The sequence below is a fragment of the Panthera tigris genome, chromosome C1 (genome assembly GCF_018350195.1).
Source record: "Panthera tigris isolate Pti1 chromosome C1, P.tigris_Pti1_mat1.1, whole genome shotgun sequence".
Taxonomy (NCBI): domain Eukaryota; kingdom Metazoa; phylum Chordata; class Mammalia; order Carnivora; family Felidae; genus Panthera; species Panthera tigris.
The window spans coordinates 205,464,488-205,606,941 of record NC_056667.1 but is presented as its reverse complement, the minus strand read 5'-3'; the positions used below and the strand labels follow the sequence as shown (position 1 = coordinate 205,606,941).

General features: G+C 45.7%; 4 protein-coding genes across 6 annotated transcripts in view; 3 read left to right on the top strand and 1 right to left on the bottom strand.

Annotated features, from left to right (window-relative positions):
* The window catches only part of SERPINE2 (serpin family E member 2), a 61,814-nt gene extending 37,887 nt beyond the window's left edge, over nt 1-23,927 (top strand). For both annotated transcript variants that reach the window (XM_042995464.1, XM_007086196.3), the window contains exons 3-9: nt 1,561-1,788; nt 7,406-7,603; nt 15,522-15,720; nt 17,365-17,465; nt 19,349-19,435; nt 22,000-22,083; nt 23,476-23,927. In XM_042995464.1, the coding sequence (XP_042851398.1) occupies nt 1,561-1,788; nt 7,406-7,603; nt 15,522-15,720; nt 17,365-17,465; nt 19,349-19,435; nt 22,000-22,083; nt 23,476-23,513 (935 nt within the window). In that variant the 3' untranslated portion in view covers nt 23,514-23,927. The remainder of the gene's footprint in view (nt 1-1,560; nt 1,789-7,405; nt 7,604-15,521; nt 15,721-17,364; nt 17,466-19,348; nt 19,436-21,999; nt 22,084-23,475) is intronic.
* A 6,927-nt stretch (nt 23,928-30,854) lies between these two features.
* Nucleotides 30,855-44,703, bottom strand: MRPL44 (mitochondrial ribosomal protein L44). The gene is made up of 4 exons (XM_042995465.1): nt 44,445-44,703; nt 42,034-42,502; nt 35,941-36,119; nt 30,855-32,755 (listed from the first exon to the last, which is right to left on the bottom strand). The coding sequence occupies exons 1-4, from the start codon at nt 44,621-44,623 to the stop codon at nt 32,566-32,568; spliced, it is 1,017 nt and encodes a 338-aa protein (XP_042851399.1). The 5' UTR covers nt 44,624-44,703; the 3' UTR covers nt 30,855-32,565.
* A 5,114-nt stretch (nt 44,704-49,817) lies between these two features.
* WDFY1 (WD repeat and FYVE domain containing 1) lies at nt 49,818-95,608 on the top strand. Of its 2 annotated transcripts, none has more exons than XM_042995462.1 (12): nt 49,818-50,014; nt 66,026-66,093; nt 72,372-72,445; nt 77,077-77,131; nt 78,738-78,888; nt 80,524-80,636; nt 82,380-82,506; nt 83,489-83,594; nt 88,608-88,709; nt 90,187-90,317; nt 91,366-91,474; nt 92,282-95,608. In XM_042995462.1, exons 1-12 carry the CDS (start codon nt 49,878-49,880, stop codon nt 92,339-92,341), a joined length of 1,233 nt encoding a protein of 410 aa, XP_042851396.1. In that variant the 5' UTR covers nt 49,818-49,877; the 3' UTR covers nt 92,342-95,608. The 2 variants fall into 2 exon arrangements, with proteins under 2 accessions (XP_042851396.1, XP_042851397.1); XM_042995463.1 differs by lacking the exon at nt 49,818-50,014 and adding an exon at nt 63,024-63,182.
* A 25,759-nt stretch (nt 95,609-121,367) lies between these two features.
* Nucleotides 121,368-142,454, top strand: part of AP1S3 (adaptor related protein complex 1 subunit sigma 3) — a 59,449-nt gene continuing 38,362 nt past the window's right edge. The window contains exon 1 of the mRNA XM_042995461.1: nt 121,368-121,513. Coding sequence (XP_042851395.1) covers nt 121,511-121,513 — 3 coding nt within the window. The 5' untranslated portion in view covers nt 121,368-121,510. The remainder of the gene's footprint in view (nt 121,514-142,454) is intronic.

The following is a 142,454-nucleotide window of genomic DNA, read 5'->3' as shown; positions in this document are numbered from 1 at the left end:
TCGGAAGCATGGCAGGGCTTAATACTTGGAACGCTCCCAGTTCCGCCGCTTGCTTGGAAGTTCAGCAAACTCTTGGTGATTTATAGCTTCGTGGCAAATCCCTGCTTGAATTTATGGCCGTTAACCAGGGCCATCCAGACCCTGTCAGCCAGTACCCTTCCAAGGCAGCGACTGGATTTTTGTCGTTTGTGTTAATGCTGAGCCACATTCGTTTTAAGCGGTATTTCTCAAGTTCTTGCCGATGTTGCCTGCCGGTGGTGTCCTTCCCCTACCCTCTCCTTCTCCCAAATCACTAGCAGTTAGTTGTGTTATAGAACGTGATTTCGGTGGCAGGACGAACTCTTTCAGGGGAGCCTGAGTGGTTTTCCAGGCCCTAGTTCGGGCTCAGCCCCTGAGAACTCAGGTGTCCTCTTAGTGAGGACAGAGACAGAACGGTTTGGGGCAGTGGAGTGAAATCTACACCCGTCTTTTCCTGGCCGGAGATCGGGGCGTGTGCAGGAGGCAGTGTGGCCAGAAGGGACGGGCTCTGGGACTTGGCCTCTGCTCTTCCCTTACCGATGAAGTAGGCCTGCTCACTCCCGCCGGGCCTGCCCCACAGAACAGCGCGCAGGGTGGGGTCATGAGAGGCCAAACAAGGAGCCAGAGGGTTGCCTCCTTGTGCACCATGGCAGACTTCCCCTACCCTTATGTAAGGGATCTGGAGAAGAGACCCTCTGAGCGTGTGACACATCAGCTCTCCAGGACACTGTCACCGTGACCCTGCAGGCTGTTTTAGGACGGTGTCATTTTGAAAGGACCCCAAGCGAGGAACCCAAGGCTCTGTAATTTGAGCTCACTCTAGAGCTCGCACATTTCATCCTTATAATTTACTTGCTTCTTTTCCATGTTCTGAAACCAAATGGAGCCTGTATGAATGGCTCGTGTAAGATAAAGCTTACATTGCCACAAAATTAATCCCCTTGCTTTTTGAGCTTGATATCAAGTAAAAATCACACTATTCTTGGATGGTGGCACATGACAATTTTTTATAGTCTTTCTAATGCTTATTTTATTCATTTTTTTTTTCCAAAATAGAAAAACGAGATCGCATTGTTAAATCTTTGGCAGGAAAGGAAATAGCACTAAAGATAGTTAAGAAAGAAAAAGAGAATGAATTAGTAAGATCCCTTGGATTTATTCCCCCATGGTGGAAGATTCCTTGGATTTATTCCCCCATGGCTACATAAAGAAGAACTGGCCAGTCTTCCTATTGACCTGGCACCAGAAAAGTCTCCCAGGAGGACCAAGTGTATGTGGGGAAGGTGTTGAGATGCCTCAATACGCTGTTTTGATGGTGGAAGCACCACTGATTTTTAAGAACCACTAATAATAATTTTACCCTCCTTCCCCTTTTCTTAACACACGGCCACTGAGAAAGCAAAAGACGTAGTCTCTTGCTGCTGAGGCTTGTCTTGTCTGTACTGTTGTTGGTTGCCATACAAAGAAAGAGATCTTAAACAAAAACGTAGCTTGTCTAAAGTCTTGTGGAAACGTGGCTACATCTTCCCACTTCCCCTCCAGGAGTCGGTAAAGTGTTAAAGAAGATCAACAAGGCCATCGTCTCCAAGAAGAATAAAGACATCGTGACGGTGGCCAATGCAGTGTTTGTGAAGAACGGCTCTAAAATGGAAGTGCCTTTCGTTACGAGGAACAAGGACGTGTTTCAGTGCGACGTCCAGAACGTGGACTTTGAAGATCCAGCCTCTGCCTGTGACTCCATCAACGTGTGGGTTAGAAACGAAACCAGGGGTGAGTGGCCTCAATTCCCTGGGAACCACTGGGTGCCATTTTATACTTTGTGAGTGAAAGCGTGCGTTGGGCTCCTAAGATTCTAACTGGTGTCTGCCTGGCCCATGGTCCTCCCATCGCGAAACGCCTGGACCCAGCCGGCTGGTCTGTCTTTTCTCTCTTAGGAGGTGCCCTGACTCCGTCTACCTTCCTTCCCCTTTCTTGGGGCCACGACTCACGGTACCCTCTGGGGTCTTTCTCCCTGTGGCAGGGGCAACAGAGCAGAGTCCAGCCCCACGGACTCTCCTCTGTCCCCTCTGCGTCGCCTCTCCAGAGGCCTCGCCCGCAGGCCCTGGCCTGTTCTGAAGGTTCAGTCGCTCAGTCCTTCCCACTTTCGCATCGGTTGTTCCCTTTGCCTGGAATGCCCCTCTCCCCCTGCGAGGTTCGAGACTGATCTCTCTCCTTGCTTCCCTTGCTTCTCTCTCTCTCGCTGCCGTCGCCTCCAGGAAGTCGGTGCCTCGTCTCTGCTTACCATTGGCATACGAGTCTGCGTTTTCTAGCCCCTTCATTATAGCACTTTCCACGCTGTATAATGATTGCTTGTTTGCATGCATTTCTCCTCTCATTAAGCCGAGGAAATGTCTAACGTGGGTGTTTTAAACCTGTTAATTTGTAAACTGGAGGTCTAGGTGGAAATGTTCTGGAGTAGAGATGGGTCCAGATCAGCAGGAAATTAAGGCTGCAAATCTAGATTGGGGAACCTGGTTTTCATAGGAGGGAGAGTTAAGGTCGCAAGAGTGGAAGCGGGAAAGTCTCAGTAGTCCCAACGACTCCATTGTGGCCCAAAGACAGAACGTGAGGAAACTCTGGCTTCTTGGGTCCCGTTTCCCAACGTGTGGTTCCTAGGGTGCCTGCGTCAGAATTACCCAGGGCATTTGTTTAGAATGCAGGTCACTGGACCCCCCACTTCCTGTATCAGAATCTCCGAGGGAGGGGCCGAACATTCTGCATTAAAACGAATGCTCCCCCGGTCTGCCTCCACCACCCATGACCAGGCTTGTATACGTGAATGTCCGAGGGCGTGGGACAGACTCGCCAAGAGATGGGCCGGGAGTGCCCCGAGGGTGGAGGAACCAGAACTGGTTTTGATAAATCCACAGCATTCCTTCTCAGGAGGCTCTTGGACAGTGCAATCCGGGCTCCCTTCCTAAAACCGCAAAACGATCAGGACACCTGCAAATGTGAAGGGTCTGGTGGTTCTTTCTGGGCCCAGAGGCCTAAGAACAGTGGCAGGAAGTTGCTGGCACTCAGAGCCAGGTGGCTGGATGACCGTGGCCTGTGAGTGGCTCCTGCCAGCCTTCTTCTTTACCAATTGGACTGGTCATGGGAAGGCACATTAGCGTGCTGCTTAACAGTGTTCAAGCTCCTTGGACACACGTTGACTCAGTTGCTCACTGCCTCTGGGGAGGGGGGGGCGTGGTGAGCCCCAGCAGTGCTTTTTCAACCTGGCCGACCTCTTGGTAAACAAAGATTTTGACTCTTCACTTCACCATCCTGCCGCGAGATTCGTAGCTCGTATAACCTATGCACAAGTACACAGACACTTCTAAAAATTAATACAATGCCAAACTGTAATACAAGGAAAAACAAAACTCATTTATGTATGTGGTTCAGCAGGTGAGCCCTTGGGTACAAGTACACCCGAGCACATAATAGCGAAGCAGTCGTATTCTTAGAATGATTGTGAACGGACGGCTACGAAAACAGGCAGAGACAGGCGTGGGGTGCTGGTGATGTGAAAACCACGAGCTGCCCTCCTGTGTTTCCGAAGCGAGTTCTTTCCTAAAACGGCGCGGTACTCTTGGTAAATTTCAGAACAAAACAAGAACAGCTTCCACTCGCTTTGCTTTGCACCGTAGTCACCTACCCGGAAAATTCGGTGCACGTTAAAAATGTGCCACGAAACAGATAACTTTGTGTTTACAGGGGAAGAAGAGTGAGGTTCTGGGCCCAGATGATGGTAAGCCAGTTTCTGGCCAGTGTGACTATCCAGTGGGGCGTCTGAAAGCTATACGGGAAGCAGGACATTTCTTCAGCGTGTGGGACTGTTTTGAACATTGCAGGGCAAGTAACCTCTCGGGCCACCTGTCAGTCCACTGAAAACTCTCCTACAAATTTCCAAACGGCCCCTGGGGTGATCTGCCTCACTGAGAGGCACTTACCTACCTGGGAGAACCCAGAATCCTGGAGATCGAACATTCCATGTGCGGAAGACTGCCCAGTCCGTCCCATAGAGGTGACGATTCCTGCCCCCTGTGGAGTGGGAGAGCCAGATGGGAAGGTTCTTTCCGCTGTGATAGGGTGCTGACCCTGCCAGGGCCGCCCTGCCCACCTCTCCAGCCTCTCTTCCACAGGCTCTGTGCTCCGGCCATGCACGCTTCCTTCCCGTCCAGCCCCCAGCTCACCGTGCTCTCTCCTGTCACAGCCCCCACCGCTGCATCCGGCCACCTGGGATACTGTGCTCCCCGCCTGTCCCTTGTTAACGCCTGTCCATTTTCACACTTGTCACGTGCACGGCATGATAGTTAAAAGCAAGGCGCCGAGTTTGAATGTCAGTTCTGCCACTTACTAGCTGTGCAACCTTGGGCAAGCTACTTAACCTCCCTGTGCCTCAGAGTCCTCATCTGTAAAATGGAGATACGACGGTGATACCTACTAAAACAGTTACATCGACACTAAGGTTTTTGTGGGAACGTAAGTAATACGCACAAAGCATTTAGCCGAGTGCCTCGCACTTAACAAACGTTCAACAAGCGTAAGCTGTTTCTATAGCTATCACTAGGTCAGCTTCTTCAAGGAACCCGTGCCTAACCTCGCTGACCGGATCCGATCCCCCTCTCACATGGCCTCACTTCTACTTCGAGGTGTTTCTTCCTGTTGCATACACTTTTCCGAGCCATTTCTGCCAGCCTCCATCCACCTCTCTCTTCTCCGTAGCTTTTTGAAGGCGGAGCTCATTTTTGTTTGTTTTCTTACCTAGAAGAGCACTTGGCACGTGGCAGGTGGGCATCCAGGAGCGGATGGAGGGGTGGTGCATCGACGGATGGGGGGGTGGGTAGGTGGGTGGCTGTGTGGCCGAGTAGGCGCGCATGGGTGGGTGGCCGGGTGATGCACGTTCACCGTGTGCAGTTAGCGATGGCAAGCCCCTCGTGGGCCTCCTTCTAACCATGCGTTCCTTACCTTTTTATCGTTGCTTAATATTTCTTCATGCCCCCGTATTGTATCTTAGTCCTACAGGTGGCAATCAGAGGCTTTATTTACCATAATGACCACAAAAAGGGCTGAGGGGACTTCTTTAGACACGTATAGAGCACTGATCGTGTGCCGAACACAGAGCTAGGCTCGATTCTTTTAACAAAATTTATTTGTTGTTTCGAGAGTGAGAGAGAGCACGTGCAAGTGGGAGAGGGGCAGGGAGCGAGAGAATCCCACGCAGGCTCTGTATCGTCAGTGCAGAGCCCGACGCAGGGCCTGAACCCACAGACTGCGAGATCGTGACCTGAGCCAGGGTCTGATTGTCCACCGACTGAGCCACCCGGGTGCCCTGAGCCAGGCTTGATGTTTCAAAAGTGAACGACAGGGTCCTTGCTCTGGCGCACTTGGTGGTTCAGCTCGGGGAGAGAGACACGTTAAATTTGGCCGGCACAAAATACCTCGGGTGTGGCAGCAGCGAGTGTTGAGCTTTATGGAAACTCCTGGGAGTCGGGGAGGAGGGTCAGAGGACATTTATTACAGGTAGAGAGGGAGCTGTGTCTTAAAGGCACAAAGGGGTTGGACTGGGTGATGTTCCCAGCAAAGGCAAGACACAGCCCTCACTGCCAGGAGCTCTAAGGTGCTTGCAGTGGCTGAAGCACAGAGCTCTAACTTCCTTCCCACAAGACGGAGGCCGCCCTTGCGTCGAATGATGGCCGTTCATGGCCTGTGTATCTTCCTTCAGGTCCTGACTTAGCGTTGGTGCCCCCTTGTGTAAGAAAGGAGTCGTGATGAAACTTATGGAGCCCTCTGGGCTCTGGGAAACCTCTGGGTGCGCGTCTTTACCACGACTTATCCAAACATTCGTTTATTGCACATCCGCATCTTCTTGAACATCATCTAAAAGGACTTAAAGCTCTCGGGGCACCCGGGTGGCTCCGTTGGTTAAGCATCCGACTCTGGCTCAGGTCGTGATCTCGTGGTTCGTGAGTTCGAGCCCCTCATTGGGCTCTCTACTGTTGGCACAGAGCCTGCTTTGGATCCTCTGTCTCCCTCACTCTCTCCCCTCCCCCCAGTAAATAGATAGATAGACAGACAGACTTAAAGCTCTCTCTGCTGAATTAGACCTTCTTGCTTCTTCAGAAACTATTGATTTTACTCTCACCATTTAAAGAATTACAACTAGCATTTACATTACGGCACCATGTATTTTTTAAATACGCTAAGGCCAAAAGCTACAGTGAATTTCTGAACTAATTTTTCATCACTTTGGGTATCAGCGACCCCTCGTAAACACACAGCTGGATCTTCAGAGACGGAGCAAAAGGTACGTTAACAAAAACCCAAACCATCAAGTACAGATAGCACTCAGGAAGGATCCTCGTGGCCTCAAAGAATGTTCTGAAACTAGAACGGTCGTCTGCTCCTTCACTCCTAACACAATCAAGAGGGATGGTCTTCTACATTTTGTGGAGTGAATTTTCCCTCAAGACTGGGAGGCCTTCTAGAACAGACGCTATGTCCTTGCTTCTCTGTAATATTACACCTAGCTCAGTCCGTAACTCATAAATGTAGACACTGATTTTTAGATCCAGCCCTTTTTTTCTTTTTTTAAATTTATTCATTTTTGAGAGAGTGTGAGCAGGGGAGGGGCAGAGAGAGAGGGAGAGAATTCCAAGTAGGCTCCAGTGCTGTCAGCGCAGAGCCCAACTTGGGGTTCGGACTCATGAACTGTGAGATCACGACCTGAGCCGAAGTCAGACGCTTAACTGACTGAGCCACCCAGGCGCCCCTCCAGCCCTTCTTTAAAGTAGCTGTGAGGCCTTGTGGTATCGGGGATTCCAAATGCCCATCATTTCTAAAACTTTAGGGAGAAATTCAGCCTTTACCCTCAATAAGATCGCACAGGTCGAAGAGTTGGTTTTTGACCGGCATTAAATCTACCCAGTGGTTCAGACAACAACTGCATATCTTGTGCCTATCTTGTGCCCATCGAAAACCCTCCTTGGCAGTCATTCACGCCAGTTATTAGCAAACATAGAGAAATTCATCGTTAATTAATCATTTAGGCGAGTAAAATTTTCTAAACCGTGTGGCTCATGGGGAATTCGTTATAAAAGAATTTCTTAAGGAAAAGTCTGGTAACCTCCAAATAAAGGATATTGAAAGTCTTTATGGATTCTCTGATTTTAGCCTTAACTGTTCGGCTTTCATTTTTAGCGAGAAGAACATGAGAAGGTACAAAAAGGGTGTTGTAAATAGTTCCTTTTTAAAGTCTTTTAAAAATTCCTTTGATTTTTCGCTGTCTGTGATCCCACACTGCCTTTTGCCCTCAAATAGACTGCCAATCCTGAATTTTTCCCTTGCTTGTTCCGTGACTTCTCAGGTATGATCGACAATCTGCTCTCCCCAAATCTCATCGATGGTGCACTCACCAGACTGGTCCTGGTCAATGCCGTGTATTTTAAGGGTTTGTGGAAATCGAGGTTCCAACCTGAGAACACAAAGAAACGCACGTTTGTGACAGCTGATGGGAAGTCCTACCAAGTGCCCATGTTGGCCCAGCTCTCCGTGTTCCGATGCGGTAAGTGTATGCTTGGCAGGGCCCTGAGAGTGCTTTCACTTAGTCCGAGAGCAAATCTGACTTTTATTTTTCTAAAAGGGTGGGAGAGAGGAGGGCAGGATGTTTTTAAAGTTCCTGGTAAGGTTTTGTATTATTTACAAGGGTTATGAATGAATATATAATATACAGGCTCTTAGGTTGAACGTTCAGAGGACAGGTCACAAAATACGAGATGGGAAGAGGCATAAAGCGCATGAAAACGTTACGAAGTCATCACCATCTTACGTTACCAAATTAGAAATACAAGTAAAAATTAGATTTCTTTTCCACTTACCCGATTAGCAAAAATTGCAAAGATTGACAAAGCCCAGTAGTGGCTCTCCTGGAGGGGGGGGCGGGGGGGAACGACACATGGGTGCCCTGGTCACTGTGGGCGGAAAGAGATGTGGGGCGGGGGACTTCCTAGAAGACCATGTTGCATTGAGGAACTTCTACTCTGAAGATAATCTCACCTCAGCAAATAAATAAAAGCCAGATATGTACATATAGTGGAACGTACATGATAAAGAGCTTTACAGAAGTGGAAAGCTGATACAATATGTTGCTGATTTCAGAAAACAAGTTCTAGTACAACAGACGTTGATTCATCACATTTACGTAAAATGCTTTCTATAGACCCATCCATCTGTAGAGACATGTCTTGCAGGATGTTCAATAAAATGTCAACAGTGGTAGTAGTTCAAGTGATTATTTTTCTTTATTTGAATTTGAAACTTTTTAAAACAAGCCTGTATCAGTTTTAATTTTTTTTTTAATATTTGTTTATTTTGGAGAGAGAGAGAGAGAGAGAGAGAGAGCGCGCACGTGAGTGGGGGAGGGGGAGAGAGAGAGAGGGAGACACAGAATCCGAAGCAGGCTCCAGGCTCCGAGCTGTCAGCACAGAGCCCGGTGCAGGGCTCGAACCCGCAAGCGGCGAGATCCCGACCTGAGCCGAAGTCAGAGGCTCCACCGACTGAGCCACCCAGGCGCCCAAGCCTGTATCAATTTTACAGTCAGGACAACAATGACCGAGCCCTGCTGTCATTGCCGCAGCACTGATAAATGAAGCCTGGTGATTGTTTTCTAAGCCAGGTTTCTAAGCCTGAAGCGTTTGTGAGCCAATTTAAATTCATCTTTTTTCTCTGCAACTTAGCCTTTATGCCTCCGATCCGTACCTGAACATGCGGGCCCCAGGTATCGCCTTTGCATACGCTCGCTTCAGGCACCGCTCAGTATTGTGCCAGCTGCGTAATTCTCTAAATTAAGGAATGACTTAGGTGAAGAAGGCAATAAATAAAGTCACTTTCCTTCTTATCATTCAGCTTCTAGGTAAAATTTTGGCATTCACTCAAATGTGTTCTTTTTTTTTAAAAGATAATATGTATTTGAAAGCCCTGCAGAAAGATAACATGCTCAGCAACTGAGAATAATAAAAGGCTCTTTTTTCCCAAAAGTCATTCCCTCCTTCCTGTCGGCCCCCCAGCCCTCCCTGCTCCCGGCTTGTGTTGCCAGGAAGACTTCATCTGAACACTAACATAGCTACCAACTCTTCTCTGAAGCAAAGCCATTTTCTTTTAGGTCAATCTTTATACACATTCTCTGTTCTAATAAAAAAAAAAAAAGAGGGGGGGCCTGGGTGGCTCAGTCAGTTAAACGTCTGACTCTTGGTTTCTGCTTAGTTCATGATCTTGCGATTTGTGAGATCGAGCCCCACATTGGGCTCTGCGTTGACGGTGTGGAGTCTGCTTAGGATTCTCTCTCTCTCTCTCTCTCTCTCTCTCTCTCTCTCTCTCTCTGCCCCTACCCCGCTTGCTCTCTCTCAAAATAAATTAAAAAAAAAAAAAGTGAAGGGCCTCAATTACTGTATATCTCTGTTGCTGGAAAATAAATGTCAGTAGTTAAAGGTTAAAACGCAAGAATCCTATAGACATTCCTATGAAACACTACTGTGTTTGTGTTTGCGGGAGTGTAACGTGTTTTCTTGAGTATATAGTAGGTTCCTAGAGAGGGAGTTGCATATGCGAGTAGCTTTTCCATTAAGAACCGATTTGTCTAAGAGCACACGTGTGCACATTACAGAAAGCAGTGCGTAAATATACTTTTCCTGTCAAAGACTGGAACGCTGTCGAACCAAGGTGAGCTGGCTGTCTTCCCTCCACCTTCCCGAGCACCGCCCCCCCTCCCAGGAGGCTGCATGTGTGGGCTCCCTTGCCTCCCATCCAGTTGGCTGTGGGGGGAGATCGCAGCTGAGGCGACTTGGGGCCTTGACTTCCCGGCCCTCCCTGCGGTCCCCGGGGCTCCTGCATCCCTTCAAGAGAGGTCTCGGCTCCTGTCAGCAGGTGTGCTCAGGGGGGCTTTCTCCCTGGGTCACCATGCTTCCCTCGCCCCTGCCAGCCTACGGCTGGTGATGGTGCCCCACTGTTTGTAGCACAAGGGACTGTGCCTAGCCGTTTCGCTGCACTCTGCCCATGCTTTAGAAGTGCTCCTGTGACCCAGCCTGGTGTCCTGCCTCCTTCCTGTCGGACCCTTACTGACCTGCCCTGAATTCAGGACAGAAGGTGGAAGTCAGCCTTCTCTCCACGGTTCTCGTTCCCTCACACCAAACCCTGGAAAACGGCTGCCATCCGTCTTGCCCCGCTCCCTGTGCCAAAGATGGGGCTGCTGTGGAGGAACCTGGGATTGGAACCTGGCTCCTGTCCTGGGCCCTGCCACGGCACAAGGATGGCCCTGTGTTGCCCTGGTTTCCCTCCTTGGCCAGCACGGTGGCTTTTTGCAGTACGACAGGGCAGATTTGTCTTGTGTCTTGTGGCATCTGATTAAAGCACAGCTGGTGTTTGTTTTCACGACCGCAGACCGCTTAGTTGGTCACCCACTTTCTGCCTGTCGTCAGTCTGGCCAGCACGACCGGCCAGCGCTCACACGTGGCGGTTGAGGCTGAGACAGGCCACCAGTGAGCTCAGAGGCCTCCCTGCCCACTCACGCGACCTCTGCAGCCACCTGTCACACGTGTGCTGGGCCTCACCAAGCCGCCTCGGTCACCTTGTGGAAGCGTTGCCATTCCAACCCTCTGTCTTCCTGACCTGCCCCCGACAAGATGCCATCAAGATCTCTGAGAAGATTCATTTAGTAACATTACAGAGACGGGGTGGAAACTAGGAGGGGGAAACCCTTCTGACTATGTCCCATAAAGTGTAAGCACTTTGAGGATAGAAATTCTTCTAATTTAAAAGTCAAAAAAAGGCCTCGCAGTCTTTTTTTAAAGGAAGTATATTTCGTGCTCATTGCAAAATCTACAAATAAAACATAATGAGGCAGAAAGTAAATGTTCTCCTATAATCCCATTTCCCAGCATAAAAAACCCTATTAAGTGGTAGGTGTATTATTTGAGACCTTTTCTATGCATATACAAAATATGTCTATGAAACTTTTTTGCATATGGAGGATTACACTGTAATATGCTTCATACATTAGACAGTAAATCATGGAAAACTATGTGAATTCATGTGGATTTACTTGATCCTTTTATCAGCTGCAGAATATTCCATGGCATAAATTCATTATAATATCCTATGGGTCGCCATTTACTTTTTTTTTTCCTGTAATAAACACCTCAGTGAGCATTCTTGTACTTAAATCTTTAGAACTGAGTCAGAATTTGTGAAGGTAATTTCCTCGGATAGGAATTGCTGAGTCAAAAGTTCTTACAAATTTTTGATTTTACGATTATGAATTTAGACATTAAAGACTTTATTTTGGAAAAAAAAAAAAAAGACCACAAAAACTTCCAAATATATATGTATATATGTGTGGGGAGATATATATATATATATATATATATATATATATATATATATATGTACACAGTATATTTCCAGCTTCTACTCATACCTACCTACCCACATTACCTCTCTACGTGGTTGTCTATTAAGTTTTAGTTCCATAGATGAATTATATTATTGCCCTCACCCATCTGGTTCTCCTGCCGTCTTCTTTAGCCCAACAAATGGCACCTGTACTCACCTAACTTGCTTAAACCACACCTTCTTCCCCATCAGCTCTCCCCAAACCCCCTTTGCATTTCAGCTAGAATATGGACCACTATGTGCAGTGGGTGTGGTTTTTTTTGTCTCCAAATGTACATTTCGGCTTCGACTGAAGTGTAGCTGAAACGGTTCCTCAAGAGCTCAGGAATCCATAAAGCTACTTGTAGTAGAAGATAACTGGACGGGTTTTCATGTATAAAGTTTTCCTGATATTCAATATTTAAAATATTCCCTCTGAATTTAGAGGCCGAGAAGAGTTCTTAACGTTTTAGTGAGCCTAGTTACTTCCTCCTTTTGTAGGATTTAAAGAAGGGATCAGAGTACTTTAGGGACCTTTCCAGAAAATCTAGATCATCCCTAAAGTACCACTGACAGGATGTTCTAAATCTTCTCCATGTTTCTAATACTTGGTCCTTTGCCTGTTACCTCTCATTAAAGGATTTGTTGATCCCTATTCATCCAAGAGAAAAGACTTGTCTTCCCTTTTCATCTATTTCCTCCTGTTTAGAAGGAATGAAACTGCTCCATTCACATTTTTATGTACTCCGGTATCATCCCCATTAAAGAACGCTCAGTCGACTTCCCAGATGTTAAGGAACGGAGAGCCTGGGCGAGACATTTTAATGGAAAGGTATCTGGGACAATGACAGGCTCCCTGCTGTGAGGCAAGGCTCCCAAATACCCCTTCCTTGCTTGATTCACTCTGCCCTGGAGCTGTGTCCTCTGCAGCAGGTGTGATGTCTCTTGGTGGACCAGTGCTGTGTTTCGACTGAACGGTGACCGAACGGTCGAGAAGTACTTTGCGAAGCTGCTTCCATCAGCAGATGCAAGTTTTTACGACGTGCAAGCCTCTGTGCTGAGCACTGTGCTGTGTGTATTGTCTCGTCTAATTTTCCCAGCAACTCTGCAAGCCAGGCACTGTTATCCCATTTTACAGATAAAGACACTAAGACTTGGAGTTAAGCCACTTGCCCGAGTCCCAGAGCTAGTGTCTCCGAGTCAGGATCTGAACCCAGGTCCTAGAACTCCAGGTCTCGTGCGCTTAACCTCAGCCCTTGTCCTCTGTGGGCCGATGCTGAGAAAGCTGTCTTTTACTGATCAGGTGGAAGGCAAGATGTTATTTTTGTCCCCTGTCTCCTCAAGCCACGGAGCAAAGAAGAACGGAAGAGGTATGGCCAGGGGCATCCGAGCCAACGCTGTGCCATCGGTGCCTGCGATCAGAAGCAGAAGTGGGGCCAGGGAGAAATGAGTCATCAGGCAGATGTGCGCGACTGGGTACAAAGTGGTTAGTGGTTATTCGTATTACTGATCAGTTAATGACGTGTTCGGTGGTGACCGGATTCACTGCTGAAGGTGGCAGCTGTCTCCCGGCTCAAAAACACCCAGGCTCGTCACTTTTCATTATTCATGACCCCGCTGCCTCCCATCAGGACGGTAAACATGTCTAGAAGTGCTTAACGGCTGCCTCCAGGTCCTTATTTCATGCCCTGGAGCAACCACTTCCTAACCGCTTCCCAAGTCGTAGAATTTCTCAAACAGCTTTGCCAGGCAGGGGCCTCCTCTTGTCTTTGAAGATTAAAAGGCTCATTAGGAAGTGATGTTTGTCCTGACTCTCCCATTGATTTTCTGGTTTCTGCCCAGACCATCTTATTACACAAGGTAAAAGGAAAGTGAAAAAAATCCCCTCTTTGATTCTCAGGCATTCCCCAGACAGAACCGGGCTTGAGTGACAGTCCCCGCCTGTCCCAGCCGGCCAGGCCGCACAAGGTTGCCGAACGGCCCTCGGGCAAACGGAGCGGGACGGGGACCGGGTGTACCGAGCGCTCCACGAGTTGCCCCCAGCTTTCTTCCAGAGGGAGAAACTCAAATGTCATCCTGTCATGTCACGTATTCTAAGAACTTTGCTATTCTTTATCGTATTTTATGGCTAGAAGTGTTCGTTATGTAACGAAGACAAAGAAAGTTGGCTGTGCCTCTCGCCCCCCCGCCCCCCGACCTCCACCCGTGGAGAACTGGCTTATCCAAGATCCCTGGCTCACATACAGTGACTGGCGGAGGTCGTCCCCAAAGAGAAGACAAGTGAAAATCATGAGAGAAGCTCGCTTCCTCTCTTTTTCTTAAACACGTTGTCCTTCTAGGTCATTTAGAGAAGGGGGAGGAGGTAGAGAGAGCCAGCGTTCAGTGGGCACCCACCACAGACCACGTCCTGTCAAGCACCTTACATATTTTTCCTCATTTAACCGTCACGGCGACCCTGTGAGGTACACACTTTTAATATCCGTGGTATCTCCGTTCTCCATACCGAGAGGCACACAGAGGTTAAGTGCCTCACCAAGGTCACCGCGTTCTTAAAAAGGCTGAAGTGTTTAGTAAAACATTTCTGAAATCTGCCAGAAATCTAGAAATGCTGGCTTTCCGTTCACCTAGTTAATTTTTATAACTGGCATCACATGCCTAATGGGAAGTTTTCCCGGGATCCTATGGCATGCTGTGTGGAATATTCTTTCCCGGGGAGGCCGGGGCCTCTCTGGACCGTGTACCCCCCGAGCTGGGCTTCCAGCTGGCACCCTTCATGGGTGCGCTTTCTTTTTTAAAAGCTTTTTTTTTTTTTTCAAGTTTATTTATTTTGACAGCATGCAAGCAGGACAGGGCAGAGAGAGAGAGAGAGAGAGAGAGAGAGAGAGAGAGAATCCCAAGCAGGCTCTCAGCTGACAGCACAGAGCCCGATACAGGGCTTGAACTCACACACCACGAGATCATGACCTGAGCTGAAATCAGATGCTGAACCGACTGACCCCTCCCGGGTGCCCTGTGAATGTGCTTTCATCAGCTCCAGCCGGTCCGCACACAGTTGTGCTGATCAGTTGCTGAATATTTTGAATATTTCACATGAGATGAGAGGGTTCTAGGATCAAATTCGCTTGGGAAACCTGCGGAAAGCCAAACAGCTTTCTTTCCTTCAGAATGACTCGGAGCCTTTACGGTACTGGCGTCTATTATGAATCCGTAGGAAGAATCGATTCGGTGGCGTGTGGAATCTGTCTACTGAGCGTCCCGCAGGATGGGTGCTCTGTAGACCAACATTTTGAGAAGCGCTGGTCTAAATCGCTCTCGGGCTTTTATTTGTGAGTACAAATACCATAAGGTACCAAAAAGCCGTAAGGACAATGACCAGAATGGGTGAATTGTGAATAGGGAGTCGCGTTAGTGAACTACAAAGGTCATTGTTGGCATGAGACATACTGAGCCTGAGTCCTGGGGCTCCACTGCTTACTTAGCCCACGTGTCCCTTGGCAAGTTAATTTCTGTAAGCGCAGCCCCCGGGTGTAAAATGGGACTGCGTGCCCTACCTCGGGGCACGCTGTAGATTGTAAATGTGTTGGGGTGGTTGGGGGTTGGCGTGGGTTGGGTTGGGGTGGTTGGTGTGGCTCCTACACAATGGAGCGGTTCATCCCTTTCTCCTTCCTCTTCACATGCTCACGTAGGCTCAGCCAAAAGAACCGTTCTCAGGCAGCCCAAATTCATTCTCTTACTCACATGATAGGGGTCAGCTTCTTGCAAAGTACTGTATTCTAAGCGCCTCATGATCCAGTTAAATTCCACTCAACAGAATTTTTGGTGACGCCCCAAGGCATTCTGTTAAGACAGATCTCAACTGAAGAAAGAGAATTATTTACCAGGAGAAGGAAGAAATAACGGTCCTTATCTTTGTCTTTCTAAGGAAACTATATTTGGAAAAGAGAAGTTTCCAAACTGAATCGCTCTCTGCCCTCTGAGGCACCACGTGATCAGCACTCGCTCCTGCCCCTCTCAGAAGTCATCAGGGGATGCACTGAACCTGCCTCTGATTTCTTTAGGGTCTACAAGCACCCCCAATGATTTATGGTACAACTTCATCGAACTGCCCTACCACGGGGAAAGCATCAGCATGCTGATCGCGCTGCCCACGGAGAGCTCCACCCCGCTGACGGCCATCATCCCTCACATCAGCACCAAGACCATAGACAGCTGGATGAGCACGATGGTGCCCAAGAGGGTGCAGGTCATCTTGCCCAAGTAAGAGCGCTCGGTCCCTGGTGGCGGTTGCATCAGGTGCCAGACAACGTGGGGCTAAGACATGGCGCGTCGTGAGGCCTGATTTATTTTGCAGAAATTGCCTGGAGAGAATACAAGGGTCTGCTTTTGGAGAAGCTTTTTGCTTTTCTTTCTTCTTCTTCTTTTTTTTTTTCCAATCCCTGTGCCTCATACGGCAGGATAACAACAGTGGGGAAGAAAAGAAGGCAGCCTGACCTCTGACCTCAAGCTCCTTATGCCATTTTGAGAGCTTTTAACATATTTAGTTTTGTCCCCAAGACCGAAAAATACGTGTATAACAGCACGGTAAAGGTTCGTAGCATTTTGATGAGGAGTTTCATGTTAGTCTTCTTAAGTTTTAGCTGGAAGCTTCTGAAGGCCAAGGTCCGAAAGCTAGGTGGTAAGGGAATATTTTGAAACCATTCAGGCAGAATTCTTATATTAGCATCTATGGTAGTTTTTTTTTTATTACTATACCCTGAAAGTGTAATATTGGTGGAATTTGAACTGTTATGACTTGAAAGCAAGGGAAAAGTCATCCTAAATTCTGCCCAAATCCTGAATTTCTGTCGCTCCGAGAATGCTTTACCCAGACCCATGAAAGAGGCAGTGAACGTCCCCTGACTGTGATTGTGCCACCAGTGTCCAGGGCTTTTAAGCACCCACATCTCGGGGTGGTGAAGCTACCTTCCAGTTCTAAAAGCTTTTACTTCTCTAGTCACTGAGTTAAGTAATCAGAGAAGCCCATTCATAGTAAGTATTAGCCATCCTCCCAGGAGTGTGCGTGTGTGTGTGTGTGTGTGTGTGTGTGTGTGTGTGTACGTGTGTGAAATGAGCCTTCATGTCAGCAGTGCTTGATGTAAATGAATAAGATGGTAAGTGTACATTACAGAATGATGTAATAGGTAAAGCACAACGATAATGGTAAATTATCATTAGAGTCCATCTGCCCACCTACCCTTTGCTCTTCCCCCAGATGGGATAAAACCTGGTAAAACATCCTCTGACGATAGGTGTACTAACTGACATTTACATATGTACGGCTGGAAGGCCAGATAGATCGCAAGTATCCAAGAAACCCAAGGTTACGCCCCAACACCCGTAGCATACGTTCTCACCTATTCCTAATGTTTGTTCCAGTCTTAACGGTAAGATGCTTTCATAATCTCAACAAGAGTGAGCAGGAATGTGTCTCCTCTCTTTTGACCAATCCCGCTAAGGACGGTGGTTCTTACAGCAGCCATGATGATGGCTCTTCGGTTGGCAATGGGGGAAAAGTGGAGATATTCGGGGGGGTATTCCAGATACCCCCCCCCCCCATCAGCATAAGGGAGGGTGCTTCAGCAGATCTGCCTAGGTACCGGAATGGGGAAGCCCGTCGCACACGAGGGGGTGACCACCCCCTTTTCTGTCACTGTGTCCTCATTTTGCTAGCAAAGTGCTCGAGAGATGACTTGTCCTCTAACTTAAATCTTGGAAGTACAACTTCAGACACAGCTTAGACTGGTGTTCAGAGCATACTTACAAAGTTATCGCTTTGTCAACGTCTCCCCACCGGCACGGGTTCTACCCTCTTACGTCATTTACAGTATAATGATTTCCCCCTATTTTCTCCTTTCCTGCTAGGTTCACGGCAGTAGCACAAACAGATCTGAAGGAGCCGCTGAAAGTGCTCGGCATCACCGAGATGTTTGATCCATCAAAAGCAAATTTTTCGAAAATAACAAGTATGTTCGATTTAAACCCCATTCTGAAACTTGAAGACTGTTACAAACTGGGTCTCTGATTCGTTCAGAAAGAAAAGGTCAAAGTTAGGAGTGTGTTGCCCTGAAACCCTCCCAGATTTAGTCTGATTTGTCACCAAATGATGCTGCTCATCCTCCGTCATTTAGATCAGCATAAATCACCTGTCCCCACGTTTCACGTGCACGTTTCAGGTGAAGCCCGAGTGAGTTGACACCGTTAAACAAGCACTTCGTGTATTGTCTTCATTACTTAAAAATTTAGCACTTAGTTAGATAGTAGTCTTTCTCTTCCAAATGCAAACGATTCCCCGGTGTTTGCAAAAATCAAGGTTTTTGAACTCTCAGATACTTGCTTCCATCAAACAATAACAGGCATGCACCATATCCAGGTGTGTTAATGTCCATTAATCCGAGATCATGTGAATTCAAAGGGTCTGATGAGAAGCTTTCTTTGCCAGAGCATCTAGGACACAGCTGGTGTCGTATCACCTCGTTTGCCAATATATGCACCTTTTCCCAGAGTGATATTCAATAGTCGGTTCTTGGTCTTTTTAATTTGGAGCACAGCAGCCTCCTTCCAGAGAAAAGTCACGGCTTAAACATTATTTGTACTCCTTTTCTGTTTTCCCCCTCGACAAGCTCATTACCAATCTCGATGGCCTGCAGGCGAGCACCTGTGTACCCGTCCTAGGGCTCCATCCACACTGTGTCCCTGGCGAACTTGCAGCCACAGGGATATTTTGACGCTCTTTTGTCCTCGGGCAACCGGACTCTGGCCCCCAGTCCAGCAGCATGAGCATCACCTGGGAGCTCGTTTCAAGGGCACAATCTTGGGTCTCACCCAGAGCTCCTGAATCAGAATCATTTTAACAGGATTCCTCAGCCCAGTGAAGTTAGCCTTGTTTCATTGTTTTCCCCTTCGGGGTTCTCTTCTGTGGTCTACATACCACATAGTGGCCATGGGAGTTTGCGGGTGCTCGAAGGAGGACCAGGTGCCTGAAGTTCCCCTGAGGTGTGATGTTTAACTCGCAGGTGACATGCGCCCTGCAGATGTCCCCCTCTCATTCCCCATCGGCCATATTAGAGCCCAGCATCCGTGCAGGTGAAAACCAGGGGACACAGAAAGCACTTTTTCCCTTTGCATCCAGACCCATGTCCCACCAAGGCTAGCATTAACTTCCGTTCGTGTTCTCCTCGAATGCTACGGCCAGTGGGTATCACTGGAGCAATAAGAATCTGCTGAGAAGGAAAGTTAATTCACTAGAAGGTTCTAGAGGCACAGTTGCAGTTCTGAGTCTGGTTCCAAACCCTTCTTACCCTCCACACTCTTCTCACTGATATGGCCATGAGATGAGTGGCTTTTGTGGTGAAGAGCGAGCACTTACTCTGCCAGTAACCAGCCGTAAGACTTGAGGACAGAATTCTTAACACTCTGGGCCTCAGTTTCCCCATCTGTAAATCCCCTCTGCAATCTTCCCTGGATCTGACGTTCTGTACTGAAAAATAATATTGTTGCCTCGTTTCTTCTGGAAAACTGGACTTCCTTTTTTAAAGCTCTGCTCTTTTTATTTATTTATGTTTTACACAATCCTTAGCGATCAGAGTTGAATTGACAGAGGCACTAACACATCCAGGGAAGGGGAGTCCCTCCTCCGAAGCGAAACCACAGTTCGCTTGGCAGAGATTGAAACTCACTGCAGGTCGATAGTCATCCCACAACCTCCAGTCACCAGACCGGAAGAGGTCACTTCTCCTGACGCCTTTTAAGAACTGGAAGTTGCCATGGATTTGAAGTCGCTTCCGCAGCCAAACCGGTGGCCCGCATATCAAATAAATGCTGTTTTTGTTTCATTTTCCGGAAACAGGGTCAGAAAACCTTCACGTCTCTCAAATCTTGCAAAAAGCAAAAATTGAAGTCAGTGAAGACGGAACGAAAGCTTCGGCAGCAACAAGTAAGAACTGGGTCGTGAGCCAGGACCGGCTGGGGTGCAGGGGGAGGGAGCGTGCTGCAGTCCGCCCATCAACGGAGCAGATACGGAGCAAACCCCGTTTTCATCCGGGCACCGTGGGTTGCCCCCCAGGTGACAGTGGTGAATTTAGACAGGTTAAGGACCTGCACCCTCAAAGCTCAGAGTCTGTTTCGTAAAGGAAAGCCCTTCGGTGCAAGCAGTTCCTCCGGGACAAGAGTCCACAAGCTTTTTCGGTAAAGAGCTAGGTAGTGTGTGTTTTCTGCCTCGCGGGCGGTCCTGTCTCCGCCACAACTTCTCAACGCTGGCATTGTGGTGTGAAGGCAGGACAGAGGATACAAGCCCATGGGCGTGGCTGTGTTCCCGTAAAGCTTTATGTATTTATAAAGGCAGGATCCGACTCCTCAGACCTGGCCTGGGGACAATGGTTTGCCGACCCCTGCCCTTGGGAAGCTTAAAGCAGATGCTGGCTTCTTCTTGGCAGGAAAACCCAATCATCATATTGAAACATAAAATAATAGCCACTCGCCATGGGAAATAGGCAGCCAAGTGGATCCAGGACAAAGTGAAGAATTATCAGGCAGCTGTTGAATTCCCAGGACGGCTGTGCAGCCTCCTCTGATAATTAGAACATCCACATCTGCTTTCTCCTCATGGTTTATATGATGAAGGAGAAAATAGAGCGATCTTAGGTTGGTTTCTGTACCCCCTCATTATCCATCTGAGATGGGGTAAACAGATCTGGCCAAACTCTGCAAACTCATAAAGTGAATATCCTAGTAGGCTTGTAACTGGGTCACATATTTCTGGTCGTTAAAAGGTACCGTTTATGCTCCGAATAGACACTTTATGGCCTTTCTAGAATAAACACTTAATTTGTAATCCTTTAAAATAGCATTAAAAACAAAGACCTAGAATAACAGCACTTAGAATTCTCAAGATGCCTTTTGTCTCTTCTGGGTGATGATAAGTGAGAACCGAATGCTGCCCGTTATTGGCCAGTTTTGCCAATTAGCGTAACTATCAGGACTGGCTACGTTAATTTGCACGGCCCCGTGCAAAATGTGAATATGGAGCCCTTATTGAAAACTTACTAAGAATTTCAAGACGGGGCAGCAGAGCCCTGACCCGAGTGTGGGGTTCTCGCGAGTGTGACTGGCCCGGTCACACGCCCAGGAGGCCAGCCCTGCTGGGTCGGTCAGCAGGGCTGCTATAGCAAGGGGCCACAGACTGGGGGGCTTAAGCAGCAGAAGTTTATGTCTGACAGTTCTGGAGGCCGGAAGCCCAAGGTCAAGGGCTGCTTTCTGCCTGTGTCCTCACGTGGCCTTTTATCTTACACGCACATCCCTCCTGTCTCCCTGTCTTCTTATGAGGACACCAGCGCCATTGGACTTGGGCCCCGCCTTCATGACCTCATTCAGATTTCGATACCTTGGGAGTTAGGGCTTCAACATATGGATTTCGAGGGGATACGGTTCAGTCCAGAAGACCTGCTAACCGGCTAACCGTTGACTGCTTTTCAGTCACCCTGGGTTGGGGGATTTTCCCCAACATAAGTGGAGATGTTTCCTTTGTGACATTAAGCCCAAGCCATTAGCGCTTTGTGGGGTTTGAGGAAGGGAACCGGGCCATCGCGGAAAAAGCAGTGCCGTGATGCCCGGCACCTGCCCTCCTGCGAGGCCTTGAGACAAGCTTATTAAACCCAGGCCACGGGGCACCTGGGTGGCTCAGTCAGTTAAGCGTCCAGCTCTAGATCTCAGCTCGGTTCGTGAGATCAAGCCCCGCATCAGGCTCTGCGCCGACAGTGTGGAGCCCGCTCGGGATTCTCTCTCTCCCCTGCTCTGTCCCTCCCCTCGTCACACTGCCTTCGCTCTCTCTCTGAAAATAAATAAGTAAACATTAAAAAACAAAAAAACTGAAGCCGCCATGGGTAAGTTTGGCAGAGTAAGCATGACTGGGACTCTGGGCCTAAAACGGTTTGCTGTCTAAGTCCAGCGTCTACACCCGACGGGTTGAACAGCAACACGAGGTCGCAGGTCCCAGATGAGTGAGTGGTCTCCGTTACCACGCAAAGGAGAACTGCCGAAGGAAAAGTCACAGACAAAACCGTCGAACGCTAAGCTGGGCCTGGGTGTACAGAAGGGATTTGGCTGAGCTAAGAGGACCAGTGGCCTTCATCAGCAAGGCAGATGGTATGAATACAAAGCAGCTAATAATAACAGTCAATATGCATTAGGTGTCGTTCAGTGGCAGGCACTGTTCTAAGAGCTTATAATGGTCTTTATGCCACTTAATCCTCGTAAAAAGCCTACGGAGTAAGTACATTTTTTAAGGACGATGGTACTTGTGTAGACTGAATGAGACACCCAAGTGTAAAGGGCCTGGGCCACGGTAGGTGTTCCGTAAATGGTGACCGTTGGGCCTGTCCTAACCTGGCCAGCCCAAGGGACGGGAATTGTGTCCCCGAACTCCAGCATGGAAGATCCAGCCAGCCTGCTGCCCTGCTGGCCTCACGCTGGGTGTAACACATTTTCTCTCTCTTCCCGTAGCTGCGATTCTAATTGCAAGGTCGTCACCTCCCTGGTTCATAGTAGACAGACCCTTTCTATTTTTCATCCGACATAATCCCACAGGTAAGTGATTCTTCCCTTCTGTTGCTCACTGGCTGTTAAAATTCAGAACGGTCCCCAGAATCCTAGTGAAATCCAACCTTGCTGCTCTAATTCCACTCCCTTGTGTTATGCAAACACTGAAGAATAGAACCGCCCACCTTAAAGAGATAAGAAAATCCAGGCCGTGTTTACAGAGTGTGATGGAATCTTGTGAAGGCTGATTTTAGATTCGTTGGTTGGTTTGTTTTTAACATAGAGCTCTGCAGCCCTTTTGGGGGTTTCTGATGTCTTTTGATTTTTTGGTCCATATTCTGATAAATGTAGTAGTTCAGTTTTATAAGAAACCACACGTCGTCAACCTCTGTGAGCCCTCTCTGTTGTTCCGGCCTGAGGATTGTTAATTCGATAAATCTTGGCTTTGTAAGTCACAGGCTCAGAGTTGGCTCTGTGCTTTAGCTTTTGTCTTGAAACTGTGGGTAACAATAGTGCTTACCTCTTAGTACAATTATGAGGATTAAGTAAAGAGGGCACCCGGGTGGCTCAGCTGGTTAAGCGTCTGACTCAATTTCGACTCAGGGCATGATCTCACAGTTTCTGAGTTCAAGCCCCACATTGGTCTCTGCATAGGCTCTGTGTGGAGCCTACTTGGGATTCTCTCTTGCCCTCTCTCTCTGCCCCTCCCCAACTTGTGCTTTCTCCCTTTCTCCTCTCTTTCTCTCTCTCTCTCTCTCTCAAGCTTTAAAAAAAAAGGAGAAGATTATCTTTGTGGAGAGGTTGGCTTCATGTTCGTTCAGAGTAGAAACAAGTACATTTCAGCATTTACCCCTTTTTTAATCAGTAACACAAGATAGTTCCTTATCCTTTTGTCTCAGTGCATCTTTAATGTCATAATTAGTGTTCTCCTGAACCAAAGTCCAATATGGGAGCCTCTAGCCACACGTGGCTATTTAACTTTTAATTAATTAAAATGAATTATCTTTTAGGGGCATCTGGGTGGCTCAGTTGGTTGGGCGTCTGACTTTGGCTTAGGTCATGATCTCCTGTTCATGGGTTCGAGCCCTGCATCGGGCTCTGTGCTGACAACTCAGAGCCTGGAGCCTGCTTTGGATCCTGTGTCTTCCTCTCTGTCTGCCCCTCCCCTGCTCATGCTCTGTCTCTGTCTCTCTCAAAAATGTATAAAAAAAAGAAACATAGATTAAAATTCAGTTTCTTAGCTAAGCCATATTTCAAGGGCTCAATAGCCACTGTGACTAGTAGCTACCATATCGGACAGTGAAACTATAGACCATTTCCATCACTGCAGAAAGTTGTGTTGGACAGCTCTAGGGACTATCCCTTATTTTACACGCCTTCTATCTTATTTTATGAAATGGTTTTTATAGAGTCACGCTCTGTTTCCTCTTAATTCTATAGGTGCTGTCTTATTCATGGGGCAGATAAACCAACCGTGAAGAGTATACAGAAGAAACCATGCAAAAGCAAAGACTACTTTGTGACGAAGAAAACTCCTTTCCTACATCTTTCATAGTTCTGTTAAATATTTTTGTACATTTCTTCCTTTTTCAAAACTAGTTCTTAGGAACAGAGACTCAGTGATGCAAGCATTTTTGTCCCGGGATATATATCAAAGGGAAAAAGGGGCAGGATGGCTGGAACACTGTACTGACAAATGAATAGAAAGGCTTCAAAATGTCTAAAAAACGCTTTAAACTACTGAGCAGGTACCTAGGCTAACCCTCCCGAGTATTTACTGTCCAGTTCAGGAGTTTTGTTTTGTTTACACGTGTGGCATTTCAGAAGAAATGTAATCAGTGTGATGGGGGAAAAACCCACAACACATTTTATGGTGGCTTTTACTTTTTTATGAAAAAATATATATATTATCGGCCTTTTTAATTCTTTTGTTTTGGTCCCATCCAAAGTCTTGATAGTAAACATTATTTTGGGGGTAGAAATAGTGAAATCTCTAGCCTCTTTGTGTTGTTGTTGTTGTTGTTGTTGTTTTATATAATGCATGTATTCACTAAAATAAAGTTTAAAAAACTAACGTCTTGCTAGACAAGGTTTGCTCTTGTGCAGTGTGCCTGTCACTACTGGTCTGTACTCTCTGGATTTGCATTTTTGTATTTTGTACAAAGTAAAAATAAAGTGTTATGAGTAGTAAAAAAAAAAAAAAATGCCGTTTCTCTGTTATTGAAAATACAACAAAAGAAACAGAGCCTTTTAAAAGTACTTAAACCTCTTCTAAACCTTTGCACTCAGGCAAACGGCAGAAAACCAAAGCCCCTGGCCTTCTCCTACTCCTTTCCTCTAACGCCAGACACTGTTCCCTGCTTCACTACCCGTCCGCGCCTGAGTCCCCGCAGGGGAGTAAGTATGAAGGCAGTCCCAGCCCTGGTCTCAGTGCTGGCTCCCTCGGGGGCGTGTCCCCAGCATTCAAGGTAAAGACCGGTTTTGTAGCAAGTGTGCAAAGAAGACGCCCGGTGCCGACATCCTTGGGAACTGAGTGAGGGGTGCATGTTTCACTTCTGGTGATGGGCTGGAGGGTCTGTTTTCTAAAATGGCAAGATGTATTTTTGTCTTTTGTTTTTGGAGAACTCATCACGTTTCTAAAATCAGAATGGTTTAAAATATGTATCTAGACTTAAAAACATTTTTTCCTTTTTTTTTTTTTTTTTAAACCCGTGAGCTCTGCTCATCTCTCTTTTGAGAGGCAGAGAGAGAACCTTGAACAGGCTCCACACCCAGCGCAGAGCCCAACGCGGGGCTTGATCTCGAGATCGTGACCTGAGCCAAGAGCAGGAGTCAGTTGCTCAACGGACTGAGCCGCCCAGGTGCCCATCATCATTCTTTATGCATCAAAACCACACATTCAGCACTCCCAACAATTTGTCACTCTTATTTGTCACGTCGGCTGAGCTTTGCTGTTTGCAACTATTTAAGTACTTTAAGTATGGATATTTTGGTTAGCCAAGAGAGGAAGGAAAGGGTGGGGGGACTGCTTTCCTTATTTAAGAGTAAATTTAGGGGCGCCTGGGTGGCGCAGTCGGTTGAGCGTCCGACTTCAGCCAGGTCACGATCTCGCGGTCCGTGAGTTCGAGCCCCGCGTCAGGCTCTGGGCTGAGTTCGAGCCCCGCGTCAGGCTCTGGGCTGATGGCTCGGAGCCTGGAGCCTGTTTCCGATTCTGTGTCTCCCTCTCTCTCTGCCCCTCCCCCGTTCATGCTCTGTCTCTCTCTGTCCCAAAAATAAATAAAAAACGTTGAAAAAAAAATTAAAAAAAAAAAAAAAAAAAAAAAAAAAAAAAAAAAAAGAGTAAATTTATTTTGAACTGTTGACACAGATTACTTGTACCCTAGCAAACATGCTAGTGTGTTAATGCCTTTGAGAGCCCGTTTTACTTCTCTAGTTTCCTCGTCCCGTTCTGTTACGCTATTTTGAGTAGTTGAAGATAGGAATAGTTTTAGCAGAAATCCAAGAGTTACATACACTCCATTTATTCATTTGGGCACCTCCTGGGTGCGAGGTACTAAGGGGTACAGAGATAAATGTGTCCTCTCACTGATAAGCCATCGTGGAAGGGAGAGCGTGACTCCTACTAGGTCAAGTTCCTCATTGGTGCAACTGTACTTACAAGATACACAAATAGGACCGGGTGGACATTAGTCCACGAGAGAAGTATAAAAGTAGCTGCAGGACCCAGACTGGATCCCTGGCTCTTGGGTCCAGGAGTACTCGTTCCAGAAAGGACCGGGAGAGTTTGCTTTCCGAATACCGGCTGGTAGAGTGGCCCTGTTAGGTGTTACAGATAGGCTGCTCCCCCAAAATAGAAATTGGTCACATTTCACTGGGCATATTCAATTTCAAAGTATCCGGTCCCATTTCTGAATGCCTCTTCAGTGTATGAGATGGTAATGTTTCAAATTTATGATACAGAACTTGGGAAAATCTCATGGAAAAGTCATAATGTCAAGGTTCCTAGACAATATTTCTTCTCTCTTTTTCCCTTGGTTTTACCGGCTTACTCATCATTAGCCCTTTCTCACCAGTCAGCACCCAGTTTCTGACTCTAGCAGCCTCTAGAACGGTTTATAATCTCTGGACTGGGGAAAAAGTTCTTCTCAAGTTATTACTTTTCTATAAATCAACTTGTATCTTTTGATACACTTCAATGAGTCTATAGGCCCTGTCTTCAAAAAGATAAAATTTATGAAAACTCCTTTATTTGACGAAAACTGGAATAAATTTAAGATACGGAGATTGCCACAAAAAATTGCAGACCTGTCACAAAAGATCACGTTTGCTGTGATATTGTGATTCATCGTAAGAGATGTGTATTTGGTTTTCATGCCCATTTCTGGCACAGAACTTCCAAACCCTTGCAATTTACAAAGTGATAGAAAGCTACAAAGGTGTCTTTTGCTATGTTAATAAGGTAACTTTGGGCCAAACTAGGAAAGCACCCAGAGGGCCTGGGTCCTGGGAGGGAGCTCTTGGGGTTACAAGGCATCTAGCTAATTCTAAGCCCTAACCTACACAAAGTGTATATTTCCACAGAAGGCAGACCTTCAGGAATCTGGACTGCCAGCCAGGACTAGATCAGGTGGGTTGGCCGAGGTATAGACACCTGGGAGCCTTGAGGGCTGCAGGATGAAGGCTGGTTGCTAGGAGACCCAAACAGATTGGAGGGCTGACACTTTCAGCCCCACCCCAATGGCCTCTGGGGAGGGGAGAAGGGCTGGAGGTTGAATCAAATGGCCAATGGCCAAATGATTTAATTAAATGTGTCTTTGTAATGAAGCCTCCGGAAAAATCCAAAGGACAGGTTGAGAGAGCTTCTGGGTTAATGCGCCCTTGGAGATTTGCCAGAGTGGAGCACTGGAGAAGGCACAGGAGCTCCTCACCCTGCCCCAGACCTTGCCCTATGTATCTCTTCCATCTGGCTGTTCCTGACTGACATCCTCTTATAAACCAGCGATCACTAGTAACATGTTTCTCTGAGTTCAGTGAGTTGCTCTAGCAAGCTAATAGAACCCAGTGAGGGAGTCGTGGGGACCTCTGATTTACAGCCATTGAGTCAGAAGCACCGGTGACAACCTGGGCAGGAATTGGCACCTGAAGTTGGGGGGTGGGGAGGCAGCCTTGTGGGCCTGAGCCCTTAACCCATGAGATGTGACACTCTGTCTCTGTAGATGGTGTTAGAATTCAGATGAATTGTAGGACGTCCAGTGTCCGAGTGTTGGTGGTGTGGGGAAAGACACCCACACATTGGGACTGGGTGTCACAGCAGAGTAGCAAATGCCTTTCTAGGACTGGTTGGGGTTGGCTGCCCCGGGGAGAGGCGTAGACGGAGTTAACTACTTGGGGGGATGACTTCTGTGTCCTTGGTTTCCCGTGACTGCTGGAAGACCCTGTGTCCTACCGAGAGTCCACGTCCGGCCACCCAAGAGTGGAGGACACCACTGGCTCTAAAGTCCCATTTCTTCTGAGATTCCCCAACCGCCCCTTTGACCCTCTCCCAAATCTTGAAGAAAAATGATGCAGTTGTGATTCAAGGGAGAAGTTTGCAAAATGAGAAATCACTGTTTTATATGGTCACAGGTACATTATTAGTGTTTGCAGATGAATTATTGAATGTGAGGGAACAAAACAGAAGTGAGTTTTTACATTTCTCAGTGCTATCCGTCCTTCATCTGAAGTTTCTAACCCCAGCCACCAAGCGTAGAGTGGCAACACTTTGTGCTCGTCCTTCGTAGACAAGGAAGCAATCCCAGCACCCACAACGGAGTCTTAGAGGCAGGTTGTCAGGAGCCCCACGGACATCGTTGTCAGGTTAGTTAATCTGAGGATGAGCCGCGAATTTTTTTTTATTACTGTATTTGTCTTATTAACTATATTGCCTACTGATAAATCTCTCTGGCCCTGACTGATACGTTGTCTTGCTGGGGAGACACTGATCAATAACTTGCGTAGAGGAAGTATCTTCAGGAAGTCAGGCAATTTCTCCGGTTAGAGAAATTCTTCTTCTAGCAGGTCAATGATCTCATGACTCATCTCTTCTGCAAAACTCATTAGAACAAACTCATTAGTTCATCCTGCAATTTTAATGTACAACAGATGTGGTAAAAAGGTATCCTGCAAACAAGTAATGGAGTTCTTCCTCAATTGAAGGGGGAATAGGTTAATGTTTTTAATCTTCTCAGTTGCTCTCCTTCCAGAAATTTTTCTTAGAACTGTTACGAGCGAGCCCTAACCGGCAGCCAGATACCTGAACAAGAACGAATGCGTGTTAGCGGAAAAGCACAGACACTCCCAACGTCGAAATGGCTGTCTTTTTTTCAGGAGCACGTGTGCTCGTGATTACAATTTTTGATTGTGTGAATTTTCTCCTGGAAAAAAAAAAATTGTTCCTGGTTTGCAAGATGGGATTTAATGTAACAATCGTTCTTGGTCTCCTACAGAGAGAGCCCTGGCTTCCCAGCGCTCTGATAGCCAGCCGAAGTTGTAAGCCACAGCTCTGGGTCCTGGGGGATGGTGGTAGAGGGGCTTTACAAACGGAGGTTTGGAGAGATGACACGAGGGTCAGTAGAAGGGAGGAGAAGATTAAGTGGGCTTAGGGATACAGAGGGTAGCAGCATGCCCCCTGCTGGAGGCTCCTCAGGGGGCGCCCCTCAGCCGGGGAGAGTTGGGAGCTGGTCCCCCATATGGGAAGAATGTCCACACCCGGTTTTATGAAGTGTCAAGATGCACAGTAAGAGTCCCTGACCCTGCAGAGCATTGTTCACACACACACACACACACACACACACACACACACACACACACGAAAAGAATAGGAAGAAGGGGCCAATAAAAATCTTTAAAAGTGTTGTCTATGTCAGCCCTACAATTTTCTCTCTTTTCAGTAAATGTAAAAAAGCTCAGGGGCACGTGGCTGGCTCAGTCGGCTGGGAGTCCGGCTTCGGCTCAGGTCACAATCTTGAGGTTCGTGAGCTGGAGCCCTGTGTTGGGCTCTGTGCGGACAGCCCAGAGCCTGGAGCCTGCTTCGGATTCTGTGTCTCCCTCTCTCTCTGCCCCTCCCCTGCTCATGCTCTGTCTCTCTCTCTCTGTCAAAAATAAACATTTAAAAAAAATCTTTTTATTTATAAAAAAAAAAAAAGCTCAAACATTCATTCCTTGGCAGCATAGGTGAATTGCTCATGTATCAAATTCTTAGCTTCACATCCTGAGGGCCAAGGCGAGCTAGCTTCTTGCAGTCAGGCCCACAGAATATTAGAGCTCCATGCGACCTTGAAAAGTCATGTTTCACTATAATCCTCTGCCCTATACATCCCTCCTTCCTGTGTATGGAGGAAATAACTGTTCCCTCCAATGGCACTTTGCACACTACTTAACTGTCAGGTGGGATTACCACACCACCTTGTGGCCAAAATCTAAAAAATGCTGAACACAAACAAAAATTGCCGCCGTTTGTTCTACTCTTACTTGGAAATTCGTTTCTAGTAATAGTTTACTTTCTTAAGACCACATGAAATACTTTGAGAATAATATTCCCTGTTTTATATATGCCTATCATAAAAACATTATGGACTCAGAAAGGATAAAGCTTATGTAATTGAGTCTGTAGACATCAGTCGTACGTTTTTGGCTCAATTTTATGCTTTGGGCTCAGGGAACTGGCAAGCGGGAAATGGTGGAAAAGGAGGTCAGAACTGCAACGTGAATGGCTTTAATGTCTTTCTCTGGTGCCAGGCCAACCTTAAGCATCAGTGCTTATGGTGTTGTTCTGACTTCCGTGTGATCATAAGGATGCTCTTCTCAATGTCAATTAGACAGTGGCCAAAAAGGCAGTCCTCCAAGTGGCCCCTGTATGCTTTTGGTCACACACACGCCTTTGACAACATCCTCACACCCCCGTGTTCCTCCTGCCCACATGTCAAATGTACGCAGTATTGGTTCTTACATGGCAAATTAAAGTTTATCTACAGGTTAGCTACAAGTTTCAAGCTCTTTCGTAGGAAGCTGCAAAAGTATGTTAGTATTTTACTTTCTACATTCCAGCCCATCATAGTTTAGTGGGTGTTTTTTAAAAGTACAACTTTGGGGCGCCTGGGTGGCTCAGTAGGTTAAGCGTCTGACTTCGGCTCAGATCATGATCTCGCTGTTCCCGAGTCTGAGCCCTGCACTGGGCTCTGTGCTGACAGCTCAAGAGACTGGAGCCCGCCTCAGATTCTGTGTCTCCCTCTCTCTCTCTGCCCCTCCCCTGCTCGCACTGTCTCTCTCAAAAATAAAAAAATAAACATTAAAAAAATGTTTTTAAATACAACTTAAATCGGGGAAGACTTTACTTAGAAATGTGTTGAAGTCACATTCTTCATAAGAGATTTGGATCTCTGTCCTTGCAAAGTTTTTATGAACTAGACCTAGATTTCCTCCACATGTAAATCTAGAAGCATTCAAGGTTCAGAAGCTTGAAAATCTAAGGGTGAGGAGAGTTCCCTCCAACCCTGTAGGATAAGCTCCTGCAAGACGCCCTGAGCAGGAGAAATCTGGGATTATCAGCACTACTTGCGAGGGAAATGAAGGACTACCGAGTTTACAACCGAATTCTCTAAAGACCTTTTGGAAAAATGTTCACCCCAAATAAAATTAGAATAATACTTCAGCTGGGGCCCCTGGCTGACTCATTCCGAGAATGCAAGTGACTCTTGATCTTGGGGTCATGAGTTCGAACCCATGTTGGGCGTGGAGATTATTTAAATAAATAAATACATGCATACATACACAAACAAACGTTTAAAAAGAACATTAATTTTTAAAAAGTATTCATAAAAAAAGTAATACTCTAGCTAAATCTGACATTTTGCATATACTAGAGGAGTTAAGTGACTGGAGGACATTTACAGTCTCTTCTTCTCAGAACCTTTTCTATGATCTCTTCTTCTCTGGTGTCCATGAGATACGTACAAATCGTGTTTACTTGTGGATGACACACCCAAGTGTGGCACTTTACCACTAGGTTTGGCCCTCTATCCCGGCGTTCAAGTGTTAGGAACTGGAGTGAACTCTCAAAAGAAAGGTGAAGTACTTTACTTTTGACCGACCAATGCAGCCAATTAGGTAATTCTGAGACTTTCCTCTCTAAAAACAGTCTCTACTTTTCCTGTGACAGCTGTAAGCCCTCCTACATATGACAAAAGTCCCATTGTCCTGACCGGTCTCGGGAAAGAGGTTCCAAAGGCCCTTTATCTTCCTTAATAGAAAGATTTTATGGCAAGTCTTTTGCCACCGAGAAAGCAAGGCGGGTCAACCAGCGGTTCTACGGGAGCCGAGGAAATTCAGCCAGGGTTCTTGTTCTCGCCACTTCTGCTCCAACGGGCATGATCTGACCCGGAATTACGGCCTGAGGATGTGCCACCGGGGTCTCCATCAAGACGCAAAGGACCCAGGCTGCATGAAGCTGGATTAAGTGGACTTCACGAGATGGGTCATCCATTGTGTCTATCTTAATGCCAGCTCTTTGAACATAAAATAAAAATATTTCAACTAAAAAAAAAGATTTCACGGCAAAAGTGCTGTCAGTTTTAACATTTCTATTCTCAACTCCCCAGTCCCACTTTTCTTGTTAACCCCTGGGACTGACTACTGACTGACTGAAACCAAAAATTATCACTGCTGCCAAAAGTTAGAAACAAATGAAGGGAATGTGCGGTTGGAGGGTCACTGAATCAAACACGAAGGACCGAAGAACCGGAAGGAGACACGCTGAGCTCTGCCCTCCACAAGCTGAATGTTACGGTAAAATACTTACAACATGCTTGGTGCACAGCAGCCAGGACTGTGATTCTGGGACACTAAGTTGATAAACACATACTTTATTTTTCCGTTGGCATTGATAAACGTATACTTTTTCAATTAGCGTATTTTAAACTGCTTTTGAAAAGTTAACCTTTTCTGCCATTTGTTTTATAGAAATTCAAGAACTATGAGATGAATTCGTTTAGTATACAAAATTTTAAACCTTGACAGAATCTAAGGACCATGTAAATACCCAACTGTGATCATCTGCACTTTACATTTCTAAAGGTTAAGAATGATTACTATTTTAGCTAAAATAGTATTTGAGGGGCAAAGTTCACCAACCTGGGTATATCAACGTAAACTACAATGAAGTCTTTGGAGAATGACTTTTTTATTGGCATTAAAGTTCGCATGAAACACATACCCAAATTATGATGAAGCCGGAAAGGAATAAAATACGCCTAACTATACATGTGAGATACAGTAATAAAATCAAAGACTTCAGAAAAAATTTACTGGAAGACATCTAAAAAGACTTTTGACAAAACAAAAATGAAAAAAAAAGAAAAAAGAATCACTGACCTGATGAATATTTGTTTAATTTTAGGAACTCGTGATGAGGAATAAGACCTATTTCTTTACAGTCTGAACAATGTCCAGCTGTGAGCATCTCTGACCTGTGTCTCACTGCCTGGCTCGCAGATCTCAGGCTGCCACATGCTTGGCCGGGTAGCCGGGTAGCTTCTCTGCTCTGAAATTCCCTCCGGGTGTGGAATAGTCCCAGGGCCGGCGGTTCTCCGTGAACCCGTAGAGCTTCCGGAGCGCCACGCGAGCAGCTTCTTCTTCCGCAGCCAGCACGGTCTCCCCAGGTCCCTCCGCAATCAGCTTTCTATCACTAGACAAAACACCGAGAGTGGTCTGAAATTACTCGCGCATCATAAGACGTGGGCCACAAGCCTGTTATGGTTTCTAAACCTTATTTTGGCAAGAATATCTATCAGGAGTAACACAAGAGCTTTGTATGTAGTATCTTTTGAATAGTAGGGTTTTGTGTGAATTCCTTATATACAGTAGTTAGAAAAGAAATATTTATATTTCCATAGAAATATCACCAACTTAGTAGGTCCAATATTTTTTTTCATTTTTTTTAAATGTTTATTTGAGAGAGAGAGACAGAGAGACAGAGAGAGACACGGCACAAACAGGGATGGGGCATTGAGAGGGGAAGACACAGAATCTGAAGCAGGCTCTAGGCTCTGAGCTGTCAGCACAGAGCCTGACACAGGGCTTGAACTCACGAGCCACAAGATCATGACCTGAACCAAAGTCAGACGCTTAACTGACTGAGCCACCCAGGTGCACCCAATATTTTTCAAATCAAAAACCAAGGTGCATCTAGGTAAATATGGTTTTGTTCTGTTGTTGTTAGTGATGAAAGAATATATAAAAATCTTCCTACAAAAACTCAAAACTACTAAAACTAAATTCATGGAGGGGACCTGGTGGCTCAGTCGTTAAGCATCTGACTTCAGCTCAGGTCATGATCTCATGGTTCGTGAGCTCGAGCCCTGCTTTGGGTGAACATGAGCCCGTTCTGGGTGAGTCCCACTTTTCCCTCTCCCTCTCTCTCTTCTCCTCCTGGGATTCTCTCTCTCTGCCCCTTGCTGACTTGTGCCCTCTTTCTCAAAAACAAAAAAAAAGACTCTTCGTGGAAAACTGACATTATTTTTAATTTATCTTGAACCTGTAATGTGAGGAAAAATTTTACGGAACTAAATTGTGCCTTTCTGGTTTCTCATCTAAACTTTAAAACAAATAAAATAGTAGTTCTATATATATACTTTTTAAAGTTTTATTTATTTTGAGAGTGTGCACACATTGAGGGGCAGAGAGAGGGAGGGAAACAGAATCCCAACCACAGAGCTTGATCTCATGAACCATGAGATCACGACCTGAGCCAAAATCAAAAGTCAGACGCTCAACTGACTGAGCTACCCCGGTTCTAGATTTTACAGTAAGAGCTTTAGATCTTTAAAACTTGCTAAGATCTAAAAAAATTTTATATATTATAATCCACTTTGATTTATTCCCAAAGGATACTGAAGTAGCACAGTGAACACTTAAGGCTATTGGTGTTCTATTAAAACCAAATTACAACAAAAACAGGTATTCTGCTTTACTGATATCTGTCTTACTATAACTAGCAATCTCTTCTCCAAAAGTGTAAAAAATGATCCAGCAAGGGAGGAAAGGATGTGCACCGAACAAGTGTGGTATGGATGTGCTACTTCTCAATTATCTTTAACTACTTCCTGGAAATTTCCTGACCCTAAACTGGACCTATCCAACTAAAAGAAGCATCTCTGAAAATTTCATGAACAGCAACTCCACTTAGTAGCTTTGATTCAATATAAATTGACCTGAAAGCTAAGGAAGACTCAAATCAAAGAAAGGCAAGCAGAACTGTGCAGATAAAAGAAAAACAATGTGGAAGGAATTTGCTCAGAAACACTTGCTGTGGTAATAATATGGAATGAAACAAAGCTTAATCATATAGGTTACACTTTACCATAATAATTACACAGTGCATATTTGTACAAAATAAAGGATAGAGAAAATCATCTAAGTGAATTTCATCTATACAATGTTTATTTATCATGTTTCTACCTCAATGATGGTGGCAATGTATCACTGTTCATTTTTTTAAAAACCATTATGCAAAATCTAGGTTTTGTCCTAGATAATAATAATTATTATTAATAATTCTATTACCTGATGACAACAATTTTAGTTAACAGGGCAAACTCCTTTTTTTGTTTAAATATAAGAGATCATTCTTCAAACCTTCCATGTATCATTAAAAATCCTTTAAGAACATCACCTGTCTTAGCTGTACTATATTCCATCATGTGTATCTGTCATTTCCCTCTTGCTGGATACCAAAGTTTATACTAACTTTTTGCCTTATTTAAAAACTATTGGCTCAACAACTGTTTACTGACTACTATGTCTTAGGAACTGTTGTAGGTATGGGGGATAAAGGGTAAACCACAAATGAACACCTTTGTTTACACATTTTGATGTCCAGAAGGAGACACACCCAAAAGTGAGAACACCAAATCAAAGAACGTGAAAAATTTAAAGACTGTTGGCGTTTTGTCAGAATTACGAAATATTGCACCACTCTGTTCTTCTGCCAGGGGTATATGAACTGCAGATAAAGGACGTGTTTAAGACTTTTCAATCTGATAAGCAGAAGTATCTCATCATTGTGCTGTGCACTTCAAGTTGAAACTTTTTACATTATCCATTTTCTCCTTTGTGATGCCTTCCATCGCCTTTAACTTAGAAAATTCTTCGTCACATAAAGATTAGGAAAACATTTACCTAATTTAATTGAGGTCGCTTATTCAATCAGTGTGAGGCAAGTCAACTGTTTACTAACAAAACTAAGACCTGTTCAACGTGGGTTGATTTATATATTTTGATGGACAACTAAACCCTTCCTTTTCCAGTCCTAGGCTCAGCTGAAGCTGTTACAAGTGTGGATTACGGTTCAATCGGTAACACTTTTGAATCAGAAGTTTTCTTTTTCTACAGAAATAGTTACAATAAGATGAAGTTCTTACCTCCAAATATACAACGTATACTTGGTTAGCAAAAGCTACTATTAGCAAACCCCAGATTACTTGGCTTCCCCTAAGAATAACCAGCAGGAAAAGAAGTAGTAAAGAGATAATCGTGGGAATGAGATTTTAAAAATCTTCTAATGCAGGGGCGCCTGGGTGGCTCGGTCGGTTAAGCGTCCGACTTTGGCTCAGGTCATGATCTCACTGCTCGTGAGTTCGAGCCCCGCGTCGGGCTCTGTGCTGACAGCTCAGAGCCTGGAGCCTGCTTTGGATTCTGTGTCTCCCTCTCTCTCTGACCCTCCCCCGTTCATGCTCTGTCTCAAAAATAAATAAACGTTAAAAAAAAATTTTTTAGAAATCTTCCAATGCAATTAGAGATTATATTAAGGAATTGTGAAGTTTTTAAGGCTTCCAATCAATGTTATGAAGCTAAGATTAAAATTTTACTAACCAGTACAAGCCAACAAAAAACACAGGCAAAGCTGTGGTGCTTCCAGACTGCCTGGTAAGTCTAGATTCAGGAGCTGAAATATTCCTTTTCTTCAGTTCTTCTACCAGTAGCCCCATGGGATTTATTATCTTCCAAATCTCAAAGAGTTCTTTTCCAGTCATCTGAGTAATTAAGAAGTCCTGCGCATAAAAATATAATTTATACATTGAAATTAGTATGATGAAAATAAGGACCATAATTCAAAGTACACTTTTAAGAGAATTTAAAAACTTACTGGGAATTGAAAAAGACAAAATGTACTATTCTTTTTCATTTCTGTGTAGTTTTTCACGTAAGTTTTACTACAAAAATCATAGTTGTCGCAGACGACATGATACTCTATGTAGAAAACCCAATGGATTCCACCAAAAAATTGCTAGAACTGATACACGAATTCCGTAGTCACAGGATACAAAATCAACATATAGAAGTGTTACATTTCTATACACCAATAATGAAACAGCAGAAGGATAAATCAAGGAATCAATCCCATTTAAGATTATACCGAAAACCATCAGATATCTAGGAATAAACCTACCCAAAGAGGTAAAAGATCTGTACTCTGAAACCCATAGAACACTTATGAAAGAAACTGAAGATGACACAAAAAAATGGAAAAACATTCCATGCTATGGGTGGGAAGAACAAGCATTGTTAAAACGTCTATGCTACTCAAAGCAATGTACACATTTAATGCGATTCCTATCGAAATACCACCAGCATTTTTCACAGAGCTAGAACAAATAATCCTAAAATTTGTATGGAACCACAAAAGACCCCCAAAAACAAAGCAATTCTGAAAAAGAAAAAGCTGGAAGCATCACAATTCCGGACTTCAAGCTATATTACAAAGCTGTAGTCATCAAGACAATATGGTACTGACACAAAAAGAGACACACGTATCAATGGAATAGAAGAGAAAACCCAGAAATGGGCCCACAACTATATGGTCAACTAATCTTCAACAAAGCAGGAAAGAATATCCAATGGAAAAAAGACAGTCTCTTTAACAAATGGTGTTGGGAAAACTGGACAGCAACATGCAGAAGAACGAAACGGGACCACTTTCTTACACTATACACAAAAGTTAAGTACAGGAAACAATCAAAATCCTAGAGAAGATCACAGACAGAAACCTCTTTGAATCTGGCCATAGAGACTTCTTACTAGATACATTTCTGGAGGTAAGGGAAACAAAAGTAAAAATGAACTACTGGAACCTCACAAGATAAAAAGCTTCTGGGGCGCCCGGGTGATTCAGTCGGTTAAGTGTCAGACTTCAGCTCAGGTCATGGTCTTGAGGTCCGTGAGCTCAAGCACCACAACAGGCTCTGTGCTGACAGCTCAGAGCCTGGAGCCTGCTTCAGATTCTGTGTCTCCCTCTGTCTCTAACCCTCCCCGACTCACTCGTACACTCGTGCGCACGTACGTGCACGCACGCTCTCTCTCTCAAAAATAAACATTAAAAAAATTAAAACAAAAAAGATAAAAAGCTTCCGCACAGCAAAGGAAACAATCAACAAAACTAAAAGGCAACCTTCAGAATGAGAGAAAATATTTGCAAATGACTTATCTGATAAAGGGTTAATATCCAAAATCTATAAAGAACTTAACAACAATACCCAAAACACAAATAATCCAGTTAAGAAATGGGCAGGAGACATGAGCATTTTTCCAAAGATATATACAGATGGCTAACAGTCACATGAAAAGATGCTCCATATCACCCATCATCAGGGAAATACAAATCGAAACCACAATGAGATACCACCTCACGCCTGTCAGAATGGCTCACATTGACAACTCAGGCAACAGGTGATGGTGAGGATGCGGAGAAAGAGGAACCCTCTTACACTGTTGGTGGGAATGCAAACTGGCGCACCTGCTCTGGAAAACAGTGTGGAGCGTCCTCAAAAAATTAAAACTATTACTACCCTACGACCCAGTAATTGTACTACTAGGTATTTACCCAAAGAATACAAAACTGCTGATGTGAAGGGGGACACCCCGATGTTTACAGCAGCACTATCAACATCAGCCGAACTATGGAGAGAGCCCAAGTGTCCCTAGATTGATGAAGATGTGGTATATATCTGCAAAGCAGTATTACTCGGACATCAAAAACAATAAAATCTTGCCATCTGCAACAACGTGGATGGAGCTAGAGTGTATTATGCTAAGGGAAATGAGTCAGAAAAAAACAAATACCACATGATTGCCCTCATATGTGGAATTTAAGAAACAAAAGACCGTACGGGGGACAAAGAAGCAAACCATAAAACACTCTTAATTACAGAGAACTAGCTGACGGTTGCTGGAGGGGAGGTGGGGGAGATGGGTTAAATGAGGGATGGGTAGTAAGGAGGGCACTTGTCAGGATGAACACTGGGTGTCTAAATAATAAGTCACTAAATTCTACTCCTGAAACTACTATTACACTATATGTTAAATAGAATTTAAATAAAAACTTGAAGAAAAAAATAAAAATAATAGTTGAAGGTGAAATCTTATCTTAGAAATATATCTTTATCAGTAAGAAAAAGATTTTTAAAGCAAATGAATTAATGAATAGATGGTAGAAACTTCCAGCAGAAACTCGTTTAAGAAACTACTATGGGAGGCAGCTGGTGGCTGTTAAGTGATGCTTCAGCTCAGGTTATCATCTCAGGACACTGAGATCAAGCCCTGGGCTCTGCACTGGTTGTGGAGCCTGCTTAAGATCCTCTCTCCTAGAGCACCCGGGTGGCTTAGTCGGTTAAGCGTCTGACTTCGGCTCAGGTCACGATCTCATAGTTTGTGGGTTCAAGCCCCGCATCGGGCTCTGTGCTGACAGCCTGGAGCCTGCTTCAGATTCTGTGGCTCCCTCTCTCTCTGCCCCTCCCCTGCTCACTTTCTGTTTCTCAAAAATAAATAAATGTAAAAAAAAAAAAACCAAAAAACCTCTAGAGGGTAGTACTTCACTGTCTAAATTTATGATTTAAAAAAATCATTGAAATAATTTCACGTTGTGTCTTTTGAACCTATTTAAGACCTGATATTTTCAATCTATGAGACTAAGAAAATTGAAAAATTATGAACAAAGAATTTTGCCAATAAAACAACTATCAATATTGACAGAAAATAAGGGAACATAAATTTTCATTAAAATATACTGCAAGTAACTCATGTTAACAAACACAGTATAGGGCACCTGGCTAGCTTAGTGGGTTGAGGATCCAAGTCTTGGTTTCGGGCTCAGGTCATGTCGTCACGATTCATGGGTTCAAGCCTCGCATAAGGCTCTGCACTGACAGAAGTCTGCTTGAGAGTCTTTCTTTCCCTCTCTCTCTGCCCCTCCCCTGCTCACGCTCTCTCTCAAAAAATAAACTTTTAAAAAAAAGATTAAAAAAAACCCAGTATATAATAAACGATGGGTAAATGGGGATAGGAGGGGAGAAATTTAAAAAACACCTTGGTTCATAAAATAGTCAATTTCATTACAACACTTGCCCAAGCACCAGAACTCTATTTCAGCTTCATTAGTAAAAAATATTTATCACCTGAAACCAATATAACACTGTACATTAATAACACTGGAATTAAAAATTTTTTTTTAATTTGTAAGTCCTTATTGGGGATTTTGAATTTTTTAATGTATAGAGTTGCCTTACCAGACACATATGTTAATTACACCTATATATGAATCCCTGGGATTATCTGCAATATAAAATAACCCAACGGTAGGGTAAGGAAAAACAATCTGAATGCCTAAGATATTAGTAGGAATAGAAAAAGAAATCTAGATTTTTCTGGTGATTACCTATGCCTCCTATTTTTTCCCGATAGGTTCCTGGTCTTATTAGTTTATCATTAGAACTTTCAGTGGAAGTGGAGGCTGAACATTCCAATCTCACCTCCCCAGAACAGGGAGACAGTATGAAGACATGCTTCTAAAATGCACCTATGATCATGGAAATCTATCAAAACTCCTCCAGGTTTCTCTAGAGCAGTCGTAACAAGACCATCCACTATGTACTCCTCAATACGCTTCCCCACACACAAGCTTGTCCTCAAGGTTTCTTCCTGGAATGTCCTTCCTAGGGGCAAGCATCACTTTCATGAACTTTCCCTAACCCTGTTATAACTGACTGTTGCCTCCCGAGTTCCCTCTGCACCTTTATAACACATCTTTGAGAGCAACGGCCACTCGAACCGCCTAGTGAGCTGACTAGGACCCTGGAGGCAAGGATCGTATTCCATGTTGCTCCGGCTCCAGTGCTCAGCAAAGTGTTTCGCACACACTAAACAACACATCCTAGGTGGACAAATGAATGGAATAAACACAGATATTTGACCTACTTATCTTTAACAGGATCTATAAATAGAACTGTCAACAGAGTCACTACGACACAGAAAAGATGAATTTCCAAAATGGTCTCAGGACTACCTTGTGGAAATATCAAAGCAAAGCGACCAAAATTTGTTTAGACAGTTCTAAGGCTCCACAGAAGCTAAAGGGACAAAGAGAATGGAAATCAAGGGAGGACTCAGTGAGGATTTCTTTAGAAAAAGCTATTTTACTGGGAGAGGAGAGGGCAAAGGAGAGGATTTCCTTTTCACCTCAAGCCACGAGGACTTCAAAGAGTCCAGTGGCCTCCAAATCTGAGACCAGAAACATACAGTCACCTGGCCGCCAACACACATTCTCTGCTTACAGGCAACAGGCTGGCAGAGGCTGCCAGTAGCAGAAGCCTGCGACTCATGTCAAAGGTATAAATATCCTCGAGACCTAATGTGGAACTCACAGAAGGGATATCATTTGTAAGGGAATCCTATGCAGGAAACCGGAAGCTGATGTGGGAAAAAGAGTCAATACCCAGGTCAAGGAAGATGGCTGGAAGGTTCCAGCAGGGGACACAATGCCCCGCAGTTGTTTTGAACATCAACCAGACTCAGAAAGCACTAGACCAGCTGACGGCCACCAGGTCAAGTAAAACTCTTCTGTTCTCCTTTTTCCTTCTCTGAGCTCCCCCTCCAGAAGGGCCGTTAATGTACCTGCTTCCCAAAGGCAGAGAGGTGGCCCACCTGTTACAGGCCCTAGTTGGGGAAGGAGGAAGACGGATACGAACAAAGCCTGAGTGTTGGCCAATGCAGGTATTCTTCTGTATCGAAGTGATCAAAACGAAGTGATATCCCAACAGTTAAGGGATGCTGATTTCAAGGACCCCGACATTCAGATGTCTGAATCAAGACTGTCTCTTGACTTAAAGTAATTGTGTGAATTTGCCATTATGTAAAGGTGACCAAAAACTCGTGCATTCATCCAATGCAGGGGATAAAAATCCTCCCAAATTCTAAAAGAACAGGGGGAGTCAAGGAATCCCAATTACGTAAGTATTTTCACTAGCTAAGCTACTGGCTAACAAGGAATTAGGTATACATCACAGAGACCCAGAAATCCAAGATTTTACTACTTGTAAAAGTGGAACAGCAGCCGGTGCCTCAGCACGGAGCTCCCTAACCACCCCAGGCCTTCGAATAGTTAGTGTCGTTCATTCACTAAACACCTACTGAACATGTACCATGCAGGCACTGCCTGTGGACCTAATGATGGAAAGCTGAAGACAGGCTTGCAGTCCTGGGAACTCACAACCTAGCACTGAATATGCACCTCTGATGATGTCCTCAATAATGAGACACTACCATAAGCTTTAGGGCTTTCTCAGGATTTGGTAGGGAGAAAAATTCACATATAAGCTTCCAAGATCATTTAACAAAGGAACGAATCACGAAACAGTCTTTTCAGGGGCGCCTGGGTGGCTCAGTTGGTTAAGCTCCAAGCTTCAGCTCAGGTCGTGATCTCACGGTTCGTGGGTTTGAGCCCCGAGTCAGGCTCTGTGCTGACAGCTCGGAGCCTGGAGCCTGCTTCGCGTTCTGTGTCCCCCTCTCGCCCCGCCCCTTCCCCCACCTGCGCTCTCTCTCAAAAATAAACACTAAAAAAAAATTTTTTTTAAACTTCTTTTTCTTCTGCCCACCTCATGTATGTCCCAGCCTCTGCAATCAAGCATTACCTACCCTGATGAAAAGAGCAGTCCTCTCAGGGCCACTGCTCTGCAGCAAGGCTCCAACTACTGCGAAGAAAGTCTGCTGTAAAACAGGCGGGGGAACTGGAAACTCTGCACTCAGTGTTAACTGCTCCACGGCCAAGTTTCTGGCCACATGACATACCACTTCCTCACCAGTGAGAAAGTCAACGAGACTCTTAATGCCTTCGGTGGGCAAGTCTGGGTATGCATCCTCGAGACATTGTGTGAGGCAAGTTTTTGAAAAAGATGTCCCTTGTTCAGAGAGTTCTTGATTATCTTTAAGATTCAGAAGAACAGCTTCTTTCTCTATTCCAAGGTTTTGGCGCTTGGCCTCCTCACTTTTAATATAGCAGCTATTAACAAATGCAGTTTTGAGAAGATCTAAGGAAAAGGTCTCCTGTAACCGATGTCCAAACGCTTCTATTTCAGCATGGTAATCCCAGTTGGGCTTCTCTGAACTGAAAACATAGAACAGAAGATAGTAAGAGATGGTAAAGAGAACAATAAGATGTTGCAATGATGCAAGAACTTTTCATTGGGATGCAATTTGACGGATTATGTAAAGGAAATTAAAAAAGACTGAGTTTCATTTTTTTTTAATTTTTTTAAATTTATTTTTGAGGCAGAGAGAGAGCATGAGCAGGGGAGGGGCAGAGAGAGGGGGAGACACAGAACCCCAAGCGAGCTCCAGGCTCTAAGCTATCAACACACAGCCAGATGCAGGGCTCGAACTCACGGAGTGTGAGATCATCACCTGAGCTGAAGTCGGACGCTCAACCGACTGAGCCACCCAGGCGCCCCACGGACTGGGTTTCATTTTAACACAAGGCTTTGATTTTTCTAAAAGTTAAAACTTAAGTCAGATGAGTACTTGCAGTTCTTTGCTATACTCACTAGTGCACTCATTTTCCCTTTGAGCCAATGTTAAAGATGTTCTTCAACGTCAGAGACTGAGCCATTACCCTACCTTTTAGAGTCCTCATTTCTCCTATAACCACAGAATTATGCTTTATATCCAGGTATGAAATACACATTATAATTTCACAGGCTCAAGATATAAACAATAAGTACATTATATTCAGCTCTTATTTTATCAAGTTTTACAAACACCCATTTAAATTAGCAACTAAATAATCTACTATCATAGTAAGTAGATTAAAAGTTCGTGATCATTCCCAGGAATGACTACAAGGTCTTTCTAAAGAGACACTAAAACCAAAATAAAACTCTTTTAAGTAAAAAAGGATAGGAGGGATGCCTGGGTGGCTCAGTTAGTTAAACGTCTGAAGTCTGCCTGGGATTCTCTCTCTCTCCCCTCCCTCTCTGCCTCTACCCTGCTTGCTCGCTCTCTCTCAAAATAAGTAAGTAAACTTAAAAAAATTGTTTTTAAAATAGGAAAAGCTAAAGATTTTGGCTATAAGTCATAAAATGTATATAACCTATATAATGCTTAGTTTCTTCCAATTATAAAAGCTTAACATGACTAACCTCACAATAATCAAAGAAATGTGAATTAAGAAGAGGTAACTATTTTTTTGCCTATTAGGAAAAGAACTTAACATTGTTTTGAAAGAACAGAAGAATATGAACTTCTCTTCCTACTGATCTATGTTTAAATTGGTTCACCTTTGGGGGGGGGGGCAATATTAAAGCCGCTATGAAATTTCATACTTAATTCCAAAGGAGTAGTAACTTCCAAATTAGTCACTGCTGTAATAGCAATAATATGGAACTCAAATACCTACAAATGGAAGTCAAAACACTGAGGTGCACACTGCCACGACTGCATGTCAAAGAAACCTTATCAGAGACAAGAAGATCCGAGACCTCACGTGCAGCAGATCTCAGGTGGCGCTACCTGTGACTTTCTCTACCAGACCACTGGACCTCTCTGCCAAGCTACTGCCAGACACTATTGCAACAAGGCTAAGAACAAACAAGATAAATTAGGGCAAAAAAAAAAAAAACAAACAAACAAACAAAAAAAACCCTAAAGCTCAACTGTTACTGTTTTCCTTTTATTCTGGCAAGTGGACTTGTGCATACACTTAAGTTCGCTCTTGCAACGCTGTGGAACGCTTTCATCCCTCTTATCCGTACCCAAGAATTCCCAGCCATTGCAACACAGGGTCTACAACCCCCCAGGCCCGCATAGAGGTTACACTCGGGAGGCCTCATTTCTCACAACTCGCGGTTGATAGGATCGAAGGGAGAGTGCCGCGGCGCCCCAAGGCAGAAATCCATTCCCTGGGATTCAGTCCACGCGTCAACGTTCCACCGGTGTCTCTACCACACGTGTCCCAGGCTCAGGCCAGGCGCGCTTTATCGAGGAGCCACCCTCCTCGCCGCCGCCGCCCGGTCCCCCACCGTCAACCCGACCCCTTCCGAGGCGGCTCCTACCGGCGCACGGGCGGCGGCGGGCACCGGAGCAGGCGCCAGCGCTCTAACTCCTTCTGGAAGCGGAAGGCGGCGCGGAATCCCTTCTTCACGCCCCGAACAGGCGGGACGAGAGTGGGGGCGGCCGGGGCCAGGAGGCAGCGAGGCCCCCGCAACAGCAGCCTCCCCAGGCCGGATGCCATTGCTGGGGGGAAAAAAAAAAAACTCAACGGAGGGCGGAAGGAAAAAAGCCGGACCGGTGCCTCGGTAACACAGACCCCGGACTTGGACGAGGAGAGCGAAACCGGGGCGGGGCTAGTACGCAGGGGGCGGGGTGGCTGCCGTTGAGTGTTTACTGCGCATGTGCGAGCTCTAGTTCCTGCCCTAGGGTTTACTCGCGGGTGATCCCGGGTTGAGGGGCATTTGGCTCCAAAAATTCGTGGAAGCTGCTGCGCCCTGGCGGTTGCTTTCTTGGTCCTTGCTTTTTCATTAACGCAAAAACCTGGTTCACTCTCAGTTTGAAGACACTTAAAGTCTCAGAAAAACCCATTCCTTGTCAAAAACCTGGTTCACTCTCAGTTTGAAGAAGACACTTAAAGTCTCAGAAAAACCCCATTCCTTGTCAATATATATTTAGTCCTAAGAGTTACAGACCATCAATCCAGCCACTATTTATGAACAAATATTTGCCCAACGTGTCTCCAAAAGCCTTCGTTTCAGGAGCCCTCCACTAAGCGATTTTGACTTAACCAAAATTTAAATTTCTAACAGTACAAACTTTTTAAAGCATAAAAAAAAAAAAAAAAGGATTGGGAAAAAATGCATCAAAATGTAACAATGGAATTATGTCTTTTCCCCCTTATCTTCTCTTTGGCAGTATTATTATATTGCTTTCCTACCAAACGGTTAATATAAATGTTAATCTAATATTAATTCACAAAAGAAGACTTGTCTGAATTTCCAAGTTTGAGTTGCCTGCTGAACATCTAGATCCCCAAAGGGCAGGCACCTCTTTCTGTGGTCTCTCTATTTGTTAATGGCATCAGTGTCTCCCTCCCTTGCCCCCCCCCCGCCCCCAGTAACCCAGATTGGGCTCCGATGTTTTCAGTTATTTCTATTTCCACGAACACCCTCTTTTGTCCAGGAGCCAAGTCCTTTTTCAATTTATTTCCACAGCAGCTACCTGATGGCTATCCTTACCTCCTTGCCAGGCCTTGCACCTTCCTTTCTTCACCTTCATTCATCTCCCTGAAACACAGACCCAGGCATGCCACTACTTAACTCAAGAATCTCTAATATTAGGCTGTGATAAGGATTCTCCCCTTGACCAAACTATAGTCAGGATCCCCTAAGCCCTCTTCTTAACTAGGCTTCAACCTTAGGCTTCATTGTCTTTGTTAGGCCTGCATAGCCCACTTTCAGCAAGAATCCGGAGTCAGTTCAGGAAGAATTCCACACGTTCACTATCTTGATCACCCTTGATAGCTAATCAAATTCATCACCTGCCACTATCCCCACGTTATACCTGATCACCCTGGCCTGCCTTCAGAAGAATCGTGTCAAGAATCCTCCCCCCCCCCCAGCCCCGCCTTTACCCTTGATGTTTCCACTTAGTTTAATGTTCATGGACACTTCCTAGCCCCCCTGGGTGTAAATTCCCACTGGTCCATGCTGTATTTGGAATTGAGCTGAATTCTACATACAGGTCTCTTTTCCCTTATTGCAATAGTTCCTGAGTAAAATCTGTCTTTATTGTCTAGCTCTTGTTTTTCTTTGGCAGATCATACAACTCAGTTTGGGGTCTCTTAACCTTTCAAGAGGGAAAGTCTGAATGGTTCATCATAGCCTATAAAAGCGTTCTCTTTGGGGAGGGAGAGAGGAAATGGAGGTTGGCACGTATCATAAGACAAGCTGATGGATTTTTGGGTGAAGCAAATTCTCTCAGAAGGGATGAGAGAAAATCATGATTGGTCTTTGTGTTTCAATAATTTACACTGCATGTGAACAAAATTCACTGAACATTAGTCAAATACATGGGTTAAAAGAAACCACAGGAACTATTATTTCTGTAACAGTCCATTTACTGGGAGAAATAATCTAGTAATCTAGTTGGAGCAAATAATGTTATGTTAATAGGACGGGTCTTTGAGAGTTTCTCAGTAAATACAACAATGAGAACGTAATATACAAAGCAAAAATGTAGGGTCTCAAGAAGCTTTTCCCACTAACTCACGGAGTTGCGGTATTAAGCAGTTTTTAAAATTCATTCATGAGTTTGTTTATTCAATAAACATATGCTAATGGGACTACTTGGTTCTAGGACCCAGGCTCAGAAAACAGACCCCACCCAGGGCTGCCTGATGCACTTCATTTATGTCCCTTCAAATCCCAAAGTTATGTGTTCAGTCCAGACTTCTCTGCTACCCAGTTGTGTATATACAAAACTCCTGCACATAATCGTCTCCTAACAACTCCAAATGGACATGTCAAGCTTCATACGTCCAAAACTGAACTCCCCATTTTCTTGCCCAAACATCTTCCCCAGATCGGTAAAAGGCAACTCAATTTCTTCAGTTTGTCATCCCACACACCCTGGTGTCATTCCTGATTCCTCTTTCTTTCATACCCCATATCCAACAAAGTTCATTGGTTCCACCTTCCAGAAATGTCTAGACTCTATTGTCTTCTCACCGCCTGCACTCTGTTCTAAGCCATCACTGTCTCTCGACTGCCTTATTTGATTAGCTTCCTGACTCACACCCTTGCCTTTTAAGACTGAAGGCAGATCAAGGTAGTTTTCTGCACTCAAAATCCTCCACTGGTGTCCCATCTCACTTAAAGTAAAAGCCAAACTCCTGACCATGGCCTCCAGGGGCGACATTATCTGTCCGGTGGCCCTTCTTCCTCATCTCTCTGTACCCCTCACTCACTCTGCTCCAGCCACACTGGCTGCCTTGCCGGCCCTAGAAATTCCCAGGCATGCTCTCACCTCAGGGCCTTAGCACTTGCTGTGCCCTTTTGCAGGAGAGGACTTCTTCCACACTTCTGCCTGTTTTACTCCCTGTTCTCCTTCTCGGCTCAAACATCACCCTCTCCGTGAGGCCTTCCCTTGGGTTGCATTCTCTGGAAGCAGACACTGAGACAGAGATTGGTGTGCGGGATATTTATTAGGAATCCACATCTATGAAGAGAGGCGGATGTAACAGGATTAGGTAGAAGTCGGCTGCAATACAGGCCTGACAAATTCTCATCCAACCCATGAGAGAGCTCTGGAGCAAGTTCTGCCTATCAGTGTGTCCCACACTGGACTGAAATAGCCAGCCCTCTATACTCCTCTCTCATTTAGTTACAGAATTCAGGCTGCCCCGTGAAGGGCATGGTCAAGCCTCGGTGGCTCTCTGCAGCTGAGGCAAACCCTGAAGGAGCTGAAAGCTAGAGAGCATCTGTGGCCCGCCTTCCTTCTATGAAGGTGGATCTATGCAACATATCTTGGAACGTTCCATGCCATCCTGTTTAAAATTGCCATACCCTCTATCACTCCTATCACTGTTCAGTTTTATTTTTTTCACAGCCCTTAACATCTTCTGATATACTATGTCATCTAGTTATTTCTGTTGTTTATCATCCGGTTCTTTCATTGGAATCTAAGTCCTAATGGTAGAGCAACCTTTGTGTCTTTGGAGCACAGCTACATTTAGACTGGTGTCTGGGTCATAGCACGCACTCAATAAATGTTTGTTGTTTGAAAAAAGTTGTTCAGTCTAGTCATCACACTGTAAAAGCCTTGCAAGAACCATGTCTTATTAATCTTGTCAGAATATGGTGCTTAGTAGGTATACAATGCATGTTTGTTGAATAAATAAATCCATGAATAAATGTTATTAACTTCATGTAAGAAAGTACTCGTATAGCACAGTCCAATAGAAATACCAGGTGAAGCACATATGTGATTTAAAATCTATTAGCTGTATTAAATATAGTGACATTAACTTTTTAAATATCTAACTGAATGTATCTAAATTTTATCATTTCAACATGTAATCAACATAAAATTTATTAATGAAATCCCTTATTTTCTTTGTTTTGTTTTGTACTAAGTCTTTAAAATTCGGTGTGTATTTTGAACTCATACCATAACTCAGTTTGGACTAGCCACATTGGAAGTGCTGGATAGCCATGGGTACGGTACATCTCTAGTGCAAGTCTGCAGTTCATGGGTCAGAATAATATGGGGGGGAGTGTGGGTTGGAGAGGGGAGGTCTCGGGAGTCAATGATTTTCTGGGTCCCCATCATGGCTGTAACTTAGCAGCTCTTGATGTGCTCTAGCCAAAAGCCACCAGGAACGCACCTGTACTTGATCACGTTGGGTTGGTTGCTAACTGGCAGGAGAAGGCATATCGTGGGAATTATGCGGCCTTAGTGATAGAACTTACTGTAGGATTTAGGTTTGTGTTCGGTGATTTTAGGGAGGACTTAAGGAAGAAGGGCTATCCTCTGGACTGGACTGGATTCTGTCAGGAAATGGGGGTAATTCTATGATTGGAGCTTTTACTAAATCTTGTCTAGAGGAAGGAAGGCTAGGCAGAGGCTAAAGCTGGAACTAACTGGTAAAGAAACAGGAGTCACTCTTGTTAGCCAGCATAGAGGGATGTTTGTTCATTTGTGTGGTTTGGACAATTTCATGTTTTGGCTGTGTTTATATATGATTATGGAGTGGCATTGTTTGGTGTTTATGTTCCGCAGGAAGCAGCTGTCAGCGCTGGGCCAGCTCCCGGCAGCACTGACATCTGGATCACAGCACCACGCCATCTCCTGGAGTTTTCTCTTTCTAATAGCCGTGCGCCCTAAAGCAAGTGATTTAACTTCTTCGTGGTCCAGTTTTCTCACGGCTACAAAGAGAATACAAGAGCTCTATCTCTCCATCTCTTAAAGTTGTTTTCAGCACTAAATAAGATAATCCGTGTCAGGAAATGGGGATAGTGCCTGGTATAGAGTCACCACTCAATGAGTGTCACCGACTGTCTTTCGAGGATTCTAAAAATGGCACTGTATTTTTTCACGCTTGCCACATCTTCGAAATCTTCCAAACAATGGCTTCTAAGAAGAAGCACGACGTAGTATCATTATTTCCAGAAGGCTCTGGTTTGGGGGACAGTTCCTCGTCCCCTCCAACGGCTCAATCCACTCCTGGGTGAATGCCTTTACCTTTCAACCTTTGTCACTTCCCCACTTGTTGGGAGACGGCCTCCGGGGCTCTCTCCCGGCTTCGGAGTTTTCGGCTGCGCGGCTTCCCCAGGCAATACGGGCGCGGGCGGCAGCACTCGGGAGCTTACGGCGGCGCGGCGCCCACGCGGCCCCGGGAGCCCGAGCGGAACCGGCGCGTCCCCGCCCGCCCGCCCGTCAGCTGATGGGCTTCCCGCCCGGGAGGCCGCTGCCGCCGCCGCCGTCGTGCGAACATGGCGGCCGAAATCCACTCCAGGCCGCAGAGCAGCCGCCCGGTGCTGCTGAGCAAGATCGAGGGGCACCAGGACGCCGTCACGGCCGCGCTTCTCATCCCCAAGGAGGACGGCGTCATCACGGCCAGCGAGGACAGGTAGGGCCGGCGGGTCGTGCGCCGGCGGAGGCGCGACGGGGGCGGCCCGTACTCCCGCCGGCGGCAGGGTGTGGGGATCGTGGGGTCGGCGGCCTCGTCCCTCTCCGGGAGGGGGCGTCCTCGGCCCCCGGGACCTCGCCGCGCCCCTCCGGTCTGGGACCTTCACTGCACCCCTCTAGCTCGGGACCACGGTCTCACCGCCCCCTCCAGCGGGGGACCTCCTCTCGCGGTCCCATAGCGCCCTTCCAACCGAGGATCCCTGTCCCAATGCGCCCCTTCAGTCAGTGACCCCCACCGCGCCATTCTAGCCCAGGATCCACGCCCCTTCCAGCTCGGGACCCCGGACCCTCCGTGCCCATTCCAGTCGGCGACTCCCTCCCGCCGCGCCCCTCCATAGGGGTACCCCCTTCCCGTCGCGCCTCTCCCGTCGGTGACCCCCACCGCGCCTGTCTAGCCCGGGACCCCCGTCCCTGCCTCTCCTTTGTGGGGTTTTGCTTGCCCCTCGAAAGCGTCGCGACCTCTGGGGGATTTCTTGGCCTTCCGCAGTCAGTTCCAAACCTCTGAGCCAGGAGTATTGGAGGCAGGTGACCTCGGGTCCTGCTGCGAAGGATTCCCCTCTCTCAGCAAATCTCCAGGAGCACTCACTGTCTCCCTTCTGCTTCACAGCTGCTGGGACCCGCTGAACTCTATTTACTACATAGTTTTGTTTTTCTTTCCTAAAAGAGACTTATTTTTTAAAAGGTTGGGTGCTTTTATTTTAAAGAAAAATGTGTTTTCCACTATTAGCAGAAACCCAGTATCACCTGCCATAAAGAATTAAACTAATAACTAGAGTATGTTATCCTGTGTGCACCTGAAGTCATCTCATTCTTGTACTAAGACAACTGGCTTTGAAGAATGCCCTTCACACATTTGGGAAACACTGATCTGGTGCGATTTTGTCATTTTACCAAGAGGAAGTTGAGGCCCTAGGAAAGCCCCAGAGATACTGCTGAAGCCAGAAATGCAACCCAGGACTCTTACCTTTTTGGTCTGCCCAGGGCAGCGCGATTGGATTGGAGAGATACGGTTTGTTTTAAAACTTCAGTGTTTTTAAAACCCTGAAAGTTTAGGTTTGTGGCTTTACAATAGGAATTTGGAAGAAATGACGGATGTTTGCTGAGTGAAATTGTGTTTCCTTGCTACAATGAGTGCTCTTAAATGGTGATATTCCAGAAGCCAAAAGGCTTTCTGGAAATGGAAGGTACTGTTCTTTGCTTAGAGCTGACAGCTTTTTGTGGTCCTTTATTTTGAAGTAAGCAACATCTGAGGGCCTGTTCTGGGCACGGAAAACTTGAAGCCTCCTGGGTTGCCTAGTTGACCTTTGTATTTTGCTTTTTGAGTCTGGTTATTATGAGCAGGCAATAGCCTCTCCTGGCTTGTATAATGTAGCCAACCTCAGAGGAGGTGGGGAGTGATTGCAAAAGACCTGGGTGTTGGTGTGCAGAGGCAGGCAGGGAATGGGAGAGGGGGATATGAGCCACAGGGAGACGAAGGGAATGTGAAAAAAAGGCAAAGGGCACAAGAATGATATTTGCGTGATAATCAACTTAGATGCAGACAACATTTCATAAAACTTAGCTATCTTATTCAGTAAAATATCTTATCCATGACTCATGCATGTTGGGTAAATTGCTGAATATTTGAGATTACTGGCCAGGGGCAGTGCTGATAAATGTTTTATGGAAAGTGATTACTTAGCTGCTCTGGGACTGAAATGTTCTGGGGGGAGCCTTAGATCAGCTCTTTTTTTTTTTTTTTTTTTTTAACTCAGACACAGCAAGGCCTTTGCTGATGACTGGACCAGGTGAAGGTTGTTAGAGCCTTGTGTTTCTAATTTGTGTTTCAGGCCATGGAGCTTTCTTGAAGGTAGGACGTTTCTTAGCAGGTGCCTTTATGAGATTTATGAAAGCACGTGGCTATGGGTTTTTGTTGTTGTTGGATGTGGGGGTCTGTCTTTACATTGTCATAAATAGGTGTCTTACTGTTCAATCATTTATTCACTCATGCATTCATATATTTAGAAATACTGTACCTATTGAGTGCCAGGCTCTGGGGAATACAACAGGGATCAAAAGCCACAGCACTTGCCCTCCTAACTTCTGATTCATTGATTTTTATGGCCCTTGACCCGATGAAACCAGCATATGGAGGAAACAGAACACTGACCGCCCTTATTTATCAAACAAGCATTTATTAGACACTTACTGTGTGCTGGACCTGTAGTGTAGAGACACCAGTAATGCCAAAATCTCTGCTTCCAAAGGACTGGACAGACTGGTTGAAGAGATGCCCTGTGCTCTCGGCTTCTAGGGTGTTGGGGAGACACAGAGGAAAGAGTGTAGGAAAGTCTCCTAGAGGAGATGTCACTGGATAGAGAAGTGGGCTGTGTGAAGGGAGGAGGACACACATCCCTGTTCCAGGCAGATGGAAAGAACAGGAGGGAATAAAGAACCACCGTCACTTCTAGGTGACCGGAGCAAAGTGGGGATGAGTGGCCATGGCAGGAGAGAGTACTGAGAGCCGGACGGTCCTAGTGTCCCGTTTTGGAAGGGCCTTCTTTGTATGCCACTGTTAGGAATTTGACCTTAGTTCGTAGCTAGTGAGGAACTATCAAAGACTTCAAAGCAAGCGACGCGATCAGAATTTGTACATTGGAAATAACAATAGCTAACCTTTTAAAAGCCCCTTCTCTCTGGGTGGGGAGGGGGAGAGGGAAAGCAACCACAAGGATTGATGGAGGGAGAGGGATGGGAGGTGGGCTAGATGGGCTTGTGATGGGCACTGGGTGTTGTATGTGAGTGATGAATCACTGAATTCTACTCCTGAAGCCATTGTTGTGCTGTGTGTTACTGAACGAAAATTTAAATTAAAAAAAAAAAGTTCCTCTCTCGGTTGGTACAGAATTGAACCCATGTATTCGGCGGCATCCAGTCCTCACATCTCCCCTTGAGGTGGGTAGTACAGTCACTTCCCTCATCAGGAGCTCCAAAATTCAGTACATTCTAAAAGTCAAAAGTGGGGGCGCCTGGGTGGCGCAGTCGGTTAAGCGTCCGACTTCAGCCAGGTCACGATCTCGCGGTCCGTGAGTTCGAGCCCCGCGTCAGGCTCTGGGCTGACGGCTCGGAGCCTGGAGCCTGTTTCCGATTCTGTGTCTCCCTCTCTCTCTGCCCCTCCCCCGTTCATGCTCTGTCTCTCTCTGTCCCAAACATAAATAAAAAACGTTGAAAAAAAAAAAAATTTAAAGTCAAAAGTGGTTTCTGTTTGTAAACTGGGCCCGAAAACTCACTGGTGCTACCACTTGAATAGATGAGACCGTTTGTAATCTCGATTTATCCCATGCCGTGTGAGTGTCCATTTGTTTTGCCGGGGAAACGGCAGTGCATGTCCCTTGCAGGTGCTACCCCAGGCCCTGCTGGGAGCCTCCTAGAACACATAGGGTATGCACCCTACCGCGGAGGGCCTTTGACAGTTTCGAAAACTGGTTCTCAGTGAGGGGTGACTTTGCCGGCCAGGGCACATTTGGCAATATCTGGAGACATTTCAGTTGTCACGACTGTAGGAGGGTATTGCTGGCATCCGGTGGGTAGAGGCCAGAGATGACACGCCACACCTTGTAATGCACGAGGCAGCACCTCGCAGAAAGAATTACCGGCTCCAGATGTCCGCGGTGCCGTGGCTGAGATACCCTGGTTTCGGCTTAATGTACTTACTTATCTGCTCTCTCTAGACAGTGGTTCTCAAACTTGAGCATGTATCAGAACCAAATGGAGGCCTTGTTAAAACACAGATAGCTGGGCCCTGCCCCAGAGATTCCGCTTCAGCAAGGCTGCGCTGGGGCCCGAGAGTTTGCCTCGCTTCCACGTTCCCAGTGCTGTTTTTGCTGCTGGCCCAGGAACCCCACTTTGAGAACCCCGGTTCTGCAAGTTCCGGGTCACGGTGCTTGCTTGTGTAGGCCCACTGGGAGGGAACACCGTTTATACCTTGTCTGTCCTCTTTTATGTCAGTTTCTGGGATACATTTGCCTGGAGTCATTTGTTACATGCACGAGTTTATTTCCCATTGAAACCAAACTGTGTATATGACAAAGCTAATGCGAACAATCCGCTCAGAGTATTAAACCGGTGTGGGATACCGAGCTTAATTGCATCATGCTGGGGTCACCCACCGGTCATGGTTTTGGCAGAAACATTCGGGGTTACTGGGCCGCAAAGGGTTAACAGAAAACGGCCCTACTCTTTTGTATGCATTCATGTAGATTTTGTTACAGTGGTAATTACCCTAAACTCTTCAGTTTCCAGTTGCCTGCACTTTGGAACGGGCAGTTTTTGAGCATGCAAAACAGAAGAATGATACATGCGTGGACTTTACAAAGAAAAATTCCTCAGTGAATAAAGTATGATTGTCTCTCTAGTCAGGGAAACTGTAAAAATAAAAGCAATAACCTGAGCGGTAAGTTGAAGGGCTTGAGCTACAGCAGTCATTTTCCTGAGAGTGGAAACAGAAGACAAGACTGCTTTCAGAATAGAACTGCAATGTGGTGAGACAGCGAAAACCCATTCCCTGGACACACCGGCCTTTTGAACTGTTTTGCTGGGGACTGCATCAAAAATTTAGAGTCAGTTGGAGGATAGAATTAAAAACAGAAAAAAACCTTTATGATAAAACCTTAGAAATAAGTTAGGGCTGTGGTCCTGAGGTCTTCAATCTTGGGAAACAGTTTGAGGATGAGCGTGCTTATGCTATTGTTGCATCAGGGGCCCGGAGGCCACGATTGATTTCCTGGAGAAGAAATTTTGCTTGGCCTAAGTCAAACAAAGGCAGAGCTCCTGTGTTGTGAAATATTTTAGGATGTTGCGCTTAGGCTGGGAAACGATAACAATGACAGAAAACCAACTCGTAGCATATTTTTTGTGGCATCTTCTTTTCTTATTATTGTTATGCCAGCTGTTTACTTAATATGTGTATTTCCTTTTAGGCATTTCTAAGACTGAAAAGATGGTTTGAGGGAAAGAGTGTATCTTTACTAACTGTTCATGCAGAAACAATTTCGAATAAACCACTTGATTTTTAAGTGTTATGCTTTTAGGAGAAAACCTGGCATAGCCGGAAGTTGTTAGCCTGTACAGATAACCAGGGCGTTAACTGCTGTGTTTTTGTTTTCATGCAGTGCCTAAAAGTAGACTCTTTGATTTGTGTTAGAAAATAAAAGCAAGAAGTGAGAAGGGAAGAAGCATTTATTCCTCTCTCGTTAGAGTGGCCCTTCTTTGTGATGCTCATTTTCTTTTTATAGCATAGTTAAGAACAGATTCTGGATCCAGAATGCCAGAGTTTGAATCCCAGCCGTGTGACCTGGTGCAGGTTACTTATTCTTTCTGTACCATAGTTTTCTCATCTGCAAAATGGGAATAGTATCTGCCTCACGGTTTTGTGAGATTTAGATGAATTAGTATGCAAAGTACACTGAACAGTGCCCAGCACAGAGAAAGCACCATATATATGTTGGCTGTTATTTCCCATTTAATTACTTTAATCTCATCAAAAGCTAAAGATATCTGCTTACTCTGTGTGTGTGTGTGTGTGTGTGTGTGTGTGTGTGTGTGTGTCTCAATAAAATAGTTTTTCCTGTATAAATAAAGCAATACCATTTTCGGAGTGACTTACAAACCTAAGTTCTTGTAACAGTCTTTGAGTTGTGCCTTCTCATCATTTCCGTATTTGGTCATTTACAAGTCATGTCAGTCATTAGTTTTTCCTCATAAAATCTTTGCCCTGCTGTGTTTGGGGGCCCCAAGATCACCCCCTCGGTTCGATGATTCACTAGGAGATGGTTGTCCTCATGGCCATGATTTATTACAAAGGACACAAAACGGAATCGGTGAAAGGAAAGGAATGGTTGAAGTCCAGAGGAACTCAGAGTCACCTTCCATGAGTCCTTGCCCTGGGGAGTCACACAGGAAGTGCTCCTGTGTTATGTCCACATCTGTAAAATACTGTCTACCAGGAAGCTCATTAGAGACTCAAGACCCACTGCTTTTATTGGGGGCTGGCCGTAGCACTTGACAAAATTCTAGACTCACAGAAGGAAAGCAGGCATGCCGTGGTCTCTCAGATGTTAGTATGAGTGAATCACTAAACAGACCTGGTAGGAATAAAGCATGGAACAGAATTGGAAACCAGGCTACTCTTCCTAGTTCCTCAAACTGTGCTTCTCTGGGGTGAGTTTAACCTTGTGTTTCAAGACTAGGCTGGGGATAGAGTTTGAACTTTTTTTTTTTTTTTTTGGAAGTTAAGAAAGCTTTGCACAGCCCCTAAATTGACTGCATCCTGCCTGGATTGCTCCTGTTCCTAGAGGTTCTGATGGCTTTTAGTCTTCTTGATAGCACAGAGGTCACAAGAAATCATCTCGATGCTAATAGTGAACAGGTAACAGCAGGAATGGTTCCTCAAGTGAAAAATAAAATACCTGCAGGTAGAAAAGCAGAAAAGCAGCCATCTGGCTTCTGGAGAAGCGTTCTTCCCTCAGGAGCCCGGGGAGATGCCACACAAGGGGCCTCCCTCCTGGGATAGAGATCTGCCTGTGACAAAATCAGGAGTCATCATCGTGGACAGTTGAATTCCTTCCCTGGGAAAGGAGATGGAAATTTAAATTTTTCTCAGCCAATCTAATTAGCCTCAGTGAAAAGAGGCCGATTTCCCTGCCTTTCCGTTTAGATGGTCAATTCAATAAAAATCTAGTGTTTTCCCCTTTTGTTACCAAAGGAGAAAAGCTTCTTTCTGTGGCAGGAATGAAGAGGGCAGAGTTCAAGAGACTTGGCTGAAAGGAAACTGCTCTTTATTTGATAAAAGCAGATTGCATTGATGACCACATCCTTTTCTTCCTCTTGCAGGCTAACATCCTCATGTTATAGAAAGCATGGAGGCTACCAGAATTACCCGTTATGTCTGTAGCCCCTGAAGGTAGTCAGAGTAGGAAAAAATATCCTTTGCTGATGGTAACAGAGATGCTTGGTGGTTTATCAAGATATGAAATAGTATCAGCAGCCTTACGAGTGACCAGAAAATCAGATTTCCTCAAACGTACTATTGTAAGAGTTTAAAAGAATCAGGCCTTGCACTTAATTTGTAACATATGCTATCGTCTGTATTTTGTGTTTAATTGGTTAATTGAATAATGCTGGTATATCAGTTTATAATATAAAGATGGTTGAATTGCTTTCATTTAGCTGTTTGGGGATGATTAGGGTGGTTTTTGAGAGTTTTCAAAAAAGATCTCGTTTTATAAATGCTGCTGTGTCAAGCGAGACAGAATTTGGCCTTGTGATTTTGCCAAAGCCCTCGTGTGCTCTTTGAATCTATTTATCAAAAGTGTAGGCATGATTTTCAAGGTAATCGTACTGGAAAATAAAATGTATTGGATCCAGATGTGCGTTCTCATGGAGTTTCAGGTTAAAAAATGAAATTAATCACCACTCCCACAAGATGCCTTCTGGTTTGAGATACGTACTTTTCACAAGGAAAAACCATGCTTTGACTCTGTCTGCCTTCCTCCTCTAGTCCAGCTTAAGCAGAGGAGGCTTTATCGACTTGATTTCCTAAACTATATGTTTAACTTGCTTTTTATCACTCTTTGAGGGAATCAGAGGGACCAGAAGTGATAAAAGGAGCCTCTTTACCCATTCTGATCATCAGGCAGGCATATCTTGGAGAAGATCACAGACTAAGTCTTCCTGGAATAAGTACTTCATTCTTAACCAGACTTGTGGTTTTTAGTCTGCGTTTCATGTATCTGCTATAGTAAGGTAAAAGAACATGCAGAATTATGATCCTTAATAGGATGAACAATATTGACTGATATTTAATTAAGAGAAATAACTTGATTTAGCTTTTACAGTAACTTCTTTAGTTTCTTGGGATTCAAATTAAGATCTGTGTAAAGTGAAGATCCTGTATTTCAATTAAAAGTTGAAGTGGACTTATTTGTTTATTCAGTACATTTAAATCCTTGGTACTCAGTAAATGCCAAATGCTTTTTTTTTTTTTTTTTTTTTTTAATTTTTAAGGTCAGAATCCTCAGTATTCTTAAAGGTATTCTATTTGTGGAACAGGTAGAATTGTATCATTTGGTTATTGCTATGAAACAAACCACTTTAAAATTCAGTGGCTTAAAACAGCAAGTACAGTTGACCCTTCCTGGAACAGAACAACATGACTTTGAACTGTGCAGGGCCACTTATATGTGGATTTTCTATAGTATGGTATAAATTATAAATTATTTTATATGTTTATGGTACATATAGTTTATGGTATAAACTATAAATTATTTTCCTTATGATTTTCTTAACATTTTTTCTTTCTAGCTTATTCTGTAAAAATACAGTATATAATAAAATACACAGAATATGTCTTAATCGAGAGAGACTTTGTAAGAATACTGCTCCTGTTTAGCACAGAAGTCAGTGTTTCTTTGAACTAAATGAGAGCTTTGAAATTAGATGTAGACTTTTCCACAGTCTGGATTTGTTTGGAGGAAAAAAAGTAACGCTTCATGTTTCCTTATTGTTTAGGGGTTACGGAGCACAAAATGTGGAATTCTCTGAAAAGCTTTTTTTTTTTTTTTTTTTTTTACTTGTTTTACTTGTTATTTATCACGTAAAGCCTCTTCGCTTTGAATTATTTACTTTTGTAATGTTTTGAAATGCGAATTTTCATCATCCTCTGACATAAGAGCAATGGAATTGGACAAAACGGCCAAAGAAATTGACGTTGGTTTGTTTGATTTTAGAGCCTGGACTCTCCTTCCTTCCGTCTCCCTAAGTATAAAATGAAGGTCCTGGCTGTCATCTTTGCCATGAGGATGTGGCATCACGTTCTCGACCGACGTCGTCTTTCTCGAATCCGAATGTGTGTCTAGAATACAGGAAGCAGCTTTGTCTGCCGCTACAGTTCACTACTGTGAACTTAGAAGAGGTCAGGCAGGGCCACGTGTTGATCAGGAGGCATGGTTTTTTATTGCCGTGTCTCTTTCAGGCCCGGTGCCCCCGGGCCTTTGGGTGTCTTCTTTTCTCTGCCTTTCTGCATCTGATTCCTTTGTGGGGCTGTGCCCCCTGCTCACCGCTCCCGGGGCGTGACATTCTCTGTTCGCCCAGTGTCTCTAACCCTGTGTCCCGGTCCGAGTCTCCTTATGAGCTCTGGGCGTCCTTGACCCTCTGCACTGGCCTCCTGGATGCATCAGATCCTTGACTAGACCCCGTGGGGACATGACACTCTCCAGACGTCAGGCCCTCACCCGTGGCGTGAGTTCCTGTTGAGGACAGTACGAATCTCCGAAGGAGAACCTCCCGTGAGGGATGACCAGAGCCTCTTAGGATCTGCCTTACGAAAGAAAGAGAAGGGTCTGCACCCTGCTGGAGATTGCTCTGATTCTAGTGCCCGCCCTTGGCACTGGAGCTTCTAATCTGAGGCCTGTTTTACCCCTCAGCCTGGTTTGCGCTTGTTGGGAATGATTTGACAGACACATTCTTGCCGAGTGAAAAGTCTTCACATTTAGATGGCTGTCTTGACGTCACACAAGATACCTCCTCCTTGTTTGATTGTTGGCTTGTTCTTCTGCTTATTGATTGGAGGTGGGGGACCCCGCAGTTCTCTGGATGTCAGGGCTCCAGGACCACCCCCCACCCCAACAGGGAGCCATAGGTCTCGGCTGTCTCACAGGTGCGTTCCTTCTCCTCTCCTACCGGTCCTGCTCAGCCCGGTTACGGAAGTTAGCTCTGTAATTTTACATTATGCTTTAAAAAAAAAAAACAACATTTCATAAACCTTTTCTCATGGATTCATGGTCTTGGCAACTATTTTTAACGGCTACACCAGCCTGTTAATTCAAGTAGCTTATCACGAACCCATGGTTTTCATAACTATTTGTAATGACTGCGTAAGCCGTTGAATTAATATGCCTGGAGCCCATTTCATTATTTAACATCCCCCCCCCCCAAGTTTTTACTCCTTTGAATAGTGCTCGGAGTAACTTTTTTTAAATGCGTAATTCTTTTTTTCCTATGAACTGATGTCTTCAGAATCAGTTGCCAAGCATGGAATGTCTCAATCACTTTGTTGTTGTCAAGACTGTTGGTAGCAGAACCAGCAGTGTTAGGCGGGAAATGTTTTTGCTCACCATATGGAACGAATTCTTGCCAAAGAGCTGGTTCTGATTTGCGGTGCTGACACAAAATTATGAGAACCCTAGCGATGGCGTTTTATTATTGTTTTCAGTTGTCCGTTTGCTCACCCCCGCATTTTTAAACACGTTTCAGTTCGAAACCTGTAAAACAAGAAAGTACAGGCCAGCGTTGGCTTTTCGTTTGTCTAGAAAATAAGCGGACCATCCACCTTGCTGAAGACCGGCGGACAAATAAGGCGTGGGCAGCGGCGTGCAGGCAGCGTGACGATGCGTATGTAACGTTACCGTCTCACATAGAAATACCTTTTCTCATCTACTCGCGGAAAATGCCGCAGCTGTATGGAAGTCCCGGCTTCTCTAACTAGGAGGCCGGAGGAGGTAGAGGTAGGTAATCTTAGCGGGGAGAAGTCTGAAAAAAATTGTATGCAGACCCTGAAAGAAATGACACATTTCCTTTCCAAGTACCTTTCGGAAAACTATCAAGCTATTGTTTTAAAATAGCTTAAAAATAGAGCCTCGCAAAGATCAACCGGTTTCTAAGATTTCGGTTGTAAGGCAAGACTTTTTTTTTTCAGATTGACATGGTCTTGGAATCTCAAAGAAAATCCATCCTCTAGAAAAATGGCTAGAATAAGCAGCAAGCAAAACAGAAAATGAGTTGAGGTGCGTGGGTGTAAACTTGTCAAAATATTAAAGGAAAAGTTAAGCTGTTGTATCTTAACTCAGTAGAGAAAGCAGCTTAGACATTCATCTAGGCAGGCAATATTGTGGTTTTGTAGAAATAAAACCATCTGATCTTGATACTCTGTGATTATATGGTCTCTTAATAACATCCTGGAGTTTTTAATAGTTTTCTCCTATAAATGTCACAAACTGTATTGTGTTGCTTAGAACTTATTGAATAGATTTTCCCCCCAATTTATTTAATAGTAAATGTTCTCAGCCTGTGGAATTTGTTGACTTTTTTTTAATTAAAAATTTTTTTTTTAATATTTTTATTTATTTTTGAGACAGAGACAGAGCATGAGCAGGGGAGGGGCAGAGAGAGAGGGAGATAGAGAATCCGAAGCAGGCTCCAGGCTCCGGGCTGTCAGCACAGAGCCCGACGCGGGGTTCGAACTCACAGACTATGAGATCATGACCCGAGCTGAAGTCGGACGCCCAACTGACTGAGCTACCCAGGCGCCCCTAAATTTTTTTTTAATGTTTTATTTACTTTTGAGAGAGAGAGGGGCAGAGTACGAGTGGGGGAGGGGCAGAGAGAGAGGGACACACAGAATCCGAAGCAGGCTCCAGGTTCTGAGCTGTCAGCGCAGAGCCCGACACAGGGCTTGAACCCACGGGCTGTGAGATCGTGACCTGAGCCGAAGTCGGACGCTTAACTGACTGAGCCATCCACATGCCCCATTTGTTGACTTTTTTAATAAACAGCTCAACTTAAGCCTGTTTTTGCAGTCATTCTTTAAACCAAATGAGACCTATTCTAAACACCATACAAAACACATTCCTATATTATTTAGTAGAAATTATACAACTTTGTTTAATGCATAGGTTCTTGGGAGCGCGGGAGTGTTAGGGGTTAAACCTAGCACTGTCTTGATTTCATCTTGGAAGTGAGAGATTTTAGCGTTGTTGTGGAAGGAAGGGAAAGAGATTGGCTTGAAAAGAGAAGAGGCAGGGTTCCAGATAGAAGGTGTGACTACAAAGAGACCTTGTCAAGGTCAAGTGCCGATTTTGGAACTTGATTCCCAAGAAAGGATGGGCTTCTCGCAGCCCGGATATGATCGATTTTCAACCGAAACATCCCATGAGATCATTTAAGTCTTGCCAGTTTCCCACTGTGTCAGCTGGGTGCAAGCCAAAGTACAGTACTAACGTTTGTCCTCTAAGGGAAATGATACTGCGTTTCAAAAAATGCCGGTGTCTAGGTAGGTTCCATTTTGACCTTGGGCTATTTTGAATATCATTCTGAGCTTTGCAGACTTAAAATTAGACCTTTCCAGGTTAGATGATTGGCTGGAAGAGATAACCTTTAGGGTTTCCCCTTCTCCGGCCGCCTTTTCTGCCTTTGAGTATCGCTCTTCTCACGAGAGGACCCGAGGAAGAGCCTGTGGCACTGAGTCCTTCCTTCTTTGAGATGCCAGTGTGTCTATGACCCACAACTTTTGGAGTTGATTTGAAGGGTTTTAGAATGTGTCTGAACTCTGTTCTTCTTTAGGCCCTTAAAAAACCTGGCAGGTTTAACCCCTTTGTGATCCGCGTGAATGAAGGCCTGTGAACTTGACGGGGCGCTGTGCGACGCTCTGATCTCCCGGTGCCTTGCCTTTTCCTATATCCTGTCTTTGGAACTGGAGTAGGACCCTGGGGTAGATTTAAGGCTTCTCAAGGCGTTGGCCTTTAACTTCTTACAGCTCCCTTGGCTTCATCCCTCATGTTGAACGTAAGTAACGAAATGTATCCGTAAAGCCTTCTGTAGTGAGTGACAGGCTGTGTCATGCTGAGATGGCACCCGTGCTGCGGTATGCCCAGATAGACCATCTGGAGAGGGAAGTTCTTGGTAGAGTGGCGAGGGTGGAGGGCTGAGGGCCTAACTGGAGCTCGGGGTACTTGGGGCCCTTGAGGACGCCAGCTCGTTGGGATAGAGGTCTGGGTTGGGAAGTCATAGGCACTGAGTGTCACACGGACCCCTGATTTGAGACCGCCAACTGCTGGTGGGCTCTCAGCACGGGGCAACGGAATGCGTGGCTCCTTGGGAGTTGCAGCCACTGGTCCACCGTGTCGGAGGGAAGAAGCCACCAGGTGATGAGAGGAGCTGACGAAGCCAGATTGTGGTGGGTGTACCGATAACAGAGAGCAAGGGCCAGCGTCACATTTTGGAATCACTGCTTACTTCTTAAAAAAGCAAATAAGCAAAAATCTGCAACACCGTTATTACACCTAAAGAAATGAACGGTATTTTAATACCGTCAAATATCTAGTCAGTGTTCAGATTTTCAGTTTCACGACGATACACGTGTGTTTAACAGTTTGTTTGAGCGAGGATCCAGATAGGTCTATGCATTGGGATTGCTAGATATATCTTTTTTTTTTTTTTAATTTTTTTTTTTTTCAACGTTTTTTATTTATTTTTGGGGCAGAGAGAGACAGAGCATGAACGGGGGAGGGGCAGAGAGAGAGGGAGACACAGAATCGGAAGCAGGCTCCAGGCTCCGAGCCATCAGCCCAGAGCCCGACGCGGGGCTCGAACTCACGGACTGTGAGATCGCGACCTGAGCTGAAGTCGGACGCTTAACCGACTGAGCCACCCAGGTGCCCCTAGATATATCTCTTAAAACCGCTTTAATTATAGCCTGATCCTCTATCTCTATTTTTTTCCCCATGCAAATTTTTTGTAGAAGGAACTGGGTCATTGTCTGTAGCCTTGCCTGTGGTCTTGAGTTTTGCTGAATGCACCCGTGGGGTGGTGTTTATGTTCCTCTGTATTTCCTGTAAATTGGTAGTTGAATCTAGAGGTTTGATCAGATGGTATCTTCCAACAAAATTGGTATCATACTGCCATTATTGGTTTTGTAGAGGGCTTTCACTTAACATTATAACGTGAACACTTTCTATGCCATTAGCTATTTTTCATAACTTGATTTAAATGGCTCCAAACTACAAAGGTCTGTATTATGAAAAATTTTTAACTTCTGAGGTTTGGGAAACAAGAAGGTCGGGTAATCATGAACAGCAACCAAGGACCCCATAACAGAGAAGTCTAAATGTTACCTTGAAGAGTGTTAAATTTTGGTTTAACATGTGGAATTACAAACTGTAAAAATTAAAGGTCTGTTTCTACATGCTTTAGTCTGTTCTCCCCTCTCTTTTAATTTTGGATGTGAACTTGGACACTTTAGAGCTTCTTTTCACAATACAGGTACCTCAAAAGAAAGTCTGCCTGGTTATCTTGCCTTGTGAACCTCATTTAATGGCGCTCAGCTGAACAGATGGTGTTTGATATTCTTCTTGGTGTCTCTTCAGACACGGTATATGGTACTTGCTTGATTGCAAACAACAGAAATAAGTCAGACTGACTTAGGCTGCTTGATGAGGGTGTTTCTGGTAAGGATGCTGGGGTGTCTGCCTCGCAAAACCCCAGTCTCGGGAAATAGCTCTGCTTTGGGCATGAGGGACTTTCACCTGGACCGTCTGCAGCTCGTTTCTCCTTTTAATAAGTTGACTTCATACATTCTGCAATCCAAATCGCAAAACATATGACCAGAAACAGCCATTTCAACTACTGGAGACAGTGATCTGTTTTTCTTGCTCCTTGTTTCTGATTTCCCAAGGGAGGAGCTGATTGGTTCAGCTAGGGTCAGACGCCCATTTCTGGTCTAGCCAGTTGTGATCAGGGGCGGGATGTGGAGAAGGTTGGCAAAGGTTCCATTGTGACCAGTTGGCAGTGGCCGGAAGACAGGGCATGTTGTACACATGGCTGTTCCTACCCCGAGGCCTGTGTTCAGCTCTTCTACAAAGTAGTCATTTGCCCACTGTGCTACTGAGTCATCTTATTTATTTGGATGAGTGAAAGTCAACGAATAAGTCCTCCTTTATTGTGATCTAATCACACGCAGGAATCTGTACAGGTCTTAATTGCAGCTGGACAAGTCCTGACAAATTGATACACTCGTGTAACCAACTCCCCAGAGCCCTGCCATTGCCCTGAAAGTTCCTGTGTGTCCCTTTACATTCTATCTTCCTCCCCAAGAAGCAACACTGTTCTGATTTTTATCCTCATAGACCAGTCGTACTTGCCTTGAACTTCAAACAAGATGGAGACCCGTCGTGTCAACATTTAGCCTTCTGTATTTTAGTTTAAGGTGAAAACATTTAATGAGTGCCAGCTGTGTGCCAGAGTCGGTGCTGCTGTTAGAAATAGGAGAGGGATTGGGACAGAGCTCACAGGAAGGGACAGTGGGATGGCTGGGACTCACTGCAGAGGCAGAGCGTGCCTGTGCGGGAGGAGGCACGAGTGTCCCAGGGGTTCTGAAGAGGAAGAGGCCTGGAGCTTGGAGGAGGTTCTGTGAGTGGAGGAGGAAGGGTCTTAGTGTTCCTTATTGTTCTTCTGACATGAGCCAAAATACCAATCTTTGGCTATTCTGGTCATTTGTCATTTTCCTGCCTGTGTACAGGATTTCCTCATCTCCCTGTGTGTGTTCTGATGAAAGGAGAGGCCCAGAGACCTGGCGTGGGGTGATTTCCCCCGGGGGCAGGAAGGCTGGGACTTATCAGAAATGAGCACTGCTGTGGGCTCTGCTTCCCATGCGCATCTGTCCCGCTACTCCAGAAGCATTGTCGTTCCGTCTGTATCTTCTGCTGTCCTCATTTGGCCCAGATGGCAAGCAACCAAATTTGCACAGTTTGTTTTTTACTAAGAAAAGCAGTGCATAGTTCTCCCGTTTTCTTGGTGTATCCTCATATAATGAGATTTTATGTATTATTAAACTCACTTGAAATCCTGACTGTGAGCTACTACATAACTTGCCATATGTGGTCATATATATGTAACTGTAGATCACGTGTGTGTGTGTGTGTGTGTGTGTGTGTGTGTGTGTGTGAATAGTGTATGGACTACATATAATGTATTATGTGCTGTACTTGTGGGTCCTGGTGTATTTCTCTAGTTTGTCCACCTGATTAACCTTATGAGGTCATTTGAGAAATACTACTGAAAATAAAATAAATAATTACATTTCCCTGGAGCACAAAAGAAGATAAAATTACTAAAAAGTACTCTTTCGTTCTTTTCTCCACAGAACCATTCGAGTATGGCTGAAAAGAGACAGCGGTCAGTACTGGCCCAGCATTTACCACACAATGGCCTGTGAGTAGCTGAGCTGTTCCACTTGAGGAAAGTGTGCCTAATGCCTTTGATGATTCATATTTCAAATACTTATTTTTTTGAGAGCAAGAAAAGTGTGTCTAATGCTTTGATGATTCAAATTTCAAATATAATTTTTATTTTTGAGAGGGAGAGAGCGTGCCAGGGAATGGGGGGTGGGGGGAGGGGGAAGAGAGAGGGAGAGCACCTTAAGTGGGCTCCGTGCCCAGTGCGGAGCTCCATCCATGACCCTAGGATCATGACCTGAGCCGAACGCGGGAGTTTGACGCTCAACCAATTGAGCCAGCCAGGTGCCCCCGATGAATCAAATTTCAAAATGCCTGATTAAAAGGTACTACTAGGGGCCCCCGGGTGGCTCAGTCGGTGAAGCACCTAACGCTTGATCTCAGCTCAGGTCACGATCTCACAGTTCATCCCCATATCAGGCTCATGCTGATGGCACAGAGCCTGCTTGGGATCCTCCTCTCCCTCTCCCTCTCCCCCTCCCCCTCCCTCACTCCCCCCCCTTTCTCAAAATATATAAACATTAAAAAATTTTTTTAAACAGTGCTACTAGATTTCAAAATGAATTTCTTAGTTGCCTCATACCCCAACAGACGATGCTAAATCGCGGGAAGACTTCTTTTCTTTTGCAAAGGAAGTTGGGTCTGCTGGCTTAACTGAAGCTGAGTTGAGCAAAACTGAAAAAAGAAAGGAGAGGTGGGGGGAAGGGCATGCCCGCCACCCCCAGGTTTTCCTCTGTTTTTATTTTGCCAACTTGCATTATTAGTGACCGTGTACTTGGTAATAGCTGATCCTGGCACTAAAAACGAGCTCTGTGCACCCCCCCCGCCTTCATAACCAGCCTCCGGCCCGGTCTTTTCACAAACTTCCGGTACTACTGAGAGATTGGGTCCAAAGTACAACCCTTTCTACGCAGAGAACTTTCTCAGGAGTTAAATGTGTTCAAAAACTCAATCTAGAAGATAAAGCCTTTGCACTGGGATTTTGAAATCGCCCTGGGATGCAGTGACTTAAAATTACACTTAAGTTCCAGCCCTTTGTGCAGATGTCAGCAGCACTGCCTTCCTTCCCCCCCACTCCTTCTCTTCATCCTTTCTTGAAAAGGAAGCCCCGCAGCAGAGGCCTGGGTGCCACCCGGGCCCAAGCTGGGCTTGGATCCTGCCGTCCCAAACGGCCACATAGAAGCCATCCTTGGCTGCTAATTCCTTAATGAGGCATTTTCCTCGGTTAAGGGTTCCAGTATTCAGAGGACCCCCTAGGAAAAGAAAAAAGGCTTTGGGGCCTGCTTGATGCTGTGTTACGTCTGAACACCGCTGTAAGGTCCTTGCCACTCGCTGCACACACTGTTGACTGCGTTCACAGCTTTCTTAAGAGTTAGCCCAGAGCCAGTGGGGCGTGTTAGACACCGATTCCGAGTAATCAGTCGGGGTCATCCTTCCGAGGGCCTCTTTCCTTGGCTGCGCTTCCTCCTTTGTACGTCTCTTGCAGTGTGTGTGTGTGTGTGTGTGTGCGCGCGCGCGTGTGCATTCGGGTCCTGCAGTCGTGCTCAGAAACAATTAGTAGTCCGTCAGGAGTTTCCTTTTTCTGCCTGCCCGGGACAGCTTGGGCAGGCTGTGCACCTCCTCTGTCTTGGTGGTTAGTCACTGAAAGCGAAGATACCGGGACAAAGATAACCATTACAAAAGGAACCATAAGACTTTATGAGACGTAGCACCTTAGAAGACTCCGCGAAAAGCTAATCATAATTGAGGACTATGGACTGACTGTTGCCCGCGTCCACACACATAGGGAGCGTGCGTCACCTTGCCTGTCCCCTCTCAGCGGTGATGACCGATGGCTTGGCAGATGTACTCATGGAGCCCGTCTGGGAAATTTTCTGGGGGGGGGGGTGTTGGAGCAGGGTAGAGGCGTCTCTCAGATGGGTAACTCCTCACCTGCAGTGGCCCAGTGATGGCCCTGACGGCCGGCAGTAGCCACAGCCCGAGGAGGTCCTGCCAGTGCCGGGGAACATTTGTCATCCTCGTGGACAGTCTTGTTAATGCTGCCACTCTTATTCCTCCCTCCCGTCCCCTCCTCTCCCCCACACCTGCACTTCACATTTTGGGCACAGCTTCACGTCCCCGAGTCCTCAACCTTGGAGTCGTTTGTGCTCCTTGGAATAGAGACTTTGTCCTGTATTTTGCTCACTTACTCCTCGGTTTGTGTGCATCCCAGATATTTAGTACAGCTTTGTAATTTCTCTCCCCAAACCTGGCAGTGGAAGTGTGCGCTCTTTCTTGGCTTTTAGGTCTCAGGCCCGTGGCGTGGGCTCTCTCTGTTGCCATCCCTTGCTAACCTGGCTTAAGTGTCCCCCCTGGAAAGTAGCTCCCAGAATGCTGCGGCTGGAAAGACCAGTGACAGCTGGGGAGAACAGGCCCAGCCTCTCCGTTGTCGGTGGCTGCCACCCCCATGTTTGCACCCAAACACATTCAGCTTGGTGCTTCCGGATGCTTCTGTGTTGTGCTCCACTGGAACTGCGTCCCTGGTGAAACTGTGAGAACACCGCCGGCAGAAAACAGGGCGAATGAATGCTGAGACATGACTGTTTCGCGATGACTTTTGTTCCCAAACGGGTTTCAAAATGTGACAAGTGGCAGTTGGTTCTGAACACCGTCTGCGGGTTGTCTGGTCGAGGACGCGCGAGAGGCCATCCACCAGGTGAAACTCTTTCTTGGGGCCTGACAGAGTGAAGGAAGCCGCCCCTTAGCGTGCCGCTCTGTGCACTCGAGTCGCTCTGTCACTTTACCTCACCGAGCAAAAGGGACTTTCACAATCTGCTCTAGCCAAGGGGAAAATGGTCCCTCCTCGTGTCCACATCTGCCAGGTGACTCGTGCCTCATTTTTTCGGGTAGGACCTTTCTGTGAAATCACACAGCTCTGCAAGGGAGGGGGTCTTTTCACCGTTTGGTCAGCGAGGGAACCGATGCCAGAGGGGTTAAGCCCGTGGCTTGTGGTTGGGATTCCAGTCCCTGCCGTCTGGCTCCAGAGCGATGCCACCCACCGCAGTCACGGGGTGGGCACTGACTTTTCCTGCAAAGGGCCGGCCAGCTAACATCCAGACATTGAAGGCCACACAGCCTCTGTGGCAGCTGCTCAGCTCTGCCGCTATGGCATGAAAGCAACCATAAACAATGCATAAATGAAGGGAAAACCCAAAAATACCTTTATTTACAAAACTAGAGTTGGAAGCATATGAGTTTGGATGGCAGTGATGCCTTTTTAAAAGGCCACTGAGTTAAAGATGTATGTGTTTTGCGTGTTTATAAAACCGTGTGAATATCCAAACTTTTTTTTTTTTTTAATTGCTTATCTCACTAGAACCTTCCCTTCTAGAAAAAAGCCAGGACAGGGGCGCCTGGGTGGCTCAGTCGGTTAAGCGTTCCACTTCAGCTCGGGTCATGATCTCATGGTTCGTGAGTTTGAGCCCTGCGTTGGCTCTGTGCTGACAGCTTGGAGCCTGGAGCCTGTTTCGGATTCTGTGTCTCCCTCTCTCTCTGCCCCTCCCCTGCTCACTTTCTCTCTCTCTCTCTCTCTCTCTGTCTCTCTGTCTCTCTGTCTCTCTGTCTCTCTCTGTCTCTCTCTGTCTCTCTCTGTGTCTCTCTCAAAAATAAAACTTGAAAAAAAATTAAAAAAGAAAAAAGCCAGGACATCTTTAGATGCCAAACAAATAAGTTAGGGAAGCTTTTTTTCTTCCTTTTTTAAATGTAAGAATTCTCTAGCCTCATAAAACTACTCAGCACGTTGTAAATTTTACACGAGGGAGGATTTTACATATTTATGGACAGTTTGTTATGGGGGGGTTGGACATAAAAAGAATCGAAAGAAGCTTAAAACTAAAGTGTTAAGATTTTGTTCCAACCTAGAAGTAAGCAAAAATGACGACAGTGAATCTGAAATCATCAACGCGTGTTTGGTTTGCCAAAGATAATTTTATGATGGTTATTGAAGAGCACAGTGAAACCTTGGATTGCAGATACCTTGTTCTGTGAGTGTTCTGTAAGATGAGCAAACATTTCTCATGAGTTTTTAAAAATTTTTTTTAATGTTTACTTATTTTTGAGAGAGAGAGAGAGAGAGAGAGAGCAAGCAGGGGAGGAGCAGAGAGAGAGAGGGAGACACAGAATCCGAAACAGGCTCCAGGCTCTGAGCTGTCAGCACAGAGCCCGACATGAGGCTCGAACTCATGAGCCCTGAGATCATGACCTGAGCCGAAGTCGGACACTCAGCCGACTGAGCCACCCAGGCGCCACATCTCATGAATTTTAACTTGATAAACAAGCGATATCTTGCAGTACAAGCAGTAGGTGATGCCAGACATCACATCACAACTGAGCCGATGGTTCTTGAAATTCGCTTTGATATCTGAGTGCTTTGGATTACAAGCACGTTTCCAGAATGAATTATGCTCGCAAACCAAGGTTTTACGGTACATTACACTAAGATACATATACCTTTGGGGTTATAATTCTTAAACTCGATTGTTCTTTTTTTTTTTTTTTTTTTTAATTTTTTAAAAACTTTTATTTGTCTGAGAGAGACAGGCACAGCATGAGTTGGGGACTGGCAGAGAGAGAGAGGGAGAGAGAGAATCCCAAGCTGGCCCCACGCCGCCAGCACAGGGCCTGATGTGGGGCTCTTGCTCACGAAACCACAAGATCGTGACCTGATTCGAAACCAAGAGTCGGATGCCCAGGTGACTGAGCCACCCAGGTGGCCCTAAACTTGGTCGTTCTCTCTAGTCCCCCAGTTCAGTGTGGTGGATGAGGGGTACGGACTTCAGTCTGTGTGCACACTGCAGTAACACCTGCCTTCCAGCTGGGTAGTTCTCTGCACTTGAAAAAGCCTCTTCCCATCATCTCATCATGCAGCCATCTATGTCTTTGCCTTCAGGTGCAGTCCAGTGTTCGAGTTTACTTTTGTCCTTCAGTGGAAAATGTCAGCCCTTTCTAGAGAGAGAACCTTGAATTAAACCATTTTCAAATGGTAATGCCATTGATAAGGTTTTTTTTCTTTTACTTTTTTGTAAGAAGGGTTACCTCAAAGTAAGCTCAAGTTTGTTTCACGGTACGTATTCCCTCACGGTGGTTCTCGCATGGTCAATTGAAATTCTTTAGGCTGCAGCGAACCCAAACATTTCAAGTGTTCCATTTCACAAATCATTTTAATTCTGATTTTTAGCAGAAGGAGATGATTTGGAGTTTCTCCTCTCTGTGACTCATTCTCTGGAATGAGAAGGAAGGGAGAAGGGAGGGAGGGAGGGAGGAAGGAAGGAAAGAAGGAAGACACGTAGAACCTGGAAAGGGCTGTGGATGTGAGAAGAAGCAGGTGCTAGCCCAGTCACATAACACCACTGTGCACCTTACCACTGCAGTACTCCAAACTGAGGCCGTGTGTGTCATCGCAAAGGGACCCCCCCCCCGGCTTTTTTTTTTTTTTTTTGACCGTCGGAAGAGAAAACATAATCCCAAAGTGGCTTTCCTAACTTGGCTCACATATGCTGTGGAATCGGAATTCTGGCGCTGGGAACCCCTTTTCCATGATTCCAGCCACTCTGTTACCTGTGATGGGGAAGGGGGGTGGGGCAGGACGGCCTGCTGAGTTTAGGGAACAGATTTCTCACTCCGAGCACCGAGCACCGAGCACCAGTCTGCGGACTCCGTAGCCTACAGGTGGGCATTCCAGCCAGATGAATCCGCATGCCCGCTTGCTCCGTTCAGAGATGCAAAAACAATTGAGGAGATTTTTTTGAGTTGGAATTTTATTTATTTATTTTTTTTTTTATTAAAAAAAATTTTTTTTTTAACGTTTATTTATTTTTGAGACAGAGACAGAGCATGCACGGGGGAGGGGCAGAGAGAGGGAGACACAGAATCTGAAACAGGCTCCAGGCTCTGAGCGGTCAGCACAGAGCCCGATGCGGGGCTCGAACTCACAGACTGTGAGGTCATGACCTGAGCCGAAGCCGGCCGCTCAACCGACTGAGCCACCCAGGCGCCCCTGAGTTGGAATTTTAAACTGCAGCAGCAGAAAGAACTTCGATAGGAACTTCAATAATGGTTAATAACCATTAACTTTTCCGTTTACATCGTTATTTTCTACAGAACATTCTTGCCCTCTTTTTTAAACCTAAATCGTGTATGCTTTTTAAATAACGTGTTCTGAACAATGACTTAGAATGCGTAGCTTTGCCTTTAATATGGTCTTTGTCTTTCTGGCAGCTCCTTGCTCTGCTATGGCTTACCATCACGACAGCAGACGGATATTTGTGGGCCAGGATAATGGAGCCGTCATGGTAGGTTGCTTCCCAAGTGCATGCGTTACATTGACCACCCCCCCCCCCTCCAGCGTTCACGCCCGTTGGACGGTTGAAATAAAGAACGATGGATGCCTGATTGTTTGGCATCAAAGATTTTTTTACTTCAGTATGGGTATTAGGCCTAAAAATGGATTAATTTTAATTAGTGCTTATTTTTAAACTAGTCACGGAGCTCAGAATGTTTTCATGATTGATAGTTTGGTGTTCAGCCTAAGCCACAAAGCACAGCTTTCCTAAGGTGAATGTGAGGCCTACAGCAGCCCCATCCTTGAACCGTGAAGGGGGCCAGGCGGGGGGTGGGCATGATGGCCTGTGTGCACACGCGTGCACGTGTATGTAAGTGTAACCGTGGAGAGAGACAGAGAGCAAGGTTGGTGACTGGTCATTGAGCCAACAGCTTATATGACCGTTTAAGGCAGCGCTTCTCAAACTACCTGTGGCGAAGGGCTAGATATTCAAAGTTTCAATAGATTGTAGGTATTTTTATGATTCTAATTGCGTGGGTGTATGTATGTGTATTTTCTTAATGGAGGTATAATTCGCGTGAAATTTCGCCAGTTTAAAGTATGTAATTCACTGGTTTTGTAGTATATTCACAAGATTATACAACCATTAACCTTCTCTAATTCCAGAACATTCTCACCACCCCCACCAAAGAAACCCGTACCCGTTAGCAGTCACTCCCACGCCTCCTTCTCCCAGCTCCTGGTAATCACAAATCTGCTTTCCGAGTGCAGAGATTTGCCTGTTTTAGACATTTTATGTAAACAGTCACATAGGATGCGTTGCCTTTCGTGTCTGGCTTCTTTCACTCAGCATGTTTCCAAGGTTCATCTGTGTTGCGGTTTGAATTAGCGCTCATTCCTTTTATGGTGGAATGGGATTCTGTCACGTGGGCATAGCAGCCCTTCACGAGCCTTTGTGCTTCTTCTGCAAGGCTGGCAGTCGTGTCCCCCTTCCGTTGCTGGATTTAGTGGTTGGAGTCCTCGCTGTTTCTTCCTGGCTCCAGCTGAATGGGTGTCCATTTCCTTGATCTTTTCAAAGAACCGGTTTTGGTTTCAGTGTTTTGTTTTTTTTTTTTTTTTCTTTTGTTTTTCCTATTGTCCGTTTATTTATTTCAACTCTAATTTTATTATTTTCTTCCTTCTGTTTGCTCTGGGTTTAGCTTGCCGGATTGATATTTTTGACACCACCTTGGTGCAAGTGAGAACATCCACGATTTCATCCTTGGGTGTGATAACAATATGCTCAGCACCAGGGAGGGGCTGGGGGGCGATGGGAGAAGCAGTCTGAGGCCGGGTCGTGTCGGGCCTGGTGGGTCTGGATAAAGTTTTAAGTTTTGTTGTCGACTCTGTGGGAAGCTCTACGGGGCTTTCAGCAGGCAAGTGACAGGATATCATTTATGCGCTCAAATGATCCCTGTGGCTGCTTGGTGGAGAATGGATCAGTTTGGGGGGGCAGCAGGAATGGAAGCTGGACGGTCAGGCTGTGACCCTGGGAGAGAGGACAGTGACAGGGACAGTGGACAGAAGTGGGTGGATTTGAGGTGCGTCTGGGAAAGGTCGGTTGTGGGGAGGGGAAGAAGAGGAGGAGGCTGGTGATAGCCAGGTTTCTGGCTCGAGTCACTGGGTACACAGTGGTATCATTTACTGAGAAGACAAAGGCTTGGGGGCGTGTGGGGAGGGGACATTTGGAGGGAGAGAGGACAACGAGGAACCCAGCCGTACAGTTGAGAGACCAGGGGGATAAGCAGTGGCCGCCCATGCCAAGTTAGCATCAGATATGCAAGCCTGGAGCCCATTGGGAGCCTCGGCTGTAGTCCTCAGCATCGAGGGTGTTTTTTTTTTTTCAGCTGTAAGAATGGCTGTGTTTACCTGGGGAGAGAATGAGCAGAAGGTAGGGAGAGATCGAAGAAAGAGGTGAGCCATTCCAGAGCGGTGGGGAGCAGGTTTAAGAAGCCAGGGGGCTACGTACAAGGCTTGTCTTGAATGGCTGCAAGATGAGGAAGTCTCTGCCCCCCCCCACCCCGAATCTTAAAAGTTTTAAATAGTGGCCTTCACTGGGTTCAGTCACGTATACTGTCCAGATGGTCCCAACAGCACGTCGCCATCAAGGCTGTGTCCTTGGGACAGCCTTTGGGAACAGGGGAGGCCAAGTGACACACGCTTACCAGAGACCAGAGAAAAGGGTGAGGGGCCTCTGACTGCTGATTGCAGGGCCCCAGTTCACGGGCCAGCTGGTGGTCATGTCCTCTCAGTGACCTCTCTCGACAGCGAACCTCAGGGTCAAGTACATTAGGTCATCACTGCACGAAGGGGAGCCGTTGAAGAGCAGTAAGCCGGGGAGCATAGACTCATCAGGTTTCTATTTTTGTGAGCTTAGCGTGCCTGTATGTGGAGTTCGGGGGGACAAGGGTGAAACTGAGGCGGCCCGGCTAAGAGGCTACTTCAGGACCCCAACGTGAGACTGCGAAACACTGGGGGCAGTGCTGGAGAAGAGGTGATGGCTTCGAGAACTGTCTGGGCAACAGGCTTGATGTCTGGTGGGATGTGGGTGCTTAACAGAGAGCTGTGTGAAAATGGCTTCCAGGTTTTTAGCCAGGATGGTGATGGTGAGCAGTCAGCTGCCCTCTAAGAAAAGATGCTGATACAGAGGGGAAGTTGATGAGGTCCATTTTGACAGTTGGGTCCGTGGGCCTGAACCTCAAGGGTTTGGTCTGGAATTGGGAGTTCTCTGAACATAGGTGTCAGCGGAAACTGCTAACAGTGGCCGGGCGGCTCCAACAGGTGGGTTGAGAAGAGCCGAGGGCCAAGGTCACATTCCCTGGGAATAGCAGGAGGGGAAATCAGAGGGCTCGGAGCCCATGGGGGAGACGGAGGCGGAATGGGCAGAGCCGGAGGACAGCCAGCGAGGACGCTGTGGCCGTGGAAGCCAGAGAGGCAGGGAAATTCACATGGGGGTGAGTAACTGTCAGGTGCAACACAGAGAGGATGAGGTCAGGCCTGGAAGATGACCCTGGGGACATCCCAGGAAGGGAAAGCCCTTTCTCTGCAGTGGTGGCAGCGCCGTGCGGGCGGTGGGTGGAAGAACGACCAGGAGAGAGCAGCTGGAGGGCCCGAGGGCAGCCAGTGTGGGCTGATCTCAGAGAAGGGGCCGAAGAAAGTCGGAGGATTGTTAAAAACAGTTTTGTTGGTTTTTTTTGCTTGTTTTGGTTTTGAAACGAAAAGATAAGAGGCCTCGAGTGTGTGGAAGAGCCAGGGAGGAAGAAGCCGGTGGAAAGGACAGGCCCCCTGCCCAAGCAGTTCACTCAGCGGCGGGCAGGGTCAGGCTTGCTCAGCTCCTCGCCCGTCAGTCTGGGGCTGCGGTGAATGCCTCACGGAGCCATAAATGCAAATGTTCTCGTGTCTCTCCTGAAAATTTTATAGGAATGCCGTGCCAATGTGCATGCACGTGTGTAACCAGAAGCCACGAAGCACAAATAATTTCTCCAGTGGTGGCAGTGGTTGCGCATTGATTTCTCCAGGGACCCTTCTTGTGGCTCCCGGTTCAGGGGTAGATTATAGAACAGCATAGAAAAAACACACAGCTCTTCAGTGCAAAGGGGCAATGTGAATCCGGTTTACTGTTCATTAGCACATGATCTGTAGATTTTCCACCCAATACAGATGAGTATATATACAGTGATATATACTAGTACATTTATACTGGGCATATATACTGTATATTATATATATTATCTTACATCTGAGGATATATAATATATATTATAGTACATATATGAACACACACACACATATATATGGTAATATATACTGGTACATTTTTGTACTTTCCAATACCAAGATGGAGAGCAAGGGATCAGTATTCCTTTGTGAGTTTTTTTTTCTTTTTGTCAACAATTCACAATGTCCATGTTACTTAGAGTCTTAAGAACTTATCACTTAGCATCGATCAATAGAATTCATAGTGCTTTTTCTTTAGAGTTGTGTCTTCGTTTTATGCTGAAGCTGATTTTTTCATTAACAAGTATATACTTTTATTTTTTCCTATTTATAAAGTATTGCCCTGTCTATAAAAAATTAGGAAGATACAGGGTATTTTAAAAAAGCAAACCACCCACAACCTCTACATTTCCTTTTTTTTTTGTACGTGTTCTGTATGAAATATATGTAATTTCCCCCTTACATTGCTGAGGTACCCAATGCCATATTTTCAGTGTAGCTGAGAACTCTGTTCATAATGGGTCTTTGTAATTTTGCTTTACGGACGTCATCTTGAGGAATGCTCAGCGTAACCAGGACTGCAAAATTAACAAGCCCTCCTCTGCAGTGGAGGGAGAAGGAATACAAAGCTCTCACTCGCAGAGGGAGAACTGCAGAAAAGTACTGTGCTGGTCCGCAGCACCTTCCGTATTCGGTCTGGTCCCCAAAAGAACTAGTGGCTTGAGGACAAGCCTGATGAAAGAAGCAGTTCCATAGTATTCTTCTAGAGTTAATCTTGAGTCCCACCTCTGGCCATAGCTAGGTTTGGATTTTCCTTTGTTTTGAAAGTTAAGTTCCTGTTTTTAAAACCATGACTGTTTTCTTATTGCATGTGTTTACTTTTAGGAATTTCATGTTTCTGAAGATTTTAATAAAATGAACTTTATCAAGACTTACCCAGGTAATTATGATACACACACATACTTACATATATATGTGTGTAGATAGACACACACAGAACTAGAACACTGCCTCTTATGATCAAAATTAGGTTTCACGTGAACTTTTTAGTGGTGTTTCCCCAATTATACAGGAGGCTATTAAGTCTTAGAGATATTTGCCATCCTTTCCTGCTTATCCCCGTTCAAAATTTTCTATACTGTTCCATTGGGTGCATGATCGGATTTAATTTACCCATTCTTCTATTTTGGAGCATGGGTAGTGCTTCCATTTTTCGCTAACACACACTGACGTGTATGACAGTGTATATATACATAGGTGAGCGTATGAAACATTCACACGCGCACACACACATACACAGGTATGTGTGCGTGTGTGTGTATGTGTGTGTGTGTCTTGACTATTATTCTGACTCTAATCCCCTAGCCCTGGGTTACTTCTGTTTAAGACAGATGCCTAAAAATGGAGTAGCTGGCTCAAACATTAACAAGTTTTTTAGTGCTCTAGATTTCTTTTATAAACTTCTTCCCAGCAATAGTGTGAATTTTTACAATCCCACGAGTAGCTGAAAGTATCTGCTCATCAAATCTGTACAACGTTGCTCTTACAAATGTTTTTTGCCAGTTTGATAGTCAAAAAGTTCTCAGTTTAAAAGTTACTTAAGCTTTATTTAGTGTTGATCATTTGTGATCTTTTATGAATGTCTGTTGATGATTTTGCCCATATACTCATAGAGTTGTAGTGTTTTCGAATTAATGTATGAGAAAGAGTCCCTCAATTCTTTTGAAGCAGCCTGTACAGCTGAGAGCAAGGTCAAACAGTTTCTCTGTCCAGCCTCTAACTTCATTCATCAGACTGGGCATTTATTAAACACCTGCTGCATGCCAGGTCCTATACTAGATGAAGTAGACTAGACAGGTTACTGCCCTAGTGTGGCTTGCAATCAACCTGGAAACGAAAGTATTTGACAGGTCACATGATAGAATGCCTTCCTTTTTCTCAGCTGTTATTTTGGAATACAGAACTCCACACTTTGTCTTTATAAATAACAAAAAGTTTCAGACAAACAGAAAATATTCCAGAATCAAAATGCTTGCACTATTTTTTAATTTCAGAAAATTGAACTTCTCCTGCTCACAATGTCAGTGTTTTCTAAAAGGTCAAAGTACTAAAGTGATAGACTATAAAAAAAACATTGTTCCTTTAAGAAAAGACTACCGCATTCCATATGGGACTGATAATTAATAGCAAAGGAAAAATGTTTGTTCTCTTGAGTACAGCCAAAAAAAAAAAAAAAAAAAGTCTGTTCTTTGATCTGTTGTTGGAATCCCTCTTGAGCATCAGTCTTCAGTGAGCTGTGCTTCCCATCGTCCACCCAAGTAGGGACACAGGGCAGCTGGGCCACGGAAAGAAAGCGTGTGGTGCTGAGCTGGGGCTGGGAAGGTCATCCGAAAGCTGGCTCACGGAACCCCGGGCGTTTCCGTGGTAGGGTAATTGAGACCGTGAGCCCCCAGGCCAGCCGGCTCGAGAAGGCGCGCGCCTCCGTTGGGATTCGGAAGGTCACGTTTCTTCGTGAAGGGCGCAGACTTCCCTTTGTGTTCCCGCAGCTCATCAGAACCGAGTGTCTGCGATTATCTTCAGCGTGGCTGCCGAGTGGGTGATCAGCACCGGCCACGACAAGTGCGTCAGCTGGATGTGCACCCGCAGCGGGAACATGCTCGGGAGGCACTTCTTCACTTCCTGGGCTTCGTGTTTACAGTATCCTTCAGCGGGCCGGCCCTTCCCCTGCCTGGCGCCTCCTTGTCGCGGCCGTTCCTTTCGAATCTGATCGTGAATTGGCGGTTGAGATCCAGAGATTGAGCGATTCCTGCGTACTTCACATAAAATCCAAGAAGTTCTGTGTCCGCGTTTCTTTGGTGTAGAGTTGGTTGGTTTACTAAAAATCATTATCAGATGAATTGCCGTTCTCTGCCGGGAAGTACTGTCTGTTTTTAATACAAAACCTTGGAAACCTAAACCTCCTTAACCCCCCTCACCCCCTCATTCCTTTGCATTTCAAGGTGAGAATAAAGACCTTTTTGTTGAATAAAGAAAAACAAAAAGGGGGTCGATCTTTTATTCGATCATTTGCAGACCCTGAAAGAATATAATAAGGATTTGTGACCCTGGAGTTCATAAATGGACTTAAAGGAGTTTTATAGTTGCTCGGCGTGTATGTGGAGGGGGTTCATAATCCATTTAATATTCTCAGAGATGCCTTAGGGTCCTCAGAACGCTAACAAATTGCTGCTTTCACAGTTTTCTACTACTGTCTGGAACTTGTTTCCTGTAGAATTTGCCCTTAAAGGCGACCCGTGGCAGCGGTGTATCTCAGGGACGGTGCGCTCAAGGCTGTCAACAGGCAAATACCCCCAGAGTAGTTCCTTTTCCAGAGTTGGATGTCTGGCGCGGTAAATCCCTTTTTTCCACGGAAAGCCTTTATGAAAAATGTTTGCTACAAATGAATGCACAGCATGAGGTCTTTAAAATAAGCATTCAAAGCAGTACCATACATTTGAGATTCAGATAAGGGAAAAATACTTTGATTCGTCCTGTGCTAAGGAAGTGTTTCTGTCATGGGTAGGCTTCTCATATGGATCGAGAGAAAATGGTGCAGAAGCACAAAGGCACAGCCCAGGCTGTGGTGTTCTTCTTGACCTGTGTTTTGGCACTGAAGCAATGGGCAGCCTGATGTGTTTTAAACGGCTGCTCGGCCACCAGTTTCTATGGCCATTAAGTGACCGAGAAAGTAGTGAGTTGCTGTCAATGGTTCGTGTATTTTTAAAATTTAAATTTACTGCTGTTCAAATAACTGCATTTTGGATGATTAAAACCCTCCACGGCAACTTCAAATGAGTCATCCTCTGCACCTCAAGCTGTCTCATCCAGGCCAAAAGAAAGATGGGTTCGCGTCTGTATTTGCTACCAGTTTTGCATTATTTCCAGAGATATTTCATAAATAGCCATTTTGTTCCAGTTCTTTCTTGCTGTTTTCATTATTGAGTGTTTTCCTTTTTGTACTTAATTACAGTTTGATTATGACTACTGGTTTTCATGTCTGTCTTCTCTGTCAGCTCTTACCTTTTTTTTTTCAATACCCTAGAGTATTGGCTGGAATAGTAACAGGTACTCAGTGAATTCTTGTCAAATGAATGAGTATTAATTTTCCCAAGAATTCCGCCTTGAAAAGCCTTTTTTTTTTTTTTTTTTTTAAATATGTGTTGCCCGAATTTCAGTTGGGTATTTCTTTGTCTCCTAGTTTTAGGCTTGTGCTTACTTCCTTAAAGGGCACATTTTTCAATTTTACAACTTTCGGATGGATTGTGTTATATATCCTTGACTGCTTCTCCACAGATATGATTACGATACTCAGTATGCTTTTGTTGGCGATTACTCTGGGCAGATCACCCTGCTGAAGCTTGAACAGAACTCCTGTTCAGTTATTACAACCCTCAAAGGACATGAAGGTAGGCTGTGTGATCACTCACGGGTTCTTCACCTAATCTGGGCATCCGGATTTAGTTCTCGGCCCTGGGGCTTCATGAATGATCAGCTCCTATGACCTGTCGGTTCCAGTTTGATTAGCCAGATGGGGGATATAGATCTAAAAGAGTGAAGGCTAACTGTAAGTAGGCTCTTGGGCTGGGTTCCGTGTCGTCAAAACCCTGTCCAGATGGTTCATGTGGATAATACTGTCTATTTTGTCTTTTTAAATTAAATTATTTTCAGAAGATCTTTTAAAATTCTTATAAATGGTAAGACCTTTGGAAGAATGTTGTATTTTTTTTTTTTTTTAATTTGTCAGTTTCTAGGACACTGAACAAGAGCTGGTAGACAATACAATTAGGAGAGATGTCTGGGCTGTTCTGCTTCTGCTTGGTTAGCGACGGAGGGGAAAGAATGGGTGGGATTTTATCATTTCTCCAGTGCGGTGAGTTGGTCAGGCTCTAGGAAGAGTTCTAAAACTCACTTGGCCATTTTGGGTAACAAATTAGACACTTGAGCACCGTCTGGTTTCGATGGAAGAATGGGGGATTTGTTGAAAGAACTAATGATGAACTTACTTATGAAAATAGTGTTTTAGGTATCCTACGTTCAATACACTCTATACTCTGTGCTTTCTAGCGAATCTATTTGAGTGAAAACGAGTCTGTCAGATCGGGGATCTTGTAGAGCAAAGGGGGGTAAGTAAGTTAGAACGTATTCGGGCAGGAAGGCACAGCCCCTAAGGAAACCACTTGTGTTTATGACTAATGGTCTCATGGTCCCAGGCTCCTGAGTGTTCTCTGGGTTGCTAAGGACAGACGGGGTTCTGGGGACTGCTTAGTAGTGTTTATAGCGAAGGACCATGTTTATCTGCTGTCAGGCCTCCAGTGAAGTGTACAGGGCACAGCATTAAATAGGGTCAGGAGTTATGCACAGTTGTTCCCTGAAGCCAGTTTTGCAGAACGCTTCTTTTTTTCCTTTATGCTAAGTCTCTGTGAGAAACTAGCTTCCGTTGTTTGCTTTTGAATGTGACTTCATCGGTTTTCTCTACACCTGCCAGAAGTGTTAACTTGGGTGACTGGCTCGGTTTTATTGACAACTTTTTCTAGGCAAGCAGTGATCAATAGAACCACCGAGAGAGAAATCTGTTGAAAGAGAAAACTGTAGAAAGATTTCTCAAGGGTATCAAATTTGTCAAGTTTAGCCAAGATAGAAGGCATAATTGTGTGCAGACCATTTTGTTTTCTGAGACCCTTAACTTAATTTCCTTACACATATGCATCTTGAGGTAAGACACCTGCAAGGCCCCGGCAACCTGGAATAATCTAGATATTTATCTTCCCTAAGTTGACCACAGTAATCCTCACTGTCTCTTCTCATTGAATATTGTCCGCTTTTATTTTTTCCCCTCAAAAGCTTTTTCTGAACTAACCCTTCATAAATATGTATCATTTTTTTTTTTTTGGTACAGAACGAAGAAAAATTCCTTAAACATCTTTGTGTTCAAAGTAGTTTGATGTCCACCTGCAGATCACTGTCTTATAACTCTGGGTGATAGGTGTGCCGCGTCTTCTCCGTGACTCGTGATAAAGTGTTGAAGGCCCTTTCGCACAACAAAGATACAGTTTTACTCAGGGGCTCAGCCGGGCCTAGTTCGGTCTGGCTGTTGAGTGTGTATGCGCAGGTGCAGGGCTGTATTTAACCTCTCCTCTTTCTCACCGTAGGTAGCATCGCCTGCCTCTGGTGGGACCCTATTCAGCGGTTACTCTTCTCGGGAGCCTCTGACAACAGCATCATCATGTGGGACATCGGAGGAAGGAAAGGCCGCACACTGCTGCTGCAGGGCCACCAGTGCGTGACTGTTGGTGGGGGTGGGGAAAGAATCTGAGTGTGGGGGAGGCGGGGCAGTATTAGTATTCTGATACTCTGTTTTCCAAACTCCCATCTGTGAAGGCAGCCGTATGCTGGGGCTCACTCTGTCCACTTTTAACTTGGACTGCTTTTCTGTTAGCCCTGCGTGTCTGGTATTATAGACGCCCCCCCCCCAAAAAAAAAAGAGCCCAGAGTCTTCTTCCTTCTTTGTCCAAAGAGCACTTGCCACCTGTCTGTCCCAAGGAGTCATCCTCTTGAAATATCTGCTTAGGGCACAGGTGGGTTAAGGACTGCGGGTGAGAACTTTGGCCGGGGAAGCTTGCACGGAATGCCATGCTAAGCCAGTCTGGAACTGGATGCCTAACCGGTTTGGTTATTCTGAAAAGTAATGTGCGGGTGTGGTTTGACACAGGCCCTGTCACCTGAGCCATGATGTCGCATTACTCAGGTTCTTGCCTTCTAGTGTTCAGAGGAAGAGGACATTGGCCTTTCCTTTCCTCGCTCTTGGGTAGGCTGTTGCTGTCCACTGTAAAGAGTCAGGTTGCAAAGTAGCCGAGGAACGATCCTTCACACAAGTCTGTAGATCAAGAGATTGTTTCCGGGTTGCGTTCCAGTAAGGGCGTCACCCCTCCTTGCTCTTCTTTATGAACAAGTAGGTGAATCTTGCGTACCCGAAAAGGAATGGACCACAGGGATTGGCCCAGAGGGCTGTAGCCATCGTCTTCTCTGTGGCCTGCGATGCTGAATGACTGATTTGAAAGTAGTGTTTCTTTCGTAGAAACTCTGATGCCGTATAGTAAGTTACAGAGTCATTACACATCATCTGACTAAAGTGTATGCCAGAGGCCACATTACCGCACCTGAAAGTGGCAGAATGCCGGTTGCTGGTTCCAACAAGGGGCGAGATTTGAGCCTGTGTTTTTCCACGTCGAGACAAGTGACCGATGTGTGTTGTTTGCAGTGACAGGGTGCAGTCCCTGTGTTACCTTCAGCTCACAAGGCAGCTCGTCTCCTGTTCGTCGGATGGCGGAATCGCAGTGTGGAACATGGACGTTAGCAGAGAGGAGGTAAGGGAACGAGCAAGACGAGGCTGGTGTGGAGGGGCCCCCCCACAACCTGGCTTCTTGGGTTCCCACCCTGCCGGCTGTCAGTGCCGACTAGCACAGCCCCGCTCTGCGCCCTCGTGCTCGTTGGTTGTCGCCTGACGGGCTCCAGCGTGTCACTTGGCACTGCACCCCTGCCCGTTAGAGGGTTTCCACGGCGACCGGCACTGCCCGCAGACTGCACGAAGGCTGTTTTCAGCCTGGAGACGGTCCCCGGTGCCGCTGGGCGCGAAGTGGGCCCCACAGCGTCCCTGTCAGCGGATGCTGGGAGAGGGATGCAGCAAGGTGCTTTTCGTCTCCCTGGGAAGTATGTCACTGTTCTCTGCTTTTATTTTCTACCGGGTGGTGTCCACGTAGTGTTCTTTTCAGCAGACCTGAGTTCTGATTGGTTTGCGCGGCTAACGAGTTGTGGGGCCTCGTTTACAGGAGTGTCGTCGTTTCTCTGTTCACTCTTCGGTGAAGTAGAGTCATCCGGTGACACCTTCTAAAGCCGCTTCTGGTTCTTTAGACAGATACTCTGATTGTCTAAACAAACTCGCTGTCTTTTTCTTTCTTTTTTTTTTTTTTTTTAACTGAGAAATAGTCAATGTATATCACTGTATTAGCTTCAGGGGTACAGTGTAGTGATTGGGCATTCGCACATACCGGGAACGATCACCGCAGTGAGTCCGGTTAGCATCCGCCACCGCAGTTGCAAATCTTTGTTTCTTGTGATGAGAACTTTCGAGAGTCACCCTGTCAGTTGACTTCGAAGTACCCAGCGCGGTTTCAGCCTCCTGGCTGTACCTCACGCCCCCAGGACTTGCTTCTTTGACAACCTGGAAGTCGGTACCTTTTGACCCCCGTCACCCGTCGCACCCTCCCTCCACCACCTCCTCTGGCAACCGCCAGTCTGTCCTCTCACCTGTGGGCACCTCGGTCTTTTTTTTTTTCTATTTTAAACAATGCTGCAGTGAGCATTCATGACCTCGTCATTGTATGATTGTTCAGCTATTTCTTTCAGACAAATTTCTGAAAGTAGACCCTGCGGGACAGGAGATGTGTACGTTCTCAATGCTTTTTATGGATGTTGTCAGATGACTTCCAGGCAGGATTTCCATTCTCACGTCTGCCAGCATGGGTATTACCTGTCTTTTCCAACCTGGGATGTAAGTAGCAGAAGAGCTGACTTTTTGTTGACTCAAAAGAGAAGATTTTAGAGTTGAGGGACCGAGGACTCCGTTTCAACTTCAGAAACATTTACTGAGCCCCTCGAGGGTGGCTCCGATGCCTGGAAACAAGGGCTTGCCGCTCCTGCGTGGCACTGCCTACTGCGTGGTGTGAGGTCACGTGGTTTGCTCAGGGCGCTGTCCTGTATCCAGCGCGGAGGCCCGCGTGCTGGGCCCCGTTGGTTGGGATGCCACCGTCCCACCAGATTCTGCGCGTGACTTGTACCCCACGTGCCACAGAAGACGTAATCCGGGGGGTTCAGTTTATTAAAAAAACAGTCACGACGTGACTCATTTCCAGACTTCACGGCTGCCATGCTCTCGATGTCTTCTTGCCTGCAAGAAGCTTGGAATCTCCTGAAGGAAACAGACTACCCCTGTAAATAATAAAACGAAGTTCGTAACGGGAAGTAGTGATTGTCACCTTTTTTAGTAAACTTGTGAGACCAAACAGAAAATCTTAAGAGTCGGCAAAATATTTTGGTAAGGCTTAAGCTGACTTGTTATTAATTATCTATCACGTTGGCGTAATATTGCATACAGTTTTCCTTGCAAAGATTTAGTTTAACTGTGTTTTCCAGTAGGTGCTCTCGCAGGCATCAAGAGCAAACACCTAGAATACTGCTCAATTTCCTGGACTCTTGGCCCGTTGTATTTCAGTCTTATTCTGAGCACACAGACCGCTCGGAGGCCGTGTTCCCGGGGTCGCGTGGGAGAGCGACGCCTGGGGCCAGTGCTGCTGGAGCGTCTTCTAACAGCTCACCCACTTGGATTTCAGTCCACTATTCTCATCCTTGGCAAATTCTTTTAGAAAAAAGTAGTTAACAAAATAAAAGCAGGATTCCCCCCTTCAAGGGTACACGATTGTGGAGTTCATTTGTACGTCTAGGGAAAGAAAACACATCGCCCAGGATGCTTCCTTTGTAGGCGCGTCTCTTTTCAGTCATTTGTGGAAGATTCCCCCCGATCACATGCATGCTGGCGGGTTCCACGTCACGCTCTGCAAGCTTCTCTCTCTCAGTAGTTGACAGTGTTGGTGGGGAAGCAAATTGGGTCAATAAGATGCATTGTTTTTAGTAGTGTCTCTGTCTCTCTTTTTTTTTTTTTTTTTTAAACCAGCTGAGTATAGTGCAAAGGGAAACAGCCCACAGATACAGAAGGTTCTGGCCCAGGAGTTAGGGTTTGTACAATTTATAGGTCTTCCTTAGGCAAGGGCACACAGAATTAGTCCCAGATTCTCTAGCCCCACGCTGCTTGGAATTTCTCACTGAGTCACTGGGAAATACTGATTGGGGCAGGCTGAAAGCAGATTTGCCCCCTTGCTAGCTCATAATTAGCGGGGCTCCTTTTTGGAAGTTGACCTGCAATATAAATGAGTAAGTAATAATTAGAATGAACCCACTTCAAGAGAGAACCTTATTTTAAACTAGTAGATCGCGGGATGTTCAATATGGTGCACATTAGTACCATGCAGATTATTGCAACAGTTGGTAATAGCTGTGCGGGGGATTATTCTCGTTACGTCGCCCCTTTTGTGTGGCACAGGCAGATGGAACAGTATGTAAGGAAGAGCGAAACAGTGCTTGATTGGCGTTCTCTTCTGCTCTTCTCAGGAAAGAAAAAAAAAAAATTCCCTAAAGGGAATAAGCATAGAACAGGATGGTTCCTGATAGCTTGGAGCATCGCACTGTATCCTATTAAAAGAAAGAAAGTTGCGGGTGCTTCTTACAACAAAACGCTCCAGAAAGCCTGTTTACTTCTGATGTTGTCTTTTGTGTGTCATCTGAAGTTGCGGAAAGCGTACCTTTCTTCCCTGGAGCCCCTCTCCCTACCCCAGCTCAGTCAAGGAATGTTCTTTCCTAAGCCCCTAGACGGAATTGTATGTTCCTGAGGGTAAGGGCTCGGCTGGAGTGTGGCCACGCCCCAGAACCACGTGCGGAGAGCCTCACGTTCAAAGAGAGAAGACCCATTGGGGGATGCTGTGTCGAGTGCGGCGGGCGAGCTAGGGTCTCCTAGATGGCCGGCTACGCACTAGTCCCCTACGGCCGCTTTGCCGCCAGAGCCACGGTCTCTTTGCTCGCACCGTGGGGGTGTCGCTGCCGCGTGTCTCCTCGGGTTGTGTTGAAAATCAGGTGGCGTCAGGCACAAGAAATACTTGGTGCCCCGCCCGGACTCCTGCGGCACTTGGGACGCCAGGCCCCATGCGCACGCTTCCCACGCGTGGACTCGCCCCCCTCCCCACCTCACGAGGCGGGTGCCCCTGCTGGGATATTGGATATTGCTGCTGTCAAGACACCCTGAGCTTTCTTCCACGGGTGTGTGGTGCCGCGTGCGTCCCGGACCCGAGCCCAGGCAGCGGCACCTGCTTCCCCTCCCCGCGGACAGACATCGCCATGCCGTGGGTGGCATGACCCGCCGTGTCCTCCCTCAGGGGCCTTGTTCCCGAGCAGTCTTCCCCAGCCACCATACCCCCCCCCCCCACGTCTGTTGATCACAGAAGCGGAAGAGGTAATTCTGTAGCAAGGCCGTCCTCCTTCCCACGTGGGTGCACGTCTCTGTCACCCTTTTCTTCGCCTTCCCTTCTTTCCAGTATTTCTCCGGTTATCCAGAGAAACCTCTCTTCTGTCCGAGCCCACTTTGTGCTATTTGTGGTGCTCCCCATCCCCCAGAAAGTCCTTTGCAGAAGTTGTTTCTCGCGACGTATCTAAAGTAAGAAACAGGAAAGCCCAAAGTCCTGAAGCAATAGGAAGCAAAAGAAGGACGCAGAGGCACTTGTTCTTAGCCCCCCGAAGTCCCGGCTTCAATCTTGGAGGCTCTCCGTCTTACTGACGGTTTTAGAAGGGTCGGTGGGGCCGGTGCAATGCGGTGGCCACCGTTCTCCCGTCATGGTCTCCTCTCACCAGGTGTATTTTTCTGGAGTGTGCACTTTCAAGATCAAGAAAGAATCATTTCTTCGCAGTCTTTGGCCTGACAGAAATTCGTGTTCTCTCCTCTTTGTATCGCACATATGTAATGACAAGTGATTGAGGTTCATAAATGGCTTTTAACAGTTTCATCTTGTAATCGGGTGCAATCTAATGGTTTGTCTAGAGCAGTACTTTCTAAGTTCTGGTTAAAGTGACATCAAGACTGTTAATCGTCCCGTTTTAATAAAAATTCATTGGGGACCTGCTCTGGGACAGGCTGTCCATACATCAGGACGAGTAAGAGCAGTGAATGACAGGCTCGTGGGGAGAAACGAGACGTGCATATAGGATTACAGTCCAGAGAGCACGGTGCTGGGGCGGAGGTGTGCCGACGGTGCGTGTGCCCGCGGGAGGGTAGCCGCTCACGGGAGCCGGAGGGGCCGGCTGGCAAATCTGCCTGACAGGAGCTGCCCCCGGGAGATGTGACCCCACAAGACTTCCCAGGTGGTCATCCCCCAGATTCTGTAAGAAGTGGGTTTTCACTCAACCGGATTTCGATATTCAGCAACTCTGGCACAGAAATCTACGAAGACATCCCTTAGGAGTTCCCAGTGAAAACTGAATTACCCCTTCCTGTCTACAGATTAAAAACCGGACAGTCCTGTAAACATTGCCAAGATGATAAAGATTACTGAACACAGGTAGTATTGAATATGGCAACCGCTATGATATATTGAGGAATTTTTTTTAAATTCCTTGTTGGCCAGCACCAACAAGGTCTAGAACTGTTGTATCAGTAACCTGAGAAATCCTAGTCAACATGGAGATGCTCTAATGGTGGCTTTGACTTTCTCCTCCCCCAGGCTCCTCAGTGGTTAGAGAGCGATTCTTGTCAGAAATGCGAGCAGCCCTTTTTCTGGAACATAAAACAGATGTGGGACACAAAGACGCTGGGGTTGAGACAGGTGAGTAGCCAACGTTGAGATGTTGCTAGGTTAATCGTGCATCTTGTTATTTGTGGTATTAGTCAGTCATTTTGTTTGGAATCCTGCTTCTTCCTGTAAACGCTGCGAACCCCTGTGTTTTTGATATCACGGTCTCTGTGTAACTCACAGCGAGTGGGACCTTTCCTGGGGCCAGCTGTGCTGTCGCTTTATCCTGCGTTGGAAAATCAGGAATGCCCAAGAAAACACTGAGTGCCTACTTGTAGCTACACGAGAGATCCTTCAGTCTAGGAGAATTCCTTGTTACGTCAGCATCCCATGCGAGCCACGCACAGAATTAGAATGAAGCAGGTCATATGACTGGAAGCCTTATGCTTCTGCGGTTTGTTAAAGACATGTGACAGTCTGGCCCTCATTGGAATACTCTGACACTAGGAATTTAAATTAGTCATAAATTGTCCCATATAAGTGTACCCGGAACATTTTTACTAAACATGTTTCTGGTACTTTCTTTTTTTTGTTCTAATTAAAGAAACATGTCCTGAATAGCCTATAGCTTTCAAAGATGCTCTTATCACTGAGTATTCATGTAATTCTAAAGTTCTACCAAAAAAACCCATATTTCTACAGCAACCTCGAAGGTAGTGCACTAAGATTGAATATGAATTTGTGCAGGTAAGTAAAAAAGAATGCCGATTTTATTTCTTTGCACCTCTGTGAGGGATTGGCCTGAAGTTTGTGTGTATTAATGAACTTTCTTTAATTTTACTTAGAAAACTACGCTGCCGCAAGGTCTGTTATGAGACTGGCAGGTAACACAGGGGTGATCTTAGCACTTGGATAACGTTCTGATGCTTTGAAATGGAATCTGAATTCCATCCCTGGCCTGTTTCCTACAACATGTGTCTGGTGGTAACTAGTGTGTTGTAACTGATGGGGGAGATAGATAACCCCTCCTTCTGCAGGAAACGTGAAGACATTAATTTCCATCTTATGAATGGAGAGAGGAAAGGTACAGGTCACTAAGCTTTTAGTAGGAAGAGAGTATGTCGAAGTTAATAATAACTGGTCTGTTTTGAATGTTCTCGAGCCTTATTTCCAGAATCACAGTTTGGAAGATTAAAAGAAGTAGTAAAACATATGATTATGGATATTTATTTCTTAATGAGGGCACGTTACCTTATTTGAAAGCTTTTCTCTGACTGACGTAGGAGTAGATTTTGTTTTTCCTCTGAAACCTCCAGTCGTTTAAGCTCCTAAACGAACTCGAAGTTGGTTTTAGTGAGGTCGTTTGTTGACATCCAGACAGATGATATGACTGAGGCGAAAGCTGTATTTGACCAGTAAAGCAAGGAGGTTTGGAATTCCTTGACAAGTGTTGAGATTGGCCCGTCTACCCCGCTCCCATCCCCCTCCCCCGCAGGGAAGCCGGGAGCCCCGAAGCGGAAGCAAACGTTAACCTCCTCCTTTTCCTCCTCCCGGTCCCCCCCGCCCCAAGCATCACTGCAGGAAGTGCGGGCAGGCTGTCTGCGCCAAGTGCAGCAGCAAGCGCTCCAGCTACCCCGTCATGGGCTTCGAGTTCCAAGTCCGCGTGTGCGATTCCTGCTACGACTCCATCAAAGACGAGGAGTGAGTGTTCGCATGTCTCTGTCTTACTGTGCACCTGCAGGGGGAAGCAGCCTGAGAGATGTTCGCCCCTTCCCAGCTCCGTGAAGAGTTTCTGAGGAAGCCCGTCGGCCCTCGCCCTACGACCCTAGGCAGATTTCTCCCAAACACCGTGGGAGTTGAGCAGTTGAGCAGAGGGACGTTCTCGAGCCCCCGCACCACGCAGGGCGGTGCGCAGGGTCAAGGCCACGCACGCACTGATGCGGTGGCTGAGCCGGTCCGTCCCGTGCTGCAAGCTTTGCTCTCCTGTGCTTGGAAATTTAATTTTCTTTCCCTTACCTTTGAATCGTCTTAGAAAGTTCTAGACTGGCAAACCGTGGCAGAGCCCCAAGTTGAAAGGCGAGTGCAGCATTGCTGGGGTCAGTTCGTTCCCGAGGAGACTGAGGCTGCGGGCTCAGGGGCAGAGTGAGAGCCAGCGCCCGAGGGCTGCTCCCAGTTGCAGAGAAGCTTCGACCCCTGCAGCCTCCCTGCCACAGGACAGGATCTCATGCAGTGTAGTCCCTCTGCGTTATTTAAAAAATAACAACAAATTTTAACGTATATTCATTTTTGAGAGATGACGACAGAGCGTGAGTGGGGGAGGGGCAAAGAGGGAGGGAGACACAGAGTCCAAAGCAGGCTCCAGGCTCCGAGCGGTCGGCACAGAGCCCCACGCGGGGCTTGAACCCACGCACCGTGAGATCCTGACCTGAGCTGAAGTCAGACGCCCAACCGAGGTGCCCCTAGTTCCTCTGCCGTTATTAAAAGTGCTTTTTTAGTGCCTAGGAATATATAAGCCTTCCCACTAAAACAATACATATCCATTATCTGGGGAGTTCTGCCAAACCTTCTATAGAACAGTCTCGCAGCTGATCGTGCCTTCTGTCATCCTTTAATTATAAACTTCACTGTAGGCACATTTTGAGGAGCAAATGTGGACACTCTCATTGTGTTTCCTTTATGTTGCTAAGAAGACTCTTTCCTTAGCTCTAGAAACAGCTGAGCTTTCAGTGGTCTCTTTTCTCTTGGTCAGTCGGACTTCTCTAGCAACCTTCCATGAAGGAAAGCATAACATTACCCACATGTCCATGGACGTTGCCAGGGGACTGATGGTGACCTGTGGGACCGACCGCATCGTAAAGGTAACCTGCCTGGTTGTCCCGACGAGCGTGTGCGTGCACATGGCTCCGTGGTCGTGCCGTGGACGGAAGACTTCTAGTCCGTCCCATTTCTGGTCGGCCGGCTCGCCTTCCCTTTTTACAAGCAGCCATGCTACCTGCAGCCGGTTGAAAACCCTGAATAACAAGTCGCGTGTTTGTGAGTCCCCAGGCCCTTGGTGGTGGCTCCTTCCGGTGGTGTTTCCCTGTACCGCATCCGTCCTCGGGGTAGCTGGTGGGGCCTGGCACCCAGTGTGGCCATCTGCCCAGGGTTCCTGCCTCGCAGCTCGTCTGCGCCTTAGCCGACCCCTGCCGCCGGTCGTCCTTCCCTTGCTGGTGGTCCTGGGATCCTGGACAGAAGGTTTCCTACTTGTAAGAAATAACCACACGTTGTTTCTTACGATCCCTCGGTCGCTAACACAGATACTAAAAGCTAGCGTTTTAGACTCAGTGCCGCTCTGGAGTTGTGAAATCATGACACGCTTTATCTCTTAATTCTTCAAAATAGGGGCTTTCCCCAGTCGGCTTTTTATTAAAAATGAAAATAAATGTCTAGCAAACATTGTGATGGAATCTTCAGGTGACAGGAGAACGCTTACAAGCTTTTTTCACATCTTAGTGAACGGTTTGTGTGCTTTTGTCACTGTAGATCTTGAGAAGGTTTCATAGCAGAAGAACGAGAGAGTGAGTTCCTTTGACCCCTTTTCCAGTTTAACAGCCGTTTGCAGTGTGAGCTCTGCTTTCGGAGCCCGTGACGAGCGCTGCCTCGCTGGCGTCTTCTCTCTCTTGCAGATTTGGGACATGACGCCTGTGGTGGGCTGCAGTCTGGCAACTGGGTTTTCTCCGTGTTGATCCGGGAGCCGGGCGAGGCCTGCACCTTCCCAGAGGCGCCCTTCACCAAATGCAGCCGTTCCCCATGGCGCCACCGTCCCCGTCACGGGAATGGCCAGTAGCCGCCAAAACGACAAAGCAACATTTTTTTAAAAAAGAAAAACATGTCACCTGTGTTTGGGGGCACTTGTGGCACAACCTGTGGGGACGAAGTGACCTCGGTAAGGCTCCCTCGTGAACAGGGAGCTCGTGTGTGCTGAAGGAGCGACCGGGCAAATGCGAGTTTCAGAGGAAAAACTATTGAACAAAAGAGCGCCAATGCTTACAACTTTGTTAAAGCAGTTCCGGGTGCAAGCCCCCTTCCGTCAGGCTCGCGGGCCCTCCGCGGGCTTCGGTGGCTCTGTCGTCAGAGCAGGGAGCAGGGGGAGGAGAACACGCTCTCTCCGTCTTGAGGGGCGCAGCAGGAACTCAAGAGCCCAGAGGGCCCCTCCTTCCTTACTGTCCGCGTGGGAGGATCCTGTGCACTTAGTTATGGACAGACTTCTGAAGGATCCCTGTTCTGGGCAGGTAGGGCCGTTATCTGCCCTCGGTGTTTGGCACATTCGTTGCTTCCTCTTCCCAGACCGTATGCCGCGGCCAACCTTCACGGTTGTTACTAAGCGAGCTGTAAAATTTCTAGATTAACCCGGGCAGCCCACCTTCTTCCCTTTCCCCCAGACGTGCTCTGAGGACAAAACGTATTTATGGTGCTGTTAACGTGGGAGTCACACGAGCCGAGCCGCCTGACTCCCTGACTACAGTCAGAAACGACCAATGGAAAATGGAAAACCCACCCAGCTACCAGCATGACTGCGAAGGGAAGCGATCGTTCTGTTCCACGGAACGGCGCAGTCCTCCGAAAAGACACATGCGTTCGGTTTGTAGTTCCAAGATGAGCCCCTGTGATATTGTGGCGATTTGATATACACCGCAGAAAAGAACTCCAGAGCTTTTTAAACTGTGTTGACACTTTGCTGTGAGGAATATTGTTAATATTTCATAGAAGGGAATGGGCAACCCAGAGCAGCAATTGTTCACCAGGTCCTGCACAGTCATTCCTACCTTGTAAATCACGTTCATAACAACCAGCGAATTCTCTCGTGTCAAATGGCATTTTAAAAGTTTGTGGCCACTTAGTACCAGGATGGGGAAGAGGTGGGGAAGGGGGAGCCTGTCTTTTAATATTCCAGTATTTATTTCTTGGACTGTTTGTTTTTACAGTAGTACACGTACCTGTTCAGGTCTGTGCAAGTGAGTGGAGAGAGGCCTACTTTTCTGAAAGACAGATTTTAAAGTAGAGAGCAACAGTGTTTTTGTTAGTCTTACTGGTGGATACTGATAGAAACTACTGCGTCACTGTGTTGGGATCATATCAAGACAGCGTGGTTGCTCTGAGCGATACCATGAAGGGACTAAATCTGTTTTTTCACAACGGCTGAGAGGGACTATCATGTTTAAGGCAGGCAGTTAAACTAAGATATCTTAATGGCCAAGTGACGCAAATAATAAGGAAAGGATTCTAGAATGATCTAGAATGATCTGCATTAAAAATTGACTTGCCTTCAGAAATATGACTGAAGGATTTTGTTGCTCCTTATAATTTTTGTGTTATATCACCTTTAATAACATTTCTTAAGCTCTTTACAAAATATATGATACACAGCCTGGAAGAAAGCTTGAGGGGTGGGATCTTAAAGGGCAGCATTGAATGTTAGATTTCGCTCAGTTAATGGTCCAGCTCGTACAAAGGTGCTATCCTGGGGATTTCATGAAGTCCTGAAAGGAAAATAGTATATGATCTGTTTCTGGCCGTGTTAAAGAGTACTGAACTGTGGTTCTGTTTGCCTTTAACTTCTGTCCAATGTGGTTTTATCGTGTCCATGGTAGACAGCACAATATCACGCCATAGCTTTCAGCCTTTTTTTTTTTAACTGTAAAAAATTCTTAATGGAAAACCCAGTGTTCTATAGAGAATATAAGGTTGTGAGAGCACCTGCTAAGGGGTTAAGCTAATATACGCCAAGGAGGAAAGGCATATATAACAAAGAACTAGAGAGGGGTATCCAGAAAAGGAAGGAATGTTTCGATTGACTTCTGTCTCCATCAGAGTCTGTTAATCACTTTCCTTTTTAAAAACACACATGGCAGGCTTGTCTCGTCTCTACTACTTACTAGGGAGCAAATGGGGTAATATTTTTATAGAGGTGGGCAAAAATTATTTTCTCAATTCTGCTGACTGGGCACATAAGGAAAATACCGCTAGACTTCTAGTTATTGCCTTATTTTGACTGCGTTGCTCTTAAACAGGTCATTTAAAATAGTTCTTCAAGTAACAGTTTATGGTTTTTCCATTCCTGAATACTCACGCTAATTTCTACAAATGGGATTAAAAAGTACAGAATGTTAGAGAAAATCCTCACGTTTAGATCTAGTTATGTAAGTGATAAGGAAATGTCAATTCTTCATTCTAGATGTGTTCTAAAATTGCCCTGTTTAACGCAAATGATAGAAACACCGGCGTAGCATTAGCCGGAAACGTTATTCAGTACGCTGTAAATCTCTGTTTACTATGTCCTGCTTCTGTCCTGCTGCCTGGAGGACGTAAACAAAAAATAGTGCTCTCGAATGCGTCACTTGGTTCTGTCCCTAAAGAATTCAGTTTGCCTAGTACCTACATTTTTAAACTGTTGAAACTGGCCTGAATATGTAATAAATACCATAGTGACTCAGACCCAAGGAAATATTTTCTAAAATGAGTTTTCATTAAATTACTTTCTATTTCCGTTACTGGATCTGGTGTCTCCTAAAATGTAAGGAACCAGTTACTATTAATGATAAAGCATCTGCTCATTATCAGTGTGAGGTTTAACAAATAAGTAATACATGCTGTATTTATTCGAGTGTCTATTGCTTAATTGTTAATTGTGAGCAGATTATTTGAATGCCTACTCTATTTTCTGTAGTTTACTATACAGTAACTCTTTGAGTAAATTGAGGTTTAATTGTGCAACAAATTTATATTAGAATACAATTTAAAGTGTTTTACTCTATAGCCTTTTTGACTGGGGAAGCAAAGGGCAATGTTGATTAGTACATTTTGTCTTGTACTAGCTACGTTTCTATAAGACATGGTGCCCTGTGTGTCCCAGAGAGTTAGAAAACTTTGTCCTTTGCTCCTGTTTGTGGGTTCTGTTTTTTTGTGTTATTTTTGAGAATATGCATACACAATAAAATGTTCCTTGCTTGTTAGCCTGTTGCTTAATTCAGCTTTTGTTATAGTTGATCTGGATATAGGGCAATAATGCTACTTACTAGCACACTGCGAGTGCATGCGGGGAGCTCTGCCTACGTTATGCTCTTTGATCTGCCAACATTCCTACAGGGCGTTACTGTCCCTGCTTTACAGATGAGGAAACCGAGAAGATCCTGTCTGTCTGTGTGACTTGAAAGCACTTGCCTTCTCCATACCACGTGCTCTGATGTGCTAGCGTGTAATGAGTGTGTCAGGTAAGCGTTAGGGGTTAGGTATCATCATCTCTTTTGAAGTTTGTGCGGCCTTGAAGTCAGATCGCTCAGCATATCTAGACTCCCTGGAGACACCGGCCTCCGTGCCCTAGTTCTCCACGTCAACAGCTCAGTTTTGCGAAGAAACAGCGTGGTTCAGACCCAAGAGAACTGATGAGTTGATTGAGAAACCAGCAAGGCATTCATTTACTGTGCTTTTTTCAAAGCAGTATATACCTTTATTGAATAAATAATATGTAATAAAATAATATATAATAGAAAGGAATAAACAGAAAAGGAAAATAAAAAGATAACACCAAAAAGTCTCACAAAGATTTTTTTTAAAAGCCTCTGTCCTACCACCGCCCAAAGAAAATACTGTCAACCTTATGCTGCACGTCTTTCCAGTGTTGTTGTTGTTGTTTTAAGTTTATTTATCTTGAGAGCGAGAGTGCGTGCATGCGAGCAGGTGGGGGAGGGGCAGAGAGAGAGAGGGAGACAGAATCCCAGGCAGGCTCTAGGCCATCAGCACAGAGTCCAACGCGGGGCTCGAACTCAACAAACGCAAGATCGTGATCTGAGCCCAAGTCAAGAGTCCCGACCCTTCACTGACCGGGCCACCCATTTTTAAGGGGCCATGCCATTTTCCCACCTGCTGTACTGTATTACGGACAGCTTATTGTATCAAAAGCGGAGTCCCACGTTAGCCTTTTTACTCGCTGCACAGTTGGGGTGGACAGGCGCTCTGGGCCGTGGGACGCGTGGGACACGCCCCGCGACTGCGGCCTAGGTGAGGCCCCGTGACCTGCCTCAGCTGGCAAAGTGCTTGCAGAAGCAGGGAACTGCAGGTAAGCGGCTCAGCCCCCGTGGGTGGCCCACGGCGGTCTCAGAAGTACGTGTTGACGGAGAACGTCCCGTGGAGCCATTTTATGAGGGAAGAATAAATCCTTGTTCTAGTCCACTGAGGTGGGGGGCGGGGAGCGCGTGTGTGCAGTGGAACATCGTCCAGCCTGGGCTGCAGTATCCCCTTGTTCCATCATGCGGCTACTTTACCAACGTTTACCATGCTGAAGTTAGGTTATGGATGTTTAGAATATAATTTTCATGAATACGCTATTTAAAAACTTTCAGGCACCTGGGTGGCTCTGTCAGTTGAGCATCTGACTTCAGCTCAGGTCATGATCTCGTGGTTCCTGAAGGTGAGCCCTGCCTGGATTCTGTGCTGACAGCTTGGAGCCTGCTTCCTACATCCTACCCTCCCCCCCACCCCCACTGGCTCACTCTCAAAAAATAAAACATTAAAAAAAAAAATACTAAACTCAGCACGCTTGTATGCTCGTTTTTGCCCACTTCTGCAAGTATTTTCTCAGGATAAATGCTTAAAGGTAGGAATTACTAGGTCAAAGAAGATGCATATATATTCTTTTAAGTTCACCTATTTTGAGAGAGAGAGAGACAGCATGGGGGAGAGAGGCAGAAAGAGAGAGGGAAAGAGAGGGAATCCCGAGCAGGCTCCACGCTGTCAGCACAGAGCCTGACGTGGGGCTCAAACCCGCGAGACAGAAATCATGACCTGAGTGGAAACCGAGAGTTGGACACTTAACCTTGACTGAGGCACCCATGTGCCCCGAAAGAAGATGTAGATTTTAAGCTTTTTATGCTTCTTTTTTTTAAGTTTGTTTATTTTGAGAGAGAGAGAGAGAGAGGAGGAGGGGCAGAGAGAGAATCCCAAGCAGGCTCTGAGCTGTCAGCGTGGAGCCCAACTTGGGGCTCGATCCCATGAACCGTGAGCCCATGACCTGAGCAGAGATCAAGAGTCGGACACGACTGAGCCATCCAGGCGCCCCGTTATTTTATTCCTATTGCTAATCTCCTCACACCATTGCCAACATTTGGTTTTTTCTCCCCCTTTGAATAGGGAATAAAAACGTGTATCTTAGTGGCTTAATTAATATGTGGAATTTCAGTTTGTTTACAATGAGAATTCTGTCTGCCAAGCAGACCAAGTTTCTTTAGGACTTCTTTCTAGTTAGAACCCACATCACCACTGAAGGCTGCTTAGCAGCCAAGGACACAGAGGAAGAGAGGTCGGCTGGGATGACTGTAATGCCATCACGACAAGCTGATGTCACGGCTGCTGGGGAGTCGACTGATCTCTTCGCGCTGGGAAAGTAGAGACACCAGCCCGTTTTCCTTTCTGGCCTCTTTAGACTTCACCTAGCTTACCGTTATGTCAAAAGCATTCTCGGGCGGGTAGTTCAAGTACTTGATTTCCGACCTTCCTCTCCTTCACTCTTGAGGCCCTGAGTCTCCTTGGCCATACCTGAGATCTCTCTCTAAATCTTTGCACTGGGCATACAAACCATCCCTTAGGAGGCTCATTACATACTGGCCCATACGGTTTCTCATGAAAGCCGAAAAGCACATTCTGGGACCACCTTCAGGGTCATCATCTGTGGTATAAAGTGGGGCCTGGGACGATGCCCCAAGGCAAACCCGGGTGCAAAACTGAAGGTTGCAGCCCAGTGTGTCTGACCTCAAAGCCCAGGCTCCTTTTGTCTTACCCCATCTGGCTCTTTCAGATTGGAAGACATTTTAGATCCTGAATTTGACATTCTGGAGAAGGAGTAATGGAAATTTCTTTACAGCATCAGCAGGGCAATGTGGCATATCTTCCCACAGCCTAGAGTTCAAGTGGAAGTCTGTAACAGATAACGACATCTAATATCTTGCTTCTGGAGTTCTATCAGCTATTAATCTATCAGATGGATCCCAAGTTGCACACGTGTGCTGGAAACATGGGCAAGTTTGCAAACGCAAACCTCGGTACAAGCTTATGGGCTGTACCTTCAGAATGTATCCCAATATGGTCCCTTTGCATCACTGAGCTGCTATTGCCATGGTTCAGTCCAGGGTAATCTGGATGATTCCAGGAGCCTCCTAACCAGTCTCCCTGCTCCTGCCCCGGCCCCTGTCGGCCTGTTCCCAACACACTCGTTAAAACGTGACAAGCTTTATCATGCCATTCCTGTGCACAAAACCCTCACAGCTCTTCACTCAGTAGAAGCCCAGGTTCTAAGTCCAGGTCCCGTCATTCCTCCCCCGATGTCTGTGTTCTTGCTTACTCCTATCCGCCCCCACAGTTCTTGCTTTCCTCCTCGTTTCTGTTGGGACGAGGAAGTTGCTCTTACAGTAGTCTTGAGCTCAGTGTCAGGCGCATAGTAGGCACTTAGCAAAGGAATGCCCGTATGTGTACAATTGGGGAATTACGTGCAAAAATGAAAAGGAACGTGTGTGAATCATCCTCGTGAGTTTGTGGTGGGGGATGGCTGTTCCCTCCACCACCCTCACCTGTACCCACCCCATCCCATCTACCTAGCCACTGTTCAGTTTCCACAGGCTGAAAGGAGGAGATGGAGAAAAGGGTAGCGAGGTTATAGTGGATATACACACAAGGGGTGTGATGCGATGTGCTTGTCTTCCTGAAACCTCAAGCACTCGTTCTGGGTGTCTGATCATCCTAAGGCCTCCTTTAAGACAGCCTACTTCACAGCTTCGTGGTTGATGGGTGTAGGGGTTTTAAATATTTCTGTAAATTCTCTTATCGAGCAGTGGGACTTATGCTCCCTCCCCTTGAATCTGGGCCAAACTTAGTGACCCACTAATAGAATATGGCAGGGGCATCTGGGTGGCTCAGTCGGCTGAGCGTCTGACTTCAGCTCAGGTCACGAGCTCATAGTTCGTGAATTCGAGCCCTGCATCGGACTCTCTGCTGTTAGCACAGAGCCCGCTTTGGATCCCCTGTCTCCCTCTATCTCTGCCCCTCCCCGTCTCTCTCTCTCTCTCTCTCTCTCTCTCTCTCTCTCTCTCTCTCTCTCAAGGATAAACATTAAAAAGAAAATATGTCAGAAGTGGCTCCGCAATGTCTTAGGCTAGATCGGAAAATGCCAAGCAGCATCTACCTGGTTCTCTGTGGGAAACCAGCCGCCTGAGGGGTTCTGGTCAGCAGCTGCACTGACCTTGCTGTGAGTGCGCCATCTTGGATGTTCAGCCCAGTTGAGCTTTCAGATGCCTGCAGATCCAGCCCACAGCTGTGAGAGGAGAGGCCCCGGGTGAGGCCCCAAGCTGCCCAGGTGAGCCCTTCCTGAATTTCTGACCCACCCAAATTTCAAACAAAATAAAATGGCTGTTTCAAGCTGCTAAGCTGTGGAATGGTTTGTTACATGGCAATGGTAACCTGAGCAGAGGGCCACCCACTGGACTCAACTCATCCGGGAGCCAAAGGGCAGAGCATGGCCCTTCCCCACCATCTCCAAGCAAGAGAAGTGATGTGAACACAAGGCGATACCCTACCGGTGAGCTTCTTCAGAAGCAAGTGGTTTTTCCATAAGGGTACTCTAAGAGCCTATAGCCAATGGGTCACGGTCCTCATTATCCACTTCAGACTTCCTCCATGTTTCTGTCCACCAAGGCCACCACCCCCCTACCTCCTCTACAAGTTTTTATTTGACCGTTTCCTTTTGGCCACATTGAATTTGGTTTGAACTAACCCAGTCTGGACTAAGCATATTAGATTCTTATTTTGGCCATATTTAAGGGTGCTCAATTGTTTCCACATTTCTGCCCATTATGTAGATGCAAGTTGGGTACCATGATTAGGGCACGGAAACTTCTGAGTTGTGGAAATTTTCAGCTTCCAAGCATTGATGTAGATGATGTGTATTATTTCGTTTATAGTGCTTTTGTTGATGTAACACCATTCATTGAAAGATTATCAAGCACTTATATATAGGTACCGTTTGAGATTCGTAAAAGAACATCAATGAACAAAACAGATCCTCATTCTTGTGGCGTTCTCATTCTTGCACAGGGAGGAGGGCAATACGCCATAAGCCTAGGAAAAAGACAAATTATGTAGTGTGTCAGAAGGTTATGAGTGCTATGGAGAAAAGAAAAAGCAGGCTACCGTGAGTGGGGCCAGTTTGCCGAATAGAGAGATCGGGGTGATACGTGGTCAAAGAATTTGGAAGAGGTGAAGAAGATAACTGAGTGAAAATCAAGGAAAGAGGTCCCCTGCAAAGAGAATAGCTCCACAAAAATGCTCCAAGACAGGAGCGAGCTTGATGCGTCTGAGGAAAAACAAGGAGACCAGAGTGGCTATAGGAGAGTGAGGGAAGGCAAGAGTTTTAGCACAGAGTATGAGACCTCAGTGGGGGCTGGATCATGTAGAACCTGGTAGGCCATTGCAAGGACCTTGGCTTTTACTAAGAGTGAAGGGGGGAGCCATGCAAAGGCTGTGAGTATTGGGGTGACATTATCTGACTCGCACGTTAGGAAGGTCCCTCTGCCCTGCTGTGCATACCTTGTAGAGGCAAGAGTAGAAGCAGGATGCCCACTGGAGAGGCTGTGGGGGTAACCCAGGAGACATGATTGCAGCTTGGCCAGGAGTAGTGATGGCAGAGAGGGTGAGAAGTGGTCATCTTCTGGACATACTTTGATGGAAGAGCCAGCGTGACTTCATGCCCAGGGTGTGAGGTACAGGGGAAATCAGCAAGTCAAAACCGATTCCAAGGTTTGCCCCAAGCACCTGGAAGGGTGGAGCCGCCATATAGCTCAGAATGATTACAAAGATCAGTTGTTGAGCTAAGTAGATGCCTGGGAACTCTGGTCTCAACCTGTACTAGGAAAAGAACCCAGCAAATCCAGAACCGATCAAACGCCAAGCTAACATTCCACTTCTCCACATGCATTTGTTTTTTTCTTTCTTTCACCCAATGAATGAATGAGGCTGGATCTACCATTTACAGTGAAGGAAAGCTACAGTTTAGTGAGCTTCTGATACATTCAAGCTCAGAGAACTTGCCTGACCTGGTACGTGGAGGAACCAGGACTCAATTCCCTTCCTTCCCCTGCGTCTGTCATTCTTCACTCCTTGTTACTATTTGCTTGTTTGTTTCCATAATATGTTACTTAACTGTCTAGCTGCTGTAGAAGACAAAATTATTTCTGTCTCTCAAAGAGTGTCACTGCTTTCTAAAGTTCCTCTCTCCTGAGTCAATAGATACTTCAGTATCTTTATACCTACAAATCCACCTGACTTGGTTTTCCTTAATCGTTCAATCTGAATGGCCTCTGTTCTTTTGTTTGTCATCTGATATAGCTTCCAAACAGCTGACACCGTTGCCGCCAAAGACTGTTAAGGCAGATAGCTTTCGGTCCTACCTATAGTTTTCTAATTATAGATACAGAATTTCTAATTCCTGGTAAGTCCTTAAGGTTTCCGAGCATAGGTATGTGAGTTACCTGTAGTTTCTCTGTGTCTTTGTTGTGTTGACTTTGGAACCATTTTATATTTGGATTCACAGAGGTGCCAAATGATCTGTTAATTAGGAATGCTTGAGACACTACATTTTTACATCTTGCTAGACTTCTATTATATGCGGATATCCACAGAAGAAGGAAACTGGTGAAATGTGGAAATGACAGCATTATTACTGCTGTGTAATCCCTATGCCTGCTGGAATGTCAGCCCTAGGGAAGGAGTGGGGGTGGGGACTTCTCCGGACTATTTTCTTAGAGGCCTCAGTTGGAGAAGAGGGAGCTGCGGGTGTTTAATTATCCCATTGTGGAATAGCCATTCCAAATATACTGTTTGTTTTTTCTTTTCTTTTCTTTTCCTTTTCTTTTCTTTTCTTTTCTTTTCTTTTCTTTTCTTTCTTTTCTTTTCTTTTCTTTTCTTTTCTTTTCTTTTCTTTTCTTTTTCTCTTCCCTTCCTTCCTTCCTTCCTTCCTTCCTTCCTTCCTTCCTTCCATGCTCTCGCAAGCAAGCGCAAGCAAGGGAGGGACAGAGGGAAAGAGAGAATCTTAAGCAGGCTTAATGGTCAGCACGGAGCCCCATGCTGAGCTGCAGAGGTCAGTTTCGCCACCAGAAGATCATGACCTGAGCCGAAATCAAGAGTTGGATGCTTAACTGATTGAGCCAGTCAGGTGGCCCGCAAATATACCATTTTAGATCTGGAAGGCTCCCCGGTTCCTTGATCGATCGTTACTGACTGATAAGCACTCTTTGGTTCCTGGGATGCATGCAATGTCACAGCTGCTCCAGACTGTGCCTGTGGGCTTTTTAATCTTGGTTCCCTGTTTCCAATTATAATTTAAATGAAATGGAAGCTTGTTGGCCTTCAGTCCCTTTCTGGTGTCATTAAACAATGTGAGAGACGCTCACCCCCAGGGCCGGGCAAGTGCAGGACTGATACTTAACTTGGCCTTGACTCCTTAAATTTTCTGTCTACCAAGACTCACAGGCTGCACCCTAATCCAACCCTGAGTCACATTATCCTGATTTTCTTTGTATTTATCGTCATCTGAAACTATCCGCTTCATTTATTTACTGATGTGAATAATGGGAAATAGTTCTCTCTCCCATCAGACTACAAAGCTCCATGAAAACATAAACTCTGACACACAGGGCCTCCAAATCCAGTAGGTTTCGGGGACACAGTGCACAGAGTGCGTGATTCTTTCAGGGGCTCCCACGAGCATCTGAATGTTAATTTCTTCTAATATCAGAAACGCTATTTTTATACGGCTTCATTTTTGTTACACTGTTACGCTCCTTAATTTTTGTTTAATTCTTGTTAACCTAACAGGTGAGCAATGGCATCTCTGTAATTTTAATCTGCATCGCTCATCTGAGTGAAGTTGAACATCTTTTCATGTTTAAGGGTCACTTAAGCTTCTGTGTGTGCACGTGTGTGTTTATGCCATTTGCTCATTTTTCTATCAAGTGTTTTGATCTTTTCCTTCTTAAACCTGAGTCCTTTGTATGTCAGAGAACTAGCCCTTTATCTATGGCATATGTTGCAAATATTTTTTCCCGTTTTTCATTTGTCTTTTGACTTTGACTAGTGGTGGTTTTTTGTTTCCTGTCATAACATTTAAAAAAAAATACTTATTTGTCAAACTTATCAATCTTTTCTTTGATCGACTCTAGCTCTTTTTAGAAATCCCTTGGGACGCCTTGGTGGCTCAGCTGGTTGGGTGTTCGACTTCGGCTCAGGCCATGATCTCACGGTTTCTGGGTCCGAGCCCGGAGTCCGGCTCTGTGCTGACAGCTCAGAGCCTGGAGCCTGTTTCAGATTCTGTGTCTCCCCCTCTCTCTGCCCCTCTCCTGCTCGTGCTCTGTCTCTTTCTCAAAAATAAATGAAAACATTAAAAAAAAGAAAAAAAAGAAATCCCTTCCCTATACACAGGTTAAAGAGAAACCTCTATGTTTTCTTTTATTTATTTATTTAAAACAATTTTTTTTTAATTTCTGAGAGACAGAGAAGTGTCTCTGTTTTTTAAATGTTTTTTTAAAATGTTTCTTAACTGTCCTTGCATGTTTATTTTACATATAAACTTTATTTCTACTTGTCCTGCTCCATAAACAATGTCTTGGTATTTTTATTGGAACTGACATTTTTATAATGTTGAGTAATCCTATGCAAAACAGAGTATGTGTGCCCTTTTGTTCAAATCTTCTCTTGTGTCTTTCAGGAAAAAAATTTTTTTTCTCCAATAAGGTTTTAAAACACTTCATGTTAAATTTATTCCCAACTGATCCCCCCCCCCGTTTTTGTTGCTGTGGTAAATAGAGGTCTGTATACTTATGATATATGATACGATATGATATGATATGATACTATGATATGATATGTGGCTCAGTCAGTTGGGTGTCCGACTTCAACTCAGGTCATGATCTTGTGGGTTTGTGAATTCAAGCCCTGTGTCCAGCTCTGTGCTGACAGCTCAGAGCCTGGAGCCTGCTTGTCTCCCTCTCTCTCTGCCCCTCCCCTGCTTGCTCTCTGTCTCTCTCTCTCTTGAAAATAAACATTAAAAAAAGTTGAAAAAAAAAAAAAAAGAAGTGCACTTTCTTGAAAATAAACATTAAAAAAACTAAAAATCTCAAATCTCCATATTTAATTATGGTAAAAAGTTTCAAAGTCTTTATTATGCAGTGAAGTCAAATTTGTGGCTGGTATCTGGTAATGCGAGGTATACTTTTTTCACCGGGCTCCTTACCAGTTTTCTTAGAACAACTTGAAACATTGTTTATAAATATCAAGTCAATTACACTTGTGTAACTATGAACCATTTAAAATTTTGGTGATGTATTGGGGTAGAGGGTAAGAAGAAGCCTTCGTACACTTTTCTGATTTCCAAAAGCAATAAGCAGACAAAAGTAGCTTCAAAAAAAAAAAAATCTGATGTTCAATGTGTTGACATGTATTAACTAAGGCTAGTACCCAATTAAGCACCTGTGTTGAGAATGCAATTGCACATTTAGGAAAATTCTCCCTAGTTGCAAAGTTGTGTCTGTGCTCCCATAATCATTTCAATTGCCCTTTAATCTCCTACTGAAAATATTCATCTCATTCCTAATGAATGCAGTGGAAGCTTCTAATTAAGTGCGTAATTTATTTACACCTATGGCCTGGGTCTCCAAAGCGAGTCACAGCAGGATCCACAGGGGCATATACATCCCACAACATAAAATACCATTATAGAACTGATGCCAGTTTGCACTTCGTGCCTGGAAATCGAATGTTGAAAGGAACACAAAAGGAAGGGTGTGAGCCTCGTGTAAGCCTTGCAGCCGCTGTCTTTCTTCTGGCATCATGGGCTATCTTAGAGTTAATTCAATGAAAGAAATATATCTCGTTATATTTTTCTATGTATCTCTGGTGAACTTTAGGAAAATTGGGTTATTACTTAGAGCCGATTGATTATTTCAACACAGATTAAGAGGTAGAGTATTGAAGAACCGGTTTCAAAGAGGATAAATATTGATTCATTTGTTCATTTACGTATTCATTTGGGTATTTTCTTCACCGTTCTCAGTTCTGGTTTGAGGGGAAGGATCGCTTATATGCAGTGAGTGCCTATTTTTTTTCTGACCAAGGTGCTAAATTCTTCAGCTGGGTTATTTGATTTAACCTTTTAAAAAATATTTTATTTATTTTGGAGAGAGAGAGGGCAGGAGGGGCAGAGAAAGAGTGGGGGACAGAGGATCCGAAGCGGGCTCTGTGCTGACAGCAGAGAGCCTGACGCGGGGCTCGAACCCACAAACTGCAAGATCGTGACCTGAGCAGAACATTTAACCGACTGAGCCAGCCAGGCGCCCCTGATTTAAACTTTTTAAGGGCTCTGTAGAAATGGTCCTCAAATTCCAGATTTTCTGCTTCTAAAACACCCTCCCACTTCCTGCCCAAATGGTGATTGCAGGACCCCCAGAGGAGGCCAACAGGAAGTGCTAACGAATGCCTTCAGGACAGCGTAGGGTAGAAAGAGCATGGACTTTGGCTCCACATTTATCTGGGTTTGAATTCCAGTGCGGCTACTCACCGGCCAAGTTAACACTTGCAACTTACGCAAACATTCTGGGCACTCATTGCTTTCATTACCTGTCACGTGAGTACAATGATATCGTGTATGTAAACATTAAGGTACTTAAAGCAGGATAGCCTAGTATCCACAGTAGATAAAAAAATATTAGTTCCTTTTTTCTGCCTCCCTTCAATTAGAAATGATGCAGATGAGGGGCGCCTGGGTGGCGCAGTCGGTTAAGCGTCCGACTTCAGCCAGGTCACAATCTCGCGGTCCGTGAGTTCGAGCCCCGCGTCAGGCTCTGGGCTGATGGCTCGGAGCCTGGAGCCTGTTTCCAATTCTGTGTCTCCCTCTCTCTCTCTGCCCCTCCCCCGTTCATGCTCTGTCTCTCTCTGTCCCAAAAATAAATTAAAAAATGTTGAAAAAAAAAAAAATTAAAAAAAAAAGAAATGATGCAGATGAAGCAGGGATTGAACCTACTTTGGGGACGTTGATGGAGGAGGAGAGAGCGCTGTGTGGGATGTGCCCCTTGAGGCAAAGCTCCCTGTGGGGTGGAGTTGGGGTGTGTGGCCTGATCCCATTGGAGTTCCTGGTGCACGGCTTTTAAGAAAGGCTGATACTGGGCAATACCAGTTCTCTGGCCCAGTCTCTTCGGCTCTTGTTACCAGTTAAAGAAGGAACTTACAAGAAGGTCTGAATGAGCAGGATTGGGGATGTGGGTAAGGCTGACTTCCCAAGGGAAGCAAAGAGTGCCCTGTAGTCAAGGAGGGGAAAATCGCCCCAAGGGCCAGGGATAGAGCTGCTGACCTAGAGTCTCCTAATGTCTAGAAAGGAAGGGAAAGTGCTAGAAGAATCTGCAGCCTGGGAATGTTTCTCAGTGGGATCTTGAAGTGAGTTCTATTTTGATTCATACAAGCCTTCACTGGACACTGATTCACTGAGCCTGTGTTCGTCGGGCACCCGCTGTACAGCAGAATGACCCTTAGGAGCTGTGTGGCCCCTGAGCAGCCATTTAACCTCTGGATTCAGATTTGCTCTCTCTGTGAGGTGGGGAGAGTAGTGACCTCTAGAGAGTCTCGTGGTGAAGATTAAATGAGTCAGTGCATACGAAGTAACACATACACTGCCTGCCACATACTCAATGTCCAGTAAATTTGACCTATTTTGATATGTCAATCTGGGCCAGAAGACGGAATTTCGAAGACTGGTAAGTTCCAGAGGGCTGCAAGGCACTTAGAGGTCCCTCATCCCAGCAGGGGGAATCTGGGTATCCTTGTCAAGGCAGACAGGGTCGGGCACATGCCAAACCCAGTTCCCAGCCCTGCTTTGATGAGGTGCTGTTTGAAAAGCCCAGGTGGCACCCCATGGCTTCAGGTCAGAATCATTCTCCCCTGGTTCCTGACTGGTCTTTTGGACCCATATCTTTTCTACTGCACACAGTGTAATGGGGGGGCTGAGCTTGGGGGAGGCTATGGGCTTGGATGAGGTGATATGGTGACTCTTTCAAGCCTGTGAAGTTGGGTGGAAGTTTTGAAAGTTACGAGCTTAAAGTAGCTGAAAAGTGCCCAAGAGAGCCCTGAATCCTCTCCCGTGCCTCTTCTGTGACCCTGGAACCTGGTGATGGTCAGTGACTCGACCACCCAAGCCAAAGGCAAGGCCAGAAGCCAGTCCCCGGTTCTGATCCCAGTCTCCTGGGATTATAGAATCGAAAAGGCCCCTGGGCTGTGTACTGTCCAAACTTTCTGTTTTGTTTTGTTTTTTTTTTAATGTTTATTTATTTGAGAGAGAGAAACAGAGTGAGCAGGGGAGAGGCAGAGAGAGAGAGAATCCCAAGCAGGCTCTACACTGTCAGCAAGGAGCCCGACCTGGGGCTCGAACCCACGAACCATGAGATCATGACCTGAGCCAAAACTGAGTCAGACACTTAACCAGCTGAGCCACCCAGGCGCTCCCAAACTTTCTGTTTTTAGAGATGATAACACTAAGGCTCAGTGATGTTGAAAGACGCTGCTTACTGGTCCTACTTCCTAGCTCCACTGAATCTAAGCTGACTTCTTGTTAATTAAGTTGTATTTGGAAAGGTGGCCACTGATTATAGAATAAATAAGTTCCTAAGAATGGGCCTGGTGCATAAAGCACATTTTCCCACTTAACACCTTTAGATAGGAGAAAACAGGTTCATTCTGGTAGCTATTACTCAGACTGAACACAGGGGGTCTCTCCTGCCATGTCTGGGCCTACAAATAGCTCAGTTTTCTGGTCTTCCTTGAAAACCTTACTACACTTCTCACAAAACTGTTAGGATCTAGTCTTTAAGTCTGGCAGGGATAGAAGAGGTTACTTACTGCTCTGGGAGCTTCATGTTACCAGAAATGCAGCTCTGAGTTAACATTCAGACTTTTCCTTTTGCCTGAAAGTATATAGGTTTAACGCCAGAGGACTATCTAGGCAAATGTTCAATAGTTATTAATTAAATGGGAGCAATGGAAAATGTGGAACACTCCTGATCCACCACATTCCAAGGAAAACGATTTCTTGTGTTGGGGGACTCAGGTAGGCAGATACCACGCTGCCATGACCTGAGAAAGATGACACCATTTATTTGAGGGGTGGGGGGCACAGTGAGCAAAGGCCAGAGAGAGAGAGAAGCAGGGCTCACCTGAAGCAGGGCTTATGTTTACCCAAAGCAGGGCTCGAGCTGACAAATTGTGAGATCATGACCTGAGCTGAAGTCAGATGCTTACCCGACTGAGCCACCCAGGTGCTTAAATGACACCATGGAACATAGGATTCAGAGAGGAGAGAAGGGAGTATTGAACAAGTGTTCTGTTCATGCATTCCTTAATAGGGGGAGCTCACGAGTGCCGGTTTGCTCAGAAAGCTAAAAGAAGGAAGGAGGTTCTTTTCCTTAAAACATTCCAAGTCTTTAGCAGAGCCGACAAGACTTGCCCCACCTGGAACCAAGACCTTCTGGAGTGCTCTGCTCCCCATATGCCAACCACTCACCTGTCCTCTCCCATGCTGGTCACCTGGCTGACTCCAATCCAAGTCTCCCAATCCCCTTCAGCCTTCAGATTCAACGCCCCTTCCTTTAGGCCCCTTCTAAGTAGATTCCCCCTTATTCTCCATCGCTGGTCCCTGGTTTTATCCACCATGGAACTCCTCCTAGTTTCCAATTATGCTTTATTACTGCTTTTGCTGGGGTACTGGCTTCCTGCTGGTTACTTCTCACAACAAAATATGAGTTGTGCACCTCCATTTACATATCACCTCCGTATCACCTCCATTTACAGCTCCTCTACTGGCCTCAAGGGAGACAACAGTCCGAGTGAGATCTTTGTTTTTGCCTCCGACAAAGGTTCACAAACTTTGGTATCAACAAAAACAGTTCAATTTCCTTAAGCACTTACTACGTATAGGCACCATGTAAATAATTTTTAGGTATTATTAAATTTTTTTTTTTAATCTTTATTTTTGAGAGAGACGGAGAGAGTGTGAGCGGGGGGAGGGGCAGAGAGAGAGGGAGACACAGAATCGCAAGCAGGCTCCAGGCTCTGAGCCATCAGCACAGAACCCGACGCGGGGCCCCAACCCACAAACCGTGAGGTCATGACTTGAGCGGAAGTCAGACACTTAACCGACTGAGCCACCCAGGCGCCCCTTAGGTATTATTGTTGTGATTAATTCTCACTACAAAACTTTGCATGTTAATAGTATCTCCATTTATAGGTGAGGAAAAGGCACAGAGAAGTTAGGTAATCAGTTCAAGGTTGCAGAGTTAAGAAGTGGTGAGGTTACTTATTAAATCAAAGCCCTGTGGTAGAATCTACGCTTGCACCTATCTCATTAGAAGCCCTTGAAGAGATCTTCTGGATCAGCATTTCTCTGGGCAGGGCTGGGTGTGCCTATCTTTAACATGCTCCTTGGCGATTCTGTGCGCACCCAAGTTTGAGGCCCCCTGGCTCTAGTGAGAGGGGTCTAGAATTCTAACAGCTCCCATGGTCTCGGCAGGACTTTTGTCTAATCAGTGGGACCCCAACCCGTGTTGAGGGTGGTGACTCTAAACGTCAGGCTGGGGACAGAAGTATGAACACTGTGTGCAGGACAGAGAACACTCTTCAGACTCTTTTTTTTTTTTTTTTAATGTTTTATTTATTTATTTATTTATTTATTTATTTTTAATGTTTATTTATTCTTGAGAGCGAGAGAGACAGAGCGTGAGTGGGGGAGGGGCAGAGAGACGGAGACACAGAATCCGAAGCAGGCTCCAGGCTCTGAGCTGTTAGCACAGAGCCCGACGCGGGGCTTGAACCCACAAACTGCGGGATCGTGACCTGCTCCGAAGTCGGACGCTCAGCCGACTGAGCCACCCAGGCGCCCCTTCCCTCTTCAGACTCTTACAAATGTTGCAAGGTTTGACCAGAATAAATGCAGCCCAGTAAGGTGGGAATGCAGAGGATGAGAATAAAGGAAAGTTTGATAAAGTCTAGCTAAAGACTTTAGCTAGGTCTGGGTGCTAGGGTGCTGGGTGCTGGACGACAACCGTAGTGGAAAGACCACGGACTTCAGGGTTCAGATCGCCCATCTGAGTTCCAGCTTTGCACCTTACAAGGCGGGTGACCTTCACAAGCTTAACCATTCTGAGCCTCGGTTTCCTCATCTATACAAGAGGGATAATGACTTGTACACAACATCGGCAGCAACCTCAGTATTTTCTAAAATGTGTTTCGTCTCAACCAGAGAGGAAACAAGTGAGAGGAAAAGAATGTGGATTAAGAAAATAAAGAGGCGGGGAGTGGGGCGCCTGGGTGGCTCAGTCAGTTAAGTGTCCCACTCTTGACTTCGGCTCAGGTCATGATCTCACAGTGTGTGGGTTCGAACCCCACATCAGGCTCTGCGCTGACAGCACGGAGCCTGCTTGGGATTCTCTCTCTCTCTGCCCCTCCCCCACTCTCTCTCTCTTAAAATAAATAAATGAACATTTAAAAAAAAAAATTAAAAAGAAAAGAACAAGAGGATAGACCTGCACAGAAAACCTCCACTGCTGAGTGAATTCCTGCCAATTGTTTGCAATTCTAGATCAAAAGGGCAGAATGTTTTGCTTTAAAGATAAGATTAACAGCTAGCATCTATTACCCATTAACACTGCTTTTAGAATACTGACCCATACTAGAGAAGAGCCAGTATGAAGCTGGATATTTATGATGGCAAAGTATTTGTTAAGGACAGAAATAAGAAGGAAATAAAGTTCTTGAGCTCTTTCAGCAGCAGAAGAGGAAGTATTGTCTCACACGGGATTCTGAATGTAGGAGGCAGCTTGCTGTCATTTTCTCAGGTGACAATTTCTGCACCCGTGTGCATTCACATGATTCCCCCTATGGAGCCTTGGGACCATCTGGTCACCCATGCCCCCCGCTTGTGTGTGCAGATCACCGTTCTGCACCATTCACTTCTTTCTCGAGTTCCGTGTGCCTCCCCTGGCCTGTGGCATGCTGGGGCCATCAAGCTACCTTGCCTTCCTGCTCAGCTCTCTCCCTTGCTTTGAAACATGGGAGTCACGTTTTAACATGCTTTGGAAAAAGTATTTAGGTCCGTGAGTATGCAAGTTTGCTTTCTAAAAAAATTTTTTTTGATATTTATTTTTGAGAGAGAGTGAGACAGAGTGCTAGCAGGGGAGGGACAGAGAGAGAAGGAGACGCAGAATCTGAAACAGGCTCCAGGCTCTGAGCTGCTGGCATAGAGCCTGACGTGAGGCTCGAACTCGGGAATGGTGAGATCATGACCTGAGCTGAAGTCAGACGCTCAACCGACTGAGCCACCCAGGCGCCCCAAGCTGCTTTTGTAATAACGTTAACACAAATGAAAATTTACTACTAATAGTGAGAAGAGCTGTAATTATTCAGTAGTGACTTTTAAATCCTGGCAGCATCTTTAGGAAGCATAAGAATTATCATTTCCATTTTACCGGTGAGGAAACTGAGGCACAATGAAGTTAAGCATCTTGCCCAAAGTCACGTGGCTTGTAGGAGGAGGAACCAGACCGGCACTCAGGACTTTTGATTGTAACTCCTCTCCTCCTGTAAGTCAGTCCCAGCACTCAGGCAGGTCTGTGGCCATGTTTCCATGGGCAGGGGTGAACTCTCAAACTTTGCCTATCCCAACTCACTCGAGGTCTAGGTTCTCCATCTGTTCTCCATCGCCCTTCCTGCTCCCTGCCCCAAATTTTGAATCACCAGCCTAGAGGTTTAGTTCCCTTTCCCAACATATACATTTATCTAGGGACTCTGTACTTATGCTCAGTCTATGCATGGTCACAGGATTGCATGGGGAGTTTACAACTAAAAGCTATAGAACCAAAGACTGCTGTTCATCAGGGGCACCAGGGCTAACAGTTCTCTGGTTGACGTTGAAATTTAAGTATCTCCCAGGGAGGGGCACCTGGGTGGCTCAGTCGGTTGAGTACCTGACTTCAGGTCAGGTCACGATCTCATAGTTTGTGAGTTTGAGCCCCGTGTCGGGCTCTGTGCTGACAGCTCAGAGCCTGGAGCCTGCTTTGGATTCAGTGCCTCCCTCTCTCTTTGCCCCTCCCCTGCTCATGCTCTGTCTCTCTAAATAAATAAATTCATTAATAAATTAATGAATTAATATCAACCAGGGAGTTCAGCATATTCTGTAGGAGTCCGGAGGCTGGGAACATAGGACACCAGTGTGGCCTCAAGTTTCGGACCAACCTGAAGGCCTCTCGAATACGAGGGTATCTCCTCCTACCCAGCTATAAATCAGGCCCCCTCAATGTCACATCTATGCCTTGGGTAATTCATCAGTGTCAGCACTGGATATGCTGAGCAGCCGGGGGTGTGGCCATCGTTTGATTGTTTGAATCTTCAGAATTCCAAAGTAGGGTGGATATGAGTAGGGAGGAAATGGTGGCAAAAACCAGACAAACGTGGAATGCACCAGCCAGTAATGATGCCAACCCTTTCCACCAGGACCCAGAGTGGGGAAGGTGAGCCTAAGAACCCGCACTGATCAAATCAAAGGCTAGCCCTCACGTGAACGTCTCGGTTCTTTCAGAGGTACCCGGTCTCACCCGCGCGCTGACGTAGTCTGCGTTTTTCATGGTGATTGTAACTGCCAGCCAGTATCAGGGTTCAGCTGGATTCCATTTTCTTTCCGGTGTAGCAACGATAACCATCAGCCTGCCTTGTTGAAGTATCTCATATTTGACAACTCAAAAGAGAAACCCAGGAGCAGCCCCATCCGACCCATTTTAGTTCAGTTGGCCCTTAACCAGATAACCATTATGATTGGAGAGAAAGACCTTGTTGGCTTCCTAACATACGTCGTCTGATATCTTCAGTAAGTCTTGTGTATTCCCAAAGACTACGGCTCAGAATGCAAGAGCCATCAGGAAGCATTTTGCATGATCACACACACGAGATGCATGCTTCACGCTCGTTTTCTAAAGAAAATCTGGCGTCTACAGTGTGAGGAAGTAACACTTGAATAGTATGCACTGGTATATACATCATCTGGATAGATGATTACAACTCTAAGGCAGAGACGCAGGTCACCGCAGAGACATTCGTCTCGTTCTGGAATAACGTCACATATGGAGCGAGGTGTTGACGTGTCTGTATGAATCCTTCAGCATGTCCAGAAAAGATGATAGGGAAGACCACTCTTGGTACTATGTATGTAGTGATGCTTTTAAAGCCAATTTGTGGCCTCTGGAGATAATGGATATAATCTACTTATGGATGGACCAAAAAGGCTTGGCACTCCAGAACTTTCCCCAAAAGAGGGCGGGACCTACTCAAGGTATCTGCCAAGAAGAACACGGAGGAGTGACGATAAACCTGAAGCATTTGACTTGGTGGCTTTCCTACCCTCTCAAGGATCTGTCCTGACCCTGCCACATCTCTGGGTCTGGGGTTCGCACCCCTCTTTCCATAAATCCCCACTGCACGAAAACCATGCCGGAAATACGTTCATGTGGAGATGGAAACAATTTGACAGTTCCCATCCTGCCTTTCCTGGTGATTCAGTAAGTGATAAAGCCCGTAACGTAAAGGGACTGCATCCCTGTGGAGTTTTTGCCTTAACAGCAACGTGTGTGCGTGTCTGTGCGCGTGCACACGTGTCCACGTGCGCGTCTGTGAATCAAGTGACACGCGCACTCTGAATTTCTTGGCCAGATTACTAGCTTCTTCTCAAATCTCCAGAAGTCCATTTAAAGTCAGTCCCACCTGATAGAGCATGTTTGAACAGTTCCTTCGGACATCGTGCCCTTATGCCCTGCGGCCAAACACCTTCTCAAGTTAATCTCCTTCAAGCACAGCTGTGTTCCAGCCACACGCTAACCCTTTCCACTACACTTCCCGCCCCCAACATCCTCACCCTGCTGGAAAAAAACCCAATAGCACCTCACTGCATCTAAAAGTAAAACAAGTTTTAACCGACGGGCACCGGTGCCCTTCAAAACTTGGTCCAAACCTCCATCAGCAGCTTTAAAACACCCACTATCCTAACTCCTGCCACTTCTCGGCCACCCTGGGGACTGAGTGTGAACACTGACCCTGGGTGGGCCAATGCTGAGAGCACTGGAGGGTGAGGGGGATTTAGCAAAGGCAGAAGGACATGGCCAAGGAAGTAAGAGAGCAGAGCCAATGGTGTCCCGGAGGCCAAGTAAACAGCATCCGGGAGGGGGTCATGAACAGTTTGATTCCACGTTGCTAATGGATGGACCTGAGAGAAGATCAGAGCTACCCCAGTGGGTTGGACGCTCTGAGCTCACTGGCGATCTGGATCAAAGCCGCTTGGCCAAAACCCTAATGGAAGTCGGCTCAAAAGAACGTGGGATGAGTAGATATGAAGACAGAGTAGGGATGAACTGTTTGAGGCATGACTGCACAGAGGAGCAGAGACACAGGTGGAGGCTAGCAGGGCATGTGGGGCCAAAGGAAGTTTGGGCTTATTTTCAAAAGATGGAGTATATTACCGCATGTTTAAACATTGCATCGGAGTGCGTCCGTGGAAAGGGGGGAGGTGTGACGCAGAAGAGGGTGGCCTTTGCAGAACCGGATCCTTGCTCTGTTGGGTGGGGGGGCGGGGACCTTGTGTCCCAGTGGACGCCCGGGGGCCAGCCAGCCAGGTAGTCACAGAGGGATGAGCAGGTGGTGGAGGTGGGGGCAGGCGGGAAGCCTGGGACATTTGGTGTTTGAAGGATGAGGAAGTTCTCTTTTGATTGCTTCCATTTTCTCAGCACAGTAGAAGGCTGAGAGAGAGGCAGGAGGAGAAGGTGGAAAACATTCCTTCAGGAAAGGGCAGCCGGGTGACAGGGGAGCCTTCTCTGGACCCCAAAGGCCTATTTATATTTGTGAGCAACAATCTGAGGTGAGACCAGCCAGCTAAGTTGTGAGTTTTCTCCAGCTAAATTCAGCTGGAACTTCGCTTACACTGAAATTTATTCTTCATTCAAGAGTTACACTGGGTATTTATTATTGCCAGGAGTGCATATCAGTGTAAATTGATACAATCTTTATTGATGTATGTATATATACATCCTGTGTGTGTGTGTGTGTGTGTGTATATATATATATATATATATATATATATATATATATATGTATGTATCCAGAGAGAGAGAGAGAGAGAGATTGAGAGTCCTGAAAAAAGGTTTACTCTTTCAACCAGTAATTTGAATTTTATGGATTTATCCTGATGTGACCAGAAGCTTGGACCAAATTTGTATGTGCAAGATTTCCATTGTGATATAAAAACCAGAAACAAGGTCAGTAGTTAGTTGTAAGGACTTAGATTCCAAATATCAGTATGTATCAGTTATAAGGAAATAGAATATAACTAGTCCAAGAATGGACTCTTTATATGTCCTCTAAGTGTCGTTGAAAAAGATTAGAAATTGGTTTTGAGAAATTCTCACAAAATAACACGAAGTAAAAAAAAAAACCACCATCCTGGTAGGAGTCACAATATCATCTCTCACCTGAAATATTGCAAAGGCTCTTAAACAAGCCTCCCTGAGTCCTCTCTTGTCTGCCTCCAGTGCTGTTCTCTACACCGTCACTGTAGCAAATGGGACTATTCATAAACATCTATTATTTTATTTTATTTTATTTTATTTTATTTTATTTTATTTTACTTTTGAGAGAGAGCGTGCACACGCATATGCATATGAGAGGGATAGAGGAAGACAGAGAAAGAATCTCAAGTAGCCTCCACACCTAACACAGAGCCCGACGCGGGGCTCCCTCTTAAGACCATGAGATCGTGACCTCAGCCGAAATCAAGAGTCAGATGCTTAACTGACTGAGCCAGCCAGGTGCCCCCAAAACATCTTTAAAAGGCAATCTGGACAGTTCTCTGCTTGTAAGGCTTAAATGGTTTCTCATTTCTTGGTGTCATATTCTGAACCCCTAAAGTGAACTCCAGGGCTCTATGTGATCTGCCCCTCCCCACACTCAAGCTTTTCTTGCTCCAATATCGTCCAGCTTCACCTGCTCCAGGCCCCTTGGCCAGCCACATGCTATCCTATCAGCTTCAATTGCACTCCTAACCTCCCTCCTGGCTTAGGCCTGCTTAGCTCCCATTCGGTCTTTAGGTCACACCTTACACCTCCTGGCCTCAGGAAAACCTTTATACCCCTAATCACCTTAATTACCCAAAACCCTGATAATCCAAACTAGCTCAGATAACTGTAAAACCCAAGGTCAGTTTCAGGCTTGATTCAGGTCAGAAAAAGTCACCAGCACCTGATTATCTCCCTACCTCTAGGCCCCATTTCCTTAGCGTTGCCTTCATGGAGAAGCTCAACCTTCATGGTGGCAAGATGGCTGCAGCTGGTCCGGCCTCCTCATTCACCTTCAAACCCAGTAGGAAAAGCTAATATACTGCCCCAAGAGGATTCCAAACAGTGTCCCAGCATTCAGTCTGTCTCATTGGCTTGGGTTACTTAACTCCAGGTATTTGCTTATATTAAAACTGAACATTGTCACTGTGACAATGCAATGCTCTGATTGGCTAGGACTAGGTCATGTGTCACCTCTAGGGCTACCAGCTCGTGTGTGGGAGTACAGAAGCAGAGGCATGAATCCAGAAGAGGCAAACAATATACGTCCGACAGGAATGTTTTTTACTACGGGTTTGCATAGCACCTTATCCTTTCCTTTCACAGGATTTGTGATAACTGTATATTTACTTATGGTATTATTTGTTCAGTATTTGTCTTTACTATGACCCTCTGCACTTGCTTTGAGAGGGACTGTGTCTCCTGTTTTAACTCTTTTATGCCTGGGAGCCAGCATAGTTCTTGGCACAGAGCAAATGCTCAATTAACATTTGTTTAATAACAATGTTACTAAACAAACCCCAAAACAGCAGACTGTAAAACAGTATATATGCTAGGATTCCATTTTTTGTTTTAGCAACTACGCCTTTCCCCTCCTCTGGCTCTACAGATTGCAAACCTGAAATACACCAGATATAATAGGAGTTATTTCTTGATACCAGAATGGGATTTTAAAACAACGCTTTTCTTGATTTCCCTAATCTACAATGAACCTACATTATTTTTAGCTGAAAAATTTCCTGAAAATATTCTTTAGAAATACGTTGGGTAAGGTTCTTCCTCTTGGAATAAAAAATGTCCTGTTTTGACAAGAAAAGGGATTTTCCAAAGAACATAAGGCCTTAAACCAACTGTTTCCCCATGACAAGGTGAATTCCTGTACACTGCAGAAGGGATTATTGGAGATGTTGATTACTTAGGACATTAATAGGAGGGCACTGGGGACCAACAGGGCCAGGCTCCAATCAAGTTTGTGTGCTGCAGTGGGATTATTACATAAGATGGCTTTGAAGTTGGCCTCTCTTTTATTGCTTCCTTTATTTTTTAACCTTGTAGCTTGACCCCTCCCAGTTTCTGGAAAGTTAGTATTTTGGTTTACGGATTATCATGGTTTTACTTTTATTTTCATGTCCCTAATTTCTCCCCCTCCCCCACCTCCCTGGTTGGTGGTGGCTTTTACTGCTTTCTCTCCATCTTCTGTCACCCTGTAGTTCCGGAGCGATCTGAGAAGTGAAACTCATAAATCGAGTCGATCTCTTGCCAGGGCATTGTGTAGTGAATAAACGTACACGTACAGAATTGCGTTCGCCTGCTCTCAACCTCATCCGAAGCACGTTAGCACACTGTGCACGCTGGTCTCTTTCTATAACAGTAAATTTCGAATCTAAAGACCTCATCCGGATTGCAGCAGGGGGCCTCTTTCTCCAGTGGACCGTCTTGAGCTACAGGCTTCTGGGTCGTCCTTGGGGTCAGTCTCATTGTTGGCAGACCTGATGTGGAGTTCAAAAGGGAGCAAAGATGGGATAGAGAAGCAAGACCCCAAAATGCAAGTTATTCCTCAGGGGTGCCTGGATGGCTCAGTTGGTTGAGCGTCTGACTCTCGGCTTCGGCTCAGGTGGTGATCTCACGGTTCATGGGTTCCAGCCCCACGTAGGGTCTGTGATGGCAGCGCAGAGCCTGCTTCGGGTTCTCTCTCCCCCTCTTTCCGTCGCTCCCCCACTCGCACTCACTCTCTTTCTCTTTCTCAAAATAAATAAGTCAGCCTGAAAAGATGCAAGTTATTCCTCTGAGACACGTGGGCGTTCTGAATAAACATCGCTTACCACCCACTGCTGTGTCCCACTGTCACGTATGAGGCTTCGGGGGGAACCAGCTTGAGGCTTGGTGCCGTGAGACCAGCCTTAGCTCTCCCTCTTCTTCGCCACCTGTGCCTGCTTCGGTCTCACCACCTCTGTGTTCAGGCTCTCATCTGGACAATGGGCACAGTACCCCCCAATCCCAAGCAGCATCAGCGCCTGACATGGGGCTCGATCTCAGGAACTGTGAGATCATGATCTGAGCCAAAATCAAGAGGCAGACACTCAACCAACTGAGCCACCCAGGCGCCCCAAGATGCTAATGGTTTTGAAGTCAAACTCCCCTCATTTTCTAATCAAACGTTCCCTAACACAGGCTACTCTGCGAGGGAGCTTTCTCTCGCTCCAATCTTTTACCTAACCCTCTCGGCAGGACCACAGGGATTTCTTTATCTTTCATGTACACCATTGATACTCCAGCTCTTTCTACTAGCAACAAAACCCTCAAAGCAGAGGGTGCTGGGTGCTTTTCATAGGCTCAGCAAGGCAAGTGGGGTAGGGCTGTGCGCCACCCTGAAGTCAGTGGAAGGAAAAAGACCTGCAAAGGTTACGGTTGAACTGGGTGAAGTCGAAAGGCCAAAGATAGGCAGAAAGCACACCCCAGGGTGACAATCAGAAGTTCGAAAGCAGCTCTCCTAAATTCACAGTAAATCGTGGAGCATCTGTCAGAAGGCACACTCACCCCATTGGGATGGGGCATAAATTGTTACATATCCTCTTCCAGAATCCTCTGGAAGATGCCACAACACCAGGGAAGGAAGCCAACAGGAGGCGTGAAGCGTGATGGAGGTGAGCTTTCTGAGAACTTTGCGGTTGCCGTCTTGGGGGCTGTAAGCCCTGTACGTGATGCCCTAAAGCAGAGAAGGCCCACAGGCTTCTGGTTCCTGCCATCTCTCTGACGTCCTATCACTTAAGTCCAGCCACAGAGGTCCCCTTTGGGGTCTTTCGAAAAGGACAACTCTCTTCTTTTCCTTCCAAGCACCGGCTTTTCACCTCCAGGTCTTACATCACTGCCTCAGGGGCATCCTTCACCTGCCCCCCTAGGTTCAAGGTACGTAGCCTTCCCTGAGCCCATCCCAGCCACCTGCACCCACCTTCCTTAGAATCCTGTCACCCACTTAACAGTCATCTTACTTTATAATTATTATCTTGAATCATCATTATTTACCGGTTTATTATCTGTTGTCCCACGAGAGACTATAAGCTTCCAAAGACTGGCTGGCTCAGTCGAAAGAGCAGGTGATTCTTGATCGAGGTCGTTGAGTAGGAGCCCCACATTGGGTGTAGAATTTACTTAAATAAATAAAGATGAAAATAAAAAGCTTCATGAGTTCACGAGCCCCACATCGGGTGTAGAGATTCCTTACATAAATAAACATTAAAAAAAAAAAGCTTCAGAAGAAAGACAGCTAGTTTCTTGTCAGCTGGCCCCCCATGCCCCTTCTGTAGGACCCGGCACAGAGTTAGCACTGATAAATGTGTCACCAGTGCATGGACGGACGGAGCACGCCTTCTAGCCCATCTTCTCAGCCCACACCCCGTGGAAATTACACAGTAAATCCTAGGAAGGTCTTTCAGCAATTCTGGCCTCCAGGGAGCACCCGGGCAAAGGTTTTTAACCTTTCCGCACGGATCTCTTCAGGTATTTGACAAAACCAACAGCCTCTCCCAAAAGCACGTACACACACACACCAAAAACTCTGCTTACAACGTGGGGGTCTGGACACTCCTACCGCCCCAGGTAAAAACTCCAGGCTTAAGAAACATCAAGCGGAGAAGGGAAGAGACTGGACATTCGACGCCACCAAGTCTTAGGAGAGACGTCCTAAAACCGGGCCTGTATAAAATGACCTATGTCCTCGGATTGCAGCATTAAAAAAATACACAAAGACGGGAAGAAATCGGGAATGGGTTGGGGGGGGGGGTGGTGGTGGCAAGGGATCGCTTCTAGTTCCGGCTCTGCCAGCCGCTCCCTCCCTTCTCGGTTTAGGACAAGCCAGCAGCGTCTGCCACGTTCCCTAAGGGTATCTGCAAGTGCTGGGGGCAGATGCACATTTCTGGAACACAGGAATAACATATTCCCTGGGGCAGAATCAGGAAAGCAGCCCCCTCGGGGGTCCCTGCTCAGGGGTTCCCAGTGGCCCGGGGTGCAGAGGCGGGGGCAGGTGCTTATGCACCTGCCACAGCCTGCGCGCCAGACTGGGAGGGCTGGGGGGGGGGGTGTGGGGAGGAGGGAGAGGAGGTGGAGGAGGGAGGGGAGGAAGTAGTGGAGAGACGGAAGGAGGGGAGGGAGAAAGCAGGGGAGGAGGGAGTGGAGGAGGGAGAGGGGAGGGGAGGAGGGAGAGGGGAGGGGCGGAGGGAGGGAGGGGAGCCGCGCGGGGAGGAGTCTGCAAACTTTCAGTTCGAGGGCATTGTGGGAAGCAGCCATGGTCTGAGGCGGGCGCCTCACCTGTCAGCCTCCGGCTCCTGCGCTCGCCTCGCGCCCTGGTGACCCCCGCTCCTCGCTCGCCGCTCGCTCCTGGGCGGCCGGGGAGGGGGCGGCGGAGGCCCGGCCACCATGGTGAGTGACCCGGGGGCGCGCGCCGGCGGGAGGCACCTGCGGCGGCCGCCGGGGGGACCCCGGGGTCCCGGTCCGCCGCCCGACGGTGCGGACGCGCGGGCCCCTCGGGGCCACAGGCGCGCTCCTTCATTCATTGGCTCGTTCGCTGAGCGCGGGGTCAGTGCCAGGCGCGCGCGGCCAGGTGCAGGGTGTCGCGGGGGACGCGGGGGACCTTCGCTGGCAGGGGGGTTACCTTCTGGGAGGAGGGTGTGGAGACGAGATGGGGAGCCGGGTGGCAGACCGGGGAAGTAAAGGTAACCGCCGCGAGTGAGTGCTCCCCAAGTCTCCAGTACCACCGGATGGCGGAGGGGAGAGGCCCCTCGGGAGGAGATCGCGGAGCAGGCCCTTTGCGGGAGGTGACATCTCAGATGCCGGAGATCCCGCAGGGGCCATGCAGGTGGTGGGAGCCGAGAGAGAGCAAAGAGGAGCGAGAAGAAATCCTTGCTTGTGGCAAAAAGAGACAGAGAGGGGCCAGGTCCAGTTGAGGCGGGTCGTTAGAAGCCAAGTTAAGGAGTTTGGGTTTTATTCTAACTTAGTTGAGCCCTGGGAGCCTTTTAGCGAGATTACTGGTCTCATCTCATCCCTTCTACACGCAAAAAAAAAAAAAAAAAATGCCTGTGGCTGTTGGCGGAGTCGCCTGAAGGACGCGAGTGCGAGGAGGGGTTTCAAAAAAAGTAGAAACAAGGAGACCAGTTCCAGCGCCCCAGGTGAGAGGTCGTGACCTGCCCTCGGGTGGAAGCAAGAGCTTCAGGCGCCTCTTCCGTTGCCTTCTGTCCAGGGCTAGCGTTTTGACAGTGAGGTGGCCTGAACTGTGCCAGTCGCACTTCCGCAGGTGAGCTCAGGTCCCACATCTAAGTAGGAACAGAAGCGACCGGCAGTCTGAGGGCTTGAGGGCCCGCTGCGGGCTGGGCAGGAGATAGTCAAGGACATCGGTGGAATGCTAAGCCCCTGGACGCAAAGACCACAGATCCTGGCCCCGGGGAGAGGCCTGGCTGCACAGGCCGGAGATGCCTCTTGTTGTTTGTTGAGGATTCCTTGTAAATACAGCACGGTGTAAAAAGGAGGCTGTAAATAATGGAGCAGCTCTGTTCGTTTGCTCGGGTTTCCCAAGGAACAAGGTGACAGCGTGCAGAGCTCGCCAGCATCACTTGCCTGCTGGAGGGGTGGAGGTGGGAATGAACTGGGGCAGGGTCCTCCCTCTAGACAACACTTGCCGTGGAGTTTCGTTTTTTTTCTTGCTGGTGTCGTATGATCAGGTAGTCAGAAATGTGTGCAGAAATGTGTGGCTTTACCACCAGGCCTCGCCCAACCAGAAATGTTCATGTGATTGAGCACTTCGGATAGGCCCAGCGGGATGCTCAACCCTACCATTCACCATCTCAGGCAATTCCTGATGAAAGTGAGTGTTCTGCTCTTTGCATTTTACCTGCTCCGACCCGTGTTTAGCAATGTGGCCCTGGACGGTCTCTTGACCTCTCTATGCCACTTGGCTTATTTGTAAAGCGAAGATTGTAAGTGTTCCAAACTTGTTAGAAGGGGTTCTCCACGTGCACCCTAAGGAGTCCCTGAAACTTTTCAGAGATCCACAAGACCCGAGGAATTTCATAATAGTTTATAACAGCACTATGACATGTGCCTTTTTCACATTCATTCCTACATGACCGTGTGTGGAGTTTGCTTGAGACTAACATGTCCCGGGATTATGTGACAGATTGAATACGGACACAGCTAGGAGAGTCCAGCTGTCTTCTATTGAGCCAGACATTGAGAAGATTTGAAAAAAAATGTAAAATAGGGGCACCTGGGTGGCTCTGTCACTTGGGCTCAGGTCATGATCTTAGGTTCGTGAGTTTGAGCCCCACATCAGGCTGTCAGCACAGAGCCCGCTCTGGATCCTCTGTCTCCCTTTCTTTGCCCCCCCCCCATGCTGTCGCTCTCAAAAATAAATTAAAAAGAAAACGTTTAAATTTTACAAAAAGAAAAACTATAACCATACATAACCTACATACATAAAAGGTCTTTGGAGCTGCCTATTTTTAAGAGTGTGAAGGAGTCACAGGCAGGTTCTGTGAGTCAATGCAAGTGAACGCATTTAGGGCAGTCAGTATCTTTGCCCCCGTCCGAGCTCGGGGACTATAACGTCTCCTCTGTTATTACTGCCACGTGCTGGGAAGAACCTTCTTGGTGAGGGCCACTTTGTGACCCTCTGTCTTTCTCCTGCTCCGTTCTTGACTCCTGCCAACTCTTCCCTTAGGAAACTGAAAGGTGCTTACGCTGTCCTACTTGCTCCCTCCGTACAGGAGATGGTTCTTCATCCCTGTGGCCGTGGGCCAGGTTTCTAGCACAGGGATTCTATACCTCCTGAATCTGGGGCCTGGGTTTTTATCCGAATTGTCTTGTTTGAATCAACTTTGCACCCTGTCTTTGTTTTAGAAACCTCTGCCCTGGGAAGCAATGAGAGGGTTATTGTGTTTCAGGGATCCCCGTGGCTTCTGAGCACAGTGTATTTAAACATCTTAGTGGGAAGCCTTTACTGTTGGATGGTTGACAATGTTGGTGGAGGAAGGAGGATTTTCTTTTATTTGTTTGTTTATTTATTTTTTTTCCCTGTAAGAAGATAGCAGTGAGGATTTAGAGGGTGAAGTTTGAAGGGCTGTAGGGACGCCTTTACTAAAAATGCAAGCGGACCTTGCTTTATGCAGTCCATATGCTTCGGATAAGTTGAAATGGCTTTTAAAACCACGTTGCAAACAAAATAGAGGAATTACCCATTGAAAGAAACTCCAGGGGTGACCCATTTTTGAAATATGAAGAATCATCCTCTTGCAATGCAAATGATCATAATGGACGCTGCTTATATCTAAAGTGAGATCCACTTACGCTAAAAACAAAAAGGTCGAAGATTCTTTGGTGTGATTTTAAATCTTAGTTTAGAGACTTTCCCAAGCTGAACTGGGAAGCCAGTTCTTGATCAGCGTTGACGTCAGTCAGTTTGAAACAGCACGAGGGCACCTTCTCCTAAATCAAGTACATCAGAGTTCCCCGTGTTCGTCCTAATCTCACCGTATTGCCTGGAAACAGGAAGGATGAAGAGGGTTGCAGAGGGCTGAGGAGGGAGAAATCTAACTATGAACCTGTAGATCCTGCTATGATCCCGCCTCCCTACCCAGTATATCAATTTAATCGTCCAAGGCTTAAGTGAACTGTAATAAGCACGTAGTTATTTAGGCAGTTTAAGTTCTAGTTCCAGGGTGAAGTAGTTTATTACAGCAAGGAGCGCTTTCCAGCTCCAAAGCCTCGTGTGAGCTGCTGGGCAGCCATTAGTGTGGGGGAGAGGGGGTTGGGAAGAAGGGAGGGAGGGCAACGTGGCCTCCGTGGTGGTCAGTTATCCCCAGAGGCGAGACCACAGACAGCCCTTCCCCCAGGTCTCCCAACAACACCAGTGAGACTTGTGTTTACCCGACCCCAGGATTGTGATTCCTGAGTTCCCATTCCTGGTTTCTGTGGCCAATAATGTCAACAGCTTATGATTTTTGTGTGACATTTTACAAACAGCTGGAAGGAAATGGTCAGCAGATTGTGTACTTGCCACAGGGTATTTTCGATGTGTGTCTGTTTGGGTCCCATGAGTGATTTCATTATTGACTAAGACGTAACAGATAAAGCGAAGCCCATCCCCCAACACAAAGGATGAAAACTCCTTGAAGAGCCCCCAGAGATAAGCATTTTGGGATCTCCCCATGACCCATTCCTTTCATGATATTTTGTTGTTACTATGGCCAGGCCAGAGGTTCTTGCAGTGATCGGAGACTTCACTGGGGTTACTTCTTCCCTGGGGCCTGCCCGTGCCTATCCTAGCCATTTACCTGGGAGAAACTCCCTTTGGACCATCTGGAGCCCCCAGATCCTGTGCTGTGAGAGAATGCGCAGGGTAACCAGAAGCCAAGCCCCTCAGGCCTCCCAGGGCAGCTCTGACCTGTCTTGCCAGCACCCTGACCGGCCAGAGGAACTGTGCTGATTACGTGGCTGCTGATAGCAGGATAAATGGTGACTTTTAACAATGAAAAGGAGGCGCTACAAATCACTTAAGTTAGAAACGAAATGCCGTTGAATGTTATGAGGATGCTGGCCTTCGAAAAAGCTCCGACCACGTCCCGAGCCCGGGAACTTTCCGACGGGTAGAAGTGAGTTCTGAAAAAGCTCTGACTAGTTTCTGCAAAGCGCCCGGGGGAAAATGATCAAGTGTCCGGGAGTCTGTCAGTGCGATGGGCCACTGACCTGCAGTACAAGAATAAGGGCACTCAGGATTTCCTATGTTCATGTCCTTGTCGGATCCTCTCTTAGTAGGGCTTCCGGGCTGGTGAGAAAGGATGGGTGTGAGGTGGGGTTCGCTGCGTACTTAAATGCTGCAGGAGGCTTCTGGCCGCCCTGGGTTATTAAAGAGGAGAAGCTAAGGCCATGGTTTGCAAGCTGGGCCGCCTCGTACTTGGTCTGGTAGAGAGCGGACGTCAAGGGATAATCATGACTTGCACAGATCATTTTAGATTTAAAACTTCTTTGCACTAAAACACGAATGGGGGTGCCTGGGTGGCTCATTGGTTAAGCGTCCGACTATTGATTTCGGGTCAGGTCACCCTCTCACGGTGTGTGGGATGGAGCAGCCCATGTCGTGCTCTGTGCTGACAGCACGGACCTGCCTCGGATTCTCTCCTCTCTCTGCCTCTCCCCCACTTGTGCGCGTGCGTGTGTACGTTATCTCTCTCAAAAATAAGTAAACATTAAAAAAACTCACAAATGCGTTTGAGTCCACGCTGCAGAATTCATACACGCTTTAAAGATAAAAAAAAAAAAAAACCTAAGAAGTAGCTTGTGTACGTCTAGTTGCTTAAGACTAGCACTCTACATCTCACAAGGCTACCTGCCTTTTTTGCTGTTTCGGTGATTTGGGTCGAAAAGGTTGAGAGGGTGTTCGAAGACGGGGTCAGAAAAATTTTTCTGTAAAGGGCTGGATCGTAAGTATTTTAGGCTTTGTGGGCCCTAAAGTCTCTGTCACTGTCACTTAACTCTTCTATTATAGAGTGAAAGCAGCCATGGATGAGATGCAAATGGGTGTGGCTATGTTTTAATAAAACTTTATTTATAAACAAAGGGGGCGGGCCAGAATCGGGCTATCGGCTGTAGTTTGTTGACTTACGTTCTAAAGTAACTTCCATTCATTCACTATATATTTGACAAGTGAATTGGGCACCTGCCCCAGGACAGGCAGTGCACCAGGTAGGACTGGCTATATAATTTGTCACACCTAATACAAAATGAAAATGTAAGGTCCCTTGCTCAAAAAACTGTTGAGAATTTCAAGATGACTGCAGAGCACTAAACTAAGGACTTGCCCTAGGCAAGAACCCTGTGTCCATGGAAACCAGCCCTGGGTCTAGGCCTCAGGGCTTGTGTTAAATAAACCAGAAACTCCTTGCTGTCCTGGAGCCCGTGTTCTTGGTAGAAAGTTCTCGAAACTTTCTAAATATTTTGTACCAATGACACAGAAGAGGATATTATAAAGCATTCATAAATTGTCCTCTCATTTTTTTACTTGATGGACGTTGCAGGTGTTTCTGATGTGGGCAATGTGGGACCCTGTGGGAGCATGTGGAATTGGGGGCAGTCCTGGTGTTGGTGGCCACTTCAGGCCCTGCAATTTCACCCCTTCTCAGCCTGAGGTGGTGGGTCCATTCATCGGGCCAACTCAGCTGGCCCTTGGTCACTTCCTGAAGCAGTTGTGACTGGACAGAGAGTTCAGGAACCATGTCCTTCTCCCATATCCCCTTGGGTACAGGACATCGAGGCTTTCCCCAGCCCGTTCCAGGTTTGCCCTAAAAGTCCAGGTGTGGTGTAGTTTGTCAGTGTAAATCCTGTACATTAGTTCCCCATTTGTGTAAAATGAGACCGATATGCCCGTGTAAAAACTGGAGACTTCCAGGAGGATATGAAAGAAACAATGATTATTCCTGGGAAGGGCTCTAAGCATCCAGTGTGATACATTTTCACTTCGTATTGTATGTTTTATTAGATACTTCAGTTCTCTCCATTTGAATGTTAATTATCTTCTAAATTATATGAAAAATAACTTTTTTTTGTTAAATTTTTTTTCAACGTTTTTTATTTATTTTTGGGACAGAGAGAGACAGAGCATGAACGGGGGAGGGGCAGAGAGAGAGGGAGACACAGAATCGGAAACAGGCTCCAGGCTCTGAGCCATCAGCCCAGAGCCTGATGCGGGGCTTGAACTCATGGACCGCGAGATCGTGACCTGGCTGAAGTCGGACGCTTAACCGACTGCGCCACCCAGGCGCCCGAAAAATAACTTTTAAAAATATCTCCATTTACATTAGTCCTCCAGCAAGACTCTGTTTGGTTTTTCCCTGTGTTTTGTAACTTTTTCTTAAAGTTTATTTATTTTGAGAGAGAGAGAGCACAAGCAGGTGAGGGGCAGAGAGGAGGGGAGACAGAATCCTAAGCAGTCTCCGTGCCTAATGGCACAGAGCCTGATGCGGGGCTTGAACTCATGAATAGTGAGATCATGACCTGAACCGGAGATCAAGAGTCAGACACTTAATTGACTGAGCCACCCAGGTGCCCTGCGTGTTTTGGAACTTCTTAAGGTTGGATGTGTCTGGAATTGGGATGTAGGCAGAAGTTTCCTGAAATCACACACACACACACACACACACACACACACACACACACACATACAGGCTTTCTCTCTGACTTGAGCTCTTGGCCAGCCTTCTGAGACTCCTATTAGTACCTGTTTTCATATGAGAACTGAGAAAACCTGAGGGGAAAAATGTGAACCATCTTTCTCACTTCAGTGACTCTGAAAACTTTTGGTAACAATGTAGAATAATGTTTCTAGTCACTTCAGAGAGGACTGAACCATTCAAGTAGAGAGATGGGTTGGCAGATCACCTAAGGTTGGCCTTCCTGCATTCAGTAAAGAACCGAACATTCCAGCAAGATTAAGAAGTCACGTCCCTGAAAAAGTCAGGAAGGCCCCATCAAATGTGGCATCAGATAACGACTGTCACTGACTTGTTCTGCCCCTGATTTCAGTGTCTGCTGCATATCCCCAGCTTCCCAAGCCTTCCTTTAAAAAAAAAAAAAAAAAAAAAAAAGGACCAAAAAAAAAAGGCAGCAACTTTTCGTTATATGGAGGTGAAGCTGTAAAAGGCTGGAAAAAAAGGTTTCTTTGAAGAGAAATTTCATCAGGTGACAGAACGTGTTACTGGAAGACACATCTCTGTTGTGAAAACGTTCAGCTGCTGGTTCCCTGTAGAAGTGACACGCGGGGCATTTTGCCCAGCTTCCCCCCACCCCCTAAAGCCTTCATGTGTTCATTTCCAGAGGCAGGTGTCAGATGTCAGTGCCATGTGTCCAGGAGGAGCACGTGATGAGGCCGACAGCCCCAAGCCCTGCATGTGTGCCTTGTGACCTTGACCACTTGGTTTATCCCTTTCACACAGGGCCCACTTCCTCGGTTTACCTGCAGATTGAATGAGATAATACAGTTCAAGCCCTTTGCATGCGGTCTGGCACCTGGAACACATTCCATAAACGTTAGCTAGGCTATTTTTAAGAGAAACAGGAAAAAACCCTAACAAAATGTTTAAAAAGGGTTATAAGTTGATTCCCGCCCCCCCCCCCCCCCCCCAGGAAACTTATCTGAACCAATGAAATAAAGAAACAAAATATCATAGACTGTAAACACTGGGGAGATGGGAGAAGGTGAGGGTTTTTGTAGTATCACAGTGTTTTTCCAATGTGATTCAAAACCCAGTGTATGTATAGGACATTTTTCTTTTATTTCCTAAATAAGTACTTTCAGTTTCTTTACTAAGAAGCTGAAACCTCAATTCTAAGTGCACTGCACACGCATCCAACCTTTTAAAGTTTATTCGGCCTCATGACTTTTATACTTTAAGGATTCAGATAACCTAGTCTATATCAACAGTCTTGGTAAAAAAAAAAAAAAAAAAAAATAAGCGGGAGAGGGAAGACTTGACTATATAGCAAGCCAGGTCTTTCTCTCAGATTGAACCTGAGCTTTGAAAGAGGATGATGGATGTGCCATTGCCCACCTCCTAACAAATTTTGTTCGCTGGTGTAGACCTTGTTGTCAAGGTATAAAGGTGCGAGGGACAGATTTTTATTGAGTTCTGAGTAGTCTCCAGTAGGAGGAAAATGGAAGTTCTTAATAAACATTGAAGTGGTCATTACCATCGAGGTTAGCATATTAAGCATAGCCTCTTAAAGTTCCTGATCACAAAAAAATTCACATTAAGAATGATTGAATGAGCATCACTATGAAATACGAATAGGGTCCCAAGTTATTCATGTTTCGTTGGACTTCAAAGTCATACTGAATGTTGCCTGGAATTTCTACCCACTATTTCCAGTTATCTTTTTGGTCCTTAAATGATTTGAAACAGAACCAAAGGCCGGTCTGCCTCTCAAAAGACTCTAGAAGAAAATCTAATTGGAGTTATAGTTACTCTAAGACAAAAATGAAGCAATTAACAGGTATTGTTGGTATGTTCTAAATTGATTACTCTGCCCAGAGGAAGTAATGAATGGAGAAATCATACGTGAATCACTTCTCAGGCTTTTTTTTTTTTTTTCTCCTCACTTGTGAATCCTTGAGCTCTTTTAACTGGGGAGGTTATTAGAAAAGAAAACCCAGGGGCTCCTTGGTGGCTCAGTTGGTTGAGTGTCTGACTTTGGCTCAGGTCATGATCTCACAGTTCACAAGTTTGAGCCCCGCATCGGGCTCTGTGCTGACAGCTCAGAGCCTGGAGCCTCTTCGGATTCTGTGTCTCCCTCTCTCTCTGCCCCTCCCCTTCCCCCCCGCCTCGCTTGTGCTCTGTCTCTCTGCCTCTCTCTCTCTCAAAAGTAAGTAAAAATTAAAAAAATAAATACAAAAAAAGAAAAGAAAAACCCACAAGTGTAGATCTGTTTCTTGATTGCAAGATATGTGTGTTGTGGGGAAGAAATGTCTCACATGCGCAGGAGTGGATGATTAAGCACTTGAAGTATATTGTTCAGATTATATAATTGCTGCAGGAACAGGACACGGTATGAGCTCACGGGAGAGATGGGCACTGGGCTGAGACCAGAAGGGCAGGACGATCCTGCCTGCAGCTTTTCAGAAGAGCACGTACTGTAGATATGCATGTGAGTGGGAAGGGTTCATAAGCAGGCCGTAGAGACAGGCAGTTTGAGGGAAATGCAAGTCCTGGAGGAGAGCCTGGTTTCTCATCGACTCCACCTTCTCCAACTTTGCTCGTCTATCAGCCCCAGTGGGACAGGATTCATCCAGTATCATCTGGGAATGAGTGGATTTTCCAGAGAGCAAAATGGACAAACTTTTTTTTTTTTTTTTTTAGTTTTAGAGTTAAAAAAGTGTTAATACCCTCCTCAAGCATTTGGGGAAGTTCATCAGAAGTAGTTTGAAGCAGCCTCACTTCCCTGCTTGGTTTTGGGGATGAGTTAGTTGCCTTCTAAGCAGCCAAAGTACAATGGTACAGAAATTGCAGTGTATTTAGGATGCGTGTGTGTGTGCGCGCGCGTGTGTGTGTTTTAGCTCCGAGTGGGTTAGTTCCTTTAAAATACTGGGGTGCCTGGGTGGCTCAGTCGGTTAAGCGTCTGACCGGCTCAGGGCATGATCTCTCTGTTTGTGAGTCCGAGCCCCGTGTTGGGCTCTTGTGCTGACAGCTTACAGCCTGGAGCCTGCTTCGGACTCTGTGTCCCCTTGTCTCTCTGCTCCTGCCCCATTCATACTCTGACTCTCTCTTTCTCAAAAATAAATAAACATTAAAATACCATCTGCTGTTCCTTCCCTCCACTACCCTGTATGTCTGCCCCCAAACTCTCTTCCTCCAATCACTTTCATGTATGTTTCAAGAAGGAAAGTTCATTTTTAAAAAAAAGTTTATTTTAAGAGAGGGGAGGGGCGGAGGAGAGAATCCCAGGCAGGTTCTGCACTGTCAGCATAGAGCCCAATGTGGGGTTCTGTCCCATGAGCCAAATCATGAGATCATGACCTGAGCTGAAATCAAGAGTCGGTCGCTTAACTGACCAGGCCACCCAGGCACCCCCAAGACAAGGGAAGCTCATTATAATAGCAGCTTAAGACAGATATCACTAGGAAGACAGAAGAACATAGCACTGGTAGGGGTTGCCACATTGGGAATGAGAGAACTCAGGGCCGTCACCCAGCTATACCAATGACTGTGACCTTCACTGCTCTCCTGCCTTCCTGGCTCTGTTTTTGCTGTCACGTGAAGCACGCTTGGACCTGAGGCATGATCTTAAAAACTCTTTCTGGCTCTCACAGTCTGTTACCTGCTGCAAGAAAATCCCATGTCTCTCTAAACCTAACGTACACTGTTTTCTGAATGTGTCAGAACCAGAAGCAGGGTTGGGGTGTGATGTTGAGTTGTTGATCCGTGTGTCTTTACGTTGCTGTTGATGCCTGACATGTCCTAGGTGCAACTTGCAGGTGCAGTTTCCATGTCTGCAGCTGGCCTGAAGGTCTGATGGTCGTCCCAACACTGAGGGTACATAACTAGGTGGTGAGTCATTGCATTCCTCACACATCTGTCTGTTTACAACGCGTAAACGTCATGAGTGCATCGTTAGGTGCACGATCGTAAGTGCAATTTTGGCTTCAGTCAGCATAAGTGTAAAAGAAGCACAGCGTTATTATTCTGCTTTAGGTACAAATTTACTGAATACCTACTGCGGTCTAACCCCGGAAATGGAGATTATTAAGCGCTATGAGGGAAACAGAACTGATGATACTTCTGATCCCACGGGGAGGGAAACCTATAAATAGAGCAGTTTGTACTGCTAAACCATGGGTTTCTTCAAAGAACGTTGAAAAATGAAGATGTGGTCAGGAGGCACTAGGGTTCAGAGGGAAGTGTGAATCTGGAGAGAGGTTTTGAAAGGATGTTACAGACGTGCTTTGGTGATGAGTGTATTTCAGACACGGGGCTCGAAGGAGGAGCCAGCTGCTGAGGTGGGTCCCAGTAACACATGTTCTAGGGCCTGTAAGCAGATTGGCATGGCTGCATGGGGGAATGGGTTGGAAAACACACATACACACACACACACACACACACACACACACACACACACACATACCCCAAATACTTGGGAGCTAGATATCTCCCAAGAAAGAGTAGAGTACTTTGGTGCTTTGGTGGAGGGCATTGAAAGACAGGAGATTTTCTCTGTGCCATTCTGGAGGACAGTCCCGAAAGGTCTGTCTTTCCTGTTTTCTGTTCAGAACCATCATTTCACAGATGTGGAGTGTGAACAGTGGACAGGCACTGCTTGAGACAAACACCTAAATGAAATCTCCGTCCCTCTGTAGTATTTTTAGATGGTAGGGGGTAGTGTGTGCACATATAGGTATAACTGATTTGAAGTTTTAAAGTAAAACAAAGTTTTTTGTTCATCTTGTTTGTATTGGTAACCACACCCATTTCTCGGAAGAATTTGAGCCTATCTTTGCCAATGATCATTTAAAAAAATTTTTTTAATATGAAATTTATTGTCAAATTGGTTTCCATACAACAATCAGTTTAAAGGAAAATTCAGGCAATAAATATTTATTGAGCAGCTGTTTGTCCATACCTATTAAAATTCAAGCCATTACACTTGCTCAAAAGTAAAAAAAAAATTTAATTTAATTTATTTTTATTTATTTTGAGAGAAAGAGAGAAAGAGGGGGAGAGAGAAAGTGAATGGGGAGGGGCAGAGAGAGAGAGGGAGAGAGAGAATCCCAAGCAGGTTCTGCAAGGTCCACGCAGAGCCTGACATGGGGCTCGAACTCATGAAACCATGAGATCATGAGATCATGACCTGAGCCGAAGTTAAGAGCTGGATGCTTAACTGACTGAGCCACCCAGGTGCCCAGGCACATAAGGGACTGAAAGTGAAAACTTCAATTCTGGCTCCTTGTGTAAAGCTTTGGAAAGGACTTTTATTCTTTGTCAGTTGCAAGATAAGTAACTATTGGTCTGAGAAAAAAAGTTTTTTAAAGTGTCCTTCTTTAAAATAATGCACTCGTCTGATTAAGTGATGTTTATCCATATTTATCAGTTTCAGGGTCAAAAAGCTGATACTCTAAAGACCACGCTAAATCTTTCCAACACAGTAATGGTGAGACTTTTTTTTTTAAATAAAACTACCCTTTCAATCCCATTTTCCTGAGCTCCTTCTTATAACCAGTGAGTATAATCATATTTTATCAGTAAGAGTTCAAAGAACAGAATATTTAAGATCAATAGGTTTGCAATAATTATTATATTTTTAGCAAATATTTACAATGTGAATGTTTCTAAAATATACTTCCAATTTAGAATTATATTCTGTACTACAGTCTTGACTATGGAAGCTAAAAATTTTAGACCTTGAGCAAAAGTGACCAAAAAAAAGGTCTAAACTTCTTTTTTGTTAACTGTGAAATAAGATAGTCATAAACACAGTAGGATTTCCTTTTTCTTACAAAGCATCTTTTTTTCTCCCCAGTTTTATTAAGATATAATTGACCAAAGCATCTTGGGGTGGTATTTTTTTTGGTAACATCATAGAAAGATTTATAATTAAATATCAGTTTTACTGAAAATGCACACAATTATTTATGGGAGCCAATGACTTTAGAGTTTATTCCATAGCTACACGTTGCTAACATTGGGTTTGATTTCTGAATTTTAAAGTAACTATTTAAAATGTTGCACAAGAAAAAGAAATGAGAAAACAGACTGTACTTACCTTACATTGCCGGTTTCTCTACTGAGTGGTATAAGGAATGGTGATTTCCAGCAAAAGTGACCGCAAAACATCTGTTGTATTCTCCCGTAATAAAACTTTATGCTACATGGGAAGTCTAACAAAAAAGAAACAGGTGTTCAAAATGGAAGATGTTAAGCCCATCTTCAGCCCTACCTGCACATGGCTGATTGCTATGACCCCAAAATGGGCCAGCCCAGTGCAGGCTGTAGTCTGATGCTCCCTTTTGGGTAGGGAAATGAAGGCCACCAAGTAGAGAATAGAAGCACTTCGGCCAATGCATGTGCGTATCACCATCCACCCTTAATTACTCACGTCTTAAGAATAGAAGGAACCCGGAGAGGAATCATAGAATGAGCTCTGAGCAGAGGTCAGGTTCACTATCAAGTAATTAGCCCTGAAGTTACTTTAACAGCAATTAATATAGTGTTAAACTATTTGCCTGTGATTGAAACTTAAATTGGTAACAATTAAGTAATGTCACCTTAATGCATGTAGCCTGCACGAAATACCGTGCTGGTGGTTCTTAAAGTTTTCTGGGATAAAAATCCTTCTTAAAATCTGCTAAAATTTCTGGACCTGATTTCTAGAGTAACCGCTCATCTAAAAGTTTGCATCTAAAAGTTTGCATAGACTTTCAAGTCTACCAACACTCCTTTCCCTTTTAAATTACCCTTAGACCTTGGGGATTTGTTATAAAGTATAGAATTCTACCTGAATTCAATACCTAGCCCTGCCACCTATATTTTGAAGACTCCACGAAAGTCTTTGAAGTGTCAATAACTAATTTTTTTTTGTATTTAATATGATACGTCACCTAGGTATGTGGATTAAACAATACAATATGACACACATATAAATGTGCCCCAAACCGTGTCCGCCATGCAATGGATTGTCTTTATTGATGAATAAATAAATTTGTCATGTGGCATAGTATGTTCATATGGGTTGGTCTGTTAATAGACTGGAGTCTTCCTGGAGAAAAGGGACCCTGAGAAGTTAGATGGTGATCAGAAAGTTTCTTGGAAGAGTGCAGGATCAGAGTAGCAAGATGGGGAGCCAGTGACAGTGTCTGTAGTGTGATCCTCCTCATAGCTGTCATATCTACCTCCACTCTAGGTAAACAAGTCAACAGATGCTACTCGGAGAGGCCAGACAGGTGCCTTTGTCCCTAGAGATGTGTTCACAGATTCCTCCAAAGTGTCCTATTTTTTCAAGAACTCTGAGCAGACCACTGCTGCTAACACAGCTTTCTTCAGACCAGCTCCTGTCGAATAGGAGCTGGAGGCCCTTTCTGGTTGTCATCCCAGCCGTGTCATCCTGTGACCACACTGTGGCTGATTGAGCTGTGTCTTCTGTAGAGAGCTAATCCCACCACTATGGGCTATTTTATTTTCATTGCCAGATTATGAGGGTTACCCGTAGTCTTTTGTGAACAGGCTGCAGTCTTGTGGACCAGAGTGTTATGTATCTGTTTAACAGAGATTCAAAAGCATCATGTAGTATGTTCAGCAGTCTCACGGGCGCTGTGCACGTTTGAAGACTGCCTTTGACTGGCGGATTGTGTGGGAAAACCTCAGGCTTTAGAGTCGGACGTATCTGTGTGTTGGAATCCCTCTCTGCCATTTACTGGCCTTTGAGCTGAGTCCCTGACATAGGTATCATAGAACATCTATCCATGACCTCATATGAGTACTATCTGTTCCTTGCTGGTGGTTATCATGATTGTGATGGCTTGTGGCTACTCACGTTTCCTGCTTCTCCTAGCAACGCTGCATGTTCATGGCCCGGAACCCTGGCTTTGCTCGAAAAGGACCATCTGATCTCTTGATTTGTTTTTGATGGGTTATCAGTTGAAGTAGTTTTTTTTTTTCCAAATGTATGGGGATGAAAAGAATAATCATCCACTCTCTGTCATAGAGGCTTATCACCACACATGTTACACTACGTTCCTAATTTAACCAATTAACCTGAGACGATAAAAGTTCACTCTGATAGTATTGTGTTCTGTGGAATGCAAAGCGATGTACCTAATAAGATTGGTTTATGTGCTTGGATTTGCTGTGGACTTAAAACCTTTTCAGATTTCTTAGGAACCTAGGACCCATTGCTTTAGGTTTTCTTACAAGGTTCACATGTTAAGTTGTTTTTACAAATCTGTGCATCATTTATTTTAGGTTAGTACCGCAGTCCTTAGGAATCTGATGTCGGTTCATAAAGTTAGGGGGAAAGTGATTGTTATCTGACCCTTAAAGCAGAAGCTAAAGATCTGTTACTTTGGGTCTTTCTGGAGTTAATTAACCCAGTCTCTCTGCTTTCCTTGGGTTGAATCCAGCATCAGCCCTGGACGGTTTTTCCCAGACTTACCTTCCCCAGACTCTCCCTCCCGAGGAATACGTGTCTTACACTGGAGCCCAGGACTAAAATTTACCATGCAAGGTGAATCCGAGACTGTCCTTAGTTTTATAGCAGAAGATACCCAAACATTTTCCAATGTGGTTTATAGAACATTTACAGAATCAATGGTATTGTTTCACTAACTCAGTCAATCCCACTGGTAAAATGGTTTAAAAGTCCAAGTCAAAAATTATATTGATGTTCATTGAAAATAAAATTGGGGGGTGCCTGGGTGGCTCAGTCCGTTGAGCGTCTGACTTCGGCTCAGGTCATGATCTCGCGGTCTGTGAGTTCGAGCCCCGCGTCGGGCTCTGTGCTGACAGCTTAGAGCCTGGAGCCTGTTTCAGATTCTGTGTCTCCCTCTCTCTTTGACCTCCCCTGTTCATGCTCTGTCTCTTTCTCTCTCAAAAATAAACGTTAAAAAAAAATTAAAAACAAAATAAAATCGGGTCTTTGTTATTACTGTCAGCCTGAAATATCTTGCACAGTCTTAGAATTCTTGCTATAGTTTTTAGTTTAATGTGCAAGCCTCATTTGGATTGAGGTACAGCTAGGAGTTGCTGTGTTTGAAGCCTGAGATTGTTTTGCAAATGGTGGATGTTCACATGATCAGTGAGAATTTTGTTCATGACGTTTGTTAGGGTCTTTGGAGAATCCGTCCTGGGCACCTGCCTCTGATTATTTTGGCCTAGGATGGTGACCAGGGATGGTTTAAATGTGACTTTTCAAGTACATTTGGTTTCAGAATTTGGTCATGTCAGTCCCTAGGCTGTAGGCTGTGAACCAGACAGAATGAAAAACAAAAGCAGAGAAGGGCCATTTCCTATTGTTAACAAAGCAGAGTGTAAGATTCTAGCTATTACCAGCTGTACCCACCACAGCCTCTTATCTATGATTTTTCTCAAACTTAGCATAGCCTTCCTCCTAGTGAGAGTCACAGGGAGTCAGGGCATGGATTGCGGTGAGTGGGGGGTGGGGCACAGGAAACGCAGGCTATTTCCATATTCTGAAGCCACCTGCATGTGAAAAGAAAGAGAGTGCCCGAACAAGGCTGTAAATATTGTGGCACCTTTTCAAGCCTTAGGCTTAGCCAGTTAGCACAGGCAGCATGCATAAAATACCACGCACTTTCGTCTTGCCTTTTGCAAAATGTTTGAGGGATTCGTAAACAAAACAAAACAAAAAAAATATATTGATTCACTGTGTATGCCAGGAGCTTGGACTGGTATTGGGCACAAGCTTATGTCCGTATGAAGAACGTCTCTGCCTTTTGACCTCAGTGGGCCTTTTCTGTGACATCCTGAGTAGTATCCAATTTTAAGTTTGAGATCCTTTGTGGATGTGAGGCCTGCCCCTTCCTTCTAACCCCTTTCACTGAGATGGGTACCTCTGATTCTGAGGATGACTTATCTGTCATTGCTGCCCCACTCATTGCCACTTAGGGGCCATGTGTTAGAAAATGGCTTACAGGAGGTCAGAATCGCATACATGAGGCGATGGTGGAAGCAAAGGACATTTTTTCGTTGGCTTTTTTTTACTAGTTTTGATTCCAGTTTACTTGTTTTTGTGACTTTGTGGCACATTCCCGATTTCGCTCCCCCTCCTTTCTCTGTTCTTTGAACAAGTAGACAGTAGTGGTCAAGCAAGGCTCCACGGAGACCCCCGGAAGCCTCCCACATCTCTTTCACCATAGCTGCTCAGATTTCTCTTTGACTCTTTGTAATGAACTTTTATTTCGATCTAGACACTCTGTGTTTTAAATAAAAGCACTCTTGAAAACCCCTTCTCTAAGGGCAAAGGATAGAAGAGAACTAAATTTTGTTGCACTTGCCTTTTACCAGGTCAGCAATGGCTCACACACCTACATGCATAAATGGGGGAAGACTTTGGTCAGTGAATGGGAGACTTTTGCTTTTCTATAACATTTGATTTCCGAAAAGTGTGCAAATATGCTTTATGACTGCTGGTCCGAGAATCACTTTCTGCATCCCATTGTTTTAAAGAATGTATGGGTGTCATTGCCTTGTATGATAGATAGATATCTAATGTCAGACTGTTGGGGTTGAAGGGAACTATGGAAATTATTTTGGGTCTAGTACCCCAGAGACACTGGTCAAGTTGCCTAATCACATGGAACTAGTTCTTGGTTAAACCTGGGACTGTAACCACATTTCAAGCCTCTAGGCCATGCTGTTTTTCCTAAGGCTAATTATTTTACTGGCTCAAGAGTAAATAGGTAGAGAATAAGCAAGCCTTAAACTACTTACAGGGCACCTAAAAACTACCAAATCATGTATTCCAATTTCTACAGCTTATGTCCAGGAAGCCCCAAAACATAAACACAACTCCCAAGTCCCAAATAACCATTGAATCAGAATGCTCCCACCATCTACAATTATATGTAGGTGGAATTGTTTTTTTTTTTTTTTATATTTTTTTTAACGTTTATTTATTTTTGAGACAGAGAGAGACAGAGCATGAACGGGGGAGGGTCAGAGAGAGGGAGACACAGAATCGGAAACAGGCTCCAGGCTCTGAGCTGTCAGCACAGAGCCCGACGTGGGGCTCGAACTCACAGACTGAGAGATCATGACCTGAGCCAAAGTCGGACGCTTAACCGACTGAGCCACCCAGGCGCCCCTGTAGGTGGAATTGTTAAAAATGGAGCCCAAACAACTCAATGAAGAAATAGATAAAGGCCTTGAATAGACATGTCTCGAGAGATGATATCCAAGTGACCAATATGCACATGAAAAAAAATACTCAGTGTCATGATTCACTTCACACCCATTAGATGGCAACTATTAAAAACAAACAAGGGGCGCCTGGGTGGCGCAGTCGGTTGAGCGTCCGACTTCAGCCAGGTCACGATCTCGCAGTCCGTGAGTTCGAGCCCCGCGTCAGGCTCTGGGCTGATGGCTCGGAGCCTGGAGCCTGCTTCCAATTCTGTGTCTCCCTCTCTCTCTGCCCCTCCCCCGTTCATGCTCTGTCTCTCTCTGTCCCAAAAATAAATAAAAAACGTTGAAAAAAAAAAAAATAACAAGTGTTGGTGAGGATGCAGAGGAATTAGAATTTTTGTGCAGTGATGGTGGGGACGGAAAACGGTACAGCTGCTTTGGAAAACAGCATGGTGGCTCTTCAAAAATTTAAACATAGAATTACCATATGACCTAGCAATCCCCCTCCTGGATATGTACCCCCGAAAAATCGAAAGCAGGGACTTGAAGGGATTTGTGCACCTATGTTTATAACAACATCATTCACGAAAAAGTGGAAGCAACCCAAATGTCCATTGATGGATCAATGGATAAAATGCACTGTATATAAATGCAATGGGAATATTATTGAGACTTAAAAAAAAAAAAAAAGGCAATTCTGACACATGCTACAACGTGGATGAGCCTTGAAGACATTCTACGAAGTGAAATAAGCCAGTCACAAAAGGAAAAATACTTTGTAATTTCACTTATGTGACATCCCTAGAGTAGTCAGATTCGTAGAGACAGAAAGAAGAATGGTAGTTGCCAGGAGCTGGGGGGAGGGAGGAGTGGGAAAGTGTTGTTCAAGAGGTACGGAGTTTCACTCTGGGAAAATGAAAAGGTTCTGGAGGTGGGTAGTGGTGGTGATGAATGCACAACATTATGGATGTATTTCATGCCGCTTGAACTATACATTTAAAAATGGTTAAGATGGCAAATTTCAGGTTATGTATATTTGACTACAATAAAAAATTTTAGATCATTAGAAATGGAGCCCAAATTTAAGCCATAAGAAAAGGATAAGGTACTTCTGGAAAGAATATTGCAGTGAGTGGATCTGTAAGAGAGGAATCTTTAATGGTTTATTATAAATAATGGCTGTCTAATTTATTGGGCATTTTCTATTCATCACAAAGTATTTGTGGAGTGTTTTCTGCATAGTAGTTTTTTGGTAAGTGGAACAGCAGATCTTTGCATTTAGGTAAGTAGACATTACTTCATGTGCTATTTCTTTTTTTTTTTTAATGTTTATTTATTTTTGAGAGAGAGAGAGAGAGAGAGGGAATGAGAGGGGGAGGGATAGAGACAGAGGGAGACACAGAATCCGAAGCAGGCTCTAGGCTCTGAGCTGTCAGCACAGAGCCCAACGCAGGGCTTGAACCATAAACCTTGAGATCATGACCTGAGCCTAAACCGGACACTCAACCGACTGAACCACACAGGCGCCCCTTTCATGTGCTATTTCAAGAAAGGAAATAACAATGCTTCCTTGGGCCAGCTGCAAACTTAAGAGTAGTGTATTTCAAAAACTATGAAAGAGAGGAGTTGGGATGGGGGTCAGGTATCATTTATTTTCCCTCTGTCATGTATAAGCCATATAGTCTAAATTTTCACTGCCCAGCTGCATTTTGCTTTGGTCAAAAGACAGCTGTGTACTGGAATTTAAAACACACACACACACACACACACACACACACACACACACACACACAGAACGGTGTTTGTGGTCACGGTCTCCAGGCAATGATCCTGAATCATCAGCTTATTAGTGATGCAACTTTGGGCAGTGGTCTCTCCTCTAGAATTGAGTTTCTATTAGACTGTATCCAATAGTCTATTCAGCTTTAGCATTTTGTGAACTCTATGCGATTTTTTAGCGCATATAGAAATTTTAAAACATCTTGCTCTTGACTCTTGATCCATCTAACTCTTCTCGTTTCGCAATCAAGAAAGTTCTTGAAAACTGCGCCTGGGTGGCGCAGTCGGTTAAGCGTCCGACTTCAGCCAGGTCACGATCTCGCGGTCTGTGAGTTCGAGCCCCGAGTCAGGCTCTGGGCTGATGGCTCGGAGCCTGGAGCCTGTTTCCGATTCTGTGTCTCCCTCTCTCTCTGCCCCTCCCCCGTTCATGCTCTGTCTCTCTCTGTCCCAAAAATAAATAAAAAAACGTTGAAAAAAAAAATTAAAAAAAAAAAAAAAAAGAAAGTTCTTGAAGATTGCTTTTGAGTTAAATGTAGGAAACCCAGTGGACTCAGGTAATAGCCCAGACCTGAGAAGAGCATCTTGGTGTTAGAAGGATTCTCAGTGTTGTTAGAGAAACATTTTCGTGAAAACCCCTCTTAAGCCCCCTTGATGCTAGTGCTGATGGGATCCATTATTAACTCCCTCTTGAGTCCCGTGGCGGGTGGGCCCTGCCACTTTTCTGCCATTCAGACGACACCTGGAAAATTCATAAGCAAAACATGAAGGGATGGATGGTGACAAAAGCTTGGCTCTCCATTCCGAAAATACTGGCTCGGAAATTGAAACAATTTTTTTTTTCCAGGGAAACAGAAAAATGAAATGGCTACCTCTAATGAGTGGTTTTAAGAAAATTCTTTTATTTCCTACTTAGCTAAATTTTCACATGTCCTTAGAGGCTTCCGTTGTGCTGGCTGTACAACGGTCATTCACACAATCTAGGTACATGCTAGACAGCACGGCCCAGTGTACTTTTGTGTTGTCAAGATATTTCCTTTGGCTGTAACTTTTTTTTTCTGACAGTTGATCGTCTCATTTTCTGGGAAGGGTAACGTTGAATGTCCTGGAAGAAGAGATACTTGGTTTCCAGTTGAAAAGTTAAATGTTCATCAACTAAATGTTACGTCCCCATGGCGATTACTCCATGATAGTCT

Excerpts from the sequence above, each read along its gene's own strand:
- MRPL44 (XM_042995465.1), bottom strand. The coding sequence starts at position 44,623 with ATGGCATCCGGCCTGGGGAGGCTGCTGTTGCGGGGGCCTCGCTGCCTC. Across the intron at positions 36,120-42,033 it reads GGACTGCTCTTTTCATCAGG|GACTTCTTAATTACTCAGAT; the intron begins GTAGGTAATGCT and ends TTTTATGCGCAG. Across the intron at positions 32,756-35,940 it reads TTTTTTGTTGGCTTGTACTG|TGATAGAAAGCTGATTGCGG; the intron begins GTTAGTAAAATT and ends TGTTTTGTCTAG.
- WDFY1 (XM_042995462.1), top strand. The coding sequence starts at position 49,878 with ATGGCGGCCGAAATCCACTCCAGGCCGCAGAGCAGCCGCCCGGTGCTG. Across the intron at positions 72,446-77,076 it reads AGGATAATGGAGCCGTCATG|GAATTTCATGTTTCTGAAGA; the intron begins GTAGGTTGCTTC and ends GTTTACTTTTAG. Across the intron at positions 90,318-91,365 it reads GACTCCATCAAAGACGAGGA|TCGGACTTCTCTAGCAACCT; the intron begins GTGAGTGTTCGC and ends TCTCTTGGTCAG.